Source organism: Argentina anserina, chromosome 2 (assembly GCF_933775445.1).
Source record: "Argentina anserina chromosome 2, drPotAnse1.1, whole genome shotgun sequence".
In the NCBI taxonomy this organism is placed as follows: Eukaryota; Viridiplantae; Streptophyta; class Magnoliopsida; order Rosales; family Rosaceae; genus Argentina; species Argentina anserina.
In genome coordinates, this window is record NC_065873.1 from 26,440,731 (window position 1) to 26,557,648 (window position 116,918).

Sequence of the window (116,918 nt, forward strand, 5' to 3'; positions counted from 1 at the left end):
CGTATTAATATTTATACATACAGAAAATACGTATTAATTGTATATTTGTGCAATAACCGTGAATAGTAACAGTGAACAGTAACTTCGTAAAACCGAAAATTGCTGAACAGTAACCGATTATTACTGTTTCGGCATTTAAAGGTTTACGAAACGATTCTAAATTATTTTCTTATCTTTTCAAGGTGATCGTTAAATCGAGGAAAGGAATTATCATCGGGAATTATGGAATTACGCTCGAGTCGATAAGGTGAGTAAAATCTCACGTATTTACGAATCTACCCTCGCGGTGATTTAATATTTTGCAAGGGTATTTAATAATGAATTATGAACATGTATGCAATATAGTGGACTACATATATACTGTATAAATGGTAATAAGTATATATATATATAGTTCATTATGTTGTGTACTGTTATTAATACATTAGAAAAGGTCATTTCGATGACGAGAAATTGTGTATTGAGCATGTGTTTGTGAAATATGACATGTATAGGATATAGTAAACTATATATATATATTGTATAAATGGTAAATAATTACGAATATATATAGTTTTCTATATAATATATTGTTATGAGTTTTATTGCGATTATATCGAGCATAATTTTGAAACGTACAATATGATGTGTGATTATTGTACTTGAGTTTAAGATTGAGTTTGTTAAAAAGTTAATTTGTCTTTGGACGTGATTTAGTACAATATGATGTGAGATTATTGTACATGTTTGGCAAGTCGTAACCTAGCCTTGGCCGGGCGAAAGTTACGATACAGTTAGAGCTCTAGTCTGTCAGCCATAGTACTTCGTGTGAGGTAACGGGTGGTTATCTACTCAGGAGTACTCAGATTGTTTTGGATGTTGGGTAGCGGGTGGTTACCCAATATCAGCGTAGTACTGCATGTGAGGTAACGGGTGGTTATCTGCTCATGGGTACTCAGATTGATTTGGATGTTGGGTAGCGGGTGGCTATCCAATATCAGCGGTGTATTACGAGAGGGGTAACAGATGTGTACCAGCGTTCTTGGTACCCGTATTATAAATGCATTTAGGTAACCAGAAGGGTTACTTAATTTCTCATGAGCGTTTTATTTCATATCTCTTTGGGACAACCAGATGGGCCGTCCATTGACTAATGAGGGCATTTATATTGTTGATTGTGATTTTTCGTATATATTGATATGCGAACTGTATTGTCATTTTACTCATACGAGCTATAAGCTTACCGGGTTTGTGTTTACAATCCCGGTGCACCAATTCGATGGTGTAGGGGATAATTCCGCAGGTGCTGATTAGTGGAGGTTGAGCGACGACTACGGAGGCTCGAAGTCGTTCGGATCCTACTTGTGGTGAGGTTTTAGCGTGGATTTGTGTGTGTGAGTTTGTGCGATTTTATTTGTGAGATTTGTGAGTGATTTGTGAGGATTATTACATTTCCATTTTATGTATGGATTATAAATTTGGGTTGTAATAATTGGTTTTCTGAGTTGTATTGAGAACTCAGTGATGATCCGCTGAGCACTTAAATGATTTCGGTTTCATTGAGATTATTTTGTGTTTAACGACTTTAGAATTTTGAGTTTTTAGCTCGAAATTTTGGGGTCGTTACAGTGATGGTCCTTATTTAGCACGATATTGTCCTAAGAAGTAGCAGTTGAATGCATTGGTTGCCGAAGAATCAAGCAACGATGTAGCAGAGGAAGCTCTCCTTAGTCCTATGCAATTGTTAAATGCTTTGACAATTGTGGAGTTCGAGAATGAATTAATGTACATGCCGATCAAGGTTGATGGTAATGAGATGCTAGGAATGTTGGACATCGGAGCAACAACTAACTTTGTCGATGTCGAAGTAGCTAGGAAGCTGGGATTAGAGATGATTCAGAACTCAAGCATGGTAAAGGTTGTGAACTCGGAGGCCAAATCAGTCAAAGGTACCACAGAGGTATGCATGAAGATTGCAGTTTGGGAGGGTGAGTACAGTTTGCTTGTAGCAGCTTTATATGATTATGATTTGATCCTTGGAATTGAGTTCTTCTGAATGGCGAAAGTAGGGATGATTCCTTACTTAGGTGGGATTTTCTTTGTGAATAAGAAATTTCCATTCTTTGTAAAAGCAAAAGATGCGGATCAACTAATGGACCGCATGGAAAATCAACTTGTTCGGGGTGCCCCTCAGTCAAAAGCAAGAGTGAAGAAAGGGGAAACAAGGCAGGATGGAACCTTGATGGAGATCAAGCTAGAGAAGATTCTTAGAGTACTCGAGAATGTGGTGTTTCCTCTTATCTATGTGAAAGACCACAAGATGAAGTTGGGAGCTAGTGCAAGAAGACCTCATGCACAAGCACTTCATGGAGCGGTGCCATTGGAGAAAGCGAAGCATCAGAGACACTATGGTGTGTTGCAAGAAGCAGGTCCAAGGTGACTTTCCAAAGTTCGCTATGGCGTTGAGTTGTTCTTAAGATGTTTGAGTGATCATGACAATTGGCCATCGTCGAAGATGATATTCAAGATGTTCTCAAAAGATAGAGAGCATAACCTCTTTAAAGGGATCAAAAAGCAAACCAACATTGAAGATCTCATCACTTATGATAAGCAGTTTATTGGAGATGGCATAGTAAAGAAATGTTGGCAAAATGACTGGTTGCACGGAGCAAAGGGCAGCAAGTTGTACATTTCTAAGGATAAAGGATGTTTAGAAGGAAAAGATTATCATTCATTGGCGGAGCATCATATAGCAAAGCGAGTGTTAGACAAGGATGCAAGTTCAAGCAAAGATCTTAGCATTGATCAAGAGCCGGAGTTCTTGAAGCTAAAGGTAGATTTGTTGCAATATTTGCCTAGTATGGAGAAAGAATTTGGTGACAAAGAGTCATCGATTGAAAGTTATGTTGTGTGTAGAGGCTTGGTTCTACAAGATCAGAGTTTGGGGGAGGTCAAAACATATTTCTTGATTGAGCACAAGTGAAGCAACAAAGCAAAGGTCGGAAGGTTGATAAACAAGCACTTGGAGGAGGTTTGTTATAACCTTAGTGCCTGGTAAGTTGGGCAGGACATAGCCTTGGGTCGTGCCTCAACAAGGCACACACATATAAGGAAATACATGCAAGAAGCAAGGCAGATCAGTAGTGGAGGTATTAACCACGCTAACACAATGATTGGTTGAGTATTAGCCTCACTAGCACGGAATCAGGTGCCAATCAATGCATTCTAATGCAATGGAATGCAGAGTTATTAGCCTCGACAGATCCAAACATATTAGCCTTGTTAGCATGCAAGGCAGATGCGGAGACAAGTGCAAGGGTTGGGCTAGAGATTAGCCTCGCTAACATATGCGTGCAAATTAGCCTTGCTAGCAGACGTGTAGGCTGGATATTAGCCTCGCTAGCAAGGAAGTAGGCATATCTGACACGACACATAGATTAGCCTCGCCAGTTGACCTCGGCAAGCACTAGGCACGCAGTTGGCTGGATATTAGCCTCGCTAGCACGGAGTAGGCATACCTATAGGCTAGAGATTAGCCTCGCTAACATTGATCATATGCGTGGATGCAAGACAACAACACACATAGAAGGGTACGGTGGCAGGCAAGCAAAGGCAGCAAGCAAGCATGCACACGAGCAGCGTGCATGCAAATCGACGGCAGGGGCTATGACACTTGGCATGCAGGGGCATGCATGACTCATACACGACAATTACTAGGCAGTTCACAAGTAGTGGGCGGTTACCAAGCAAGTAGTGGGAAATTATCAAGCATGCAAGGAAGTTACCAAAGAGTGGGAAGTTAGCCAAGGTAGTTACCAAAGTAATGGGCAGTTATCCAAGTTAGTGGGTGGTTACTCATGCTTGAGGTTAGTGGGCTGTGTCAAGGAAGTTATTATGCTTGTTTGGCAAGCATGCATGCTACCACACCACCATATGGCGGTTGGGGTGTCAACCACTATGCACAATTGTAGTGCAACATAACCTAGGCCAATGGTGTTTTCATTGGTAAGTTGTGAGAGATGATCACAATCGGAATTGTGAGAACACAAGCAAGAAGAGAACAATTGTAAGGGTGAACGAAACACAATAGAGAGCTGGGAAATAGGGCATGCCAGAATTGCAAAGGCTGTAAGACTCATTGTATCCTCATTGTACCCTTAGGTTGAGTGATTAGTGTAGGCGCACTTAGTGAGTGGATAGGCAGATTGGGTTTGGGTATACCAAGGCTGAAAGCACTCTTTGTACTCGTTGTAATATTCTTGATCCTTTAAATGAGTTAAAGGTTGGGAGCGGACTTCCGTAAACACTTGTGTTGTGTGTGCATGTGGCTTGTATACTCATTATCACTTATTAGATAGTTTTCGTTGTGCAATAGACAATTGAGTGAGAGAAGTGGGTAGGCTGACTAGGTAGTGTAGGCTGCTTAGCGCTATCACATAGGGAAAAAGTTTTGGTATCGACTGTGCCCGTGTGACAATACCTATCTGATTGTTGCAGCTATCATTGACAAATTTGGTTGGCCGAAGTGGTAAGAACATTATTTCCTAGAAAGTACGCTATTAGTACCTAGATTCGAATTGCGACAAACTAGACAATGGGTAAGTATAAAATCCTTTGATCCCTCTAAAATAAATGGTGAGAATATTATCACCAACAAAGTTTCTGAAAAATAGTCCTCGGTACAAGATTATAGCATTTTCAACAACTCCTTTTAAAATTCTCTATTATAGAGGATGAAAACACTAAATCTCTAAAAAAATAAAAATAAAACCTTAACTTTAACATCTCCTTTATTTAATTGTATAAAATTAAATACAAATGTGTATAATTAAATGAAAATCAAATTGAATCTCATAATGACATAATTTATCCAAATAATCTCATAATGTCATAATTTATCACATGAGATGAGAGCATCTCCAAGAGTTCATCTAAATCTCAAATAATTTCTATTATAGAGGAAAAATATCTCTTTTTAGCTCCAACAACTCATCTAAATTGTCCTCTATAATAAAGAAAGTAGGAAAAGAGAAACATAATTTAAAATCCAAATAATCTCTATTATATATGAAAAACATGAATTTGTAGCTCCACCAGTTCCTTTAAACCGTCATCTATAATAGAGAAAGTGTGAAGATAGATAAACAAAATCTCTATATTTGTAGAATTTTTAAAATCTCTATAAATATCAAAACAATATCTAAACTTTATTTCTTACAAAAAAATTCACTCTCTATCCTAAAAAATAACAAAAAAAGGAATGATTATCATTCATTCTCTAATCTATCTTGATATAAATTATGGCATTATTCAATTTTATTTTCATATAAATGTATTTAATTTATATTATAGAATAGATAAGTTATTGGAATTGAGGTTTTTTTTAGAAATTTGATGTTTTTATCATCTATAATAGAAAATTTTAAGAAAAAATGTTCTTATAAGCTAAATCCAACTCTGCGGTCCAGCTCATCCCAATTCCTAATCTATTCCGGAGCTTGCTTATAAGATTTGTAGTTTGTATTGCTTCATACTCGCAATTAACGTACGTATCTAGTAAAGACCATGAAATAAAACCTCTTTCCTAACTAGGAGATTTGTGGAATGTACTAAAGCTAATGAACATACTTGTAACCGTATGAAATCATGTCTCATTTTAAGCCTGAAACCGTATAAAAGAACGTAAATAAGGGTTTGCTATATCTCGGTGTCAACTTGTGGAAGGCTATATTAAGTGAGGCATGCACTTTGCACTAAAAGCCAGTAAAGAAACGAAACAACACATGCGTGCATAATGCATTAGAGTTTGATTAACAATCAAAGACCGACGTTAAACTAACTAATCAACAATTTGTCCATTAACAACACTAGTGCCTCTCCAAACCTTGAGCAGGTGAGATTTAGGTAGGCCGTACGTGGGGATGCGCAGCTCACGTGAGAACAACTCGTGTGGCGGACGTAGACACGTGAGGGGTACGGGTAAAAAGGACATAGTTAGGTAATGCATATTATGCATGTGTATATATGGCAAGTGGGGCGGAGTGTATATATAGACAGCTGTTTCCCGCGTAACTGAATCGGATGTTGAACCAGTCATAGTCTTACACTGAGGGACTAGTCGTCACTCCCCCTCCTCTATTTTAATCTTTCTCTGCTTTCTGTTTTTTGTCCCCTTCCTCCCTTTCCTTTTCCGGTTTTTCGGTTTCTCATTCCATGCTCAATCCCACTCGCATTGTTTCTTTCCCACAATCTCACGCACCTCTGCTGGACTAGGTGTTTGTCAAACTAAAATGTTGCTGATATTAAAGTCAAAACTTATAATTCGGAAGCTGTTATATCACTGTTTTAGATGAAGCGAATTTCACCCGTGGTTAGATTTTTAAGCCTACTATCATAATCTGATATATGATCACTTTAAATGAATAATCAAGAGAATTGAGAACAATAAAGAGAAAACCGAATGATTTAATAATTGGTAGAGATGACAACTAAAACTAATTGTTTTTTAAATGACAAACTACGATTTATGTGAATTTCCAATTAGTAATACAAATGAATGGAAATAAATTTATTGCACGCCCCTACCGTATCCACTTCATGCACACGTCATCAAAATTGTGAAGTATTATTTGTCTTAATAAATTTATAACTATGGCTATTATAAAAACATTTATAATTTATTTGTGAAGTGTGCATGAAGTGAGCACGGTAGGGGTATGCGACAAATTTTTTTCTCAAACTAATTCACCGGATGACACTATCTACATTAGATGAAAAGAATCAATAGTTAATAAAAAAAACTATGAGTTAATAAATACAATTTAAGTTAGACACAAGTTTCATGTGCTTGATGTTCATTATTTAAACTCAAGATCAGGGGCGAAACTAGGAATGGAGAATGGGTAGGGCTGGTTTAAGACATAAAAAACTTTTTTGATAAAAAAATTAAATATCTAAAGAATTTGTAAAGAATATGTTGTAACTAAAGAAAAATAGTGAGAAAATTGAAGAGATCATAGAAATAAATATAGATTTATTAATAGAAAATAGTAGACAAAACTGTAAAGTAAAAGAATAGAGAAAAAAATTGAAAACGAAAAGAATTGGGAAGGAAGAGAAAAAAAACAGGGATGAAAAAAAAAACAAAAAGATGAGAAAATAAAAATAAATATATTTTTACTAATAAAAAATAGTAAACAGAAATGTAAACTAAAAGAATAGAGAAAAAAATTAAAAAATAAAAGAATTGGGAAGGAAAAGAAAAAAATTAGGGATGAAAAAAGATAAAACAAAAAAAAAGATTGAAAAAGTAAAAAATTGGGATGGAGGAGAAAAAATCAGGGATGAAAAAAAAGAAAAATAAAAAGAGGAGAGAATAGAAATAAATATAGATTTGCTAATAAAAAATAGTAGACATAAATGTAAAGTAAAAGAATAGAGAAAAAAATTGAAAAATAAAAGAATTGGGAAGGAGAAGAAAAAATTATGAATGAAAAAATAGAAAAATAAAAAAAAGATTGAAAAAGAAAAAAATTGGGAAAGAGGAGAAAAAACCAGGAATGAAAAAAGAGAAAAATAAAATAATGAAGGTGGGAATCGAACCCATAGCAAACTCTATCTAAATATATTTCAGAACAATTTTCGGCTGGACTATAGCCCTAACAGCCCTCCAAGTGATTCCGTCCTGCTCAAGATTCTATATACTAAGGTTCACTATTACTTTTAATACATACTACTTATACCTCATTTTCACATAAAATATGGCCAATTATTCTCACATCACATATGCTAAAAATAACCTCATGGATAAGACTAATGTTCTAGCTTATAGTCATCTCTCCGTGAATTATTTGAATATATAACAATGGTATTTCTGGTTAATAAGATTGTCAGAAATGATCCACAAGCAACTGCATTTCAGGAGCTTGTGTGAATTGAAGCCTCAACTTGCGAAACCAACTAGTGACATTAATATTGTAGTGACCATGATAACTAAATTTGAGAGATTAAGCTGCACATATATATATATATATATATATAATCAATATACTCACCATCTTACAAAACGAATGGAGATGTAAGAGGATGAAAAAGAGAATAATTCATTACTCAAAGGACGATTCAATTTATTATACAAAATGTGAATCTCCAACTGGATCAAATTAGAAAGTATACGAAGAGACATACAACTCCGTAATTGATGGGCTACCCGGACAAAACCATGCAAGTCTCAACTTTATGTATCAACAAAATTGAATTTGACGATTTTCTTGAAATGTAATGAGCCAGTGAACATATCAGAGGCTATTAACTGTAATTAAAAGCGTCTGAAATGACCTCCACCAGATACATGTTTTAGAGAAGATACTGTTTTGCTTATAACTAACTGCAAGTGGATTGCAGGGAGGAAGAAGCAACGAGGAAGAGGACGGAAAGCAATAAATAAAGCCGGTTAGCCGGTGGAGTCGGTTTCGGTAGTTCGGCAAGGGGAAGAGTGACTGACAGGTGTCGGTGTTAGGTTGGCCGTTAGGCAAGATAAGTCACTCCCACTCGAGTGGGCCTGAGATTGAAATTTTACAGCCTGGACTGACACAACTCCAGTACCGTTCGTCCCGCGATTCTGCTACCCAATTTGTCGTCTTCTGCATCCAGCTCAGCGCTTCCGTGCGTCCTTCCCCCTTTTTTTGTTTTCTATGTTAAAAAAACTCCTCCCCTAAATGCGAGACAGCCTGGTTATTTGGTCAAAGTCATCATTATACGCTCCCCATCCACTCCCCAATCAAACAAAACCAAACCGTACACCTCCTTATTTTTCTTTTCCTTGTTTCTAAATTATGTTTAATTTTCTTCAATTTGCTTCTTATTCCTCGCGATAAGGTTACTTTTCAACTCTCCAGTCTCATCGCTAAAGCCTCCAAAACCGCAAATAGTAGGGTCATGATGCTGATTCTTTTGACCTTTTAACTCACTTATTTCACGTGTTTCGGTTGTTTTTTTTTAACTTCAGTCGTTACATAAACATCATTGTTAACCTTTTAATGTTAACAAAATGAGAAAAAAATCACCACGGTCCTTTTAACTCTTGCGACATGGTCAATTTGATATCTGAGCTTTAAAATTGATCAAAATGATCTCTCATATCTTGTTTAGCTATCAACTAAAATCTAGATTCATCAAACCAAATTTCGTCACTTTTTCGTTAATTTCATAACGTGAATCATGTGTGAACCCCTATAAAATGGGCAAATGACTTTTGTAACCCTCAGTCTCAATCAACTTCCCGCCCAATTTAGAGTTGACAAAACGAGTTTAGGATTGAGAAAATGAGGATCCGATTATGAGATATATTGAGTAAAAATAAGTTTAAGTCTTCAGTTTTAGTAATATGTCTCATTTACCTATTTGTGGGGGCCTACGCATGATCTACGTTATAAAATTAACGAAATATTGACGAAATTTGATTAGATGGATCTAGTTGATAGCAAAATAGGAGTTGAGGGATCATTTTGATCAATTTTAAAGGTTATGGATCAAACTTACTATGCCGCAAGACTCCAGAAATTGTTAGTGAATTTTTCTCTAACAAAATCACACATAATTAATATTAACTCAAATAGTTACATCAGTTATTTGGATTTCTTTTTGTCTCAAACATATGATCATTATTTTACTAATCGAGGTTTGAGAATAATTGCAAGGATTCGTCATATGCTCCAAAATAGACTGAGTAATTTGAGCTGCAACCCCACCCCCTATTTTGGTTAAAAGTTAAAACATTGAGAGTATGTAACTTATATTTTTTTTTAAAGCAAATTTTCAAAAACAGTGCAGCGAGTTTACTTCACTAATAATTAAGATTTTTAAAATTTCAGAGATAATATGTTAGTACTTGACGTTGAAAACTCATTCCAATTTTCAGTACATGTCGTTAACATCTATGTCAGTTGGTGTGTTAACTAGCACATTTTCAAGGGTAAAATCGTCTGTCCACTTCTCTATATAGTATCCACTGCACAAACAGCTCGCTCTCGCTCTACTTTTCCATAAAATAGAGAAAGATTGTATGCAAGCACTAAGTCCGATAGACAAAATTGTTTACTTATTGATCACAATCGAGAGGGAAGGACAGCGAACAGGTCTGCATGACCATCAAGCTCTGGAGGTTGTCTTTGCTATCGTGGCGACGCGTTAGGGAGGCTAGGTTTGATTGGTTATTTGGGTCTCTAGAAGCATAGGGGGTTAAGGTTTGGCTATGGAAATTTTGAGGTGGCGATGTGAATCATGTGATTAATTATCGTTTTGCTTTGTTCTCTTTAAGAATTGGGTTTTTGAATTGGGTTGCTTGGTTAGTATAAAATATTAAATTAATGATTTGAATTTGTGTAAATTATCGGGTCCTAATTGAAGTGAAAGTTTACGGCATAACTATCTTTGTCTTTTTTTATTGAGAAAAATTCACTAACAGTCCCTGAACTTATGTGGTAAGGACAGTTTGATCATTGACCTTTAAAAATGATAAAAGAGATATCTGAACTCTTGTTCTGATATCAATAAGGTACTTCTGTTAAAATTTTTAGAATATTCCGTTAAAATATTCTTTTTATGTTAATTTTGTTATTTTGTTATTTGTTAGTTGGTAATTTATTTATTTGAGTTGATCTAATCAAAGATTAAACCTTTCGAGTTGTTTTGCAACTTTGTTATTGCCTTTTTCTCTATATAAATAATCTAGAAATTCAATCAGGCTAGGTCTTAACGGATCAATATCTGCTACTATAATTTCCTTTTGGAGATGAATATGTTCGTCGTATCGGATATTTAATATTCTACAAATGTATTATATGGAGTACTGGCTTTCTTGAATATGTTTTCAATGAAAGCACACTTGCCACTTATCAGTAGCTTTTTCAGTACAAAAAGACTAGTAATTTTTAGGTCTGACTTCTTCTTTATTGGATAAAATGAGCCAATTTTGTGGCATAAGCCTGATCTTCACTTGTTTCTGAGCGAAACAAGCTCTGATACTAGCTAGGGCGAATCTAACCGATGCTCAAAATGTGAAGAGGTTTATGATTTTCTTCAAAAATTTATTGAAGAACTTCGATATTTTATTGGGATGCGTAGATTCTACGCTGTATTTTGTAGATAATATCACAATAATTTTTTGTATTTCTTGGAAGGTTCTTTCTATTTCTTATTAGTTTTTTTATATATTTCTTTTTCTTGTTGCAGTTTTTTTAAAGACAGTTTAGCAAACGCTAAAAGCCTAAGTCTAGAAGCTATGATAATTGCTATGATATAAAATAAATGTTTACCTTTGAGTATAGAGGGTAGATTTAAAGATTAGTAAACTTTTTAGAAAAATAAATTTTAAGAATTAGGTACACCATGCTCCATCAAAATTTTAACAAAATGACAAAATTAACAGAAAAAAAAATATTTTAACGGAATATTCTAAAAGTTTTAACAGAAGTACCTTATTGATATCAGAATAAGAGTTCAGGGATCTCTTTGATCATTTTTAAAGATTAGAGATCAAACTGTGCTTAACACATGAGTTCATGGACTGTTGGTGAACTTTCCTCTTTTTTATTTGGGTGCATGAATTTGATAGTTCATTAGTAAGTCGACTTTGAGCAGTGGTGGCATGTCAAGGTTGAAGGGCTTGTGAGTTTTTTTGGTTCAAAAATTGTGAGAGAGCTGGAAGAGAGACAAACCCACCCTCGAAGAAAATGCATAATGACATTGTTGGCATGTATAGTGGCGGGAAACATGATCCGTGTTTTACGGAGTGAAACCCGGAAAGTGAATTCGTAGATTAGTATATATAGGTTGATATGTGTATGAAGAAATCATCAAGTTATATATCCAATTAATTCCAGTTGGTATCAGAGCCGTGCTCTGTTTTACCTGTTTTTTGGTGTTTGGAGCTTCCGGTAATTAGTCGGAATAACCGACTGTGTTTTTTGTTCCCGGCGTCGTCCTCCAGAAGTCAACACGTTGCCGTCTTCCTCGTCGCTCCCGCTGCTGCAACCTCACCTCCTCGACGAGCGCCGTTCTCTTCGACACATACGACCCACCGACGAGCGCCGTTATCCACATCACCCACAACCACCACCTCTGCTTCTTTCGACTCCTCAACCTCACTACTATTCTTATCAAACTCATTCTCCACAACCTCATCTCCGAATCGACCCGCCGATTCACTGCTCCTCATCTCCGAGACGCCCTCCGGTGGTCCCTCATCTCCGAGACGCCCTCCGGTGCTTCTCATCTCCGAGACGCCGATTCATTCACCCTAGCTCGGAGCCGCCGCTGTCCCTTTCTCTCTGCTCTGCACCTCCATCTCTTTCTCCTCTCTCCGAAATCTTTCCCGAAATTTTCCTTCAGAAACCCTACATTTATCTCTCAACCCGACCCGACCCGGCCCGCTCTCGACCCGGCCCGCTCTCGATCCGGCCCGCTCTCGATCCGGCCCGCTCTCGACCCGACCCGGTCCGCCGATCCGACCCGGTCCATCCGACTCGACCCGGTCCACCCGACCCGACCCGGTCCATCCGACCCGACCCGGTCTGGCAAGAATCATTTGTCTTTTTCCTTGTCTGTGCATCCTCACTGTCAGTGCAAGTGCACCAAAGACCGATTCTTCTTTAATTGGTATGGCTTTTAATATTTCTCACTCTGGTAGTTCTGATACATGGATTATTGATTCTGGTGCGTCTGATCATATGACTTATGACAAATCTTATTTTACCATATTATCCCCTCCACCCGTACCCTATGTTACTAATGCTAATGGTGAGTCATTTCCCGTGGTAGGGACAGGGTATGTTCGTATTACTCCTACCATAGAGCTTCACAATGTACTTTATGTACCTGCTCTATCTCACCATTTGATATCTGTTCCCCAACTGAACGCTGACGCTCAGTGCTATGTGACCTTTTTTCCTATGTATGTGATATTTCAGGATCTTCTCACCGGACGAGTAATTGGTCGGGGGTATTTGCGGGGCCGGTTGTTTCATTTGGATCTGACGTACGCAGGGGAAAAACCAGGCGGGCAGTCTCGAACCGCGTTACTCTCCACTTCTGACAAGTTAAGTGAAATTTGGTTATGGCATCGTCGCTTAGGGCATCCATCTTTTAGTATTATGAAAAAATCTATGCCCACTTTGTTTATTAATGTGGACGAGTCTTGTTTATGTTATGAGACATGTGTTTTGGGCAAGAGTCATCGATCAACTTATTCCCCTAGTAGTTCACCTAAAAGCTTTCTTCCTTTTGAATTAATTCATTCTGATGTTTGGGGACCCTCTAAAGAATCTACTGTCTCAGGCATGCGTTATTTTGTGTCATTCATTGACGAGTGCACACGTCTTTCATGGATTATTCTTCTTAAAAATAAAGATGAAGTTTTTCCAGCTTTTCGTACCTTCCATGCCACTGTCCAAACCCAATATAATGCCACCATTCGAGTTCTTCGTTCTGATAATGGGGGGGAATACGTGAATCATTTCTTTCAGGAGTTCTTTAACACACACGGAATTGTTCATCAAACAACATGTCCTTACACACCTGAGCAAAATGAGATTTCTGAACGGAAAAATCGTCATTTACTTGATATGGCTCGGTGTATTCTTTTTAGTGCCCACATGCCTAAATACCTTTGGGGTGATGCTGTCATTACTTCCGCCCACCTTATTAATCGTCTTCCCTCTCGTGTTCTTCAAGGGAAAGTTCCATATGAGGTGCTTGCATCTCATGTCAAATTACCCTCGTTTCATAATCTTCCTGCCCGTGTTTTCGGTTGTGTTGCTTTTGTTCATCTTCCACAACATCAGCGTTCTAAGTTAGATGCCCGGGCAGTTAAATGTGTTTTTGTTGGGTACGGCAGCCATCAGAAAGGGTACCGGTGCTACCATCCCCCTACTCGGAAGTACTATGTCACTATGGATGTTACCTTTTTTGAGGATATGAGTTATTTTTCCCCTTCTGATACTGCTCTTCAGGAGGAGAATTCCTATTTTGAAGAGCTGTATCATAGAGAGGGGGAGACAAGTGAGCCAGTCGATATGGTAACAAGATCTGTTGAGATTACCAAAGTGTCAGCCACACAGGCACCACCGGAGGTCGTCACTCAAGAGATTCAGGCACCAGAAGCTGACAACACAACTGCCCCTCATGTATCTCGTACTACTTATACCCCTGATCAATGCTCTCCTGGTGCAGAAGATCACTCATCTGAGGTTAGTCATTCTATTCAGGCTAATAGTAGACAATATGTTTTGCCAAATAGGTCTACTCGAGGTCAACCAACAAAAAAATATGAACCTACCCTTCAGACTAAATCCAAGTATCCGGTGGCCAATTTTATATCTACTAAAAGATTATCTAAGTCATATGAGTCATTTGTAAATCAAATATCTACTGTATCAGTACCTAACAAAGTGCAGGATGCATTGGGTGATCCAAAATGGAGGAAAGCAATGGAGGAAGAGATGGAAGCATTACAAAAGAACAATACTTGGGAGCTTGTACCTCCACCATATGGCAAGAAGACTGTAGGATGTCGATGGGTGTTTACAGTGAAGCATAATCCAGATGGGTCAGTAAGACGGTATAAAGCACGCCTAGTAGCAAAGGGGTTCACCCAGACATATGGCATAGACTATGATGAGACATTTGCACCTGTTGCAAAGATAAACACTATCCGGGTATTGCTCTCTATCGCTGCTAACTTGAACTGGCCACTTAGGCAGTTTGATGTTAAGAATGCATTCCTTCATGGAGAACTATCAGAGGAAGTATACATGGATCTTCCGCCTGGATATGTGGCCACTTCTCCAAGTAACTCCGTATGCAGATTGAGAAAGTCTTTGTATGGTCTTAAACAGTCACCTCGTGCTTGGTTTGGAAGATTCTCACAATTCATGAGGAAAATTGGATACGTGCAGAGTAATTCAGACCACACATTATTTCTCAAACACCAACAAGGGAATGTAACAGCCCTAATCATATATGTTGACGATATGGTAGTTACTGGTAATGATACTATTGAGGTGGACAGATTACAAAAGCAGCTAGCCACAGAGTTTGAGATGAAGGACCTAGGTACACTCAAGTACTTCTTGGGTATTGAGGTAGCCCGGGGAAGTGATGGTATCTATCTGTGTCAGAGGAAGTACATCCTTGATCTACTAACGGAGACAGGGATGCTAGATTGCACTCCAATTGATACTCCTATTGAGCAGAACCATCGGTTAGCAGAGTATCCAGATCAAGTTCCCACTGACAAAGCTCGATATCAGAGGCTAGTTGGACGCCTGATTTATTTGTCACATACCAGGCCAGATGTTGCATATGCAGTAAGTGTAGTGAGTCAGTTCATGCATAATCCAAGTGTGGATCATATGGATGCTGTTGTAAGGATTTTGAGATACTTGAAGTCAGCTCCAGGGAGAGGAGTAATGTTTTCTAATCACAACAATATCTTTGAGATTTGTGGCTTCACAGATGCAGACTGGGCTGGAAATGTTACCGATCGGAGGTCCACATCTGGGTACTATACCTTTGTTGGAGGCAATCTTGTTACGTGGAGGAGTAAGAAACAAAATGTGGTAGCTCGATCTAGTGCTGAAGCAGAATACAGAGGTATGGCTCAGGGAGTGTGCGAATTATTATGGCTTAGAAATCTACTAGAAGACTTGGGTATTAAGCCTAAAAGTGCTATGCAGCTGTACTGTGACAACAAGGCAGCTATTGATATTTCGCATAACCCTGTGCAACATGATCGTACAAAACATGTGGAGGTTGATCGTCATTTTATAAAGGAAAAGCTAGACGCAAAGATCATTAGTTTTCCTTTTGTTTCCACATAAGAGCAACTTGCCGATATGCTCACAAAAGGAGTGTCTAAAAGTGTTTTTTATGATTCACTTAGCAAGTTGGGCATGGTCGATATGTATGCACCAACTTGAGGGGGAGTGTTGGCATGTATAGTGGCGGGAAACATGATACGTGTTTTACGGAGTGAAACCCGGAAAGTGAATTCGTAAATTAGTATATATAGGTTGATATGTGTATGAAGAAATCATCAAGTTATATATCCAATTAATTCCAGTGACATGAGTTTAACACATGTAGTAAAATTATGTTGAGTTTCCAGATGTAGTAATTTATTATTTCTGAAACCTAAAAAATCGTAATTATCAGTTACGTCAAATTAAAATTTTGCGTTTTTTAAACTTCAAATTAAAGGAAAACAATTAAAAGAGAAAGAGGGTGTGATTGTGCTTTTGTATTATACGTGTAAGACGGAGGGGAACGGAAGCGACGCGTGTTAGTTTAACAGCTGTATACGAGTAACTGCCTTGCCAGAAAGAATCCCCATCTCAACGGCTCAGACCGGTTGCGCAACCGGCTATCACCCGTCCCCTAATTTGCCTTAGTCTTTCGTATATAAACCCCTTTTCCCCTGTATCTCCCCTCTTCTCTCTCACAACAAGGTGAGGCTCCGCCTCTACCATCACCACCGCCGCCCCTTGTTTTTTGTACAGAATCAGAATTATCGATTTAGTTCTCTCTTATCTTTATTATCTTTATTTTTAATTTTTAGCTCTAGAGTTACTTTCATCCATGGCTTCTTCTTCTTCATCTTCGGCCAAGAAAGCCGCGGCGGATCGGATAAAGGGTCCGTGGAGCCCGGAGGAGGACGAAGCGTTGCAGAGGCTGGTCCAGAACTACGGCCCCAGGAACTGGTCTCTGATCAGCAAATCGATCCCTGGTCGATCCGGCAAGTCGTGCCGGCTACGGTGGTGCAACCAGCTCTCGCCGGAAGTGGAGCACCGGCCGTTCACTCCTGAAGAGGACGACATCATTCTCCGGGCCCATGCCCGGTTTGGTAACAAGTGGGCCACCATCTCCCGCCTTCTCAATGGCCGCACCGATAACGCCATCAAGAACCACTGGAACTCTACTCTCAAGCGCAAATTCTCTTCCGCGTCGGACGACATGTCGCCTGAGCAGCCTCTCAAGAGATCCGCCAGCGTCGGGGCGGGTACTACAGTCTCGGGTCTTTTCATGAACCCGGGCAGCCCATCCGGATCCGATTTGAGTGATTCTAGTTTGCCCGGCGTGGTTCCTCCCTCGCAAGTGTTCCGTCCTGTGACAGTAGCCGTCGCTCCGCCTGTTGCGCCGGTCGTTTTAGTGGTAGATCCACCGACTTCGCTGAGCTTGTCGCTTCCCGGGTCCAGTGAAGGTCCGAGTCATCAGCGATCAGCATCCGGATCCGGATCCAGCTGGATTGTGAGCCCCAAGCCCCAAATCGCGCATCATCAGCCTCAAGTGATTGAAGCTCATTCGGTTCAAGCTCAAGAAGCTGCGGCGGAGCGTGAAAGCAAGCAGAAGAGTAGTGAGGTGGGGTTTGATAAGCAATTCTTCAGCTCAGAATTTCTGGAAGTGATGCAAGAGATGATAAGGAAGGAAGTGAGGAATTATATGTCTGGGATAGAGAACAAAGGGATGATGATGCACACTGAAGCAGCCATTAGAAACGCAGTTGTAAAGCGGATTGGGATTAGCAAAGTGGAGTAGTACAGGATTATGAAATCTATGAATGAAGGTGGTGATCAGAGTTTAGTCCAATTCAGAAACCTGATCTGAAAACGTTAGGCAGCCAAGCTCCCTGTTATTAAATTTTCAGTTCCTTTTTTTTGTTGTTGTTAAGAGTAGCAGTCGGAATAATTTTTGGTAGTGTACAGAAGAGAAGTAACCAACTGGGGATGACGAGCTTTTGGTTTCCTTGACATAAAAAGAGTGATTGGGTGGATCATAATCTGGAAACGTCACTACCAGTTTGTGTTTATGTTCTTACACAAAATTGGAAAACCTAATAGAAGCAAATTTATCCAATCAGACTTTGAATTGAACAAAATTGAAACTGGATTTACTGGAAGCAACAATGACGCCGAGATGCTGACGAGCCTAAAATTGAACTTGATGACTATGTAGCTGAACATACACCATATGAGCAGCAGGCAATCCCTAGAATTCACGATGTAGAAGCATTTCTACTACTTGACTCATAGAGGGTCTTGCATTTCCGTCTTCCTGTATGCACTGGAGTGCCACCTCAACAAGAATTTCTAGCTTCTCTTCATCTTCACCTCCCATATTGGTCTCTGCATGATGCGCTGCTAAATTTATCTTTTCCATCACCGATTGTACTATAATTTTCTTGTATGTTTCGCCTCCACCTTCATCCCACTGAACATTACTTTCAGTTGGGTTCTTTCCGGTGAGCATCTCTAATACAACAATCCCATAACTGTAAACATCCACTTTGGAAGTGATGGGCATGTTGTGCACCCACTCTGGAGCCATGTAACCTCTGGTTCCTCTAATCCTCGAGAACTCCGAGCTGGTGTGCTCACTTCTGTTTAATAGCTTTGACAGCCCGAAATCCGCAACCTTTGGATTGTAATCGGAGTCTAAGAGTATGTTTTGAGGCTTAACATCACAGTGTAAAACCCATTCCAAGCACTCCTCGTGGAGATAAGCAAGGCCTTTTGCTGTCCCTAGAGCAATCTCATATCTCTTTCTCCAATCAAGCACATCCGAAGATAGATTTTTCTCCAAGGAACCATGCTCCATGTACTCATACACCAAGAGTCTATGCTTGTTTTCCACGCAATACCCCCACATCTCAATCAAATTCATATGGTAGAGCTTGCCAAGAAGGCTTACCTCACCAAGGAACTCTGCTTCCCCTCGATTACAATCATTCAGCTGCTTGATCGCTGCAACTCGCTGATCAGACAATATGCCTTTGTACACAACTCCTCCTCCTCCTCTGCCAATCTCTTCTTTGAAACCTTTTGTGGCCTTCTTCAACTCGGAGTAAGTAAACCTTCTGAATCCACCGGCAGCTTGAAGGTAGCCTTGAGCAAGTACTTCCAACTCTGAATCCTTTTTATCTCCGCTGCTTCTTCTTGTCACAAAAAACCACACAACAAAGATGCAAACAACCTCTAATCCTCCCAAAGCAGATGCAAATTTAAGCATAAACTGGATCGATCCATTCGGATTACTTCTTTCATATGTTCTGTCAAGCTGTTCCGTAAGTTTGGCTGAGCACATGTTGTTGGGATCTCTAAAGGTAGCATTGAGGAGGCCTTTCGGTAGCTTCACATACAGGTCCCCAACAAAGGCAGGCGATCGGTACCCATTTCGCAGTTGCGCCTTAGGATAACACTGATACTGACCATCTCCAAATTTGTAGTGGAAGCCAGTACAATTGCACAAGTCTAGGCACAAACTTTCACACTGATCTAATGTGTAGTTCCCATAGACGCCGTAATCATACCCATACATTTCAATACGTGGAAGGTGAACAAAACCAAACTCTTTCTTTGCATTACTCTTGCATGACAGACTAAAACCAGCCGGTTTGCACCCATAAGACCAATCAGTATTCCGAACCATTATATAACCCGGCAGACATGAGCATTTCCTACCTGTACTAGGAACATAACTGCAATAGCTATTAGCTCCACAAATGCCATGAATTTTACATGGTTGTAAAACTGCTTCCCATGTAACATTCCATTCATCTCCTAGCCCCTTTCGACTGTAACTTCGGAGATTACCATCAGGATCCATCCTGAATATTCGCTGCAATTTTGCACCGTAATCAATTGTCGAAAAGATCAAATTATCTGATGAAGTGAAACTTCCCAAGCTGTCAAAAGTTGCAATACGAGTGTTGTTATATGTGGATCTTCCTGCTTGATAACTCAGAAGCCATGGATCGTACCAAAAAAGGCTTGAAACATCGGGGCCAGTGTAGAGAATACGAAGAGTGTTGTCTTTGTCGAAGTAAAATGAGTAGTAGCCAGAGGAATAGTTGGTGACGCTTCTTGAGGAAATGAGCTGTGTGTTTCTTGTGAACAGTTGCTGAGGCAAAAGTGTGTCCGTCGGTGAAGAAAAGCTTTCCCACAAAACGACGTTGTGCCTCGCGGCAAAGAGAACAAGATTGCCGGTGTTTCTGAGGTGCAAGTGCGCCGACGAGTTTGAAGCTGTGTTGGAGGACCACACGGTGAACCGGTTGAGGTCGGAAAGAACAAGGTTTCCGTTCTTGTGCAGGGTGAGCTTGGAGTGTTGACCATTGACCGGCTCGTCACGATTTGCTATCCACACCACGGTGAGGTTATGAGTACTGGTTGACGGCTCCGAGAACCATACTCCGAAGCAAAACGCGTTTACACCGACCGGAAAAAAACCAGCGGTGAAAACTGCGTCTGGCGACAATAAAGTTTGATATGGATTTTCGACTGAAAGAGAGGATCCCATGCTCAAATTAAAAGCTGCTGATGATCTACACGCGAAAACAAGTGCCAGAACAAGAACGAGGCAAGGAAATGAAACCCTGTTCATGATTTTGGTTGAACTCCTGACTTGCGCCAGTATAGGCCACAAATTGATGCAATAGGGCAATGCAACTCGAAACTAAGATATATAAAGGTTATGAAGAATGAATATGAATGCAGATTCCATGAACCGTAGGTATTCTTGGTCTTAGTCTCTTAGATAAAATCTATAAAAAGACAAAAATGTACAACCCATGCATTACTGTGGGCGCCTATCTAAGCAAAAGAACAACCGGGGAAGGCTAATCAGTTTGGCAATTTGAAGGTATAAATCGCGACGGATTTGTCATTTCTCTTAGCTGTTCGTTTCAGTTGCTAGATATCATGTAGTTGCTAGTAAATAAGGGTTTTTGAAATGCAGAAGAACACCAACTTGATGGGTGTGGTGGGCGGAAAAGCACAAGAAACAAAACATGTGAGCGTAGTACTTTGTGGACTTCTATTGCTTCTTCATCTTCTTCCCGTGAAGAGAGGGAAGACGCATCAGTAGGACAATGAAATTATGCTATATTGCTATATTTAATAGGGCTGGACATATAATGCTTCGGTTTTTTGTCGAAATCGAAACCGAATTATTTTTATCGGTTTTTTAGAAACTCAAACAATTCACTAAATCGAATTAGTCTGAACCGAAATAATTGGTTTAACCGAAATTCGGTTCACTCTTATATGTAAAAAATTTAAAAATTTCAAGAGGTGAGACTCAAACTCCTTCTTAAAGATGATGTCACAAATCACTACATCACACGCACTTCTCATTAATAACTATGTAAAGATTATATTTATTCTCATTTTGATAGATATTTTCAATAAAACATCAAAATGTCAATGTAGGGATTCAAACTCCTGACCTAGAATATAGCAACCATGCGCTCTACCAACTGCGATAGACAACCTTCTATGTTATGTTTGTTATTTTTTGTACTAATACATATTATTTATTATTTTTTAAATCCTTAAATTAAATTCGGTCGATTCGGTTATAAATCGATTGGTTTGATCACATAAACCATTTCAAACCGTTAAAACCGGTTTCGGTTCGGTTTTCTTTATTTTCTAAATTACATCTCTTCGGTTTGGTTATCCGGACCATATTTTTGGTTCAATTCGGTCGGTTTTTTTTGTTTAATTCGGTTTATGCCCACCCCTAATATTTAAGCAAATATAAAGAGTACAATTACCATCGATTGATCGGATTTGTCCATATGAACTAGATGTCTAGAAGAAATGTAATAAAATTTTACCGTATACCTTATTCCACAATGGTGTGGTTTAGCCTTTTTGGGTTCGAGGCCTTGGTGCCTCTTTTTGTGGGTTTCTTTTATTAGCTAATTCACAAGGGGAATTCACAAGATATTATACATCGTAAGTGGCCCATTTAGACTCAAAACTTTAGCTCCACCACGATTGTGAGTGTCCCTGTTTTAGCTCAAAGTGGGGAAGTGAGTACAACATATACTAACATTTCCGGTTTCTTTTTTTGAAAGATCAAATTATATGATCAGAACAAGGGCCAAAATGTATCTTATATCAGCATACCAGCTTCTATCTAATTATTGATTTGTTTCTGCTTTTTTTTTTCAAAATAAAAGAAAGCTTATATCTAAAAATAAAATACAGCCATTTCTGTTTTAAACATTACTAAGGAACAAGGAAAGCAATATACATAAGCTAATACAGATCTCAATTATGATAAATGGACACCATCCTGTTGTTATGATGATATGCAAACTCAATAACAAGACGAGCAGTAAAGCAGTAAGATAGGAAAATAATGGAAATATACATATACATGATGTGCAAGTCAAGCTTCAATATTAGTGCCCACTGCTGCATTTTATGAGCAACAACTAGGAGGCGCTTGATTTTCTTGTTTCTGCTTTAAAATGTTTCTCTTTGCTACAGTAGAACCCTCTACTAACAGACTAGGGATATCCATTATCTTTAATGCTAGCTCCTGGAAGCAATGCTCCACATTTTCTCTAGTCTTAGCGCTGCATTCAAGAAACATGCATCCAATATCTTTTGCAAGAGCGATGCCCTCTTCTCTACTCACAGCCCTCTCAGATTCTCTATCAACTTTATTCCCAGCAAGCACCTTCACACAGTCCTGATTGATTGAGTACAGTTCCACTTCTTTAGCCCATACATCTGATAAGTTGGTAAAGGTGTTTCTCCTAGTCACGTCATACACCAGAATGATCCCTTGGGCACTTCTATAGTAAGAGCTTGTTAATGTTCTGAACCTCTCCTGTCCGGCTGTGTCCCAAATTGTCATCTTAATTCTCTTCCCACCCACATTGAGCAACTTAATTTTAAAATCCACACCAATGGTGGGAGCAAGATCGCCAACAGAGTTGGAGATGAAGCTAACAAGAAGACTACTTTTGCCGACAGCAGAGTCTCCGATCAGCAAGATCTTGAAGGACAGATCGCAGCTGCTGCTCTGCCCTCTATTGATTTGTTTCTGCTGATTTAGAATATGTGTGAAAAATTGACAAGGGGCAAGCTGCTTTTTGCTTACTTGATTCTTTCTTCAGACGGTTTAAATTTCTTTCTTTTTCGCTTGATTGAAAGAATTTGATGTGCTTGGTTTGCAGGTAGCTATTATACTTGTGAACTCGTGATGACATGTTCGAATTACCTTTCAATGTTGTACATATTGCTTGCTAAATTAAATTAAATTATATTATATTATATATATATATATACAAAGTCCATCCGTCCCTATTAAGAGTGAATAGTAAAGATCCACTCTGAAATTACAGAGTTAAGTTCCAATTTTAGCACACTTTTCGGTCAAATTTTTTCAATATAAGTGATTCAATATTTAGGTATGCTATTCAAGATCATCTCTACAAAATTTCATCCAATTTGACAATGGTTTGAGCTTTTAAAATTGAGATTTACACGAACGGTTCACGTTGAACAGTTTTAATTCATTCATTGATTTAATCTAATTTCAATACCTTAACGATATCTGAATTAGATGAAATTTTGTATAGATGATCTTGAATATCATACCTAAATATTGAATCACTTATGGTGAAAAAATTTGACCGAAAAGTGTGTCAAAATTGGAACTTCACTCTGTAATTTCAGAGTGAAGCTTCACTCTGGATAGGGACTGCAAAGTCCATATCCAGAGTAAAGTTCTAATTTTGACACACTTTTTGCTCAAATTTTTTCACCATAAGTGATTTAATATTTAGATATGTTATTTAAAATTATCTATACAAAATTTTATCCAATTTGTACATCACTAAGGTATTGAAATCTAATTAAATCAATTAACAAATTAAAACTGTTCAACGTGAACCGTTCGTGTAAATCTCGATTTTAAAAGCTTAAACCATTATTAAATTGAATAAAATTTTGTAGAGATGATCTTGAATAACATACATAAATATTGAATTACTTATGGTGAAAACATTTGACCGAAAAAAATTAAAATTTCATTCCGCAACTTCATTACTTATGGTGATGACATGTTCGAATTACCTTTCAATGTTGTACATATTGCTTGCTAAATTATACTATATTATATATATATATATATATATATATATACAAAGTCCATATCCAGAGTAAAGTTCTAATTTTGACACACTTTTTGCTCAAATGTTTTCACTATAAGTGATTTAATATTTAGATATGTTATTTAAAATTATCTCTACAAAATTTTATCCAATTTGGACATCATTAAGGTATTGAAATCTAATTAAATCAATTAACAAATTAAAACTGTTCAACGTGAATCGTTCGTGTAAATCTCGATTTTAAAAGCTTAAACCATTATTAAATTGAATAACATTTTGTAGAGATAATCTTGAATAGCATACATAAATATTGAATTACTTATAGTGAAAACATTTGACTGAAAAAAATTAAAACTTCATTCTGTAACTTCATTACTTATGGTGATTACATGTTCGAATTACCTTTCAATGTTGTACATATTGCTTGCTAAATTATATTATATTATATATATATATATATACAAAGTCCATATCCAGAGTAAAGTTTTAATTTTAACACACTTTTTGCTCAAATGTTTTCACCATAAGTGATTTAATATTTAGATATGTTATTTAAAATTATCTCTACAAAATTTTATCCAATTTAGACATCATTAAGGTATTGAAATCTAATTAAATTAATTAACAAATTAAAACTGTTCAACGTGAACCATTCGTGTAAATCTCGATTTTAAAAGCTTAAACCATTATTAAATTGAATAAAATTTTGTAGAAATGATCTTGAATAGCATACATAAATATTGAATTACTTATGGTGAAAAAATTTGACCGAAAAAATTAAAACTTCATTCCGTAATTTCAGAATGAACCTTCACTCTAGATATAAAATATATATATATATATATGTGTGTGTGTGTGCGTGTGTTGGTCGGGGATGAACAGAAAGGAAGTGAAGAATTATATGTCTGGGATTGAGCACTGTAGACACATGAAATTTAATGAAGTAAATTATCTTCGTTAAAAAATTAAATCGACCAAGAGCCCGACAAAATTGCACACGTGGACAAAAGTCAACAAAATTGGTGCGGATCCGAATAAAACTTGTGTCAGCATATAAACGGATGATCGTAATCAAAGCTACGTGATTCCAACTTAAATCGAAAATTGAATGTTATTGACGATTCGAAATGGTAATCGGACATTTGATTAAATTAATAAATTTTTTAACGACTATAATTAAATCAATTATTTTCTGTTTAATTTAGTTATGAGAATAACTAATTTTAAATTAATCGGAAAATACATATTGATTTAATTATATAATTAAAGAAAATTATTATTTTAGTGTCATTAAAATATTCTACAAAATAGAAATCTTGACACTATAAATACCCCCTTCAACATGAAGAGAGAGGACTGGAGAAGAAGAGAGAAAATCACTTGAGTAAGATCACTCTCGACAAATCCCGAAGTCTCTCAAGTCGACGAAGATCATCAAGTCCATGAAGATCATCAAATCCACGAAGAATCGTCAAGCCACCAAATCGCTCGTTCTTCATCAAATTCAAATCCAAACTCAAGTCCACGAAGAATCATCAAGCGGCCAAATCGCTCGTTCTTCATCAAATCCAAATCCAAACTCAAGTCCACGAAGAATCATCAAGCGGCCAAATCGCTCGTTCTTCATCAAATCCAAATCCAAATCAAACTCAAATTCTCAAGATCAAGTGCACGTCACCCTTGAGCCAAGTCATATACAGAGATATAATCAGAGGAGTTCACACAGATTGTAACCCCGCACTTAATATTCAATAAATTACATTTTATTTGTACACGTGTCTGCATTCTTATTGCTTTTCAGATTCTCGTTCTACAAATTGGCACGCCCAGTGGGACATTTTTGGCCTCTAATCTCCTTCTCCGAAGAAATCTTTCGTTTGTGCGATGGCTTCCAAGAACAACCAAGCCGTTCTATTGAAGAAATCCAAGTCCACAACCGAGAGGTTAAGCGGAGAGGCCAAGCCGGTCAAGAAATCCAAATAAGCATTCTGCAAATCAAAGAGTGAACCGATTGCCCTTGTTACCCGGAGCGTGGCTAGAACTCAACCCATGACATTTTTGGCACTTGCTAGTAATCCTCGTCAACCAGTCATCACCTTGGAGAGCTTAGGAGCAATAAAGCATGCCTCTCAAAGTGGGAAGAAGCAAGTATCAAAGGAGAATGAGCCAAATGAGCAATATCCGTTCATAGTGACGGCCCTATCCTGGAAGACTTTTTCTCTGATGACGAATCAAGCACGACATCATACCATGGAAGTCCCAAAGAAGATGGCGATAACTTTCATCCTATGCCGCATGAATCCTCTTCTGACAATGCGCAGGTCTTGGTGACGGGGGCATCCACAATCGAGGAACAACTCTCTAATCTGTTGGAGATGGTTGAAAAGCTCACCCAAACGGTTGAAGAAAAGGATGTGCAAATCGCTGAGCTCTATAGTAAGTTGGAAGATCAAAATGATGAGAACTCCACCAAAGGGTCGCCTGGCAGGAACAAAGTAAATGAAAGGGGAGAAATGTCCAAGAACGATGGCGACTCGCTTGGTTCCTTATCACTCCAGCAATTGCAGGACATCATCACCAACTCAATTAGGGCTCAATATAGAGGTCCTTCTCGTGACTCCCTCACTTACTCCAAACCTTACACTAAGAGGATCGACAGCTTAAGGATGCCGCTGGGGTATCAGCCACCAAATTTCCAACAATTTGAAGGTAAAGGGAACCCAAAACAACATGTTGCCCACTTCGTGGAGACTTGCAGTAACGCCGGGACAGAATGCGATCACCTTGTCAAGCAGTTTGTTCACTCGTTGAAGGGAAACGCCTTCGAGTGGTATACAGACTTAGAGCCGGAGTATGTTGACAGTTGGGACCAAATGGAGCGCGAGTTCCTTAATCGATTCTATAGTACAAGACGGACGGTGAGCATGATGGAGCTAACGAACACAAAGCAACGGAAGGATGAACCCGCGATCAGCTACATCAATAGATGTCACTTACTTAGCCTTGATTGCAAGGACCGATTGTCAGAGGTGTCAGCCGTTGAAATGTGCATCCAAGGCATGCACTTTGATTTGCTATACATCTTGCAAGGAATCAAACCTCGTTCTTTCGAAGAGTTGGCTACTCGAGCCCACGACATGGAGCTAAGCTTGGCAAGTCATAAGGGAAAGAATGAAATCCTGGTCGACCAACGAAAAGACAAAGTCTTCGGAAGCAGATTTGACAAGGTTGTGAAGAAGCCTTCCAAAGAATCAATGATCATCAATACTGCACTGGTTAAGATCTCTACGCGGGATAAGAAAGAATTCAATAAGGTGGAACCTCCTCGAACCTACGATAGAAGTAAATGCACGTTGAAGGAGATGGAGCGAAAGACGTACCCGTTCCCAGACTCTGATGTGGTGGGCATGTTAGAGGATCTGCTCGAAAACAAGATCATAGATCTTCCGGAGTGCAAGCGTCCAGAAGATATGCATCGCGTCAACGATCCGAAGTATTGTAAATATCATCGCCTCGTTAGTCACCCTATGGAGAAGTGCTTTGTTCTTAAGGATTTGATAATGAACCTCGCCAAGAAAGGGAAGATTGAGCTGGACGTTAACGACGTTGCTGAAGTCAATTGCACTACCATAACATTCGGGTCGCTCGAGCCAGTTCCACTCCCTTTTCACCCGCTGAAAGCACCGTTCTGTTTCACAAATGAGGCGTACGAACATAAGAAGACCAAAGAAGTTAAAAAGAATGTTATGCTTCCACACCTATCTTCCAAGTTGCCTCTAATGTCGATAATGAAGGATGGATATTGGTCACTCAGAGAAGAACTCGCAAAGGTATAATGCCGAACTCACCGGTTGCCCGACCAAGTCATAAGAAATCACCTCCATGACGGAAGGAGAACGGACGAGGACGTTTTGAGATGAAATTCGTTCCATATTTGTGGAAGCCTCTTTGCCGGAACTTGTCAAAAGAACACTTGCCTACAAAACAACCGAATGTCACTTCAATGGCCACAAGTTGTGAAGTCAGCACCAAAGAGGACGATAAGCCTGAAGCAAGAGAAATAGGTGCAAGTTAAGTGTTAAATAAGAATGAGGTGTTGAAATAATTACAGAGTCTACCTTTCCAACTTAGCCTCTCTGACTTGATGCAATTGCCAAAATCAACGAGATGTGCGCTTGTGGAGTTGCTTGTTGACGTAGGAAAACACTCTACAAGCATGAAGGAATGTAGCACGTGTGATGCATATTGTGATACCATTCACTTCACAGATGATGACCTCCAATTGGGCTCTAAGCCACATAATCGGCCTCTTTTTGTGATAGGGTACATGCGAGAGCGGAAGTTGAATCGCATGCTCATAGACGGAGGGTCAGCAGTAAATATCATGCCCAAGTCAACCATGTATCAACTCGGCATTAACATTGATGAGTTATCAAGAAGTCGTCTCATGATCCAAGGTTTCAACCAAGGAGGACAAAGAGCGATAGGGATGATCAGACTAGACATGGACATCGGAGAGCTAAAATCAAACACCTTGTTCCATGTAATCGATGCCAAGACCTCATACAACTTGTTGTTGGGATGACCATGGGTACATGAAAATGGAATCGTGCCATCCACTTTGCACTAATGCTTCAAGTTCTATCGCGGAGGTGTGAAAACCGTGGTAGGAGATACCAAACCTTTCATAGAATCCGAATCGTACTTTGTGGATTCTAAATTCTACACAGATGAGGAGTCAATGAAAGAAGTCATTCCGGTCGGAGTACCCTCCACGAGGAAAGCCGCTAAAGTTAGGGAGAATGATGCCAAATCAAAAGACATTGAGCTTCATGGTGAAGTGTCGCAGAAAGTCTCATCTAAAATGGCAACATCGTCTGCAGAAAGAAAAGCCAGCCATGCTTTTTCGGGTCCTTCGCTATGTTCCGAAGTCTAGACGAAGGGAGGGAGAATCCCCATTTGTGGGGACAAAGTCACAAGAGTGCCCACGAAAATTAGAAGAGGATGATGTGAAATTGTTGAAGGAGGAGTCAACATTGCCATTAATAAAGGTGAGTAACCGAAATCCCACAAAGCAGCCATTAAAGGGGTTTTTCAAACCAATTCAAGGTAAGACGGAACATTGATCGCTGCCCAAGAAAAAAACAAGTGAAGGGTTCGATCCTAACGCATACAAGCTGTTAGAAAAAGGCCGGATACAACTTTAGTTCATCAAGCAAAACGGACGACCAGGCTGCAACAAGGATGGCACATGAGCTCGATGAGTCACAAAAGAAGTTAAGAGAGCAAGGGGCAATAATTGATTCTTCTAAAGCTGGTCTCGGTTTCACTTCAAGCAAGCCAATCAAAATTTCAGGAAGGATGAGGGCGGAGCGAGCCAATGTGCAACATACCAGTGTCGAGGTAGTTGAAGATAAGAGTCAAGAGGTTCAGTCAACCCCTTGCATTTCCTCGTTCGATCGCATTCATCCAAATTCCTGAAGAGCAACATCTGAACGTATTGAAGGATCAATCACAAGGGTGTCGGTTTTTAATCGTGTGAACATGATAACAAGTAGAGGTTCAGTCTTCAATCGCATCGGTAGTACAACCACTTGGACTTCTGTATTTAAAAGGATGTCAAGTTCAGACAAAGATCAGAAAAAGTCAAACCTCATTCCGGGAAAGCCCGCAGAAAATGATCCAAGCACCTGAGGAACGACAAATATGCAAGAGGGAAACGACTTGTAGTCGAGCGGAGAGCAACGAAATCCGAAGTCTTGTCCCGTCACGCATGAAGAGGCATTGTGTGTTGGAAGTGGATTCCACAGATCAACTCAAAGTGAAGCAACACACCATCATATTCACTAGCCAAAAGGGAGATAGAAACCTCGGTAATGGCGGTGAGGATAACATTGTCCAAATCTCTTATCATGTCACGGTGGCAGAAGCAGATGCCATGGAGGAAGACAATCATGAAGATTTTGAAATTGAAGTAGATGAAGCTCCTCCAGAACTTGAAGCCGGGGGGCAAGCCACTATGGATGAACTAAATGAGATTAACTTGGGAACAGAAGGAGACCCAAGACCTATTTTTGTGAGTGTGTCTTTAAGTTCCGAAGAAGAAAAAGAATATCATGATCTGTTGCTCGAGTACAAAGATGTCTTTGCTTGGACGTACAAAGAAATACCTGGCCTGGATTCAAAGGTAGCAGTTCATTGACTTGCTGTCAAACCGGAGGCTCGGCCAACCAAGCAAACACAAAGACGCTTTCGAACATAGCTTATTCCTCAAATTGAAGCAGAAGTTGATAAGTTGATTGTCGTAGACTTCATTAGAGAGGTTCAATATCCGAAGTGGACCACAAACATTGTTCATGTCAAGAAGAAGAACGGAAAAATCCGCGTTTGTGTAGATTTTCGTGACCTAAATGAGGCATGTCCAAAAAATGATTTTCCTCTGCCAATTATAGAGCTCATGGTGGATGCAACAACCCGGCATGAGGTTTTGTCATTCATGGACGGATCATCAGGTTACAACCAAATAAGGATGGCCTTAGAGGATGAGGAACTCACTGCATTTCAAACGCCCAAAGGAATTTATTGCTATAAGGTCATGTCATTCGGGTTAAAAAATGTCGGTGCAATGTACCAACGCGCTATGCAGAAAATTTTCGGTGACATGCTGCACAAGTATGTCGAATGCTATGTTGATGATTTAGTTGTCAAAACAAAGAAAAGAATTGATCACCTGCAAGATCTACGAAGAATGTTCGACAGGTTACGCAAATCCAGTTAAAAATGAATCCTTTGAAGTGTGCCTTCGGTATCAGTTCCGGAAAATTTATTGGATTCATCGTGAAGCACCGAGGCATCGAGGTAGACCAATCCAAAATCAAAGCCATCCAGGAAATGCCAGAGCCAAGAAATTTGCGCGAGTTGAAAAGCCTCCAAGGACGACTTGCCTTCATCATACGGTTCATATCGAACCTGACGGGCCGCTGCTAACCATTCAGTCGACTCATGAAGAAATATGTTCTATTTGTATGGGATGAAGGTTGTCGCAATGCCTTTGAGAGCATAAAGAAATACCTGGCGAATCCTCCGGTATTGGGTGCACCTATCGCCGAGAAACCTCTTATCCTTTACATCGCGGCTCAAAAGAGATCGCTTGGGGCCCTTCTTGCTCAAGAAAATGAAGCCAAAAAGGAGAAAGCCTTGTACTACTTAAGTCGGACCCTCACCAAACCTGAGTTGAATTATCCGCCGATAGAGAAGATGTGTCTTGCACTCGTCTTCGCCATTCAAAAGTTGAGGCATTACATGCAAGCTTACACAATGCACTTGGTGGTGTGAGCCGATCCAGTTAAGTTCATATTATCTAAACCAGTTCTAACCGGATGCATGGCTAAGTGGGCGTTACTATTGAACCAATACGACATCGTATATGTGCCCGCTAAAGCAGTGAAAGGACAGGCGTTGGCTGACTTCTTGACAGACCACCCTATTCCAGCGGATTGGGAAATCTCAGATGAATTCCCGGACGAGGAAGTCTTCCTTGCAGAGGTCCTCCCTACTTGGAAGATGTTTTTCGATGGCTCATCTAGAGCAGACGGAGCAGGGGATTGTGTTATCTTTGTCTCTCCACAAAAGCAGATATTGCCTTATTCTTTCACTCTTTGGGAATTTTGCTCCAACAATGTCGCAGAGTACCAAGCCTTCATCATGAGATTGCAAACAGCGTTAGAAATTGAAATCCAAAGTCTCGAAGTGTATGGAGACTCGAAGTTGGTGATTGATCAACTGCTCACTAATTACGAGGTTAAGAAAGAAGATTTGGTACCTTATTTCCAACTCGCCACACAACTCTTGAAGGACTTTAATTATGTTACACTCATACATGTGCCACGGAAAGAAAATCAAATGGCAGACGCATTCGCAAACTTGGCAGCGACCTTGGCATTGTCTGGAGACGAAATTTTGGACATCCCAATTTGCCAAAGGTGGGTCGTGATAGCAAAGCCTTTACTCCAGTGTGCCAGTTCTCATGTAGTGTTAGTTCACACCATTGATGTTGAAGATTGGAGGCATCCTTTTATCGACTATCTTGAGCACAACAAGCTTCCCGAAGATTCGAAGCAAAGGTGGAGCATCAAGCGGCGAGCACCGCGCTTCCTCTACTACAATGAAACTTTATATCGGAGGACGTTTGACGAATTACTCATTTGATGCTTGGGAAAAGATGAAGCGGTCAAAGCCATGGAAGAGGTTCATTCTGGAGTGTGTGGAGCACATTAGTCAGGACCAAAGTTACATTTTCAAGTAAGACGACTAGGGTATTATTGGCCCGCCATGGTCAAGGATTATATGCAGTATGCACAAAAATGTCAAGCTTGTCAGTTTCATGCCAACTTCATTCATCACCCACCTGAGCCGTTGCATCCGACAATTGCTTCACACTCGTTTGATGTCTGGGGAATGGATGCAATCGGACCCATCACTCCGAAATCATCGGCTGGTCATATGTACATTATGGCAGCCACGGATTCATTCTCAAAGTGGGCAGAGGCGATACCGCTCAAAGAAATAAAGAAAGAAAATGTCGTGGACTTCATTACTGGAAGCATTATACAATGCTATGGTATACCGCGATGCATTATCACGGACAACGCCAAGTACTTCTCGAATACCGCAACAGAAAAGTTGAGCAAGAAATTTCACTTCAGGCTTCACTTCTCTTCAATGTACAACGCTCCGACAAATGGTTTGGCAGAAGCATTCAATAAAACGCTTTGTAACATTCTGAAGAAAACTGTCAGCAAGAAGCAGAGGGATTGACATGAGAAATTAGGCGAAGCTCTCTGGGCTTATAGAACGACGTATCGGACGGCCACAAATGCTACACCTTATTCTCTTGTCTATGGCGTCGAAGCTGTGTTACCATCAGAGAAATAAATCCCGTCATTAAGAATGCTTTGCAAGAAGGTCTCACAAATGAGGAAAATGTCAAGTTGCGCCTTCAAGAGTTAGAAGCTTTGGACGAGAAGAGGCTTGATGCACACCAACACCTGGAATGCTACCAAGCTCGGATGTCACACGCCTTCAACAAAGGTGTTCGACCACAGTCATTTCAAGTGGATGATTTAGTTCTTGTTATTCGAAGACCCATCATTATGACGCATAAGACTGGCTCCAAATTCAAGTCAAAGTGGGATAGTCCTTACGTCGTCAAAGAAGTTTACACCAATGGAGCTTACAAAATTGTGGCGGAAGACGGTTTGCGGATCGGTCCCATCAACGACAAGTTCTTGAAGAAGTACCATGCTTGAAAACATCAAAGTATGCTCCAAGGCAGCACGAGCCTAAACTGCACAAGACACACAAAAAAACAACAAAGTATGCTCCAAGTCTGCACGAGCCTAAACTGCATAAGAAAAAAAAAACTCCACGCTTGGATGAGCTTAAACTGCACGAGGCACCCAAAAAAAAATCATTGAACTACGTGATGACTTGATTCATTCTTTAGAAGGATACGTAGACATCTTGAGAATAACAATCTTAATTTCAGTCACATAAAAAAATATAAGGGTTTGATTGAAAAAAAAAAAGAACCAAATCTTGATCATTCAAGTCTGTCACATTCAGGTCAAACCCTTGAAGCTGCTCCGACGTTCTTCAAAACTGGCTCGTAACTTCTTTGCCTCTTCAATCTCTGTTGCAGTCAGTTCTGGAATCTCTTGATTTGACACTTCTTATGTTCTAGATCAATAAGTCTTTTACGTTCTTCAAACTCTTGAAAGCCGCCATGGTGAATGTGATGCGTAAAGCCTAACACACTTTTGTTGATTACTGTCAAGTCTATGAAATGAGAGCAGTCAAGCGATTAGGTCGTTTACGTTCTTCAAACTCTTGAAAGCCGCCATGGTGAATGTGATGCATAAAGCCTAACACGCTTTTATTGACTGCTGTCAAGTCTATGAAGTGAAGCGGACCGGCACTGTAGCAGAACCGGTACTGTAGCGGACAACATGTTCTCTCTCTTTTTCACCCTCTTTCTTGTCTCCCACTTCCGAAAATTGCTCCACCTCTCTCTTTTTTTCCCTCTTTCTTGTCTCCCACTTCCGAAAATTGCTCCACCTCTATCTTTTTCTACCTCTTTCTTATCTCCCACTTCCGAAAATTGCTCCACCTCTTTCTTGTCTCTCACTTCCGATAATTGCTCCAATCTCTCTCTCGGCATCTTCATCTTCTTCTTCCTTTATCTAAGTGTGGTTTTGTTGCATCCAACTCCAAGGATGACCCCGCCAAGGAGGCTTGTAACTTCACCTCCCAAGTTATCATCGTGAACCACCCTGAACAAAATCGGAAATGGATATGCTCTAGTCCTTGACTGCCACACCTCCCACATTGCTGATTAAATTCGGTGAAATCTTGATCAAAAAGGAGATAGAGAATGAGCCCAAGTTCTTGAAGGATGGAGATGCCGGTACTATTAAAGATGCTTCCCACCAAGCCCATGGTTGTCAACACTTTCTCTGAGTACCCACCTCTTGGTCGATTTGTTATGAGGGACATGCGTCAGACTGACTGTTGCGGTTGGAGTTATTAAGAGCATTGAAAATAAGGATCCATCTCGTGCCAAAGTTACTAAGGCTGCTACCTGAAAAAAAAACCAGAGGATCATCCCACTTGCTGCCTTCGTGCTCCTCGTCCATCTCGAGCTTCTTGAGAGTGCGGCGGGCAAGGAGGAGGCCGGTGCAGTAGGCGGCGGCGTAGTTGGTGAGGCCGATGCTGAAGCCGTAGCGGAGGCGCTCATGAGAATAGGCGGAGGCGAGGACGAGGTCGCCGGAAATGGTGGCGGAGATGATCTGAGCGGAGATGTCCTTGTTGGTGAAGTGGACGACGAAGTGAACCAAATGTTGTTTCCGGAGGCGAAAATGCAATATCAGGAGCTCCAATGGACAACTAGTAGCTAATGTAGCTAGGAAAAGAGTGAACAACACAGTCATGTTTGGGGAAAATAGTAAATTCGGAACAAAGGACTACCACTGCTACTTGGCGGAGTTCAAGGCGGCGGAGGAGAGGAAGGTTGTTGCTGAGGACACCATGCTCTCTTACAAGGCTGCTGCTGAGGACACTATGCTCCCTTACAAGGCTGCTCAAGATGATATACGGCGTGAAATATAAATGAAGCAGTGTCAATGTGTGATGGTTCAGGCAAGAATGGTACATGTATTTATAAAGAGAACACTTAGAAGATTAAGACTAAAAGTTGGTTTCATATAGAAGTAGAACGTGATAGAGGGTTTGAGAAAGCATAAAGAGAAAGAAAGTGGAGATGACTTTCTAATAAATAAAAAAATATTTTGATGCTTTCCTGTCAGATGCTTTCAAAAGCCAAAGACTACTTTGCTACTTTGATGATTCAAGGGGCATCTCTAAATGGTTTTGAATACCGAAAGTATTCAAGGTGCCAAATTTTTCTGGTGGACACGTGGTGAGGGCAAAACTCTGGGACTCTATCACTAGTATGCCTGATCATGAGTTTCTTCTGATCACATGTAGCAACTCCACAAATTCTCAAGATCAAGTACATACTTCAAGCTGCGCTTCCGGCATGTGACGACGACAAATCTGCAGCTCGACTTGAAGTGGGGGCATTTGTAGACATATGAAATTTAATGAAGTAAATTATCTTCGTTAAAAAATTAAATCGACCAAGAGTCCGACAAAATTGCACACGTGGCCAAAAGTCAAAAAAATTGGTGCGGATGCGAATAAAACTTGTGTCAGCATATAAACGGATGATCGTAATCAAAGCTACGTGATTCCGACTTAAATCGAAAATTGTATGTCATTGACGATTCGAAATGGTAATCGGAGATTTGATTAAATTAATAAATTCTTTAACGACTATAATTAAATCAATTATTTTCTGTTTAATTTAGTTATGAGAATAACTAATTTTGAATTAATCAGAAAATACATATTGATTTAATTATACAATTAAAGAAATTTATTATTTTAGTGTCATTAAAATATTCTACAAAATAGAAATCTTGACACTATAAATACCCCCTTCAACATGAAGAGAGAGGACTGGAGAAGAAGAGAGAAAATCACTTGAGTAAGATCACTCTGACAAATCCCGAAGTCTCTCAAATCCACGAAGATCATCAAGTTCACGAAGAATCGTCAAGCCACCAAATCGCCCGTTCTTCATCAAATCCAAATCCAAACTCAAGTCCACGAAGAATCATCAAGCGGCCAAATCGCTCGTTCTTCATCAAATCCAAATTCAAACTCAAGTCCACAAAGAATCATCAAGCGGCCAAATCGCTCGTTCTTCATCAAATCCAAATCCAAATCATACTCAAATTCTTAAGAACAAGTGCACGTCACCCTTGAGCCAAGTCATATGCGGAGATAGAATCATAGGAGTTCACAAAGATTGTAACCCCGCGTTTGATATTCAATAAATTATATTTTATTTATACACGTGTCTGCATTCTTATTGTTTTTCAGATTCTCGTTCTACAGGCACAAAGGGATGAATGATGCACACTGAAGCAGCCATTAGAAACGCAGTTGTAAAGCGGATTGGGATTAGCAATAATGCAATATGTAGTAGTACATCCCCAGTAAGCGAGATAGAGAGAAGTATCAGCCCTAGGATTAAAATCTATTAATCAAGATGGTGATCAGAGTTTAGTCCAACCCAAAAACGTTCGAGTTGGGCAGCCAAGATAAATTAAACTCCCCGTTATTAAATTTTTGTTCTATTTGTTTTTGTATGTTAAAAGTAGCGGTCGGAATAATTTTTGTAGTGTACAGAAGAGAAGTAACAAGCTTTTGGTTTCGTTGACATAAAAAGTGTGGCTCGGTCCTTGCCTCCTGGGTGGATCAAAATCTGGAAATGTTAACAATCAGCTTGTGTTTATGTTTTAATACAGAAATGGACACATGATGAGCAAATGTATCCAATCAGACTTTGAATTGAAGAAAATTGAAACTGGAAGCAACAATGAAACTAAGATCAGCTAAATGCCTATGAGTTATAAATTGGGCAACAACTTCTTTCAAGTTGATGGCTATGGAGCTGAACATATATTCAGCTCCATGTGATCAGGCAATCCCTAAAAATCACGATGTAGAAGCATTTCAACAACTTGACTCGTTGAGGGTCTTGCATTTCTGTCTTCCTTTATGCACTGAAGCGCCACCTTAACCAGAATTTCCAGCTTGGCCTCGTCATGATCATCTCCCATCTTGGTCTCTACATCTTGGTCTCTACATCTTGAAAATCTCCATTCATTTTTTCCATCACCAATTGTACCATCATTTTCTTGGGCGTTTCGTCTCCACCTTCAACCCATTGAACATTACTTTCAGTTGGGTTCTTTCCGGTGAGCATCTCTAATACAACAATCCCTTAACTGTATACATCCACTTTGGAAGTGATGGGCATGTTGGTCACCCACTGAGGAGCCATGTAACCTCTGGTTCCTCTAATCATCGAGAAGTTTGAGCTGGTGTGCTCACTTCTGTTTAAATGTTTAATAGCTTTGACAACCTGAAATCCGCAACCTTTGGATTGTAATCGGAGTCCAAGAGTATGTTCTAAGGCTTAACATCACAGTGTAAAACCCACTCAAAGCACTCTTCGTGTAGATACGCAAGGCCTTTTGCTGTCCCTAGTAATATTTTTTAAAAACTCGCCTCAGGGTTCATCTGAGGCTTAAAAAACTCGAGACTTAGTTGAAAACACCTTGTCTTTCTAAGAAATGCGTAGAGGCGCAAAAAGCGTTCCACTATGGCTCAAAAAACGCACACCAAGGCTAAAAAACAGGAGATGAGCCGCATCGCAGACTCCAAAGAGATCAAAACTTCATCAATTCGATAAACTAACACGTAGATCATGAAGTGGAGATGAGAATCTATACCGAGAACAACCCAATCGGTGGTTGGAGACGTCGGAAAACGCTGCAAATCATCAGAAGGAAACCCAGAACAATCAATGCTTCCCCTCTTTGACTTTCCCTTCTCCGATGACGGTGGGTCGAGGCACGACATGGAGAGGACGGCGGTGAAGAGGAGGTCACAACGCGACCAGTGCGCTGGCGGTGGAATCACTTCGGGAAGTCGCTCGGTCGTTGGGTGCAGAGGAATGAGGTCGGGAGTTCAATATGTTTTTGGGATAAAATGAAGCCTTTTGTTTTTCTTTCCAATATTAATCATAGCCAATTTACTGATCCAATGGCTAGGATTTAATTGATCAATTTCTACGGCCAAGATCACACCGTAACTAATTCCCATTTTCCAAATACATTCCTTATATTTCCAAACCTTAGGAAATAATATTATATTAACTCTGGAACCCAGAAAATTCTCCGAAAATTTCTACGTTCTCGTCGTAACGTATACTTTAATATCATGTTCTTTAATCAACAGGTTCACTTAATCGAAACTCACAAATAATATTCTCTAGCATTTACTGAATTAATCACTGAGATCGTAAAATAATCATCATACAATCTCAACTTAGCTCGTCAATAATTCTGGGGCTTACAGTAGATCAAGTTATGTTGGTAAACTTTTTGAATTGTATGGTTCTAGACTTTTGCTACTTTACTTAATATATGTATGCATAACAATTGTAATGTTTTATAAGCTATTCTTCAAGTAATATGTATAAGAATAATAGTTACATTTAAATAGGTTTATTTATTATTCTTATGTCGCAAGGTTTACGCCTTTTACGTCTTACGCCTTAAGTCTCTATGTTCTCGGAAAAATGCATTGAGGTACGCCTTAGCGTTTTAAAACATTGGTCCCTAGAGCAATTTCATACCTCTTCTTCCGATCAAGCATATTGGAAGACAAGCTTTTCTCCAAGGAACCATGCTCCATTCACTCGTACACCACAAGTCTATGCTTGTTTTCCATGCAATAACCCCACATCTCTATCAAGTTCATATGGTAGAGCTTACCAAGAAGGCTCACCTCACCAAGGAACTCAGCTTCTACTTGATTACAATCATTCAGTTGCTTGATCGCTGCAACTCGTTGATCCGATAATATGCCTTTGTACACAATTCCTCCTCCTCCTCTGCCAACCTCTTCTTTGAGACCTTTTGTGGCCTTCTTCAACTCGGAGTAAGTAAACCTTCGGAATCCACTGGCAGCTTGAGCAAGTACTTCCAATTCTGAATCTCTTTTATCTCCGTTGCTTCTTCTTGTCACAAAAAACCACACAATAAAGATGCAAACAACCTCCACTCCTCCCAAAGCGATTGCGAATATAAGTATAAACAGGATCGATCTATTGGGATCACTTCTTGCATATGTTCTGTCAAGCTTTGCTGTAAGTTTGGCTGAGCACATGTTGTTGGGATCTCTAAAGGCAGCATTGAGGAGGCCTTTCGGTAGCTTCACATATAGGTCCCCAACAAAACCAGGCGACCGGAACCCATTTCGCAATTGCGCCTTTGGATAACACTGATACTGACCATTAAAAAACTTGTGGTGGAAGCCAGTACAGTTGCACAAGTCCATGCACAAACTTTTGCATTGATCTAATGTGTAATTGCTATAGATGGAGTAATCATACCCATACATTTCAATACGTGGAAGATGAACGAAACCAAACTCTTCCTCTGCATTACTCTTGCATGACAGGCTAAAACCAGCCGGTTTGCACCCATAGGACTAATCGGTATTCAGGATCATTACATAACCCGGCAGACATGAGCATTTCCTACCTGTACTAGGAATATAGCTGCAATAGCTATTAGCTCCGCAAAGACCATGAGTTTTACATGGTTGTAAAAATGCTTCCCATGTAACATCCATTTATCTCCTAGCCCCTTTCGACTGTAACTTCGGAGATTACCATCTGGATCCATCCTGAATATTCGCTGCAATTTTGCACCGTAATCAATTGTCGAAACAATTAAATTATCTGATGAACTGAAATTTCCCAAGCTGTCAAAAGTTGCAATACGAGTGTTGTTATATGAGGATCTTCCAGCTTGATAACTCTCAGAAGCCATGGATCGGGCCAAAAAATGCTTGAAACATCGGGGCCATTGTAGAGATTACGAAGAGTGTTGTCTTTGTCGAAGTAAAATGAGTAGTAGCCAGAGGAATAGCTAGTTGGTGACGCTTCTTGAGGAAATGAGCTGTGTGTTTCTTGTGAACAGTTGCTGAGGCAAAAGTGTGTCCGTCGGTGAAGCAAAGCTTTCCCACAAACGACGTCGTTCCTCGCAGCAAGGAGAACAAGATTGCCGGTGTTTCTGAGGTGCAAGTGCATCGACGAGTTTGAACTTTGAAGCTGTGTTGGAGGACCACACCGTGAACCGGTTGAGGTCGGAGAGAATAAGGCTTCCATTCTTGTGCAGGGTGAGCTTGGAGCGTTGACCATTGACAGGCTCGTCACGATTTGCTATCCACGCCACGGTGAGGTTATGAGTACTGGTTGATGGCTCCGAGAACCATATTCCGAAGCAAAATGCATTTTCACCGACCGGAAAAAAGCCAGCAGTAAATACGCCGTCTGGGGACATCAATGTTTGATTTCGTTTTTTTACTGAAAGAGAGGATTCCATGCTCAAATTAAAAGCTGCAGATGATCTAAATGGAATAATAAGGGACAAAACAAGAACTACTCAAGGAAACGGAACCCTGTCCATGAGTTTGGTTGAACTTCTCAATTGCGCCATGCACTGCAAGCCAAAATGTAATGCAATATAACAATGCAACTCGACAGTAAGAGATATAAGGAAATTAAAGTTAGTGCAGCTAGCTTCCATGAAGCGTAAATTGAATAATTTGGTTATATTACTTGATCACTTGATTCGTTCTATACAACATCAAACTGACATATATAAGCTAACTAAAGTACTTTTGATGACAATTGTTGCCTTGATTTCCTCCGTGAATCACTCCCGTGATTTACGGAGTCAATCATGCTAAAGTAGCTAAAGTGAATCGCACTAACACTCCCCCTCAAGTTGGCGCATATACATCAACCATGCCCAACTTGCTAAGTGCGTCATAAAAAGCCTGTTTAGACACTCCTTTTGTGAGCATATCGGCAAGTTGCTCTTCTGTAGGAACAAAAGGAAAACTAATGACCTTCGCGTCTAGCTTCTCCTTTATAAAGTGACGATCAACCTCCACATGTTTTGTACGATCATGTTGCACAAGATTATGTGAAATATCAATAGCTGCCTTGTTGTCACAGTACAGCTGCATAGCACTCTTAGGCTTAATATCAAAATCTTGTAGCAAATTTCTAAGCCATAACAATTCACACACTCCCTGAGCCATACCTCTGTATTCTGCTTCAGCACTAGATCGAGCTACCACATTTTGTTTCTTACTCCTCCACGTAACAAGATTGCCTCCAACAAAGGTAAAGTATCCTGATGTGGACCTCCAATCGGTAATATTTCCAGCCCAGTCTGCATCTGTGAAGCCACAAATCTCAAGGATATTGTTGTGATTAGAAAACATTACTCCTATCCCTGGAGCTGACTTCAAGTACCTCAAAATCCTCATAACAGCATCCATGTGATCCACACTCGGATTATGCATGAACTGACTCACTACACTTACTGCATATGCAACATCTGGCCTGGTATGTGACAAATAAATCAGACGTCCAACTAGCCTCTGATAACGAGTTTTATCAGTGGGCACTTGATCTGGGTACTCTGCTAACCGATGGTTCTGCTCAATAGGAGTATCACTTGGAGTGCAATCTAACATACCTGTCTCTGTTAGTAGATCAAGGATGTACTTCATCTGACACAGATAGATACCATCACTTCCCCGGGCTACCTCAATACCCAAGAAGTACTTGAGTGTACCTAGGTCCTTCATCTCAAACTCTGTGGCTAGCTGCTTTTGTAATCTGTCCACCTCAATAGTATCATTACCAGTAACTACCATATCGTCAACATATATGATTAGGGCTGTTACCTTCCCTTGTTGGTGTTTGAGAAATAATGTGTGGTCTGAATTACTCTGCGTGTAGCCAATTTTCCTCATAAATTGTGAGAATCTTCCAAACCAAGCACGAGGAGACTGTTTAAGACCATATAAAGACTTCCTCAATCTGCATACAAAGTTATCGGGAGAAGCTGCCACATATCCAGGCGGAAGATCCATGTATACTTCCTCTGTTAGTTCTCCATGAAGGAATGCATTCTTAACATCAAACTGCCTAAGTGGCCAGTTCAAGTTAGCAGCGATAGAGAGCAATACCCGGATAGTGTTTATCTTTGCAACATGTGCAAATGTCTCATCATAGTCTATGCCATATGTCTGTGTGAACCCCTTTGCTACTAGGCGTGCTTTATACTGGCTTACGGACCCATCTGGATTGTGCTTCACTGTAAACACCCATCGACATCCTACAGTCTTCTTGCCATATGGTGGAGGTACAAGCTCCCAAGTATTGTTCTTTTGTAATGCTTCCATCTTTTCTTCCATTGCTTTCCTCCATTTTAGATCTCCCAATGCATCCTGCACTTTGTTAGGTACTGATACAGTAGATATTTGATTCACAAATGACTCATATGACTTAGATAACCTTTTGGTAGATATGAAATTGGCTACCGGATACTTGGCTTTAGTCTGAAGGGTAGGTTCATATTTTTTTGTTGGTTTACCTCGAGTAGACCTATTTGGCAAAACATATTGTCTACGATTAGCCTGAATAGAATGACTAACCTCAGATGAGTGATCTTCTGTACCAGGAGAGCATTGGTCAGGGGTATAAACAGTAGTACGCGATACATGAGGGGCAGTTGTGTTGTCAGGTTCTGGTGTCTGAATCTCTTGAGTGACGACCTCCGGTGGTGCCTGTGTGGCTGATACCTTGGTAATCTCAACGGAACCTGTTACCATATCGACTGGCTCATTTGTCTCCCCCTCTCCATGATACAACTCTTCAAAATATGAATTCTCCCCCTGAAGAGCAGTATCAGAAGAGGAAAAATAACTCATGTCCTCAAAAAAGGTAACATCTATAGTGACATAGTACTTCCGAGTAGGGGGATGATAGCACCGGTACCCTTTCTGATGGCTTCCGTACCCAACAAACACACATTTAACTGCTCGGGCATCTAACTTAGAACGCTGATGTTGCGGAAGATGAACAAAATCAACACAACCGAAAACACGGGCAGGAAGATTATGAAAAGATGGTATTTTAACATGAGATGCAAGTACCTCATAGGGAACTTTCCCTTGAAGGACACGAGATGGAAGATGATTAATAAGGTGGGCGGAAGTAATGACAGCATCACCCCAAAGGTATTTAGGCATGTGGGCACTAAAAAGAATACACCGAGCCATATCAAGTAAATGACAATTTTTTCTTTCAGAAACCCCATTTTGCTCAGGTGTGTAAGGACACGTTGTTTGATGAACAATCCCGTGTGTGTTAAAGAACTCCTGAAAGACATGATTCACATATTCCCCCCATTATCAGAACGAAGAACTCGAATGGTAGCATTATATTGTGTTTGGACAGAGGTATGGAAGGCACGAAAGGCTGAAAAAACCTTATTTTTATTTTTAAGAAGAACAATCCATGAAAGACGTGTGCAATCATCAATAAATGACACAAAATATCGCATTCCTGACACAGTAGACTCTTTAGAGGGCCCCCAAACATCAGAATGAATTAATTCAAAAAGAAGAAAACTTTTAGTAGAAGTATTAGGGGAATAAGTAGATCGATGACTCTTGCCCAAAACACATGTCTCACAACACAAATAAGACTCGTCCACACTAATAAATAAAGTAGGCATTGATTTTTTCATAACACTAAAAGATGGATGCCCTAAGCGACGATGCCATAACCAAACTTCACTTAACTTGTCAGAAGTGGAGAGTAAAGCGATCCGAGACTGTCCCCCTGGTTTTTCCCCTGCGTATGTCAGATCCAGATGAAACAACCGGCCCTTCAGATACTCCCGACCAATTGCCCGTCCGGTGAGAAGATCCTGAAAGATCACATACATAGGAAAAAATGTCACAGAACAATGAGCGTCAGCATTTAATTGGGGAACATATATCAAATGATGAGATAAAGCAGGTACATAGAGTACATTGTGAAGCTCTATGGTAGGAGTAATACGAACAGACCCAGTCCCTAACACTGGGAATGCCTCACCATTAGCATTAGTAACATATGGTACGGGTGGATGAGACAATACGGTGAAATAAGATCGGTCATAAGTCATATGATCAGATGCACCAGAATCAATAATCCATGTATCAAAACTAACAGAGTGAGAAATATTAAGAGCCATACCAATTTGACCGCGGCCAACGATGGAGGAACCCATTGAATAATGTAAAAAATCAGGGATTTAGACAGCAAACAAACGCGAGAAAGGGAGAACAATATGTCGCTGGTGCATTGGCACTGTCGGTGCACTGGTACTGACTCAAGATAACCGGACCGGGTCGGGTTGAGCTGACCGGGTCAGGTTGAGTTGACTGAGCTGCTCGAATCTGGGCCGGGCTGCTCGAATTAGGGCCGGGCTGCTCGAATATGGATCGGGTCGGGTCGAGTCCTGTTTGGGAGTTGAAACCTCCGTCTCCTGTTTCAAGATTAGGAACTGTATCCAAGTCGAGAATCAGAACGAGGAGATGGGATCAGAAGGGCCAAAGAGCATGGTGATTAATGTGAGTGGGTTCAAGATTTGATGGTTGGCGATTCGATTCTTAAAAACTTCGGCGACTTGAGAGATGCAGAGCGCGGCGATGGTGAGTTCGCGGTGGTGAAGAGTTCGCGGCTGGAGATCTACGACGGCGAGGCAAACCCGATCGAGTTGGTGCAACAGCTGCTGGTCTAACAGCGGAGGAACGACTTCGGGTGACGAGCGGGTTTTTGATCGGCGAAGAACCGATTCGGATCGAGGCTTGATCGAAGGGACGGACTGAATCGAATGGTGATGATGATGATCTGATGATGGTAGCTGGAGTTGGTGTCCTTGACACCGATAGGCGATGAAAGGCGCGGCGGAAGAAACAGACCTGGGTTTGGCTTGGCACGCATGGAGGAGAACGGTGTCGAGAAGATGCCGCCGGTGGAAAGGTCTGCAGCAACGGGGAGATCGGCGCTCGTCGGAGTCGACTCTGCCGGGGAACGGTCGGGTATTCCGACTGGTTTCGTTGTTGTGGGAGACCACTCCGAGGAAGGGAGGTGACGTCGCCGAGTTGCAAGATTGCTGACGTTGTCGGCGGTGTGTGCTCCAAGGCAGCAAGCTCGGCGGCTTAGCACCAAAAAACTACAAACAACAAACCCAGGTAAAAACAGAGCATGGCTCTGATACCAAATTGAATAACTTGGTTATATTACTTGATCACTTGATTCGTTCTATACAACATCAAACTGACATATATAAGCTAACTAAAGTACTTTTGATGACAATTGTTGCCTTGATTTCCTCCGTTAATTACTCCCGTGATTTACGAAGTCAATCATGCTAAAATAGCTAAAGTGAATCGCACTAACAGCGTACGTATGCTTGGTCTTAAATGAAGATCATATTACATTAAGTATGATATAAGTTTTCAACGCATGCATTCTCTACTGTGGGCGCCTATCTAAGCTGACCAACAAGCGGGGAAGCCTAGTCAGTTTGGCCATTTGAAGGTATAAATCGCAATGCTTGTCAAATCATAGATTTGTTTGGTCAACACATCGTTCATGTAATTGCTTGAATTAGGCATGTTTACTCCAAGAAGAGGATGACACGTCAGTAAGATGCTTAATGGGCTCATTCTAAGGACACAATACAGAGAAAAATAAACAGATTTTTGTAACAGAAAATTGATATGTAGGCTTTTTATTTGGGCTCATGACCCCATGCATTCCTCACACAAGTGACACAACCCATATTTGGGCTTTGCAAGTTTCAGATTCTAAAGTTTTGTTTTCTGACTATCATGCAACTTACGGTGTGTGTTTGGCTAGCCGTAAGTTCTTTGGAATTTAAATAAAATTTTATATTTCAGGATTCATTTCCTTAAAGTTTTATATTTAGATTAGAATTATGTGAAAATTGCAATTCCTATGGGAAAAAAATTCAGGAAAATTAAGATGGAGATTCGCCACTTGATTCTATTAGAAATAAGTGTTTTTTTTTTCTCAATTATTCCAATTGGTGACCTCCCCAATTGCTATTTGTACCTTCATCTAACTTTTTTTCTTAAAATCTTCCATTTTGCCCCTTTTTATTTCTATCAATACCTCCATTCTAATTCAATATGACTTCATGCCGGTTTAACAAATGGGTAGAGCATTCATTTAGAAATCGTAACTGTAATAATCCGATTTTACGGGTTCAATTTGTATGAATTCGTAGAAATGTATAAACTTCGTAAATTTATTAAATCAAGTATTTTTCGCTTCACGACTATGTCAAATCGAAAACGGAACCGTCTTCGGAAATCTAAATTTGAAAAACGTTACGTTTCCGCGACGCTATAGTCGACTTTTACTCCGTCACTCTTTTCCGAAAACTTCCTTCACGAAAGTTGTAGAGCTCGTCGATACGATTTTGTGGACATATCACGCGTTCTAATCAGACATCGTACATGAAAGTTATTAGCGATAGAAGTTAATTTTTGATTTTGAAAAAAAGGTATAAAAGGGAATTTTTTTGGAGCTAGGGTTTTCAATTTTGGAAACCCTCACCCCGTAGCACTCCTCCTCTCTCTCTCTCTCTCTCTCTCTCCCCAACCCTCTCTCCTTTTCTCTCTCTGTGGGCGATCTCTCTCCACCGGCCACCGTGCTCGACACTGTCGGTGTCATTGGAACTGCACGGCCACGACGCTTCGACCGATAGTGACGGCGACGCACCCTAGGCGGAGATCGAGCAGCGTCGATGGAGCACATTCTCGGCTCCGTCGATCTCGACGTCACCGGCGTCGCAGGAGCTCGGAGGCACGTTGGCGAGCCCTCTCTCTTCCCCCTCGACGTGATTCCACCGGCGGTGAGGCTCGAATCGAGCTACAACTCCGTCGATCTCTCCCCCTCGATCCAATACTTCGCGGCGGCGATTGCGGCCGGTTCTAGACAAGGCAAAGGTATGGTTGTGATCTCCACCTCTTGCTCTTGATTTCTCATGTTGAATGTGTGTTGATTTGGTGGTTGTGGTCGGAGGTGGTGGAGCAGCGCGTGAGCGCAAGTGGAGTGATGTAGTGGTGGCTTAGGACCGTGGGAAGGGTGGAGGAGGGGCAAAGACTGGTTTTGGGCGGCGGTGGGCGAGCTACGTGCAGGTTTTGAAATTGGCGCGTGGGCCTCACGCGTGGCTGCCGGAGGTGGCGCGTGAACAATGATTTCTTAAACAGTAAGTTTTTATAAAAAGTGATTTATGTACGGTAAATATAAAAAGTAATTTACGTACAGTAAATGTAAAAAGTATTTTACATACAGTAAAATGTAAAAGTAATTTACGTACAATAATTGTAAAAATAATTTCTGAAAGGTAAATCAATGATTATTATTTACTGAATTAGTAATACGTAGACAAAACGTACATGAGAAGTAATATGTAAACAGTACGTACGTGAGAAGTAATATGTAAACAATACGTACATGAGAAGTAATACATAAATAGTACATACATAAGAAGTAATACGTAAATAGTATGTGCATGAATAATAATACATGAATAGTATTTACGTGAACAATAATTTCGTAAAGACAAAAAAATGCTGAACAGTAAAACATTAGTACTGATTCGGCATTTGAGGCTTTACGTAACGTTTCTAATCACTTCTTATCCAATCTAGGTGATCGACACAACAAGTAGAGGATTCGCTTTCGGAATTGTGAAAATTACGCTCAGGAATATAAGGTGAGTAAAACTCACAACGATGAGTCTACCCTTGGTGGTGATTCATAGTTACATTTTATTTCAAAAGATCAAATTATGATATGTATATGGTGTAGTGGGTTGTATATGTGTATAAATGGTAAAATCAATACATATATATGAATTGCTAGATCATATACTATCACATTTCTATATCCAACTGAGTTTATTTATCACACTAATATTTATTTTATTTAAGCATGAATAACTTGTTTTTTTGTACAATAACATGTGAGGAATGTATTGTACGTGGTTTTAACTTGAGTTGTGTTAAAACGTTTTTATGTCTTCGGACCTGTCTTCGGACGTGTTGGCATGTCAGAACCTAGCCTTGGCCGGGCGACGATTACGATTCAGTTAGAGCTCTAGTCTGTCTGCCTGTGTATTGGCATGAGAGGTAACAAATGGGTTATCAGCTTATGAGTACCCATATTTTTGGATATTGGGTAACAGATGGTTGCCCATTGTCTGGCGGCGTACTGCATGAAGTGTAATAGATGAGTACCTGGGTCTCATGAGTACCCGTGTTATAAAATGTATTTGGGTAAACAAATGGGTGCCCGATTTCTCATGAGCACTTATATTTTCAAATATTATTGGACAACCAGACGGGTCGTCCAACGACTCATGAGTACATTTATAATTAAATGTTTTCAGTATTTTTCTTTTATATTTATATGTGAGTTATATTGTTATTTTACTCATACGAACTGCAAAGCTTACCGAGTTTGTGTTTACAATCCCGATGCACTTATTCGATGGTGTAGGGGATAGTTCTGCAGGTGTGGATTAGCAGAATTAACGGACTACTCTGAAGACTTCAAAGTTTCCTTATTTTATTTTGTGGTGAGGATTGAGAGGATTTTACATTTCCATTTGATATAATGCTTGAATTATAAATTAGTTTTTTAATGACCAATTCGACTGAGATGTTTTGTGAACTCAGTAATGATACGCTGTGACGATAAGATGATTTCTATTTCGTGTTTCATACTCGAAATTTCGGGGTCGTGACAGTAACTGATTCAATCAGTGTATATATTATGTTTCCTCGGCTAACTATTATTCTCCATCAACATATATTTTTAATTATAGATTCAAAGACATTTAGAGAGCCCACAATATAAAGGTGTTCTAAAAAATAATAATGTTTCAATGAGCTTTTCAAATTTATTTTGGTTTCTATATGATCGAATGCACAGAGATTTTGAAATTTCAAAAGGGGAAAATTTGTCAAATTTGAAAAAAATATCATATCATACTAAAATAGAACAAAGGTGCACATAAAAATATGAAATGGGCAAAATTGGGAAATGTGGGGAGAAATGTTTTTGATGGAGGTATAAATAGTAAGAAATGGGGTGCAACTAAAATCACCCCCTTCCAAATGGCCTTAATTCTTGTTATTTTAAAAATTCTACATCATGTAATCCAAATAATGAAATTCTCAATTGATAGAATTTAAATTAATTGAATTATAATTCTCATGATTTTATATTTTCTATGGAAACTTAAATTATAGTATCCGATTAAAGTCTCAACTCAAATGCATACTTCAACATCTTCCTCTCTTTTTTTAATTTCTTTTTTGCAGTTTTTATGTTGGTAATTTGGTACCTCTGCCTCTGTAGTCTATTAGGTATATGTAAGCATGACTTTCGATCGGTTACGCCATCAATAAAATACACGCACATTATTTGTACAATAGTTTTTTAGTTACAGGATGATGCGGCCAAATGAGCCAACTAATGCTCTTGGTCTTTGTCAAGCAGCACAAGCATCTCAACGACTTGGCTCATCGTTGGTCTTTTGTCCCTGTCTTCTTCTACGCAACGTAAAGCTACTTCCAATAGAATCGCCATCTTCTTAACATCATATTCACCTGCAAACGAAGGGTCTATGACTTCTCCTATCCGAGCTTCAATCTCACTAGCTGAAGTTCCATTAAGTAGTTTCTCCCTCACCCACATGATCAGTCTTCTGTGCTCGCCGTCAATCGAATCCACATCAGGCTTTAGCGGGTTCTTTCCGGTCACCATCTCCATGACCACAACCCCATAGCTGTACACGTCCACTTTGGATGTGATTGGCAAATTGTAAACCCACTCCGGAGCAATGTAACCTCTAGTTCCTCTTATCTTCGAAAAGCTCCATTTCTTGAGGTCATCTCTGTTAAGTAGCTTGGAGAGGCCAAAATCTGCAACTTTTGGTTGGTAATTGGAGTCCAGCAATATGTTTTGAGGCTTAACATCACAGTGTAAAACCCACTCCAAACATTCTTCATGCAAATAAGCTAGGCCCTTTGCAGTGCCTAGAGCAATCTCAAACCTCTTCTCCCAATATAGCTCATTGGAAGCCAACTTTTGTGCCAAGGAACCATTCTCCATGTACTCATATACAAGTAGCCTGTGCTTTCCCTCTGAGCAATATCCCCACATTTCTATCAGATTCATATGATTCAACCTCCCAATTGTGTTTGCTTCTGCTAGAAACTGGCCTTCTCCTTGGTTAGTCTCATTAAGCATCTTGATCGCAGCAACTCGATGATCAACCAACACAGCTTTGTAAACAACACCTCCAGCTCCTCTTCCAATTTCTTCACTAAAACCCTTTGTCGCCTTCTTGAGCTCAGAGTAGCTAAACCTCTTGAATCCAGTTGCAGCAAGATGGTAACCGTACTTATCCTCATTGGAATCTCTCCGATTTCGAGTTATCACACCCAAAATCAAAAGTATACAAATAATCTCAAACCCTCCAACTCCACAGGCAAACCAAAGCAAAAATTTGACTAGACTAGATACACGGCTCTTCTCATAGGTCCTATCTAGCTCAATCACCTTTTCTAAGCAACTCAAGCTATAGTCTTCTTGTGGCAATCCATAAGCTGACAGATGCATCTTTGGCACTCTCAAATACAAGTCTCCGAAGAAGCTAGGAGAAGTGTAACCATTGAGCAACACCGTTTTCGGATAACAGCTATAGGAACCAATATGAAGGCTTGGAATCAGAGAGTATTGGAACCCTTTGCAGTTACACAGCCGCAAACAAAGATCCTCACACTCCCTGAATGTGTAGTTGGTGAAGTATCCGTAATCATACCCGAAAAACTCGAGCTTTGAAAGCTTGAAGAAGGTGGACTCATTTCTGGTGCAAGTGTAACTGAACTCAGGTTCACAACCATAATACCAGTCAGTATGGTACGTCATTTTGTAACCAGGAATGCAAGAACATTCTCTTCCGGTACTAGGCTCATAGCGGCACACACTATTAGGGCCACAAACCCCATGAATCTTACAAGGATCTTGAATGATCTGCCCTGTCACATTCCATCTGTCTCCGGGTTTGGACCGGCTGCGCAGCCGAACGTTCCCATCACAATCAATTGTCAGCCGTCTCTGAGAAGCTGTACCATAATCGGAAGCGATCAAAGTATATTTGTCTGAAGAAGTAAAATTGCCAAGGGAATCCATAACTGCAACCCTACTGCTGTTGTCTGTGGACCTTCCGGCGGATTGGCCTGTGAGCCACGGCTCGAACCAATACACACTTGAAATCTCAAGTCCGTCGAAGAGTAGACGGAGAAGGTTGTCATCGTCGAAGAAGAGCTTGTAGAAGCCAGAGGAGTAATTGCTGGGGCTTCTCATGGAGACAAGGATTGTGTTTCTGGTGAGTAGTTGGCTTGGAAGAAGAGTATCAGTTGGAAAATCAAAGCTCTGCCATAGGATGACACGTTGCGAAGTTTGCAGAACAAGATTGCCGGAATTGTAGAGGCTTAAGTTGGCAGGAGAGAATGAAGAAGTGGAGGTGGACCACACGTTGGACTGACCAGCGTCGGTTAAGATGAGATCACCAGTTCTGAGGAGGGAGAGCTTTGAATGTCTGCCATTGACTGGTTGGTTCCGGTTGGCCATCCACACTATGGTTCTGCTTCTGTAGTGATCAGATGACTCACTGAACCAAATGGCAAAGCAAAACGAATTGTTGCCGACTTGGTGAAATCCGGCAGTGAAAACTCCATCCGGTGAAGTTAAAACATTGTCTGGTTTCTCTACTGATAGGGATGAACCTTTATTCAGAGCGTCAGTGGTCGAAGATGAGATTTGGCAATAAACTGTAAGAAAGAGAAGAATGTGAAACAGAGCAGCCATGATACAAGAGTATGGCCACCAGAATCAATAGCACTAATTATAAGACCATAACGAGGGTCATGAGCTCATGAAGTCGAATGATCTATACACCTATCATTCTTTAAAGAGAGGCCAAAACAGCGGAATTTTTTTCTCTTAGTCCTAATTTTTGAGGTGCCTTTTCAATTGAACTACTGCACAAAATACGTCTGCAGAATTCTTTAGGATAATGACACATTTAGTTGTGAGGTCTTATTACGTATGAGAAAATTGTATTAGCATAGACTTTGATATTTATTTTAAAGTCGTGTGGCTGCTGCTCGGAAGTCGTCGGATTTATACCATATTATCTACATAAACTACTGAGTGGGAAACATGGTATAAATGTATGATGTCGACTGCAAACTTCCAACAGCTTCTTCAATAATTCGCAGCCCTAAATGACTATCAAGTTGCTTCGGAAGTCAACTGGTCCTGAACTGTTCCAAAAATATGGCGATAGAAGTTCTGTTTATCTTAACTTATCCGATTTATTCTTGAGTGGCAAGGGGGATGAAGCGTTTTAACAAGATATTCGATTCCAACGCAGATTAGTATCTAAATCTAAAAAGCATTTGCCGTCGTTGATCCTATCTAAAAAGTTAAGTACTTGCTTGATGTCATAAAACATATTGTCGAAGGCATTGTGTTTCGTATCATATTACAATAAGCCACAAATGACGATTATGAAAGCATTTTTTTTAAAGTTAATTATTTATTTATTTAATAAAGGAGGGGACAAAAATCTGACTTCATATGTTTGATAAACTCCAACAAAGAGGATAAATAAAAGCTTAATCCGGCATGTGTACACCAACACATGCAAAACTACAGATATAAAAACTTTTAGCAAATAGCAAACCATCAGCCAAGAAACCCTTAATTAAAGGACGGGATGAAGTTGGTAGCATTGACAGACAGTTGTGAGATACCAAGAATAGAGAAGAAAATAAACATATCATGATGTTTCTCGTAAGAATGAAAGAAGTGCATAACAGACTCTCTGAATAATTCCAAAAGATAACGTTTGGCTTCCAACACATTAAAAATCTTACATTCGAAACCCACCAGATTCCTAGTGATCTAAGTAAACCAAATTAGATTACAGGAGACTGGAAACCAAAGTCGACGTTTAGGTTTTGGGAACGCTGAAACACCAACACCATTAAACACTTTATCAAGAATACTCAAAGACGAGAATAAATGAGAAAATAGAAGGCTTACGATTATGAAAGCATGCTTACTTGCAGGCTTGCAGCTCAGACACCCATGTTACTAATTCTGTTCTTAAAAAGATTTATATATATCTTAACTACAATTACATTACAGGTGAACATGCATGAAGTATTTACAAATTCAAAACCTATGTAAGGGTGGAACTAGACTTACAATTTGAGCAATACTAGAAAGTACATTCACTGGAAGTTCTACTACAAATTCATTGTCACTGAGACTCTTTGCCGTGCACTAGAAGCCTCTCAACTACTTGACTCATGGTTGGTCTTGAGTCTCTGTCTTCTTCCACACAATGTAGGGCTACCCTTAGCAGAATCTCCATCTTCTCTACATCGTATTTCCCTGCAAATGAGGGGTCTATGATCTCTCCCATCCTGGAACCAATATCGGTTTCATTTAATTTGTCCCTCAACCACATAGTTAGTCTTCTTTGCTCACCATTACTGCTTTCCACATCCATTGTCGGATTCCTTCCGGTCACCATCTCCAACACAACCACTCCATAGCTGTACACATCCACTTTGGATGTAATGGGAAGATTATACACCCACTCCGGAGCAATGTAACCTCTGGTTCCTCGTATCCTCGAAAAGCTTGAATTCTTGAGCTCGTCTCTGTTAAGTAGCTTGGAGAGGCCAAAATCTGCAACTTTTGGTTGGTAATTGGAGTCCAGCAATATGTTTTGAGGCTTAACATCACAATGTAAAACCCACTCTAAGCACTCTTCATGCAAATAAGCTAGACCCTTTGCAGTGCCCACAGCAATCTCAAACCTCTTCTCCGAATCTAGCACATTGGAAGCTAACTTTTGTGCCAAGGAACCATGCTCCATGTACTCATAAACAAGAATTCTGTGCTTTCCCTCTGAGCAATATCCCCACATCTCTATCAAGTTCATATGATTCACCTTCCCAATAGTGCTAGCTTCTGCAAGAAATTCTGCTTCCCCTTGGTTAGCTTCATTGAGCACCTTAATCGCAGCCACTCGCTGATCAGCCAATACACCTTTGTAAACAACTCCTCCTGCACCTCTTCCAACTTCTTCACTAAAACCCCGCGTTGCAGTCTTGAGCTCAGCGTAGCTAAACATTTTGAACCCCGTTGCAGTAAGAAGGTAGCCATGAATATCCTCATTTGATTTTGAGAATGTACTACTCAACAAACCCCAAACCAAAATAATGCAAATGACTTCAACAACCCCAACTCCACAGGCAAACCAGAGCAGGAATTTCACCGGCTTACTGACTCGATTTTTAATATACTCCCTCTTGAGATCAACTACTACTCCCATGCAACTAAGCCCTAGATTCGTCGGGGGCTGCATGTCTATGCTAGAGAAGAAGTGAGCCTTGGGCAGTCTCAGATAGAAGTAACCTTGAGTGTTCCACCTGTGCCCACTTAGCAACTGCGTCTTGGGATTACAATTATAAACACCAGAAGCAAATGTGTACTGAAACCCCTTGCAGTTATCCAGTTCCAAGCATCTTTTCTCGCAATCACCATAGCTGTAACTTTGGTACTCATTGTAATCGTAACCATAGAACTCAATTTGGGAAAGTTGCTGAAAAAGAGACTCGCCTTCTCCATAAGAGAACTGAAACTCCGGTTGACACCCAAGAGACCAGTCAGTATGATTTTGCATCTGATAACCTGGAAGGCATGAGCATTTCCTACCAGAACTAGGATCATAGCTACAGACACTGTTAGCTCCACAAATTCCATGAATCACACAAGGGTCTGAAAAGGCCTGCCATGAAACTACCCAACTCTCTCCGGGCATTTTCCGACTATACAATCGAACATTTCCATCAAAATCAATAGTCAATCTCCTCTGCCACTTAGCACCATAATCGGCTGCAAGAAAAGTCATATTGTCTGAAGACACAAAACTGCCCAAGGAATCAAGCAAGGCAGTTCTACTGCTGTTGTAAGTAGACCTTGCATTATCCCAGCTCACATAAGCAGGGTTGGGCCAGTAGACACTAGAAATCTCAGGGCCATCAAAGAGTAGCCGGAGAAGGTTATCATTATCGAAGAAGAGCTTATAGAAGCCAGAGGAGAAGTTGCTATGGCTTCTGGTGGAGATAAGGGTGGCGGTTCTGGTGAATGGTTGGAGTGGAAGTAGGGTGTCAGTTGGAGAATCAAAGCTCTGCCATAGAACAACCTTCGTGTTTAGATTATGCAGAACCAGATTACCGGAGTCGTGGAGGCTTAAGCCGGCAGGGGAGAGTGAGTTGGTGGTTGTGGTCCAAACGTGAGATTGAGCAGCATCAGTTAAGATGAGATTACCAGTTCTTTGGAGTGTAAGCTTTGAACGCTTCCCGTTGACTGGTTGGTCACGATTTGCCATCCAAACTATGGTAAGATTCTGGTGAGAGTCCGGTGACGATGATGATGGCTCGTTGAACCAAATGGCGAAGCAATATGAGTTGTTTCCAACTTGATGGAAGCCGGCGGTGAAAACACCTCCGGCTGAAACCAGAACATCTTCAGGTTTCTCTATAGAGAGGGATGAACCTTCACGCAACGAGTCGGAGGTTGAAGATGAAGTTGGAGATATGATGGCAAAAGAGAGTAGGATGAGAAACAGAGGATCCATGAAAAAAAATACAGAGAGAGAGAGAGAGAGAGAGTTCAAAGTTCTAACACAGTTGATGTGATAAGGGTAAGGAGATACTGAAAGGCAAGGGCATTTGTACCAACAGAGCATTCACACGGTGGACTAAGTTGAGGAGGAGGCCGTTGGCGATTCGAAAAGGGGAAATCAACAGTTTTCACTGTAGTATTTGATGTAACACCAATCTGCCGCACCATATACGTTTGCAATATTTAATGAAACTTTCATATGACAAGGTTTTTATTCAAGAGACCTGAAGTCAGGTAAAACCAGTCAGCTTCTTGCAGAAATGCTGACAGAATTCTTAATCTGAAATCTGAAATGGAGTTGCTGCCGTCAGGCGGCTCAGGTTTCATTTTCAAGAAAGTTAAACTGAAGCAACTGCTTTAAAAAACAGATACAGAAAATTGCATAAACTATAAGATCAACTAAAAAACTCGAAAAAAAAAATAGAAGATCAACTTCCTCCGCAACTTAATAGTCAAAGATCGTTTGCAATTAAGAACTAGATCACAAAAGGTACAACCTCCACCTTCCGTCACATTTTTTATTAGAGAAGTTTCAAAAGGCATATGGTATATGTTGGAAACATATTACATGCACAACATTACACGGCGAATACAAGAAGTCACCTGCTTTTGGAGCTTGGAAAAAGCTCAAAACCGGTGCCAAGAGACTGCACAATAGCTGTAGTTTTACAATATTATGTACGAATTATTGCAAAAATATATCCTTCCTTTCCATTCTTTGTGATCTTGTGTACTGATTTCAGTATCTTCTGGTAAATGGTCATAAGAGAGGAAGAATGCACTCTGGTTCTTATGTAGGAACCTTCATGGTAGGACATGAAGAGAGTAAGAATGATGTTGAAATCACATAAGTGACATAATTATTGTGAAGGAAAAAAAATCAATGAATTTAGAACAAGTTGAAGTCGGTACTTGAGAAAGTCGACCAATATTTGCACCAGCTCTTTCAAAGTCTCCTCTTCAATATTAGCATCCACTAACAACTCGGGCAGTTTAACTGCAAATCCCAGAAGAATTACACAACAAGCTCATTGTAGCTAATAGCTTCAACACCTTCTTAAAGGGAATGAGAAAAAGAAAAAGAAAAAAAAGGGAGATGCAACTGCCAAAACTTCAGTCCGCAACTCAGCATCATTATGATGAATAACAAGAAAACATGTGGCATTCACGTGGAATTTATGGATAACACCAAGGTATACTTCTAGTTTCATTAAATAAAAACCCTTAGTCATTTAGTTTGTTAGTAAATAAGGATTAAGAAGCAGCAGAGAAAATATATATATATATATATAAGCAACCAGAAATGTGAAAATATATTTTAATTATAGCATGTTTTAGACCACATAGTTATCATACACAATTCATGAAGTCGACTAATGGAGTTAAAATTATAAAACTATTTCATACCATAGAGGCGTAATAGATGCTCCGCACCGTATACAGATGAAGGAGAGACATTATCTACAATTGCTTTCTCATACTGTGGACGCTCATTTTTGTAAAGAAGCATCACTGGCAGTGCTTTGTCAAAGTAGCAACATAGTCCTTTCAAAATCTCTTCAAGGGGATGAGCTTTCCTAGATACACATTAATATAGTCCATATAAAGGTTCAGTGTTTTTGCATAGATTTGAAGGACTTTAAGCCAAGCGCATATATGCAAATTAGATTCTAGAAACTACAGAAGTCTATATGACAGTTTTATGTCCAAATACAAAAGTAGATATGCTAAGTTAAAGAACAAACAAATTGTCTTAACGATTGAAGTCATATGAACAATGCATAACATAGAAATTTACCCTCCCTCTGTTATTATTTTATTTAATGGATTCATGGGGGAACTGGTGCCAGTTTAGAATAAGAAAAGGAAAGGTAAGAAATATAGGATGTTGAGAGAGAGAGAGAGAGTTATAACAAGGGAGAAAACTTACAAGTCATCGCTCTTTGATCTGTATTCAAGATACTTCTTCAGTATGTCATCAACATTTGGAGTCCGGGGAAGTTTAACAAGCTGCAAGAATGGACATGAGCCTGAATATATGGGATATTATTACGTGGGAATTTCATAAGAAGTGAATATGGGATATAATTTCGGTTTTTTTTTGGGACAACTACAATGAAAAGAGAGGATGTATCAGAATTGAGGATATCAGAAGCTAAGCACATAACATCTGAAATATGCTAGACCCACCATTCAACTAGTATATGCCAAGACATCTCTAGTCCTATTGTAAAAATCCAAAAACAACTAATCCATTCCTTATGGGATGCCATATGCAACATTTACTCGCTACATAACAACAATTAGAAGTATACAACCAACCGTTTGTGATTCCATAATCTAGTCTAAAGAATCCACATTCCAATCTTTAAAATGGTGGATTTTTTTATTGCTGAGATATAGTTATCCCTTCATTCCATATTACACTCATAATATGTGCTGCAAAGCTAAGATGGACAAGACAGATGGCCAAGTGTCTTTCATATCACCATGAAAGGTATGATGGTTCTCCACAAGAGACTTGATGATGAAACAATTTGTGTGTTTTAAAGATTAATTCTATAGCAATGCATCCTAATTCTCTTAGAAAAGGAGCTAACAACTTTAGTTGCAATGCTGACTTCCTGCTCAAGACTTCTGATGAATCACATATTCTTAACGCCAACAGTATAAGAAGAGATTGCAAGTTTTGAATTTTAGCTGTGACAAAACTGAAAAACTTGAATAGTATTACCGGCCAAGAGAAATAAGAAGCAAATAAACTATACCAAATCCCAGAAAGAAAAATTCAAGACATTGTTTAAAATGTTGTATTGAAAGGAATATACCTTACCCAGATGAGTAACTGATTGGCAATCATCAGCTAGTTGGAACCTTAATTCAGGTGGCATTCGAATTACAAATTCATCCATGACTATAGCACCCTTTAATATATAAAAAAACAAAAAAAAACACACAATAATAAGCAGAATATAAGAAACAAAAAGAAAGCTTCAATATCTGAAATTGGAGATATTATTACAAAACCAAGAGATAATATTCGTTGATTTTCTATAAAATAATAAATGTCAGTTTAGTAACCAAACTGATATCTGGAAGCACCAAGCTCATGCACAAGCTAAGAATGCTTTAGGTAACATAATCAGAGCATACCTTAACAGCAGAGTGATTCTTTCTCTTCCTGCCACTTGCACCTGCAGATAGATTCATATCACATGAAAAAAGACAGAAAACGATTTACATAGATACTATACTCTGCGAATAGCATCTACGAGTGTATTTAACTTGAGAAACAGATCCAAGATATGATCACAAGGTAGCGTGTTCTATCATACTTCTTTTTTGTGGAAAGGAATTCAATAATCTTGTTGTTACTTTATATATACTCCTATTAAGGGCAGTAAAGGTTTACAAAAGAATTTAGATCACATGTGAGAGATTCTTCATTATTAGGCTAACCATTTCTCTTAGTTCAGAATTTAATGAATGAAGAAAAAGATTTAAAAAAAAAACTTGTTCAGCTACTGCATAAATTAAATTAAACCCAACAAAAGGGAAAGATTCAAGATCATAAAACCAACCATGATGACTTGTTGGTTTAGCCTCTGTGCGTGATGGTTTTGGATCCTTGTTTGTACCGTCTTTCTTACTGGCGAGCTGCTGTTTCTCCCTATTCTCCAGGCGTACCCACTCATCCCAACTGATGAAGGAATTAATAAAAAAACATGTAATTATGCGAAAAAGTCTGCGGCTTAAGCTTAAGTCTTCGTCACTGAAATGTAGCTGAATCCCTCAGATCAAAATATCCTATTACGAAGTATGCTCTGATAATAACATCTACAAAAATGCATCTCTTTAATAGTTAACAAAACTGAAATCATGATGCCATGCATAAGAAACATGAAAATTCAATCGAAACAGAAAATGATAACTGAAAAATAAAATGACATAAATTGAAGAACATGCTTCCAACAACCACCACCAGCTTGTTGCATGAAATATGAAATCAAAAGCTTGAAACTTTGTGGGATAGGCACGCAGAAATTGAGCTCACCTTTTGTTCCATCCCTGCAGCACATAGAGAGTTTACAATCAAGATATGTAGATACTACACCAAAGCAATGTAAGAAATGAATCAAATGCATATGAGACCAAATTGAAATCCTAGTCCTAATCAAAACACGTAAGCATGGAGCTTTATCTGGTCCGGTACAAAAAGTATGGAACTTGAAAATGAAACAAGACATGTTTGATGGAGGAATCAAATCATAAGAGAACAGATAGATGGAAACTTACATGATAATGAATAAGAACCCTCCATTCGTAGTGAAATTGAGTGTTGATCACCTTGGAGAGTAAAAACACAAAGCCCACAGTGGGAATTACTCAACAATCAAATCACCCCATTCCCTCAAAATGTAAATTCCAGTGTTTCAGTCTAGAGTTTTACCTTGGCTTCGTAAATGTGAGTGTTGTGATAAGCGAGGACCTTCTCTCCCACAAAGAAGGGGCATAAATCAGAGGAGAGGTCGTCGTCGTCTTCATATTCGATGATTCCGGAATCGGTCTTGGTGGAAGAAGTGCCCGACTCTGCGGCAGAGGAGGAGTCAGTAGTGACATCATCATCAGTGTTGGAATGTCCCATTTTTTTGGTTTGAGTGGGTTTTGTGTTTCTGGTGACTTGTGTCTTCTGTTGAGTTGTGTCATGTTGTTTCTCATCTTATACTTCCTTGACCGGAGACATTTGGGGTTTTACTGTTCAGCAAAGTCGTTTACGCGCTCTGCCCGAACGACGACGTAATTGATACCTCCTTTGTAATAAGTCAATGTTCCCAGAGAACCCACAATTTGTTCTTGTTCTTGTTCTTGTTCTTGCCGATTTTGACTCATCCTCCTTCTAAACTTGGTTGGATTCATTTCCTTCTACAATCAAAATGTTCATGGATGTGAATTAATCCTTTTTGCCAATGATGCTAATTCGGATGATAATGCTGCAATAATAAACACAATTCATTCACGAGTGTCTGTATTATCTAATTTGGAAACTTTTTTTTCTTTTTGTATTTGCATTCATTATCATACTCGTTTGAGAAATCAAAACCATTGCTATGAATGAGGTTTTAGTAGCTATTCAGTAGTTTTCTATGAACGGCAAGTTTATGTAAAATAATAGATCGTATTATTTTTATTTCCTAATTGCACATGTATGTTTAAGCAACGTTGATGCATGGATTTTCATATAACGGAACAAAACCTATGTGTGATTGATATGTTAAACTGAATTTCAGAGAACATTGAACAATCGAAATGAACTAGTTTTGATCCACCGAGTACCAAGAGTGTAGAGTATAGACTTTTATTATTTGTCAAACACCAATAGTAGGAACATAATTACATATGACTTTAACTAGTACATTATTTATAAGAATTAGACACAACAACAATAATCATGACAGAGAATATATAATGAATGAAACGAAATCAAAGAATCATTAATCGATCTGTCTTATGACTTGAACCAAACAGTGCTTGGACTTCATCAGTGTCCACTGCCTCCATGGCTCGGACCACAGTGTTTGATCCCTCCAAGTCCTAGAGTAGGATAAGAACTAGTGAAGGCATGACCTTTCCCACCTGGACTTGGACCTCCATTCTTAATCCCTCCAAGAGTAGGAGAATTGGTGAAAGCATGACCCTTTTGTTAAACAGCGACAAGCGTGGTCCGTGGACCAACTGTACCGATACTGTCCCAACTTAGTCACCTCACAGGTGTTGGGTTTTAAACACAAAAGGCCTCAGTACAATTGGTTATTATCCACCCACTTATAAGCTTTATTTTCTTTGTCACTTCTTAGATGTGGGATCTCTCCTCTCCAACACGCCCCCTCACGTGCAACCTAATTTTTAGGTCTGCACGTGACAGATTAACATCCCACATACTGGGATGAAAGAAACTAAGGTCCAGTAACCAACGACACTTAGTGGTCATCCAATCGGAAATCCTCCGATGGCATGACAAAGTGGCACCCAACTCGGGCCCACGAAAGATTGGAGGCGCGACTGGAGAGGGACCCGCTCTGATACCATGTTAAACAGCGACAAGCGTGGCCCGTGGACCAACTGTACCGATACTGTCCCAACTTAGCCACCTCACAGGTGTTGGGTTTTAAACACAAAAGGCCTCAGTACAATTGGTTATTATCCACCCACTTATAAGCTTTATTTTCTTTGTCACTTCTTAGATGTGAGATCTCTCCTCTCCAACACCTTTCCACCTGAGCTTGGACCTCCATTTTTGATCCCTCCAAGAGTTTGAGAATCAGTGGAGCCGTGACCTTTTCCACCTGCACTTGGACCTCCATTTTTGATACCTCCAAGAGTTTGAGAAGAAGTGAAGGCATGACCCTTTCCACCAGGACTTGGACCTCCATTTTTTATCCCTCCAAGAACTTGAGAATTAGTGAAGGCATGACCTTTTCCACTTGACCTTGGACCTTCAGTTTTGATACCTCCCAGAATTTGAGTATCAGTGACGCCGTGACCCTTTCCATCTGAACTCGGGCCTCCACCAGCCTTCATGCCTTCAATGTAAAACCCACCAATATCAAACAAATCACTTCCAATTCTCAGAGGACGAGCTTCTGATACCATCGAAACCCAACTAGAGGTCATGATGACAAGAACAAGAACAAATAAGGAGCAGATAGGATTGTAACTTTTGGCCATCTGAACTATACCGTGATCGAATGATTTGAGCAATATTAAGCTAGTGTTGTTTGCAGATGAATGATTTGAGCTATGAAAGATGGTAATAGATCTGTGCCCTATATATAGTACTAAACTAGCTACGTGCGTAGTAGTAGTGGTGCATCATCTGTGACAATGTGAAAATGAGAATCATATATTTGACTGAGTGGCGTTGCTGGGAAAAGGAGGGAAACTGCAGGGCTGGCGAGCTCGCTCCTTTCAAGTCTAAGTTTGAACTTTCAAAGATGAAATAGAGGAAGAGGACGTGTAATTATACGTAATCATAGGTCAGGGATAAAATAGAAGTTCGAACTTACTAGAAATGAATAGGTAAATGAAAAGGAATATTCGAATACGAGCTTAAAACTTAGAAGGAAAAACGAGGGCGGCCGGGGACGTAATCAAGTCGAATCATACTTGCTAGAAGTTGAAATGAAAAAGAAGCTAAGAATTTGTGAGTATAAGCAGTTGAGAGGGTGGTTCGTTTGCAGGTGGGATATGAATTTGCAGTGACAGAGTCCCATTAGAGAGAAAGAAAGACTAGTATTACTAGTGCTCCCTGTAATTCTGCCCACGCCTGTATACTAAGTTGTGGCCACCTTCCTGCGTAACTGCCTGCGTAAGATTTCATTAAGCAAAGAGCACCATGTAAAAGGTGAAATGCCACCTTTCCAACTTTCACGAGCTCTTCACATCATTTAGTCATTCTAAATTTCTAATCGATGAAAGTTTTACGTCGATATGAAGATGTGAGTTCAGGTACCACATCATGAAATACCAAACTGACCAGTGTAAAATAATTCATGTCTAGTAAATCACATTTTAGAGCACCACAAACATCTCACATTATGTGACAGTTGATGTGTCAGAATCTCCAACTTATCGTACAATATCATTAAATGACGACTTAAATAATTTGAACACTGATCCGGGTTTTTAATTTAATAGAAAATTACTTAGTAATACTAGACAACATTTGAATTAATAAAAAACTCACTTTTCATATTTCTTATACAAATTAGGACATAAGTTCAAGTCCAAAATAAGTGAACTCAAATCTGATTAATTAATTAATTCTGTAATGTTCAATCTACTATTATTTTCGCAAAAATTAACAAGATGTCACTCTCAGATTTAATAAATTTATCTCTCCTCATTTTTTAGCTTTTTTTCCGGGAATTTTAAATTTTCCGGCCAAATCACCGGTAATTTAGAGGTGAGCCAATATATAAAATTATTCCTTACGTCATGAGTTTTCATTTAAGTACTATATTGCGTATTTTTTGAGAAACTTTGAAATTTTGAATTATGCTCATAAAAAACACAATAGCAGTTAGTTTTATAGTCGATAGTAACAACTAGATTCATAGTCGACAATAACAAGTACATTCTCAGCCGATAGTAGCATCTTTCAAGTCGGCAGTAGCAGGTTGCTTGATTAGATAATAGCTGTTAGTTTCATAATTGACAATACCAGTTAGTTTCTCAGTCAACAATAGCAGGTACTTTCTCAATCAACAGTAGCAGGTAGCTTCTCAATCGACAGTAGCAGGTAGCTTCTTAGTCGACATTAGCAAGTAGTTTCTTAATCGACAGTAACATGTAGCTTCTTAATCGACAAAAGAGGGGCAAAAAAGTAAAATATCATATGACATGTGTCAGCTTGCTATTATGTGGTCTTTATTTGTAACTTTTAGTCCTAATTTGCTCCATCAAATTAGGAAGTGAGTTTTTTGTAAACCGTAGTTTGTTATTAATTTAATTTAGTACTTGTGCATATGATCAATTGATTAGATTCAGTTATCCATTTTACAAGTTCTCTTAAGCCAACTCCAACCCTAAAGGTCTTTAACATGAATAGTATAGACTATAATTTTGGTCATTTCCAACCCTTAGGGTTATAATGTTATTTTAATAATATTATTTAAAATACATTATTTGTATGGTATCACAATACTACTATTTTCTTTAATAGAAACTAGGTTATTATTTATGTTCTTGTTTCATAATTTTAATTTCAAAAATGATGTTTAATTTTAATAAAAATTGATTTTTAAGCCATAAAATAGGCCCACAAAGCAAATAGCCAGGGTCATAAAAAATGGCATATATAGCTCAGCCCTTGGCATTATAGCCCCTTGAATTTTTTTTTGGTTTGACATGACTCCTTGGATTAGAGATGGAAAAAACCAATGTGGGGGGTTATATACACCCCTTGGCCCAGTTGGAGTTGGCCTTACAATCTTAGCTTGTGCCTTGAATCTCATATTACTGATATTAGAAGCCAGCACTTATGTTTCAGCTGTATCTCAATTTCACTGCTTGCTATTCCAACTTTTTGGTAGCAATTATGCAATTGATAGCTAAATGAAGAAAGAGCATCAATGACAAACAATATTGGAATGAAGCAGTTTTATAATTAGCCAATTATGCCAAATTAATTTCTGAATATACAAAGCATATTGGTAGCTGACAACAATCTTGTTTGTCTTTTCTTTGAACTCAAATGCAACAGATAAATAGACTTGTATATACAGATAGATCAGCGTCTGATATAATCCATAACAGACCATCCAGTTCTTGGAATCGAAACGATGGATATGAGTAAGCTGTACGCTATGCCAAGAAGGAGAACATCAAAGCTCAAGCAAGTTCTGATTTTTCTTCCTTCCTCGCTTCTGTTACGACTGTAGAAAGAGCCTGAGTATCTTGCTTAAGAACCGGTGTGCTTCGCATCACCTCCCAAAGTCCAGTGAGCTTTAGCCGGTGTGCGCTTCAATGCTTTCACACTCATTGGATTGCCCTTGCTCTGTTACAAGCACAAACACAATGTAAGTGAAATATGTAGATGAACAATTCCGACCAGAAAATGTAGACAAACAATTAAAAACATCAGCTGTAAAATTTAGTTGCACATACCAGCTGGCAGGTTCCTGCATTGACATTGCAGACTGGGTAGTCTGATGGGCAGCAACTGTAATGGTCATCACAGCAGGTGGCGCCTTCAAGAGGACAGCATCCCCAAGCAAAGCAGTAGTTTCCATATTGATAGATACAGCAGCAGGTGTTGCTCTCAGGGCAAGAAAAGTAGTTGTCACAAACCTGAGGAGGTTTAATCGGAGATGGAGGAGATGGACCAGGGTTAGGGGGATTCTGTCCTATCTTGACTGGGTAAGAAGGCTCCATTGCAATTCCACATTTTCCAGTTGCAGAGTTTCCAAGATTACGCTCCATTCTGATGTAACCTTCCTCTCCCCAGCTGTCACCCCATGAATTCCTCACGATCCAGTAATCAACCCCATGGTCTGTGCCATATCCAACAACAGCAACACCATGGTCTAGTGCTGTCCCACACCGTCCAGTAAACACACCCTGAATAGTTGAAACAAAGAGAATGATGAGTTAGTCCAATCCCAACTAGTATTTAAACTTAGTTTGCAAGTTACCCCAATAACAAATGCTTAATAACCAGTACAAAGGTATTGTGAAGTAAAGTGATATACTTACTGATGAATATAACTGGAACTCCCTGCCTCCTCCTTCAATAGCAACAGCAATTGGCTGATTGGCAACAGCCTTTTTCAATGCTTTCTCATCGTATGTGGGAACATCTTCGTAAGAATCTATTGAAACCACTCTGGCATTTTTCTGCAGAAAAGGACCAAAAGTGTGAGAAGATAGCTCTGTGTCAAATATAAAGGCAATTGCTTCCGTGTTTTATATGTTTTTAAGAACAAATACTTACCCTGTAGGTGTCACATGTGGAATCATATCCTTTGTAAGGATAGTCTTCTTCACTGTCAATGCCACCATTGTTAATGATGAACTCAAAGGCATAGTCCATGAGACCACCATTGCATCCTTCATTATAAGTTTTATCACAGTCGACCAGCTCCTGCTCAGATAGTGAGATAAGGTCGCCAGTCACTATCTTATTGACTCCTTCCACAGCACAGACTGTTGAGAATGCCCAGCAACTCCCTTCATTACAAAGAAACCATTTAAAAAGTTAATACTCAATTCAGTTGCATAAGTTTAAAAACAAATATTTAAGCACAAGTTCAGAAAATTCTTTCTCATCAAGATAGAGTGCATTAGCAAATATACCAACATTTATACAATTTGATAGATCATAACATAAAATTTCTCGTAAAGACATTGCTGAGCAAATTTCCAAATTCAATTGTTTTTCCTGTTTACTATAAAATTCTGATTCACTTTCATTTTAGGAGAAGTTTCTGGTGTGGGTTCAATATGTCAGCCCACGGCGTATAAAAAGTTAAATATAGCTCCTTTTCTAGCAAAACTAGCCAAACAAGATTATTTGGTCTGATCAGGCAAAACGATTATCCTGTCAGGTTTCATTCAAACTAAAATATCCGGAGGATTTAGCAATTACACACAAAAAAATTCAGATTAAAATACAGAAATCACAGACTACAAATCACATAACTCCTGGAAACCTGGAACTTAATCGAAAGGTTATCAGTAATTATCAGCTATCAAGACTCTAATTCGCTAGCTTAATTGTTAATTACAAGCCAAATCCTTTTAATTACGCAAACAAATAATCCGATCATCAAAGTCAACCAGTCCTAATCCCACACCTTTGCTCTACCATCAAGCAATCCAAAAGTCCAACCACCAACAATTAAGTATCATCGCTTAGCAAAGCGAAAATCAATTTCACAATAACAAAAATTAGCAAAAAAAAAAAAGGAAAAATGAAGAGTAGACTCACCACACTGGCCTTGGTCTTTGACAGGGGCAACGGCGCCTTCCGCCCTCCAATCAATAGAGTCAGGCAACTGATCGCCGACACGTGGCGCGTAGCGGTCACTCTTGGTCTTAGACAACCTATTTGCAGCACGGGGCTTAGTCCCTAGGTACTTTGACCGGTACTCCTCGTTGGACTGATCGGCGAACTTGTTCAGACCGAGCTTGTAGCTCAAGTTGAGAGCGTTGCGTTCGTCGATGAACCTGAGGTTGTCTTTGAAGATCTCGAACCGCTTCTCCTTCTCTCCCAAGCCGTTGTAGGCTTTACCGTGCTTGGCCAGCCAGCCCTCGTACAGTGACATCACCTCGTCGTCGGTCCTCCAGCTGGCAGAAGCGTGGGAGTTGTCGTAGGCGATGATCGACATGTCGGAGGCGGAGGAGACGGCGAACATGGCGAGGAGGAGGATCGCCATGATCGGCGATGATGATCGGTACGGACCCATGATTTCAAGGAGGAAGAGGGTAAGAAATGAATGAGTATGAGAAAGTGGGAGAGGTGGGGCTGTGCTTTATAAAGCCAGAAGCTGCTATTGGAAAATATAATTATTGTTAATTAAATAATTATGTGTTCATTTTACGAAATTATTGAAATTGATTGAGTTTCCTTCTCTTGACGAACGAGGGGTGAAAAGTAATTAAGGGGAGGATAAATGAGAAATTAAGGAGGTGGATGATAAGGAAGGCAACAAAGTGCGGGGACAAGTGGATGAGATATGATAGGCTGGAGAAGATTCCATGTCCCAAATCGAACAGCCTATCGCTGTTGGCCGAGAGACACAACCAGACGTATCTACGGCTCAAGTTGAGTAACAGCGGTTGATTTTCTTAGCTCCGGTGACTGCTCTCACGGGGTTCCGATGAGCCTGATTTATAAGGAAATGGAGGAAAGGGTGGTGAGATTGCCACGTATGTAGTTCTAAAGCAAGCCTAAGATATCTTAAAACTTTCCTTTTTTCGCGAGTAGTTCATTTTAAAATTTTGACTAGGAGATTGTTTGGAATTTTTTTTTGATATTGTGATTCTGGACTTTGTCATGTTGTTTTAGATAGAATTTTTGAGTTGCTTGCACCATTTAGATTGTTTCCACCTTTCACCATCAAGAGGCACCAAGTCACGTCGCTTGTGATTTTTTTTTCATGTTTGAAAACAAATTTTAACAGAGACTCTTTGTAGTATTTTCTACTATCACAAGGAAATTCTACTTGCCAGATTAGTGAACGGACAAAGTCAAATCCAGCTCAATAATGGAGCCAATCTTTCGTTTTATTATTAAGTTACTTGTTTTGCTAAGCTAACGGGGGCGGGAATTTAGGTGCATGTAGAGTTGGAATCTTGGTGTTCACATATGATATGGCTGATAGTTAGTTCATGCTCTGACGAATTTGCCCTACTTCCAAGCCTCTGAATTACGGCCATACATCAATTATAGGAATCCAGGAAGGTAAACAAATATCCTATCCAAAAGGGATACTAATCACCATCAGAGACCTAAAGGATATCATTATTCTGGGGCAACAACGTAACACACCAACACCAACATTCATTGAGAAAATACAAAGGCATTAGTAGCAATTGTATGAGTGGCCTACGGAGATTCATAAACTATAAGATATTTCTTGCGTCGTCCGATCCAAAATGCAACACGGCACGAGAAAATTTAGGTTGCTATATGGTCCCGCTTATGGATTAATATATAATTGACATTTGCATCTTATTTAATGTGTACTACCGATTTGTAATTTTGAGTGATAGAGGATGGAGACGTGAAAGATGAAGAAAATGAATAATGACAAACTATATTTGCAAATTGATTCCAATTTTGTAATGTAGTAGCTAGCCTAACACAACAACAAAACCACGATACTCTCGTTTTCAAGACTCAAGTTAAAAATTTAGCTTAGGTGGTAATTTCAATTTGGGAATATTCATGGTCACTTAACTCTTATTTTTTGTTGTATATAAATGATTAGCCTCGCAACCACCACAACTTCATAAGTAATTAAATTGGTAAGAGTTTATATATGAAACACCTAGCTAACGAGGCTCGGACTCCACCAACAATGATTAAAGTTATCAATTTATATAGATGAATAAACATGTTGAGTTTTGACATGCTTTTACTACACGAATTAGTATATGATTCTATAAAGCCTAACCAAGTGATCGATCAAAACTTATACTTAGCATTTTTAGCCAATAGAAAATTTGGTTGGTTAGATATGAGACATCAAACACATGATACAACACTTCGGTTAGAAATTCCGAACTCTACAAGTCTTGATTGTCAATATATAAATCGGGATGTTAATTTTGTGACAAAGAATAACTTGTTTTCTAATATACAATAAACACTTCAGTTAGAAATTCATAACTCTACATTATACGTATTACTTATATCCTCTTATGTACGAAACTTTCGGGTGGATTTTTGATAAAACATAAGAACTTGCCTCGAATCAAAATTTGTCTAGCATAATTACTGAGTTTGTCATCCTGCTATTTACTGATTGGAAAGGTTTATTTTTGTACAAAAAATTGTATAAATTTTAAAAAGTGGTCAAGATTTGGAAATTAAACGGGCTAGTGGCCCATTTGAAGTATGCAAGTGGGCATGCCAAACGAGCGGTTCGGGCCCATAGTCCATACTGTAGAAGTTTGAAGATCCAAAACAGTGGGCGGCGGCGAATGAATGGGGTTATATCCCCTCCGAAACACACACGCCTCCAATTTCATGAGTCACTCGCTGATCTACCATCAATTGCCGCCCATAGACATATCCCATTGTATTGAACTCGACAAATGCAAGTCTCTTTGAATTAGCAATGCCCATACATGATTCTGTTTCGCCGTTCCTACGCCGAGAGAATGAGTGCGCGGTTTCCGTCTCCACTATGAGATTCTCATTTGTCCATGTCTCTACTTTGTACAGTTTTGATGTGTGTGTTCTGAGTCGAGAGAAGGTCTCTAATGAGAAAGTGAGCTACTTAAATCCAAATGAAGGTGTGGATGCATAAATTGCCCTCTTCATGAGTTGGGATCAGTCTGAAAACGGGCTCCGGCATTTAATCCTTATACACAAACAAATGGGCTATACAGTTGAAAGGGCTTACGGGTCTCCTTCCCATTCTTCTCATTGCCTCACCCAAAAATATTTCAGCTGCATAATCTACACATTGATTGTATATATCTTTTAGGGGTGGGCATAAAAAATAGAAATCCCGATCCCGTCTCAATCTCATCCCGTTTCATAATAGTGGGATGAGACGTGGAACGAATAATTTATATCTCACTTCATTCCGTCCCGTCTCGTCTCACCTTTAATAAAAACTTAAAAATTCTTATATATTTGTATCAAAATGAAACTAATTTATGTTTTTAATAACTCCAAAATTATATCAACTGAAATAATAATGGTAAATTATAATATTTTGAACATAATATGCATTTTTTTGTTAAATTTTCATTATTGAATGTTACTTTGTTAATGAAAAATAAAAATATAGGTTTTTATTTAACTTCATAGGAATGTGAGATTTGTCCCGTCCCGATCTCGTCTCGTCCTAACCGGGATTAATCCCGAGTGTGATGCATTCTTAAAAACCCTCGTCCCGATCCCGTCCCGATTCAAAAGAGTGGGATGAGACGTGAGATGAGCCATGTCCCGTGTCCACCCCTAATATCTTTTGTCAACGAATACTGTTAAATCTGAGTGAAACCAAAAACGAAATCCATACCAATCAAGCTCCAAGTCATTTGTGTTAAATCTTTAAATTTTAAAAAAAAAAATCCCTAATCCACGCTCTGATTAAGTTAATTATCAAGAAAACGACACTGTTCAAATTTATCCTTTATCCAAGGTCAGGAAAATGTCTAGAAAGTGGAACATTTATTACTGATATCTGTTTCTCCTATCAATTTGATAGAATCTACTTGAGGAAGCTGAAGAAGAAGCTTCACTGAAAAAACTACCATGGCTCAAATAGGAATATTTGACCTCGTTATAGATTTCATGGAAATTTCTCTTTACAAGAAAAGAATCATTTTCAGATTTCATACCTAATTACTGACTATGGTTGACTACCTTGGCATATGCTTTCCATTTCAATCCACGCGTTGAGTATCCACTCAGCTTCTTATAAATTGACTTATATTCCCTGCAATATGCTTCGTCATGTTGTCTTCGATCTCATTATCCTTTTTTGCACTCCATGCAAATGCAATTTAGTTCATTCTAGCTGGAGTTCTTAGAAGAAGAACATTCAATCTGATCGTTCTTCGGGGCAGAGGCTCGTGATTCGTTTCAAACGCGAAAACAATAAAAGTTAGCATACTTGGCTACAAACAGGTGACTATGTGTTTTTGTTTTATTCTTTCTTATTTGGAAAATAGATGTAATTGTTCTTCGATAATATTTCTTTCTCCTGCGAAGTGAAATTTTTTGATCTTATTAAATTGATCAACTAGGTGGTGGTATGGTTTATGATAACTTAGTTTGAACGACTCCTTGGATTCTATACGTACGTGTATGATTACAGATTACTTGTGAGGCCTGCATAATTAGTCCAGTTTCAATGTGTGAATGATGTCAAATGGTTTCTGTAAAGTTCATAACCTAAAGCTTTGGATGAGAATAATAGAGAGTTGTACATGATTGTAGAAAGCAGTCATCGAAGTCATAGTTGCTTTGAGTAACAACTTGGTGCTTGTATGGGTTCTAACGACTAAAGAACCGCCCAAAGTAAAACCATAATGAAAAGATTGTAGTGGATCCCTTGGCTACGCTATGCATCATGAATTAAAGCTCCGATTCCATACTTTAATATACATATTAACTTTGGCTTGAGAGATGTCCTTAATTTTGTTCATATTTAAGAGTTCATATTTGGTTTTGTCCAATGTATTTGAATGATTAATCATGCAAGCTTCTCCCAGCTTTCTTCAAACGCTATGCATCTGAACTTTAGTTGTCTTTTCATGAAAATCGAGCTTTCGCTATACTCCTCTCTCAAGTATGCTTAACTCGACATGAACTGGCTCGACAAAGATTTCAAACAAATCAAGCGGGGTATTGACAATGGTGCATTATCTCATGTGATCGATCGAGTTGGCGAGCCAGGGTTTTTGACGTAGCTGATGTTGTTGCGTGGTGTCTGGTTGGTCTTTCTCTCTTGTCCCACCACCGTCTTCTTTTCCGTCTTTCTGTTTTTCCATTGGGCCAAACCCTAACCCTACCACCCTACCCCCCCCCCCATGACTTTTGCATTAAAAGCTGTAAAAGGTCAACTCTCTCTGCCTCTCTGTCTCCAATTAAACCCTCTCCCCTCCCTTTCTCACTTTCTCTCTCTGTTCTGGTCAGCCATCTAACGGCTAATCTCCCCCTTTTGACATCATCCCCACACTTATTTTCACGGTCTCCGAGCAGTTCAATGTTCCCAGCCGGATTCCTCCACGTGGAAAACCCTCATTGGCTTCATCCTTTGACCGCAGAAGACAAGAACAGAGTGATAGCTAGATAGCCCAAATATATGCCTTCCGAAATTTGACTCGAATCCCCTGTTTCCTTTTTCTTTTTCTTCTCCACGAAGACTTATATATATTCTGTCTGTAAATTTTGTACTAGTTGTGATTCTTCTCCATGGCTGTGGAGCTCATGATGGGTTTGGTTGACAGCTTTGCAGCCAAGATGGAAGAGAATGACGTCAAGGAAGCAGCCTCCGCCGGGATTCAGAGCGTTGAGAAATTCATAAGGTTGATGTCTTCTTCTTCTTCTTCAACCTCTGAAAGTGCTGCCATAGAATACAGAGCAGTTGCGGACATGGCCGTCAATAAGTTCAGGAAGGTCATTTCTTTGTTGGATAGAGGAAGAACAGGTCACGCTCGTTTTCGAAGAGGTCCGGTGACTGCTACTAGTACAGCTACTACGGCTACTCCACCGGAATCACCCCAAGTTCTGACGAGAGAAACAGGGCGGCCTTCATTTCAGTCTCCAGATGCTCTATATATGAAGACAGAGCAATCCCAATCCTCATCTGCGTTCAAGGTTTACTATCCCAAACCAGTTCTATGGTTACCGCCTCTTCCAAAGAGTGGTACTAGCTTCAATTTCTCGGCCTCGCCGGGCGTTTCTGGTTCGAGTTCGTTTATGTCCGGCGACGGCGAGACTACTACTCTGCAGCACTCCATGTCTTCCGGGTTTCAATTGACGAACATGTCCAATATGTCAGTGTCGTCTGCTGGTAAGCCTCCTCTTCCTTCCTCGTCATTAAAGAGGAAGTGTCATTCTGTGGATGATTCCGCAGCTCTGAAGTGTGGCTCGTCTTCTTCAAGATGCCACTGTTCCAAGAAAAGGTTTGTCTTTTCACACCAACTCTGTATACTCTTCATGTCGGATTTGATTGAAATTATGAAATGGCGGTTTAAACTTGTATTATTTGGATTAAACAGGAAATCAAGAGTGAAAAGAGTGACAAGGATCCCTGCAATTAGTACGAAAATGGCTGATATCCCAGCCGATGAGTATTCATGGCGAAAGTACGGCCAAAAACCAATCAAGGGTTCCCCTCATCCAAGGTACCAATTTGCATTATGGTTCATTCTTATCCATTTTGGTTGAGTAACCAAAACCTCCTGTAGTTTTAATAATCCGGAACACTATTTATCCATTAATACATGCTGTGATGAACACTAGCTAGCTAGGTCATCTTGTTCTAGTGATACTTGAGGGATTGATGGCCAAACCTAAATGTGTGGTTTGGGTTGTGTGACAATTTTCAGAGGGTACTACAAGTGCAGTAGCCAGAGAGGGTGTCCTGCAAGAAAACACGTAGAGAGAGCTGTAGACGATCAGAGCATGCTGATCGTGACCTACGAAGGCGATCACAATCACTCCCAAGCTGTCACGGAGGCAATGGCAGCCATCGTCCTCGAATCGTCCTAGGCAACTCATCGAGCGGCCAAAACGGCCCCAACCACAATTCTTCCTCTTTATTAAAGTTCTAATTAAGCTTGGCCGGGGGCAACATAATAGTCAGCTCTCACAGTCTCCAAGAGGATTAGTGGGTTCATATTTTCATTTTTTTTTCCTTGATGGGTTTATTCTTATTCTTTTGATGATGATCTAGAGCCTCTGTTTAGAGATGGAAATGATATATATATATATATATAGGATTAGAGATTAGAGAAGATGATGGATTTGGTCCAAGGTCAATGAATCAAATGCTATGCCCCTATTATACTTGTTTAGTACTTTAGTACGTATATCATTGTGGAGTTTGCTGACTAAGGCCACTCGATCTTGCTTGCTTCTTAGTTGTTCTAATTCCCACTCCACTTTTGGTTCACTGCTAGATCTATTGAAAATTGTGAGGGTTGACAATTTCAGGACTTATTCTAGTAATGATCAATACGTACGTATGGAACTATGGATGAGGAATATAAGGAATTATAGACTTTTAGGACATTGGTATTGTCAAGTATACCTCAAATTGTGGATTCTATATCATGGTGTTCTCTATCATAAACTATGTCATGATCGTGAATACTTCATCCGTCAACATTATAATTTGGCTAAATTTTAAGAACGGTACGCTAAATTTTAAGAACGGTACACGACTTTTGACCTACTAATAATTAATGTTACTTTATTTTTAAAACTATCATATAAGTACATAAACTACATAATTCGATATACTTTTGATACATATTGTTATTCACTCGGTCAGTTGATATGGTTACCGATATACTTTCAGGGGTACGTTGGTTTTCTCAATAGTGATGAAGAATGGAAATTTACTCTTACTCGTTTTACATTGTTTTTCTCTCACTTATTTGTCTGCATAATGGAAAGCTTTCTCAAAATTATGTTGTAAGTGTAATCGATGAGTATATATAAATAGTGATTATTATGGAGAGAGAGAAGTAAATCTTTTATAAGCGCTAGGACGACTAGGTGAATGGTTTAGCGTATTAATCCTTGATGAGACTAAGGTGCATCCTTAGACTGTTATGTCTTCTTGTTGTGTCCTGGTGGCAATGGCGGCAGCGTTGGTGACTATTGGAAGCTGACGATGCTACCTTAGAAACGATGTGCCTAGTTCTTGTCTATGACTATGAGTAGGCTAAGGTTGTGTTTGGCTTAGATTATGGGATTAAATTCTCAAATAATCTAACCAAGGTGTTTTGTGTATTAACTTATTTATTAAGTTCACGAACTTCAATGCAATTTTTAGTCAAATTATGAAAATTTCAAATAAAACTTTAAAAAACTGATGCTGATTAAATATGCAAACGCAGATTTTTCCAATCACACGTCTGTACTAAATTGGGCCTAAGTTGGTTTTAAAATGAGCTGATTGTCATAAACCTATGCTCAACAGTTGTTGACTTATCATGGTGTATAACATTAAAAATTAAAAATTCTTCTACACGACATGCAAATTGATACAGATGGTTTGGATCGTGTTAACTGGCTCCCATCCCAATTCCAATACTATCTCGTTCCTGCTCATGCTGGACCTTGCAAACAAATCCATTTTGGTTTCATTTGATAACAAGCTGGGCCACAAGCCCAAATTCCCAGGCTAATTGACAAAGATATCAAGCATAAAGATCCAACTCATCATAGGAAATCAGTGGGAATCTTTGCTATATATAGCTACTTTTCTTTACTAGTGAATGGCCATTTGTTTAGTAGCTCCAATTTCTTAAAATTTTCTTTATTCCTGGTAAGATGAGGAAAACGAGAAGTAGACAATATTGGGATTTTTCATTACTAGTTGGAACACGCATAGATATCACATTAGGATTCTCATTTCATATACAATGAACTTTTTAATCCCATGCAAGGAATTCTATATATTTCATTTATTCCTCTTTTGGTGGAATTCGTTTTTGATGAAGAAGTGAAATATGTTAAGAGTTCGATCAACCATGAACTTTGTTAGAGTGACCAAAGCCTGACGCGAGTTGGATGCATTGGTCCGCCGCACAAGGAAATGGTTGTCGGTGGGTAATTACAAAATCAATGGATTTACAGAGCAGCTCCGCCTCCTTATATATCAAAAATAAGGCAAATTCTCTTTAGGTTTAGATTTTGGTGTCTCTATAGAAAAATTTAACATAGAAATTTGATATTTATAGAAGAAGAATATGTGAGGTCCACTATATAATAACAAAGTCTCAAAGTAGTTCTGCGTTAGTGCTTCCATGGGCTGATGGGCACCCAAGAGATATGCTAATTTATCTATCTGTATTGAAAAGCTGTTCATGATTCTGGCTGCATAAAACCCTTTCTGTATGAACCACCTCTAGCCTCTTGCATTTCTCTTATTTGTTGTATTTTGCAATATATAGTTTTTCATTAAAGAATGAGAAGAAGCACTTTGTTGTTTTCAACCTTCTTCTTCTTCCTCCTAACATGCCTCATTGCAAACTCTGCAACACACAACATCACCAGAAGAAGTAGCAGAGACAAAACCCACAGAAAGAAGTGCCCCATAACCAGTAGTCCACTTCAGTGTTCATTAAAACCACCACCACCATTCCCAGATTTACCACAAAAAGTGCTCTCATTTGCAGACCAAAGGCTTCAAGTGGTATACCCAGTTATCCAAAACTTCAAGTCCATCATCACTTCAGATCCTCTCAACATCACTCAAACTTGGGTAGGCTCAGATATATGCACATACAAAGGCTTCTACTGTGACAATCCTCCATACAACTTATCTGCAATCGCGTTAGCCTCCATCGACTTCAATGGCTTTCATCTCGGTGCTTCTTCCCTTGACGGGTTTCTTGATCAGCTCCCTGATATTGCTCTGTTCCATGCAAACTCCAACAACTTCTCCGGCACCATTTCCTCCAAAATAGCCAGCCTCCCTTATCTCTATGAGCTTGACATAAGCAACAACTTCTTCTCCGGTCCATTCCCTACCGCAGTTCTTGGCATGGACGGCTTATCTTTCCTGGACCTAAGGTTCAATTTCTTCACCGGTTCGGTTCCACCACAGATTTTCACTCAGGACCTTGATGCTCTCTTCCTCAACAACAACAACTTCATACAGAGCCTTCCTGATAATCTAGGCAGCTCACATATCATCCTCCTCACTTTGGCAAATAACAACTTCAATGGCCCTATACCAAGCAGCATTGCAAAAGCTTTGTCATCTCTCACTGAAGTTCTGCTTCTCAATAACCAGCTAACAGGTTGTTTGCCTTATGAGCTTGGTTTACTAGAGGAGGCCATAGTGCTTGATGCAAGTAACAATCAGTTAACTGGTCCTTTACCGTTCTCTTTGGCTTGTCTAGACAAAGTTGAGCAGCTAAGTTTTGCAGGAAACTTATTATTTGGCCTGGTGCCGGAGGTGATCTGTGATCAGCTGCTGAATTTGGCAAACTTCTCACTCGCCGATAATTACTTCATCCATGTTGGCCCAATATGTTACAGTTTGATTCGGAGAGGGGTGCTTGATGTTACTAACAACTGCATTCCTGGTTTTCCATTTCAAAGATCGATTGAAGAATGTGCAGATTTCTTCTCGCATGCCAGGTTCTGTCCCAATATGGGGTCATATACCTACATTCCCTGCAGTAAGTTTCCTTTTACTTATTTTGTTCGTCAAGTGGATCCTACACCTTGAATTTTTCATACATGTTGCTCAGTCATTCTTTCACTCACCTCTGTAATTAAGTAAACAAGCATGCATGTTATATTTCATGAATCATGAGTCAAAATATGGTGTACTGTGAATTAACAACTGAAAATAAAGAATTGATAAGAACCCATTTAACTCCTTGGACGATCTATACCGCAACTCTACATTTCAGTTCTCTGAATTTTTGATCTTGAACTCTCACAATGCTAGTATAGTGGGAATAAATTAATTAAAAAGAGCTATATAAAGGTTCTTTTTTAAAAACCATGGTCCAAAGTTTCTAGATGAAATGACAGAACAGAATCCTTTCCTCTGTTGGAATCCCAGAACGTTCAAGAGATAGCAGTAATGTCACTTTCTAGGGTGACCTTCTTTGCTGTCCAGAGGACCTGACCCAAGTGGTGTTAGGTAAGAAGTGTCCTTGCAACCATCAATAGAAAATTTTATGCAAGATATATAAATATGTAAAGCATTATAATTGGTCAGCTAAATTTCTTAGTATTTTTGGTACACAAGTAGCTTAGTTTGATAATGGAGAGCTTAATAGTGCAAAGTGGAAGCCAAATTCTGTAGTTGAAGTGGACTAAAATGGTGGAGCATTGGCCAGTCAACCAATACAAGTGAATTGTTTGATTTGCTTGTGGAAATAAGTAGTTATCTGTACCGATAACAAGTTGGAGGTTGATATATCTGGATCATGATCCTTCTATCCCACTTTCTTTGCTTATTTTTTAGGTTTAAATTCTACGTAATTAAGCAATGAGACTCATGTAGTCATGTTGATGTATATTCGAACAAATTAAACATTGGAACTGGGAATCTCCTTTGCGATCAGGTCAGTGTGATGGTAAGGGCACTCAGACATGGTGGGTTATCTCACTCGGAAAATAAAATAAAAATGGGATATTGATGGGAACATTCTACCCTGCAAAAACTGGATATTATGACATAAATTCAGTGTATCAATAAGTTCATACATTGGATGTAGATTGGCAATTGAAATTCAAAATAAATTGATCTAGATCGTTTAGGTCTATCATAGCACGCAGTAAAAGAAAGAAAAAACATATGTAGTACGTCATTCAAAGAAAAAGCAAGGCCTAGAGTTTGAGCAAAGAGACTGCCGGTGGCGGAGCCTTCTTCTCTTCATCACGTATGGTATCTGTGTCGACGTGAATCACGGAGTAATTAGTGTTAGATTAGGCTATATATTTGTTCAATCTGTGTATGAATTCATTAAAAGCAACAAGCAATATAATTCTTCTTAGTATCAGAGCACGAAGAAATTGCTCTGTTTTTTCTGAGATTTTTTCCCTCTTTTTTTTCTCCGGCAGCAAGCCGGCCGACCAGGTCCTTCTCTTCCAGGTCTATCATAGCACGCAGTAAAAGAAAGAAAAAAGCATATGTAGTACGTCATTCAAAGAAAAAGCAAAGCCTAGAGTTTGAGCAAAGAGACTGCCGGTGGCGGAGCCTTCTTCTCTTCATCACGTATGGTACATGTAAGCCCTCCTCGCCGAGAGTGATCTTAGAATGAGGCAAACACTGCAGTCTTCTTATTTCAAGGGCGTGCCTTACAGTGAATGCGTGTCGTGGTGAGGACTGTTGCGGTGAAGGATCGATGTTGTAGTGATAATTGGGTTCAACACTTAACCTGATTAAGGATATTGAGTTGAGGCATGCATGGCTGTAGGAAATCCAAGCGGAACAGTTTCCCTATTTCATTTTTTCGTGTCTCACCTGGTTTTCTAGTGGTGAACGAGGCGGTAGAGATGCAGGGCTGCCAAAATCTAGTACATGAGTTGGGAACTTCTATAAGAGAAGATACGTATTTTATTCGTGCCACAATCGCATGTTTTTGATAGTTGAGGAAAATTTGTATATGAATTTGCCTTAGGAGACGGGATTTTCCGTGTCTGTAATAGATAAGCTTAGCGAGCTGAATGAGTTATAAGTGGCTGCGATGTTTATACAAGAGAATGATTGTTTACCCTCCATCTCTTTTTTGGGTACAAAAAGTAAAAAAAAATGGTGGGTCTATCACTCCGAGTCCGAAGAGCCGATACAGTACATGCCTTTTTTAGGAGATGTTTTTCACATGCAGATGATCGAACTAGTGACCTCCTATTACTAGGAGTATCACATCAGTAATCGCCCAACATACAGATACATGCATTACCACTACACCAAACCCCTTGGGTTTACCCTCCGTCTCTTTGATACATAGTAAACTTAGTTTCCAACTTAATTTAGTTGATATTCTTATTACATAATGATAGAGCCGGACATAAATAATTTTTTTTTAAATGGAAAGAAAAAAGGCTATCTATGTTGGCTATCATTGTGTAATAAGAATATATAGATAACCATTAACCAGTCTTTTTAAGTAATTAAGTCTAACTAATATCTCTGTTACTACTTATTGTCAGGCCCAAAGTTTTTAGTCATTAAAAGTTTGGACTTTGTTACACAAATCCACCTTCAAACTTTTCAAGGCCCCATTGTCACTTCTCTATTCGTGCTCACTCCACTTCCATAGTTCCATCTTTCTTTTGCATTTTGTCAGCAAATTTAAATAGACCATCTTTCAAATGCTCAAGCCGTCAAGCGTGCTGATTGCTGAATAGATAACGGTTCTGGGTTCCAGCGATTAAAGGAACAGATAGAATTTCAGCTATAGGAATTCGAAGCACATCTACAACAACACACTGTATTTTAGAGAGATTTTCCAATGAGAAAAGTAGATGAATCACAAAGGTCCATGTGTTTTGTGCTCTAAAATTTTCGGAATATATCCAAACTATCGTAGAATTATTGAAGCAAACTCAAAGTTCATGGGGAAGAGATAGAACTATCCACCAGTCCTATCTTACATTCCAACACGAACTGTAGAATCACATGGCAAGTGACAAGGGTGTAGGCAATAGGGTCTCTTCCTGCATAAACAAGAACCTTATCGTTCCTCCCAGTATTTTGAGAGCTTGAACTTTATTAGAACCAGGTCTAGAGAGTTGTGTCTTTAGTTAATTAAGTATCATAACCCCCCTCATTGTGGACATTAAACATTGTTTGTTACAGCCTTCTTGTCAGACGCTACATAACTTGGTTGGTCTGTTATGCACCAAAACTCAAACTTAGTTATGTTCTTCGGCCCCAGATTACCCAAATCACACTCCAAATCGAATTGATCTTTCACGATTTTACCCTAAACCCCTTTGTCCTTGGGATTTTACTTTCACGTGATACTGAGACTGAGCTCTGTCTACTTCGACAGCTCCTCCTCTCTGTTCTGATCGTCCTCCTCGCTTTTGTCTCTTGTCACGTACTGCTCGCTTTGCTTCCCCCATCTCCCTTCTCTCCCAAAACCTCATTCAATGGCCAACTAGCTACATACCCAGTTCGGTTTCACAATGCTCCACAAATGGAAACTACCCTCACTTCCTCTGTTTCTACTACTGGCCTCTGTTTCTTGCTCTACTCCAGCTCCAGCAAACTCATCCGACGCTGCTGCCCTTCTTGATTTCAAAGCCAAAGCGGACTTGAACAATGCCCTTATCTTCTATTCCAACAAGACTCTCCATTTCTGCCGATTGGTTGGGATCGAATGCGCCAAAGCCAGGGTGGTCCGGTTAGTCATCCAAGACTTGGATCTCGGCGGCGTCTTCGCTCCGGACACTCTCACCCGCCTCGACCAGCTCCGAGTTCTCAGCCTTCAGAATCTCTCACTCACCGGACCGGTCCCCGATCTTTCCGGACTCATCAACCTCAAAACCCTCTTCCTCGACCACAACGCATTCTCCGGTTCACTTCCTCATTCCTTCTCTTCTCTCCACAGGCTTCGAACCCTTGATCTCTCCTACAACTACCTCACCGGTTCGCTCCCCAAATGGCTGGCCGGTCTGAACCGGCTCTACTATCTCCGCCTTGAGTGGAACCACTTCAACGGCTCCATCCCGCCGCTGAACCAATCCTCCCTCCAAACCTTCAATGTCTCCGCCAACAACCTCACCGGCGTTGTTCCCGTCACTCCGACTCTCCTCCGATTTGGACCGTCGTCTTTCTACCGGAACCCCGGCCTCTGCGGCGAGATCATCCGAATAGAATGCCGGCCGAATGCTCCGTTTTTTCGTCCGGCCGCACCGTCGACAGTGCCTGAAGCTCCGTCGCCGGCTCGACCTCTCGGGCTGAGAGCCGGTGAGGGAGTTGAGCTTGCTCAGCCGTGTCACAAGAAGCACAAGAGAACCGCCGTCATCGTCGGATTCTCCTCCGGCGTGTTCGTCCTCATCTGCTCGCTCCTCTGCTTCGTCCTCGCCGTCAAGAAAAGCAGGAATAACAAGCAAGTCAAAAAGGCTGACTTGACCGCGGATGACGTGGCGGCGCTGCATGCGGCGGAGGCGGTGCATATGGAGCAGGAGGAGCTGGAGCAGAAGGTGAAGAGAGTCCAGGGGATTCAAGTGGTGAAGAGCGGGAGCTTGTTATTCTGTGCGGGCGAGGCGCAGGTGTACTCGCTGGACCAGCTAATGAGGGCGTCGGCGGAGCTACTGGGTAGAGGGATGCTGGGGTCCACCTACAAGGCAGTGCTGGACAATCGTCTGATCGTTTGCGTTAAACGGCTGGATGCGAGTGTGCTGGAGGGGACGGGTAGGGATGTGTTTGAGAGGCACTTGGAATCAGTGGGTGGGCTCCGGCACCCGAACTTGGTTCCGCTCCGGGCTTATTTTCAGGCCAAGGAAGAGAGGCTGCTCATCTATGATTACCAGCCCAATGGCAGCCTCTTCTCTCTCCTTCATGGTAATGATTCTCTTTCTTCATCTCCTTCTCCTTCATGTTTTGGTCTGCTTCCATTTTTGGTTTTGACTCGGTGGGTCGACTCAGTTTGACTGTTTTTGTGAATGAACTATAAGGACTGCCAATGAGAGAGTGACATGTAAGGCGGTAGGGTAAATTATTGGGAGATGATGATGGGGAGAGTCTTAGATTTTCTCCACCAACATTGAGAATCTTGCTTTTTGTTTAAGACTAGGTTGGGAATAGACATGATGATAGATTATTCTTAGAATCATGTGTTTATAGTCCTTAATCACTTCTTATATTTGACTCACATGGTTTGTATTACTTGCTCAAGTGCTCAACCCTATATTTTCCAACCCTAGAGGACCCTAATTAGAATAATTCCATACTACCATGGTAGCCGCTGTCCCTGATGAAATAAGCAAAGCTTTAGTGATTTTGGTTGTTTCTAGATTACAAATTGCACTAGTGTTTAAATAGCAACCAAGTGTGACGTACATATACGTTGCTTATGAGCTGTTTGAAAACTAATGCAGGTTCGAAATCAACAAGGGCAAAGCCTCTGCACTGGACATCATGCTTGAAAATAGCAGAGGACGTAGCGCAAGGCCTCTCCTACATCCACCAAGCGTGGAGGCTTGTCCACGGCAACCTCAAGTCCTCCAACGTCCTACTTGGCTCTGACTTTGAGGCATGTGTCACCGACTACTGCCTCTCTGTTCTTGTTACTAATCCTCCACAATGGGAGGAGGAGAATCCTGATTCTGCTGCATGCAAAGCCCCTGAGATTCGTCATTCAAATTACACGCCAACGCCCAAGTCTGATGTGTATGCATATGGTATTTTGCTGGTGGAGCTTCTCACAGGCAGGCCTCCGTCGCAGCACTTAGTTTCAGTTCCCCCGAATGAGATGATGGAGTGGGTGAGGTCGGTGAGGGAAGAAGCAGATCACGATGGTGGTGGTGCTCATTCGGAAGAGAGTAGGAACAAAATGGAAATGCTGCTCGAGGTAGCCATAACTTGTCGATCAGCTTCGCCGGAGCAGAGACCAACAATGTGGCAGGTGTTGAAGATGCTACAGGAGATCAAAGAGACTCTGGCCGCCCATGAAACTGAGAGCGAGTTAATGGGATCATGTCCTGGCTAGCTAAGCGAGTCACTGTCTGGAACAAACTAGGAGTAGTAGTATTTTGATAGAAATGAATGAAACAAATAGTTAGCTAGGTGGAAAACATGATGCAATATTAATTGCTGCTTCTTCTGCCACGACATTAATTTTGTGCTCTGTTTATTTTACCCAATCATGTGTGGTAAATACGCACGAGTATTTGTTGGCCATTTACTTTGATGAATGCGATTGTTCTTGCTGTAGCTACTCAAAGAACTTTGATTTTGGTTGGTGCATCGGGTATGGTCAGTTTTTGGAATGTTGGTGATGCTGTATTATTACTATCGCCCAGCTCACACCAATAATAATGTGACAATGATGTTGGAACATGCAACCTCTACTCTATTGGTTTCTACAATTAATCATGGATTCCCATTTGATCTCCTTAAGAGCATCTCCAACACATTATAAATTTTGGATAAAAATTGCCAAATTTTCACTTCAACAGCTTCTCCATCCCATTTTCTAAAATAGAGAGAGATGAAAAATAAGAGATGATTCTCCATATTTACAGGATTTGGCAAAAAATTTGCATAACCAAATATTAAATGCTAAATTTTCTCCAACAATTCAAACTTAGATTACAACCAATCAAAAATATGGATAATTTATTATAAGCTAACAATATAAGAATATATAATACTTTATGGTAATAATTAATGATAAAATTGAATATTTTTCTGATTGTAATAAATGAGAAATCTGCAAAATAAGAAAACTGTTAAAGTTTGAGCATGAAAATTTTGGAGATTTTGAAATTTGCTCTTCTACTTTAAAGAAAATATGGAGAAACTCTAATTTGTTAACATCAAGGAGGTTAAGTATTGATCACTCTCAAAATGTTGAAATAAGCCAGCATTGCCAACTATTTAACTATAATAGATGAAAAAAAAAGATGAAGTAAATTATTTGTTTCAAACCAGAAGCAACCTAGCAAATGCACCAACATAAACACACAATTCTGCGTTTGTCCACAGAGCAGAAATTGTTTACGTTGAAACATTCATATTTCAATCTGAACTGAGAGCAAAAGCCAATGATGAATATAACACACAAAACTGACTGCAAATTTTTGTAAGCTATTGGCCCAAAATTCGTCTGTATTGGGCCAAAGAAGGAACAGAGGCCCAAGATATAAACAGGCCGGAAAGTGAACAGTTCCGATATCTAGAATTTGCCAGAACCGTCTGGTTTTGCTTTATCAAAATCAAAAGTTTATTAAGAGCTGGGAGAGACTCTACTCCTGAAAGGAATCCGAAATCGGCGTACAAATGCCAGCATGGAGCGTACGGACACAGAGATGATGGAGACGGAGATGGAGGTCGACACCGCCTCCACTGGGCCGCCGGCGCAGATGTCTTTCACCGGCGAAAGTGACGTCGTCAGGGACTTGCTCACATTGGCTCGCCAGCTCGTCGGTGAAGGCAAGCCTACTCAGGCCCTCCAAGCGGTAATTTCTTCATGATCATCATTTCTTTGAAGTCCAATTTGTGTGCATAGAAATTTAATTTGTTTGAAGCTTCGGTCCTTTTAGGTTGAAGTTTCTGGAAGCTCAAATCATTGCCACGCTATTTGTTTTTGTCCGACACGTTTGTTGTTAGGGTTTGTGAACTAGTTTCGTTGAGCAGCTATCTGTTTTTGAAGTGGGAGTGACTAGGTTGAGCATATGACACTGTTTTTTGTTTCATGGTTTCCCCTTTCCTGTTTATAATGGTAGAGATGAATTAGTTGTTTTGTCTTCCGTCTTTAATAGAGAGTGATATGAATTATGTCTGAATGCGTTGAAGAAAATGGTGTCGTAGTCTTTATTTGGAGAAAAAGGGTGTGTTAGGTAGGCTGCTGGAAAATGGAGTCCATTTGAAGGGGAAATTGGCAAGGACAATACAACTGAAGTCTCATTAATTATTTACAGTATAAATTCATAACCAAACCTCTCTTTAGTATAATCTGGTGATGTAGTGAAATGTAGTGTTATCTGTTGCATTTCATCTGAACTTAATAGGTTTTGATTTAGTGAAGTGAAGGTTTGGGTGGTTGTGAACTGTGGTATCTCATTGTATGTGCAAGTATGGATAGCTGCTTCGGAGAAACAACGTAATTTGTGTTGTAACTTTGTTGGAAATTTTAGAATGAAGAGAAATGTGGCTTTCAATTTCATGCTAATGTTGTATTTGGAAAAGGTTGTTATGGCAGCGAGGACCAGAGGTGGGGATGCAGCTGTTGTTCAGTCCTTGCAACGAGCTCGTGAGCTATACAGATGTAGGTTGCAAGAAACCACTGCTGTCGATCAGTTAGCCTCTTTGTTTGCCGAGTGTGCAATCGCTGAAGCTCAGCCTTCAAAACCCGAATCATCCGCAGATAACATGAGTGGCCCATCGGCTGCACCAGATGCTCAAGGAACTTCTATACTGGCTGAAACTGGCAGGATGCAGATTGTGCTGGATGCGTTTTCAGATGGGAGCAGCTTCATTTGCTTACAGTGTGGAGGTCTTGTTAGCAATCATCGGAAAGACGAGCACTATGCATATTGGTGTTGCCAAATTTGATGTCAACATACCTGAGACCATATACTTGTGCAATGCTCCCTCTCAGTCCTTATGATTGTGTAACCTGCTTCAACTTCTGTTCGGCTCTGGTGATTAGTGGTTCCCAGATTCTCAAACGGTCATACCCAGCAAGTACAACATTCAAGTTAGGATATTGAGAACTGGTATTGGCTCGTTTCGGAGTAAAATTTACAAAATGTATTGTGCCGTTAGTCTAGAATCTTGTCAATCACATTTTTCTTGAGATTTGAACAATATTGGGCAGATTGTTGTTGTAAACGGGTGTGTTTATTTAGATGGGTCACATGAGAATGGTGAAATTAGAAGGAAAAGCCCCTTTATATTGGTGATGAAATTTGATTTTGAAGTAATGGATACTTTTCTTTGCTCAGATATCTTGTACAACCCTATACAGCAAAAAGTTGAGTCTGATAAATGACAGTATCCCCAACTTTGATTCAATACTTTCCTCTGCTTTTTACAGTAATACAAACAAATCTCTTACACAAGAAGAAACAAAATATAAGTAAATCTACAAGGAATCCCTTTAGCTCACTGTTCTGCTCATACACAAGAACATTTTGTCAGCTTAGGCCAAAGGTTATAATTACATATTACATTTAACAAAGAACAAAAAATAGAGAGAGCCTTTTATACATATTTCTGTAACTTGGTTGGAGTTTTTTCTCTTGTTGTTTTGTTATTAAAAGGTATGGCTATCACTTCTGACAACATAATTCCTCCTTTCACCAGTATAACACCACTTGCAGTCTTGCGCCACTGCCTTTGGTGTGTTCTTCTAACTACTACACAAAGTACAACCGCCAACATCAACACAGCTTTACAAGATGCTCCGAGTTCAGTTACCATCGCAAAATTTTCAACAACAAACCTGCATACTTTCCAAAACGACAGTAGCAAGGATCCCAATAGCTACTTGTAGCACACTGCATTGTTTACCAAAATTCATTTGGGTTAATCACCATACTAACTCTTTCAAGCCACAACACTTCTCTTTGTATGACCATCAATTTTAAGCAGCTATCAGTCTCGGCCATCCAAACAAGTGTGTTAATTACCTGCAATGCATTCTTTAATCCCCCAGCCATGCTCTAGGGGTGCCATGTGCTCAAAGATAAGACATGAGCAAAAAGAAAAGGCTGGTGACAGTATAACTTCAAATCCTCCCATTTGACAGTGCTTGTACACGAGGCTTTGACCTTATAATTGTTTCATCACTGTGCCTAATCCATTCTGACAGTCTCCAAGGCTTCTGCCATTTCCATTTGAATTGTACTAGCCACTGGTGATGGCTCCTCTTCCATCTCCATAGCTTTCCAGACTGTCCTATGATAGCCAACTTTTTCGTTGGCAAATGTCTGATGGGTACCATCTGCACAAATAACAAATCCTTCTTTGTTAGCTGGAAATTTAAATGAAAAGAGGGGTCAAATTCTGTAATTAAAATGAGCTGGAACTGACCTTTCGTGTCTGATCTACGAAAGCTGCGGATTCTCTCACTGGGCCATTAGCAATGCCTGCTGTAAACTTTAGCTGTTTTTGTGCAGGCACAGAGATTGGGGATAAGGAACCATTCATGTCATCAGCAAAGTGTTTCACTACATTGTGTGAGATCCCGTGATCATAGCCAGCCTAAGAGTTATAAGATATCAAAAAAATCATTCAGATATTTGAGCCAAAGCCAAGAAACAGATGATAATATCTGCTGCTTTAGCTGCTATAAAACCTATAGAAAGGACCCGGCAAGAGCACCCTCTATTTCCCAATATAAATCTCTTTTGTTAGTGACCTGCAACTTTAGAGCTTCAAAATTGCTCAAGCTCTTCAAAAGTTTCTCTTAAAATCTAAAACAAACCATTACTTCACTTCCTGTCAAAGCTATTCCATAGGAGAGGTTTAAATTCCCAAACTTATTTCTTCCAAAGGTCTGGTAGTAAGAGGAATAGGGGCTATTATAAATTCTAAGCATTAGAAGAAATAGTAGTCTAAGTCTAATATTCTTACCGATGGTGGTGTTGCCAATGCAGCTGCATCATCTTGCTCTCTAAATTCTAGTTCCTTCTCAACTTCCTTTCTTCGTGCCTCACTCTGCCGCAACAAGCCTACAAGTTCTTTGAGATGCTCCTTCATTTCCTTGATTTCCAGGTCCTTCTCCCAACACTGACACCTATCAAACATATGAAATAATACTTTGAATTTTATGAGTGAAAATCAAATTTTGCAGATTAATTACTACGGGGATCTATTAATACCTTGCATCAGCAACAGAATCGAACATATATTGAAGCAAGTTTTTGGCGTCTGCCATTGAGCGCAATTGGTTCCAACGTCCACGATTAGTGAAAGCACGCTCTCGCTCTTCTGCCTCTGAAAGTTGTGATGCCATTGCTACAAGTGAATTTGATGATATGCCAAGCATGTTCTCAAGTGAAGAAATTCTGGCCATTCTTGCATTCGGTGACATGGAGGAAACTCTGAGAAAACAAATACAGTAGTAAACCACCTGATTTAACATCTACCTTTCAACTATTCAAGCCAACTCTCAATCCAATTTACTATGAAAGGGAAGGCAGAAGTACTTATTAAGTGTAGGAAAAATATACCTGGCAAAGCCATTCTTTCCTCTTGGAGGACTAAGGCCCTTGGAAGCAAAGTCATCTACTTGCTTCAGCATAGCCAACTCTTCTGCCAATGCAGCTCGTCTGGATAGTACAGCTTAAATAAGAAACCTCCAATAATATCTCAACTAGATGCAGTATGAAATAAACATGAATTTATACATACACTTGACTTTGTTTCTCATATTCATGACGAACTTCATGCACATGCACCATGACTTCCAGCTCATGATCTAGCCACCGTTGCAGGGATTTTTCATTGTTCTAGTGATAAAAGTTGAACTATAAGGATTTGAAATCCAAAGGGACAAACACAAAGCATATGAGAAGAAGATGACGAAAAGATGAATACCTGTCCGTGTGTCCCATTGGACCCATTTCCATTGGCAACAACTGGTAAAAGTTTGCACAGTTCAAAAGCTAATTAGATGAAAGTTGAAAACTGGCAAGGCAACGTGTAAGCACCCTATGTCTTCTATAAAGATGATAGGTCTTCCCATATGAGATGATGTTAGAAATTCAGTGGTTTCACTTGTTCTTCTAAAGTCATTCCTCTATACCCTCACATATGAGAGAATCAAAGCATAAATTGATAGGAAATGGGTATGCAGGACTGCAGCTCTGAAACATTATATATACCTGAGTTGTCACGAGCAGAAGATTTACGAGCTTCAAGCAATTCTTTAAGCCTCTTGGTAGCCATTGCAGCCTCTTCAGTCTTTCTTTGAAGCACCTGAAAGAGAGGAATGCACTCAATAGTTAACTGCCATGTTGCTTTGATGCTAGTAGAGTTTGTCGATTTCTCTGTTTGCCCAGACCTACACTATTACTCTCCTTATATATACCACCCCATGAGGTTTCAATTTTATGGTATTATGATATATCAAGTTGCAAAAATAAACTCCACAGAGACAACTCCAGGAATGTAGTACTATGGGCAATGGGGCGTGTAGCTTGAAATACCATATAAAATACTCATTCTTTCTTTCGAAAAAGAAGCACATATAATGTTATGAAAGCAACAGGAACATATTTTCCCATATCACCATTTGACTGATTTGAGCATACCAAGGGTAATCAACAAAATATCAGAATCAGAGATTTATAATTAGAAACTTCTATTGCTTGACATACTTGGCATTGATACTTTCAAGTTTGAACTCAGACAATTAAAATAATCAGCAACTGAGACATACCATTTTTTGGCGCTGATTTAAAGCCTGCAGCTTATGCCTTTCGTATTCATTTTTCCTGCCCTCTTTCCGTAACTATTATTCCAAATTGTAATTAAAGAAGGCAGTACATTAATACAGGGAATACTGACAAAACAATAAAAATATTTAAAATGAAGAGCCATTAGACTAAATATTTTCATCTGTAAGGTGCCATGAGATTTATGTAAGAGTTTCAGATTTTCTGAACTGACTTAAAGTAACTACCTGCAGCAATTCCTTCTCTCGAGAGGCTTTCCATTGCCGGAATTGTTCTGCTTCTTGTTTTATCCTTTGTTGCAATTGAACCTAGGAGTTTAGAAACGTATAAGTTCTACCAAGTGAAATATTAGGAGTAATAATACAGTGTATGGACTATGAATTACTCTAAACCTTCTGTGCCTTTATAGACTGAATTTCATCTTGAAGCCTCTTTGCTGCGTCATCACTTTTCTGTTTTTGCTTCAAAAGTTGAACCTGACTCTCTTGTTTCTTTTTTAGATCCAGAATCTGGTATATTGACATTGTAAAGATGAAACATTTCTGAATACAAGGAAATCTCTTGCTTAGTCAAATACAAAAGCTATTTAGCTAAAAAAATTGGTCACCTGTGCCTCAAGTGCCTTTAACTTTTGGGAATGAACATCTTGCAGTTTCTGTGCTTGTCCATCACTTGCAGCAAGATTTTCAACTTCACCCAACAAGTGGTCTCTCTCTTTCTGAAATATGAAACTAGCTAATTAAATGACTGAACATGTGAATAACCACTTCTCTCGGATGAAAACTGGTTCTAGTTCACCTGCACAGCTTTTTTCTCATCTTCAAGTTCCATTATTTTCTTTCCAAAGTGCTGCTTAAGTGCCACTGTGTCGGACCCTTCAAAAGATTTCATCTCCGACTGCACAAACGACAAACCAAATATTAAGCATGATACACAAGAAAACCCTCTTTATGCGGAACATAGATTAACAGCATACACTACTACACACCTCTTTCTGCTGAAGACGTTTATTCAGTTCATGCAACTCTTTGTCCATTGTATTTTGCAGAAGGCTGTGCTCCCACTCTTTTGCTACCTCTTCATCAATTTCCCCAGAATCACCTACTTCTTCAAGTAAAGAAACAAAAGTTAAATGTGACAAAAACTGATTTGACAGGATTCTAAGTACTAACTGTGCACATCTCAAAAAATAACAAAATTTACATAGTTGCAGGAACACAATGTATTTGAAAAACAGATATGTTTCCACGACACTCTAAACCACAAATACCTGATATTGCTTCACCCATTGGATAGTCAGCTGATTCTATACTTTGCAAGCCCCTTTTAAGGCCATCAGTTTTCACAGAGCAGGGACTGGCTTCCTGCAAAATGAAGTTCAATATGTGTATATGTCCATGGACAAGCAGATTTAAAAGAAGCAAGATTAGAGAATAGTTTGATAGAGTAAGAAACACATACTTGAGCACCATTGTCAAATTGGTCTGCACCTATGCATTTATTTCGGTATTCATGAAGTTCTCTGCAGAGATCCTCATTAGCTGCTTCAAGCCAAGCAATTCTTTCCTTAAGAACCTAATAACCGATCGATTAGTTAATTAGAAAATATGCACATCTAACTTCTTTTTAAAATCATATCAACTCTAATCCTTGACGGAGTGCAGGACATTTAAAGAATTGACACAAGGGTATACCTGCATTTCTTCAGAGGAAGATCCTCCTCCACGAGCACAAAGCTCGGCTTGCAAATACTCTAATTGTTGGCGCATCTTCAGCATCTCATTCGACATGGGATCTCTATTGACCTAGTTCAATGAATCAGAAAAGGCTGCATAAGTGACACCTTAACAAAGGTAGAGAATTTGTGTCTACATTGGGAAGTAAAAAAGGAAAACACTACAAAGAAAACCATGAATGAGCAACAACTTACAATGGGTTTATTTTGAATATTTCGAGCGCGATTTGCATATTTTAAAGTGTTCAAGGTTTCCTCGGCATTAATATCAGCAGGACTGATGCAAGCTGTACGACAGTAGTTTTTTTAAAAAAAAATCATGTGTTGCCTATAGGAAAGGTATTAATTTTCTTAAAATGGAATAAGAGAAGTTAATAAAGTTACCTATCATAACAGTTCGGCTGTTACCACCAAGCGAGTCCTGCCAAAAGCATTGAGTAGTTTAAACTTAAAATTCTACTGTATAATACTAAGCACGTACAAGCAGGGAGGTCTGTAGGTATATGAACATTTTCCACTTGTTGTTTACATAAGTATATGAACAACTTAGCTTGTATAACAGAAGATTCAACTAGTATTGGAATAGAAAGGAACCTGCAAAAGCCGAGTAAGTTTGCTATCTCGATATGGAACATGAAGTCCTTCTTTTCGCTTCTTCTCATCACCAAGTGCACTGATAACATTCCCAAGTGCAAGAAGACCTTTGTTAATGTGAACTCCTGTTTAAGAATAAATAATTTTCTCAAATGTAGAACATAGATACACTGTAGATACGCAAAGTCACAGAAAAAGGAAGTGAATCCAACCTTCCTTAAACCGCATGCCATCTGAACCTGTCCTTTTGGCACGCTCAGACCCAGCAAGATCGACCAAATGCAACTTGGCACACAAATAATCTTCATTCATACCTTCATTGAGACCATTGCCAGAACTCGCAGGGTTGAGCTTACGCATTTGCTCTAATGTAATGGTGAAGATGGCATGTGAACGACTGTAAACATAAGTAGAGAGGGACCAAGTTATTAAACTTTCTGGCACTTAATTGATCTGTGAGGATAATAAAAACAAAACAAATTAAGAGTGCAAAAACCTACATTTCAACACTATATTCGATATATATTTACAATAAAAACTGAATCCAATGATTTTCAGATAGGACAAGGCACCAATTATACCTTGACTGATTGTTCATATTTGTACTCCCTGTAGCCCTGCTCAGTGATCCTTGTTCAAGGCATGTGGCCATTTGTTTAAGTGTACTAACACTTATTTCAGTGGATCCTGCCAATGTAATAACACCATTTGATGATTCTCGAATTTGTATTGGTGGTTTTCCAGGGATTGCTACTTTCGCGACATGCCCATTTGCACCTTCTGGTTTGCTCAGAAAGCTGGGATCCAGCAAGTCTTGTACTTCTTCTTTAAGAATCTTTGCAACAAAATAATCTACTTAAATCAGTATGAACCTCAAATGCATAATGAATAGTAGCTATACTATAAATCTTTTACTTAAACCAAAAAAAGTATAGGAACATCACAAATCATGAAAGACAACTTCTAAAACCAAAAACAGAAGTAAAGAATAATCCATCAATACAAACCTCAATAAAGGAAACATGCAACTGGAACTCCGTCTCATGCTTCAATGTTTCAATTTTGCTAAATAATACATTCATGACTTGAGGGATAATTCCAGTTTGCACACCATCTCGAAAACCAGTGCCCATGGTATACGTTTTCCCGGAACCAGTCTGCAAATAGAATGATTATGTTAGCTTCAAACTAACACTAGCCGCCGAAGGCATGCAATCAACTCGTCTTCGATGGTCTTAACTACCTGACCGTATGCAAGGACAGTAGCATTATATCCTTGAAACAAACCATCAACGAGCGAGACAATACACTCTTCAAACATTGCTGTTGATGGAGAACCAGTACTGCCGTAGACATGATCGAAAGTAAATGAATGTGTCCCAATTTGTACCTGCACCATTATCACAACCAACATGTGATCACATTAATCAAAAGTGTAGCAATGAGCATCTCTAGAACTCGTCACTTCGTCAGTGGTGGAGCCAGACTGGCCCCATAAGGTTTTCTGGGTCTTCAATACTCCTTCTAACAGTCCTCCTGCTCTTTATACAGCACTCTTTCACGTTTTTCTAATTCACCTACCACCTCCTCCTCCCCATTTCACAACTGAATTTTCACAACAACTCGCAACAATATTCAGAAGAATTCGTTCCAGTACAACTGGTTTCCTCTTGACTTAGAGCCACAAATTGGGCATTTGATGTGAGGAAAATAATTAAAAATAAAAATAAAACAGGTTTAGGATTGTAAAGATTTTAATTAAGCGTTCCATTAGACTAGATATGAACAAGAAGTTAACAAGAGAAGAAGTTTCTAATGTACTATCAGATTCATTCGAATTTTCTAGCTTCGTCACGAATTGTAATCAGAGATGAAATATTACTCTCTTTCTACATACGATTCCAGCATTTTGAGTAGAGACAAAAAAAAAAAAGTTCACCGGATTAAAGCTAAAAAATCTGATTTCTCAGGAATTCGGCTTTGGATCATAATGTGACCAACTCAAAACTTGGATCGAATATGAAATTCGGCAAAACTGAAGCATGCAATGCTCCTGTTGCGGAGACCATAACTGAATCTGGATCTTGCCGGAGATTTCGATTCCGCGCTACTGATTCCTCCGTCAGCAATCTCAGCGAGCTCTTCAACTAAATTACTAAAGTAAAAGGGCAAAAACAAGGAAATGCGGTGGATTAATTGACGGAGAGTGAGAGTTACCTGAGGCTTCCCAGGCACGACAGTAACGCAATCTTTACATCCCTGAATCTTCTCGTCTCCGACGAGGGGCCGGATGTGGACGGCGACTTTAACACTGCAGTCATCCCCGGCTTCCATTGCAATCAAAACACCAGACCGCAACAGAGGAAGGAATAAGAAGAATCGAACCAGATTAAGAAGCAGCAGAGAGACAATGAAGCCGGATCAAATCAAATCGCTCTCATTGTCTCACAATTCGGGTCAGGGGGAAAGTGAGAGGCCAGCTAAAAGAGAGTGAGAGAATGAAGAAGAAGCTGATTTGGTTTTTTCCAGACCAGTGTGTGTGATTATAGAAAGTAAAAATTGTGAGGAAAGAGGTGGAGAAGGGTAGTTGGGGAAATGCGCGCGTAACTGCACGGTGGCAGCCAACCCACTATGATTTTCCCTTGGCCTTCACTACACACCCGCCCCCAGACGGTTTTGCGTTCCTCCAAACTTTTATGACACTCTTTCCGGAATTGCCCCCCACTCCTTTTCGCAACGGTCTCTCGCTCCGTTGGACACTTGAGGTGGGGGCTGTGTCCCGGTTGCGAGTTGTCACCGTCGCCCTTGTTATGTCCGTGCTATTACGTCTTTGCCCTTGACGATGGACTTTTCTGTTTTCTGGTTGGTTTTGCGGTGTTACGGTACCGTTCGAGGTGGCGGGAATTTGGTGAGGAAAAGGGATGGGCGCATATCGCACCCCGCCACGTCACATGGACTCCGATGGAATTTAGTGACGAATTAATTTTCTTCATCGAAAATATTATGAGGCTAGTTATGTACTCTTCTGGTAAATCACAACGAAATTAGTCATCAATCTTACAGAAACAGACATACAACTAACAAATTTATTTCTTTATTTCGTACTTTTATAAGTTATAACGTACATGTAAATCAACGTCTGAAAAAATGCGTATAAATCTTCTCAAATTACGGTTCGTGATACAAATTTTATACCATTAAATGTGTTAATTGGATTGTCAAATTAAAAGTTACAAGATTCATTTACAATCATTACAATTACGGTCCTGAAAATTGCTGAAATATAATTTTCAACTATTTGTTGATAAGATAACTTAAACTTGCTCAAACAATGTGTACAAAAATGTACTGGTACCCGAATATTACAATGATACATTAATGTACAATGTGATGATTGGGAAGATATTCATGATATTTTTCCTAGGAGAAGACCTAGGGATGGAAGGGTATCAATGTATGTCTTGAGGATGAGGGCAAGTGAGGAGTAGCCCAACTATTGAAAAGTGATAATTAGATCAGAGGAGGGAGGGAGGGAGGTCGGCTGCAGTAAAGCGAGTGGACGGAAACACAGTTCCACACAAATTAGACAATGCCAGCTGGTGGTCGCCCACCCTCACATGCCCGTAAAACCCACCTAGCTGGACCCCACTCCGATCACTCGCTCTCCCAGTACTCCAGCACTGTCATCTCCGACGAATAGTGGTCCCACGCTTTGCACAAACCCGTTAAATTAACTCATCCCCCGTGCTTCCTTAAAGAATCATGTCCCTCCAGAGTTTTATACCAGTTCGGGAAAGTTCGTTGATTCAGCGAGAATCGTTAGATTAGTCATTGTCATTAGTCATTACACGCAGCGCATTTACCGTAATGGTCGAAGTACTTCAAACTTTCTGATTCCGAGATGGTACTGCAATCTACGTCGAGTTGTTAAATTTAGAAAGAAATCAAATGGTCGTGGATCGTATTTGGTAACTACGCGCTTGAAACTTGAATTTTCTTCATTCAAGTTATGTTTTTTTTTTAAAGGCATTCAAGTTATGTTAAGAAGATAGTAATGTTACGCCCGAGACTACTCAGTGGTGGTTGAAATGTTTATAATGCAGTATTTTAGGGGGCTCAAATATAAGTGTTGCAAGTAGATGAGCATGGACCATCAAAGGGATCGAGTAATGTTGGTCGATGGTGATACTTAAATTATTTAAGTGGTTATTGAACCATATTGATATATTTGGGATCCACAGGTACTTGAAAACAAAATAGACAGGGAGCTGAAGATGCTACCCAGAATCCATGGTTCCAAGTGTTTTCTCTTTTAATTTACTTGAATTCATTTCTTCTTCTGTGGGCCAAATTCCCTATCCTTCTGTTTTTTTTTTTGTATCGTTTGGCCAATGAGATTAGCTATATGATGTTTCTATTTTTTATAGGAATATTATATATGAGTACAAATGTACAATATCATATATTGACAAACATTTCTTGCAAACCACCAAGTATGCAAAGTTTTCGTTTGAAGTTGTACTGACTCGTGAACGTAGAGTCCCGATCAAACTTCCAAAAACAAATTAAGACACCCACAGCAAAAGAAATCACATCCACAAATGATAATAACGTAGTTCAACTTTCATAATATGAGCTCATTCTTCTTTTGATAACATTTCACGCTTGTTGTTACAATCGTAGGGTTTATAAGAAAGTAGAGCTTATAAGAGAATAACATACGTGTTGAGTTAGCTAATAAACGATGTGATGACATGTTTCTAAACACGATAGAGTAGATCGATAAAACTCTCTCCAGCTGAAGCTAGCGTTGGACCGCAAGTTAAGCAAGCTGCTCCACATGCACCAATGGGTGTTAATTTCTGAAGTTCTTTTGAGCTACAGCTCCTCCTAAATTGAGAGTGAAGGAACCCAGAAAAAAAAATGCTGATAGAAAAAAATGATCCCAACCTCAAGTTTCTATGACCCCAATACCTAACTTCCCACTCATTATCCTATTTCTCTGAGTTCGACCGTTAGCTTGGACGCAGATCAAGCAACTATCCAGACTGTGAAATATTGAGGCCCCCACCCACCTTCATTTGCTTTGCTGGGGAAGAAGCTCTCGCTAACAAGTTTGTTCAAACTTACCTTGGCTTATAAAGATGATTATCTTATTAGCTGAGTTTAGGCTTTTCCCATATATAATTACAGGCCAGTATGAGGAAATAGCTCTGTATATGATATGATGTCTTACCACTTACCTCCAAAGCTTCTACCTAATCACATATGATACTATAACCTGTGCCTTCTTATACAAGGCACCTCACCTTCTTCCTTTTTTTGGGTACATTTTTATCAACTTTGTGTGTTATATAACTTCTCGATCTCTTTCACCCCGCAATTACCATCTCGGAAGTGCATATTATTAATTTTTTCCTACATTCGATTCATAAACCATTGTTGAAAGATGTGTATTTTTCAAGTAAGTTTATGAATTATAAGTAAAATCGCATCATAAACTCACTAATATGGGAATCATTCAACTTATATAACTTTGCAGAGTAACAAAAACGTGATTGTAACCTTTGTGAACACCTCAAAGAAGAGGAGTCCAACTCAATATTGTGAAGAGAGCACGAGGGCGGCCACATGGTTGAAGAAAACTAAACACATTCTTCTCAACTGAGTCAAGTAGGTAGCCTTTTTTCCCATGGAAGCTTGATCAAATAGATCAGAGAATGTTTAACCAAAAAAAATATAGATCAGAGAATGTGGTGGCTAGATCGATGCTAGCTAGTGAAACATTGGCGCCTCTTTATTCTATTCCCTTCACCAGTTCACCACATCCATCTTTTCCCTTGTGCTCTCTTTCTCTAACCATGTGGAGCTTAGCATCACATGCTTCCTATTAACTTTATATCTCTACCATTATTCCCAACCAAGCTAGCTTCCTTTTAATTTCATCCAAGCAAAGCTAGCTAGCTCCCATTTATTTCCCTCTATATCATTGGATTTGTCTCACCAGTCACCATTCCAGTCCTTGGATTCGACAGCGCGCCATACTCAAGAGTCAAGACCTCCTTAAGCAATCCTCGTTCTCTTACCTACGAGATGATTAACATCATAATTAGCATGTTTTTTGGACTATATAACAACCCAATCAGGCATTGATTAATTTTTAAGTACAGAATTATGGTAACATAAGATAGATATGATTCCAAACTACAGTGTGTGGTCCAATTGTCTACTCAAAGTGAATGAATGAATAACCAAATCCAAGTGTGCTTTTTCATAGTCTTTCGCTTCCATCATATCTTGTCTCGGATCAATCTGGCAACCTTATGCTTATAAAGCTTATGTTATTTCTGGCTCCAAGCATCAGAAAAAGCACCGAGAGAAGACACAACATGTGAGACTACAGTTTTTCATGATTAACACCCCATCGGATTTTGGTCTTGATGATTACTACTTGCATCATATTTCTTTTCTTAATTTCTAAGTGGTCTTCCAGCTTCAATCGCTTTTGCTGGTGCCGAGTACCGAAGTGCCGAACAGCGTTTGGTAACTTTGGTTTAACGTGAAGCTGTGAGTGGGGAACTTTGAATATTAGAGGCCCGGTTGAGTTCTTTGTCTTTCTAATTTGGCCCAATGTGGTTTTAGGCCATCATTTTCCAATGGCATGCAGATTGTTGTTTCCGTTGTTTGAACATTCACAGATTGCTGTATTGGTTGTATGAACGTTGAAGGAGGAAAAGTAAACAAATGTGGCAATGTGCACATTTTACTTGTTCTTTAAAACTGCGTACACATTAGTTATTTTACATGTGAGCATCATCGTATATAGTAGAAACACATGGTTTAAAACAGCATCGCCGATCAGGGTCTCGGCATTGTTTTTGCATTGTGCATTCTCATATTAGAATGGGATCCATAATTAGGTTTACAATACGATACCAATTTATGAGAAATAACAGCTTTTAAATCTTAATTAAGTTCCCCATTAAGTATAAGTATGTATATGCATTCGCTCCATTACCTTCTAGAAGAAGAAAAAACGGAGATTGGGCCTTAAACGGAGTTTGTTGGTATAAAACACAAAGCTTCTTATAAGTAGCCCAATAAAACTTGGTATGATTGGTAAAATTCAATTTGATCTTTAATTCTCTATGGAGTAGTTTTGTTCGCAAGAAGACTAGTCATAAAACTTTCATGGGAGGAGTTGAAAGTTAAGAGGTTATCACATATTTATAATGAAACAATTGTATTGTTACATCTAACGTTTACCATTAATTGTATCAGGAACCAAATCGAGTCATGCACCATCATATTTGAAGGTTCACGTGTGGAAGCATATTTGAAAACAGTTCATTTAATCAATAATTCTATAGAATCAGGGAGAAATGTCTTTCTCTTTTATTCATTTTCTTATCAGAAATATTTAGGCTCAAAAGCAAAATAAAATTAGTATAATTTTCTGTTGGCCAATGCGGCAAAATTTTGTCTGCCAAAGCAAACGAGCAACTTGGTTGACCCTCGACCTCATTCCCATCTGAATCTCACACCACCGGAATAAACCTAGGCGAACAAGAAAGCACACGATTAACGATTCAACCCCCCACACTACTCCGTTGCTCCGCCGCCGCCGCCTATCCGCCGCACTCCGCTCAATCTCTCCGGTACTCATAACTGTCCTCTCCGACTCCATTATGCTGACCTCATCACTTAACCTCACAACATATGCATGCGCATCAACTACACCACTACTGATGTAATCAGCATGAATTTTTCATGAAATTAGGGTGTGGATCTCATTGATCACTGTATCTCTAGACTGGAGTTGTGTTCTCAATTTCAAATTTATTATGGTATTATAGCTCATCATAAGTAGATATAAGCCCGCCGAGCTTTAGCTGTTGGATTGTGAAATGATCAAGTTGATTGGTTAATATCAGTGCAGGATCGTGTTGATGAGTTAGCAAGTAAAATGGCATCGAATTATGTGGTGAATTTGGTGAATTCTACCTTGGCTTGGGTGACTGCCACTTTAGATGCTCCCTCCTCCAGAGCTGTTGTCTTTGGCGTGCCGATTGGCGGTACGCTTACAACTGTCTTTCATCAGATTTTTTTTTGCTTTTGATTGATGGAAGTTTGTTTCTGATGAATAACAATTTTGTTGTTTGGCCATTTCTTTTGCAGGACATCTTTTTGTAGAAGTACTTCTTTTCGCCGTCATTGTTTTTCTGCTCTCGCAGAAAAGTTACAAGCCCCCGAAGAAGCCCTTAACTGAGAAGGTATGTGTGAAAATTCTATGCCAGCACATTTGTGTAATCCATTGAACTGCTTTTTGTATCACAACTTAAGGAGATTAAGGAGCTCAGAAGTGAGGCATTCTTGTAATCTGATTATACTTACTTTGTGGGATTTTACAAGAATGCTGTGTGTGGCGAATTTAATATTTTCTCTTGGTGGACATAGTTTTTACTTAGTGATACTACTATTTGAATGTTACCGCATATGCCCTTGCTACATGTCTGGTATGATGGTACGATTCTGATTCTTGTTCTTTGTGGATGTATCATGGATTCTTACTGAACTTTGCTAGTGTATTGGTGCATGTAGGAAATAAATGATCTCTGTGAGGAATGGGTTCCTGAACCTCTCATTCCTCCGATCACCGAAGATATGCAGTATGAACCCCCAGTGTTGGAAAGGTGAGTTAGTTCAGTCCTTAGCTCTTCATAAACCTTTTCATGCGTTGGCCATTGTTTAATTTTGCATGTTCCTCTGTTTGATTTTTGTCTGGGGGAGAGACTGGCCATTAAAAGCACGGCATTTTAGTCTATTATTGAGGAAAGAATAAGAAAGCGGTCATTGCAATTTTCTTCAGGTTATATCCTCGTTTTAACAATATTGCTAATGACTGAAATTTATTCAGTGCTGCAGGGCCACACACAATAGTCAATGGAAAAGAAGTCGTGAACTTTGCTTCAGCAAATTATCTTGGATTGATAGGACATGAGAAGTTGATTGTAAGAGATAACTTTTCATATTACTGTACTTTGTCTATTTGTATGATAGCATCAATGGAGCATTTATAGCAATGTATAATCTCAGGAGTCATGTACCTCTGCATTGGAGAAATATGGTGTTGGTTCATGTGGTCCTCGTGGGTTCTATGGGACGATTGGTATGACTTATATGCTATGAGATACAATATTGATGTTCTTCTCTATTCATAGAAAGGTAGACGCCTGTTGTATAACTTATTTATTCTATTTTATGTTGCATCAGATGTCCACCTTGATTGTGAGGCAAGAATAGCAAAGTTTTTGGGAACTCCGGATTCAATTCTATATTCTTATGGTCTCTCCACCATGTTCAGTGCAATTCCAGCATTTTGCAAAAAAGGAGATATCATTGTTGTGTGAGTATGCATAATGAATAGTTCTCCTTTTCTATGGTCTGTGAAATCTGCTTAGTTGGACAGTTGGAGAGCTTTTTATGATAATGAATAATATGGATAACATAACACGGATACTCTTTTCATTTTCACTTTAAGCTAATTTCTAGATCTTTTAATCGTTACTTTCCTATTCCATATGAGATAAAAAAGCATTCAGATTACTGGAGTAATTGAAGCATGTATATTCAAATGCATGCTGATTCAGTATGTTCACTATTTGCTCTCATATTTTCAGGTGGTACATTACTTTCCTATTTTACTATTCTGTTCTGGTCCTTGACAGTTTCTGTGCCTGCTAAAAACATTGCCCAGTGAATTCTCTTTAGATAAGAATTTATGTTATAACTGGTTTTTGTTTCTTCTTCTCTAGGGATGAAGGAGTCCACTGGGGAATACAAAATGGTCTTTATCTTTCTAGAAGCACAATTGTTTATTTTAAGCATAATGACATGGAATCATTAAGAAATACTCTGGAGGAAATCACTGTGAGGAATGAGCGGGCTAAGAAACTGCGGCGTTACATTGTGGTTGAAGCTGTGTACCAGGTATCTATGTCTGTGCATACCTCAAATATTTCTTTTTGCATTATTTTTCTTTGGCATATTGTGAATTATTTGAGGACACGACACAGAATCATCCCACTTTCGTTATAGTGGTTCCTTATACTATGTGAAAAATAATGCTGTACTTCTTATCTCTACATGAATTGTTGTAAAGTCATTTTCAGCAAATGAACAATTGTACATTAAAACCAAGAGCTTGCTATGTCACTAGGAGTCAACTGAATGACCTTTCATATTTTTTAAGGTTCCATGTTAGCTTGCCTCCATTTTTAATGAGAATTGAAATAGCTTAATGCAATGTAGTGTTGATTCTTATTCGTAGGTGTATTGACTTGTTCTGTTGTCATCTACTGTATTACAGCTTTCTGATGTTAAGTATATTACCTATGTTATAGTTGTTTACTTACTTTGACCGATGTTGAAATTTCACTAAAACAGAACTAGGTCTCCTCTTTAGCTCTTTCTATGCTGTCACATTATAAGTTTATAACATACAGTTGCTTCCCATCGTCAATTAGGATAGGAATTCTTGACTGGTTATCTTATCCTAAAATTTGCAGAATTCCGGCCAAATAGCCCCCTTGGACGAAATTGTCAAATTGAAGGAGAAATATTTTTTCCGTGTTCTATTAGATGAGAGCAACTCATTTGGTGTGCTTGGAAAAGGGGGACGAGGTCTCACTGAATCTTGCAGTGTTCCGGTATGTTTCAGTTATCCTTAAAGAGAAAACAGTCACAGATATTGATTCATATTCAGGTTTTTTATTCTGGTGGTGTGATATATGCAGGTTGAAAAGATAGATATTATTACTGCTGCAATGGGACACGCCTTAGCTGCAGAAGGAGGCTTCTGCACAGGAAGCGCCAGAGTCACTGATCACCAGGTATGGTCATTATAATCTGTGGAACTGCTTTGGTTACTGTCAGAAGATGGGATTTTTAACAATTTTTTTGTCACTGTAATACTGGTTATGTCTTTGCATGGATATAATTTATCATTTCTAAAAGAGTAAGTTTCGGGTTGTTGTCTGTGGCAGCGATTGAGCAGTTCTGGGTACGTCTTTTCCGCTTCTTTGCCACCGTATCTTGCAAGTGCTGCCATTACAGCCATTGATATTCTTGAGGATAACCCTGATCTTATAACAAAGCTGAAGACAAACATTACTTTACTATGGAAAGGTCTGTCCTTGATTTCCTTTCTCATGAGCAGAAGTGTTTCTTTTGGTGTTTGGATAGTTATCACACTGCCATTATAGTCATCACTTGATTGGTAAAGTCTTAACAATCACGTAGCATATGCCTTGCACTGGCATCCTCTTGAATGAGTATTGTGCTGTGATGTACAGGATTGTCGGGTATAATGGGCCTCTCATTAGTGAGCAATCCAGAATCACCAATTGTATTTCTCAAATTACAGAAGTCAACAGGTTCTCCAAAGAGTGACCTGCAACTCCTTGAGGATATAGCTGATCGTGTAAGTAAATGGTTTTATCTTTATACACTAAGCTGAATCAATTTCTGCTAATTTTCTTTCTCAACTATATAACTTATGGTTTTGCAGTTGTTAAAGGATCATTCAATTTTTGTGGTGGCCTCTAAAAGGTCGACACTTGATAAGTGTCGGTTGCCTGTGGGAATTAGACTGTTTATTTCTGCTGCCCATTCAGAAGCCGATCTGCTGAAGGCATCAGAGTCACTGAAAATGGTTGCAGAATCTGTGCTGAAGAATCATATATGACTGGTGAATGCCTGATTTTTCTTGCCGACTGAAGCACATCCTGTGTATTTACGAAACCCTTTGATTGTTGATCAGTTTTAAAATACAGGCTAACGGAGAAGGGCCTATGGTTGATGGGATAGAGATATGATTAATTTACAAAATTGCGTTCTTTTTATCGCTGTTTAACATGTGATCAGTATCTTTTTGGCCACTGTATACATGTGATCAAGATTAACTTCAAATGTAGTCTTAGAACACAGATACATCCTTGACTGTTCATAACGCTGTCAAAGTATTCATGTTACAACTTGTACATTGGTTTTTTGACTCTTGTGATTTTCTTGCGTTTTCGAACATTTTAAGGAAACAGTAATGTCTCCAGCATTTAGATATTGAAATGAGATTTACACGCCAATGTGAAAATATTAGTTCTGCTGAGATAGAACAAGTTGTTTTTGGTTCAACTTTGCTCCAGGGTGTGTTCTTCATTCTCTGAGCTTTAATTGCAATCCCACTACATAGGTACTGTTGCTTATAAATGATGTTTCTCTCTGATCCAGAAAAGAATTGTTTGCACGTTTTACAATTTCAGATTACATCAGTAACTCAAAAATGTACACGAACAATATTAACAAACTGTTTGTCATTCATAACTTTAGTCTTAAACCCTATAAATTTTAGCCATGTGGAATATAGTATTGTATACTTACACGTCATATATTGAAGAGTATGTTATAATTTCTGAATTATTCATTTATTCATCCAGACCTGTATTATTTATTTAATCGAAATTGTCATCAGAAAAATAAATCACGCACGCACGCGCGGGAAGCTTCGTAAGCGCGTAGTGGGTACAGTTGGAGTGGTGTTCAACTAGAGAATATAGTGGAATTGGATAATGGCAGAATATAAAAGCGAGGTTTATAATATATTTTTCTGTTTGTCTATCATAAAAGGCGGCTGCGTTTTCCTCATTCGTCACCGTCGTCGTCGTCTTCTTCTTCTTCTTCACAGAAAGAGAGAGAGAGAGAGCGAGAGAATGTCGGGAGGAATCGCGCGCGGTCGTCTCGCCGAGGAACGCAAGTCCTGGCGCAAGAATCACCCCCATGTCGGTACCAACCCCTTTTTTTTTTTTTTTTCAATTTCAATTTCAAGTAACATGTAATAATTGTAATCGCTTGTTTAGGGTTTTGTGGCGAAGCCAGAGACTGGTTCAGATGGCACTGTCAATTTGATGGTTTGGCACTGCTTACTCCCTGGAAAACCCACTGTGAGTTTATTCTTTGTATATTTGAATTCAGCTGCTCAATTTTGATGTGTGATATCTCTGGGGTTTATCATCTGACTAAGTTTTATCTGTGTTTGGGTTTGTTTATCCACAACTACACGTGATTGTTTGGTGTACTGCTTGCTAGCTCGTATGTTTAATTCATAGAAGGGCAGCAGCTCTGCTATTGATCATAACAAATGAAGAGTTAGACTGGTTTTTTTTTTCTCTGTCGATATGTCTTCTTGTTTTGTCATAGTTGGAGCTCGTGGTGGACTGTCCTGGTATTGCATGTTTGTTTTTTCTGTTCAGCATCCTGAAGTAAAACGGATTGAAACAATGAGTAAGTTGTAACGTGCAATATGGGGAGAATCCGAAACAGATGATTAAGCCTCAAATATCTTATTGACTACGATACGATAGTATGTAAAGGGATGTTAACTGAATACTGGAGGTTGGAGGATTAATGTAGAGTGATTCATGAGAACATCTAGCTGTAGATAAGTCAATATATGTTGCTTATAGATACGACAGTTGTGGTTCGTATTGATGCTGCTTCATATAGTTTGTGTGTTTGCCAATGATGCGAATGTCTTTGTATTATTGGCATTGATCATATTTCAATTGCAGACTGATTGGGAAGGTGGCAACTATCCACTTACTCTCCAGTTCAGTGAGGATTACCCCAGCAAACCCCCAAAGTGCAAGTTCCCCCAGGGTTTTTTTCACCCTAATGTCTATCCTTCTGGAACTGTTTGCCTTTCAATTCTCAATGAGGATAAGGTGAGTAAACAGCATTACATAATTTACATTTACATTGAGGTTTTGTCAATTCTTGAAGTAGCCTAATGGGAATTTCTTTTTTAGGGGTGGAGGCCCGCCATTACTGTGAAGCAAATCCTTGTAGGCATTCAGGATTTGCTAGACCAGCCAAATCCTGCTGATCCAGCACAAACTGAGGGTTATCAGCTCTTTATCCAGGTTTGTTTTGAATTCCAGTTGTATCTTGTTCTCTTGTTAGTTAATTAGTTAGTTACCCTATGTTTAACCAACTTTGATCCTGTTGTGCAGGAACCAGTCGAGTACAAAAGAAGAGTTCGGCAGCAGGCAAAGCAATATCCATCTGTTATCTGATTAATGTTTTTATTATCTCATTGTTTAGTAACTTGACCTATCTCAAGTAGGTTCGCAGTTGACCTGCATCCTTTTTCTCTCTTTGTTTATGGATGTCTGTATGTTGTAGTTCTCATTCTCAATTGTGACAGAACTAAGAATTTGAAGACATTAAAAGCTTTTATGCACAACTTCAAACTTCAAACTTGGTGTGACTTTGTTCTGGTTTTCCTACCACTGCATTATTTTCATTTGCCACTGGCAAAATTCTCTTCTAGTTGTGTTTCTATAAGGTTTTGGTCCTCTAAGCAATGAGGTGTAATCTATGCGCTGGGCAAAAACCACCTGTTGAGTGTTCATAGTGAAATGAAGTTGGTAAAACTCATTTGGGAGGTGTTTCAACAATGGAAAATCTGTTCTGCTGCATCGAATAGTTAGATGATTGATTTAACTCACTGGATTACTGAAGCAAATGCACGCTAAGCTGCACTATGTGATTTTAATGCCTGATTCAATTTAAGGGTCGAATATGGATTGGGCTGCAGCCAATAGCCAACTGCACTACGTGAGTGAAATGATGCCCAGCTGACTCCAGCATCCAATTTGAGGGTAGATTGCTCAATCCTTGCCAATTCCTTCAGTACTAGACAGAGGTCCAACATTTCATATACAATTGATTACCAACATCATGCGGCTTATGTATCTGTTACCTTGAGTTTAATCAAAACACATATCAAAGATCAGTTACAACCTGAATAACATTAAAAAACACTGATGCGTAACTGTGTATATACAAAGGGGAAAAATGTACACCAGCCAAATTAGCAGAGTACCGGGCATAAAAATTTCCCGAGGGGAAACGGAAAACTCTATAAACGTGTATGAACTTGTTTCTATCTGTATATTCTCATGATGAGCAGCGACCAGAGGCTAAAGCTACACACTGACAGCCAATCCATCTCACTCATATTAAACAACAACGCAGCCGATTGTACAACACTACTCTTGTGTTCTATAATACGGTGTTGGGGGATCTTCCATTACTATCCAATACAATCTCAAACAAATCATTAGACTCTTCATCATATTCCAATACCCTGTTTGCAGTGCTGGGATATTGGCTGCCTCTGGTCGTACTCCGATTAAGCCACTGAGAATCGATCCTTCCCATTGAGAAAAGCTCTTTGCTATCTTCATTAAACGCATGAGAGTTGGCATTTCCTATAGGACTAACAAAGCATGGATTGGGGGTCCTGTGCGCATTTGCTGGTGCATATTTGAAGACACTTTGTCCAAAATTCACCAACACCTCAATGTCTGTGTTTGCTGCAAGAGTCGGGTACAGAGGAGTCCCAAACTCCTCCGACTTGCAATGCACCACATGAACTAGCTCCGAGTCCACAGTGAAATAAACCTTCTTTTGCCTTGGATCAAACCCACAACCGATTACATGGTCTGTTCTTCCCCATGCGGCTTTCTCCGATTCAAATGCGAGTTTAATCCCTGAAAGAAAATGACCAGAGTTAAAACTTGAAAATTACACAAAGTGATTGCTGAATTGCAGATGAAGGAAGGCATATACTGATACATATAACACCTAATCAGTCTACCAAATAATTGGTTTTTAAAGACGTCTCATCAACAACTTCAAACATACTCCACAAGCAGCCAAGGATGGCCACGATGTAATGCGCTACATACAAACACAAATATTGTTTCAACTTCGACACTTTGTCATGCTAGAGATTCTTTAGGTGGGAATTGACCCAAAAAAAAAATGATTCTTTAGGTGGGAGATTGATTCACTGGTTATTAGTTGCGTTTTCCTTTCAATCTCTAAAAAGATTACCCAAACAAGTAATGGTTAATGGTTAACACTTTAATATATTAACTATAGTCGAAGTCCTACTAGACAATGCACATTGCTGGAACAGAGTAATTAATCACCTAAATGACCTCTATCTTGTAAATATTCGATGCAAGAGATGAAAAGTGACTTACCATCAAGATGGACAGAGCCGTTGGATCCGAATCCGATACTTCCCGCATAGCTGCCCGGAAGTTTCACCGGAAGAGGGCCACCAGTAGTGAGTCCTAACGACAGTAACACAGCTTCTTCTTTTCTTTGATCGTGTTCATCTATAACAGCAAGCTTCAGTTCCTCAATTTTATTATTTCTCTGCCCGCTACTAGTGACATGTACTAAAGATTCTGAACTGGACATCTCAATGAACTTGTCCTTAATGACCTTGGTCTTCTCACTCTCACTATTCACTTCATCTCCAAGAGAAAACAAAACTGTGATCTCGAAATAGGCCTCTTGGGGAAATGAATTGTTCCCTAAAGGAGGCCCCGGCAAAGGAAGAGCAGTCCTGATTACAGACGCAGCCGCTGCGGTTGTGTTCCCTGAATTCAACGCTTTTTTCAAGCCGGAGTTTAATCTGATCTTCTGCATGAAATCCGCCGAAGCTTGACAAACTTCCCAACTAATCTCCGGCTCCGTCTCCCTCACCCTATGCTCTCCAACCGCGCACAACCCTAACAGCCGCCTTGATCGCGTCGACGGCGAAGACGTGTAAGCCGTCGCAAAAGCGAACCGAGACCACCCGTTTTCGACGGCGTCGGTGACGGAGGAGGGATGATCCGACCAGCTAAAAAGTGGGGATGATTTTCCTGAAACCCCACGACCATACATGTAATAGTTGTTAGCCGTTTTCTTACTTGACACATGATCAAACTGATGATGCTGCTGCAGACCCTGTTGCTGGTTATTATGAAGCTTGGCAATTCCGGCTTCCAAGCTCTGGTTGCTCCTAATATTCACCCTCCTCGGAGTCGTTGTTTCTTTTCGTTGTCTACAGCAATTTAAACGCCACAGAATCAGAGCAACAAAGCCAAGGAGGAGTACTCCCAGGGCAACTAGCAACGCCGCAACCAATTCTATCTGCCCCATTATTCTTTATCTGCACGAATGAGCAAGCAATGGTGGAAATGATAAGAGCAGAGATTATAAGAACACAGAGGCAGGAAGCGGAGGAGAAGAGCAGGCGTGGACCGAGACTGGTTCAAGGAAGGTAGGGAAATGAGCAAACGAAACAAGACATAATGGTCTTCTGTATTGGCATTAGAATAAGGTCATGAGAGATGGCCGAAACGTTTATTCAAAAACATGGACTTTGAATTCTATATTACATTAATTGGTGTGAAGCGATGTGTCCCTTCTCATAAACAATACACGTTTGGTTTTTGTTTTCATGGTGGGTTTCAAAAGAGATGGGGTGCCTTGGAGGCTAGGACTTGGGAGCCATTGTTGTGTTTACTAGCATGCACTTCATTGACCAAAAAAAAAAAAGCATGCACTTCTAGAAAGCCGAAAGACAGAAACGTTGATGAGGCTTTACTATTCTGGTTTTGACTATCTTACTGGGATTTAATTAGGATTTTGACAAGGTAATTCTACCGATTCTGTGGACGGGTAAAAGTCACCTTAAACCACATAGAAGTGATTAGTGGTTACAATCCAGCGCAGTGGGCAGACAGATTCCTTAGGATTGGGGATCATATATGATAAAGATTGGGAAAATTCTAGTATACATCCCATTGGTCGATATTGTTTTATGAGTGGAGTCAAAAAAATAATATATGTTGTCAATCGTTTGATGTATGATGTATACCATACATTGATACATACTAGATTAACCCTAAAGATTGTGGAATCAAACTTTTCTCCTTCAAATGGGGATCATAACCAAGATTATGGGAATATATGGAGTTAACATCTATCTGAATCATTGATCTGAAAACTAGCTAAGGTAGTTCTAAACTTTCCTAAACCCATGGAAGGGATTTAGCTAGACATATTGTTGTGCCTAAAGGTATAGTTTATGATTGGATTTGTAAATTTTAAATGCTTGACAATATATCTAATGAATTGTCAGTCAAACAAGTTTTTTTTTTTGTAAAGAATTGCTAGGTAAGAGTTTACTTTTGCGATTATGACCTGCATTCTAAACAACGTTATAGATAACTACATGTGTGCAGTATTATACTCACTATTTGATCTTCGAAATTAAGAATTTGTCAAACATTTTGAGCTTGTTTAAGTGAGAGGCTGAGATCGAGCAAGGGTTTATTTCAATCCAATCGAATGAGTCAGGGATTATGGGATTAAACACAAAATAATGAATTTGTCACATCTGGTCTACTAATTTTGGCATCTTGCAAAAGGGCGCAGCTACGGCATACTAGTTGGATCACATGGATGAGGGGAATGCCACCCATAGTGCTGTATAATGTCTATGAGTCAAGCATACCTGGGTTGGTTCCAAGTTTCAAACATGCACACTACTAATTTCGTTTGTTTCTGATTAAAATACGAGCGTCTAAGAATTTGATCTGACCTCTAGATCTTGTTGTTGCTGTAACAATGGTTAAACAATCTGATACGATATTCCTAGTTAACTTGTGCTGATGACCCCTGATTGGAAATAAACAACTCGTTTTCAATGTGCACTATTGAAGAAAATTTTACATTTTCTACCCTACATTAGGTTTGAGTACAGTTTAATTTCCTGAACTCTGAACTTTAGAGTTAATACCAGTAGTCTCTTGATCTAAAATTTCATCATGTTAATCTTTATGCTCTCAGATACCATATCAGTAGTTTCTTGATCTAAAATAGTATCTAAAATTTGAGAGAACAAGAACTAACATAATGGAATTTGAGATTGAGGAACCATTCTACCATACTAAATTTACTCTAATTTCTAATGAACCACATTAAAGTTCATTAATTTTATATGATATTAGTCGACTTACACAATATATTACACTCAATCTAACAAATCCACAACCATAGGGTAATCACAAACCTATAACTTGAAAATTTAGAAAATAATATCCTTCGCACTATCTTTATGCAATTATGCGCTGAGAGCTAACACTATTTCAGGAATTGACCAACGCTGGCTGCAACAAAGGTGGAAGTTTATTTGGTACATTAAACAAATTAATGTAAGGCTTAAAGAATGGCGGAGCTTGATCTTCCAGAACACTAACACAAAAAGAATGGGGGCCTTTGCTAGTCATCCTTCATTATATATTCAGATGTGTTTATACAAACTGTGATCGGCAGAAACACAACTAGAATAGACCCACTAAATGCCGTTCTACTTAATTCATCAGTATTATCACAATGAAGGACCATATAAATAATTGACCATCATATCATATGACAAGGAGATAAACTGCCATGACTTAAGGAGGAGATGGACATTATTAATTATGGCTAAGTTAATGAGAGTATAAACAGAAAAATGAATAACAGACTAAACTGTGATGGAAATACTAGACAGACAGTACATCAAAATCAAGATTATGCAGCTGAATTTCGCATCCTTTTTTTTTCCTTCTGAAACATGTCAACTGCATTTAAAACTTATGCATATTCCAAGAGTTTAACATAATTTTGGTGCAAATTTTTTGAAGATCCGAAAAAAGAAGTAGCGCAAGAAATGATGAACTCCAAATGATGTTCAAAATAGGGCAGATCAGAAACCATCCATTGTTCCATTCTAGTTGTCTGAATTCGTAGAGACATAATTGCCACTAGTTATGATTCGCTAGACTGCTAGAGTGTCTTAAGAGGATAATCTAGGACCAAAGAAACAACAACAAATTAACTTATGCTCCACTGACAATAAGGCTCATCATAGTAAAACCACGACTATGAATCATTACAGTAATAGTTATCAGGGTCTCATTTTATATCCACCTGCAGATTCACGAGTAATAATGTCCTGTGTCCCCTTAGAATTACCGCAAAATCATTAAACTGTAGCAAAAATGTTGCATTCTTCTCAGTTCTCCCGTTCTCCGCCATGGACCAGTTAAAACTAACAACGACGATATCTGAAAAAGCCCAGCAGTTTCTTTGGGCATGTTCTTGCTAATGGAAAAACCCATTTTGGAAGGCCCAATCAAACCCAGAAATTCCCATCTTCATCGTCTCCGATCAATGACAAGAGAAGTAAAACGCAGAGACAAATGAAGGTGTAGCCACAGTGACTGACCATAAATGAAACCATGGTGAACAACCCCATCATCACCCTCACTTGTAGCAAAGCCCTCCCTCTCTTATTCCTCTCCTCCTCCCGCTCCCCATTCTTCACTTCCCACCTCACCCCAAAACCCTCCTCCTCAATCTCCTTCACAACAACAAAAACGAGATGGAACACCACCGTGTCTTCCGCCTCGGACATCGACATGGTCAGAAACAAGCAAGGCGTGTACACACCCAAGCACAAGAAGGTCGTGATCCTGTGGGACCTCGACAACAAGCCCCCGCGCGGCCCGCCGTACGAGGCGGCCATGGCTTTGAAACAGGTGGCCCAGCACTTCGGCGAGGTCGTCGACGTGTCCGCCTACGCCAACCGCCACGCGTTCATCCACCTCCCCAACTGGGTCGTCGAGCAGCGCCGCGAGCGTAAGAGCTTGGACATTCTAGAGAGGAAGGGTATAGTCACGCCGCCGGAGCCCTACATCTGCGGCGTCTGCGGCCGCAAGTGTAAGTCCAACATGGACTTGACGAAGCACTTCAGGCAGCTGCACGAGAGGGAGAGGCAGAAGAAGCTGAACCGGATGAGGGGCCTGAAAGGGAAGAAACGGCAGCGGTTTAAGGAGAGGTTTATAACCGGAAATGATAAGTATAATGAGGCTGCGAGGAGCTTGATTAAGCCGAAAGTGGGGTATGGGTTAGCGGCGGAGCTGAGGAGAGCTGGGGTGTTTGTGAAGACGGTGGAGGATAAGCCGCAGGCGGCGGATTGGGCGTTGAAGAGGCAAATGCAGCATTCTATGAGCCGTGGGATTGACTGGTTGTTTTTGGTTTCGGATGATTCGGATTTTCAGGACATGTTGAGGAAGGCGAGGGAGGCGAGTTTGGGGACTGTGGTGGTGGGGGATTGGGATAGAGCTTTGGGGAGGCATGCGGATGTGTGGGTGCCGTGGAATGCAGTGGAGAAGGGGGAGATTTCCGAGAAGGATTTGGTGCCGAAGAGGAGCAGGAGTAAGTTTTTTGATGAGGATGTGGAGGAGGAGGAAGGTGATGTGGAGTTGTTTTCGGATTTTGGGTTTGGTGGGAGTGAATTGGACAATGTGGTTGATGAGCTTGTTGGAGTGAGGTCTCAGGGGTCTGGTGGAATGAGAATCTCTGCGTTTTCGGAAGGGGAAGTGGAAGAAGGAGATTGGGAGGAGGATTATGAGGGAAGTGAGAATGGGGACTATTTGTCGGATGATAGTGAGGATCTAGATTCAGAAGATGAAGATGGGTTCTTTTGATATCTATTAAGATATAGTAGCAATGTGCCATTTGATTCAGCTGTGGCACAGGTTGAGTAGCAATGTTGCTACATTGTGATTAATGGCAAAGGATGGAGTTGATGAAGGATCGTTCGCTTATTCTATTTGATCATTCATGGTAAAGACACAATTTGGTGCTCTGTAAGTGTTCATAATTCCTGGTTAAGAAAACAGAGCTATTAATTTTACTTCTAGCTTAGCTGAATGTGAATACCAACTACAGTGGAAGGTCTAATGTTCTTTGTTTTACATTTTGTTCAGCTTAGTATGTATACTAACTAACACTTGAACTTCATCCCTTGCAACTTACATACAGTTGTTTGATCTAGGGTGTGATCAGTAATATTCTAACTAGATTCTGCTAAACTAGCTACCGATGTTTACTATAAGATTGCATTTGGTTTCTTGTGTTAGCAATGATCTATAAGTAGATGAACTAAAACTAATAGTGTATAACGCAGATACTTGTGTTTTAAATTTTCTCCAATCTCTGTTACAGTATAGTTGCTATCAATTAAGGTTCTTTTTTGTTAGAATAGATACTATTGCAGGCTTCAAGTTTTTAAACCATGTTATTCACATGTTTGTTTGTTCTGGTTTCACATGGTGTTTCTCATTCTTATCTCGATCACCTCAGAGTACTTCAAATGGTGTGATGGTAACTAGAGCCTGGATGACTAGAATTTTGCTGGGGCAAACTAGGACGTGTAGTCTCATTCAAAAACTCTCATCGGAATCCAATTGGTTTAGTGGATCACGTGTGCTTGTTACTTCAAAGCTTATTCTAGATCCCACATGCCCTCGTCATAGATGCCTATTGTTGAGATTTTACTTGTATTGGTGCTTTGAGAATGTAATGGTCTAGTTAAATTGCATTCCAATATAATCATGTAAGGAATCCGATACGTTGAGGTGGCAGATGGTTTCCACACAAGTTCTTGTTAGTAAGCAGCATACGGGGAAGGTCTCTGAACTAGAACAGATTCTGGGTTTGGTTCTGCTTCTCATTCAGCGCCTGACCTCAAAGTTTGTGCTCTTCTTTCAATCACTTGGAAATTGGAATGAAACACAATGCTCATTTTATCTCAACTGATTTTTATATCAGAGCCCTAATTTGTTCAAGGCCATGGTTTTCTTTTTTGGTACAAATGAGGCCTGGTTCTGAGACTTTTACTTGTTCCAACAATGTTATCCAGCTAGGCCTCGATAATCAGAGCTGGAAGGAAGCTCATGAAGGAATGCATCTACCTCTAGTATTGAGGGTGCTAATTCTGCCATGTTATCTACCACCGTTTTACACCGTCTGGGAATATTGGAACTATGAAATTTAGGATTAGTTATTGTTTGTGGTGTGTCTACTATCGCGCGTGACCAAGTTATGCTCTTACCTCGCCGTAGGTTAGAAATCAGGAACAGTTTCTTCTTTATAATCGAGACTCGAGAGAGTAGCGTACTAGATTGGTACCAGTTTCATTGTTGACTAACAATAGTAGTCTAACATATATGATAAATTCAGCGGAAAAAAAATCATTCTGTGCCGTTTTCTTAGTACGATTTATATCACTAGCCAATATACATTTCTCAAATGCATGTACTATTTTGTGCCGACTGATAAGAAAAGCTCCAAGTTGGATAGTTGACAAAAACTAAAACAAATACCGAACTCATCCACATCGCGCGATGTTCCGCGTGTCGTTTATCCTCCACGTTCCAAGTGCCAAACTGATTTTCATTGTCGACATCAAACCAAATGTTCACCGAATCACCTCCTCGGCTTCAAACTTATATGACGCAATCTACACCGTCATCGCAGCCATAGTTCCATGTACCGCCAAAATTGCAAAATGCGCACTACAGTTTTCTCGAGTATTGTATGTATCTATTAAAGTATTAATAATTATGTATGATTATGAAATATGAATAGGATGATTTTAACTACCATCTGTCATCGAGTAGATAAGAGTCTGGTGATTGGTGTGAAAACCCTCCAATTTAAACGTTATCTATCCATTTTAGTTCTTTTTCTTCTAATAAAAATTATAAAAATCAAATAAAAAATAATACCGAGTAGTTATGTTTTTTTATCTCTTCTTATTTTTTCTAAATTATAATCATATTTTTCAAACCATAATCAGATAGATTTTGGAGTTAAATAAATCTTAGGTAATTTAAATAATTCAGAAATTTAACCAGTCAACATGTTAACTTTCTTTTTTACTTTATTAATAGAAGAAAAATTAGAAAAAAAGTTCTTTCATGCTCAAAATTTGAATATTTAGTCATGTTCACATCAATTTCAACTATAAATACCAATATTTTAATTATATAAGACGTTGTTCATATACTCCATTAACACTCAACTTATAGACAGGCAATACACCAATACATACATAACTCCAGAATTTGATGTATAAGAGGAAGCATCTTTCATAATTTTTGTATTGTATAATTAATTTATAAATTCCTACGTTATAACTTGTACGATTCAATTGCCACCCTAGAATCGCTTCACCTATAAACAAGTTGGCTAAATTATTTAATAAATAAAATAAAATTTGTTGAGTATTGAATCTGTGACGGTGGTGCTCGGTGGGTTTTGTAGAGGGACAGACCAGAGAAGTTTTTTGTTCTCTGGCGTTTGAGGTCAATTATTTTCAGAATCAGTAATTGACTACCGCCAATGATTTATGCAGAAGCCACTGACCGCTCGACACGTCCCT

At 39.5% G+C, this 116,918-nt stretch overlaps 17 protein-coding genes and 3 pseudogenes across 24 annotated transcripts; 9 read left to right on the forward strand and 11 right to left on the reverse strand.

Moving 5' to 3' along the window:
• The first annotated feature begins 16,468 nt into the window (after positions 1–16,468).
• On the forward strand, positions 16,469–17,892 carry LOC126785248 (transcription factor MYB44-like). The gene has a single exon (XM_050510876.1). The coding sequence runs from the start codon at positions 16,615–16,617 to the stop codon at positions 17,569–17,571; it is 957 nt and encodes a 318-aa protein (XP_050366833.1). The 5' UTR covers positions 16,469–16,614; the 3' UTR covers positions 17,572–17,892.
• A 129-nt stretch (positions 17,893–18,021) lies between these two features.
• LOC126785232 (putative receptor protein kinase ZmPK1) lies at positions 18,022–20,924 on the reverse strand. The gene has a single exon (XM_050510854.1). The coding sequence runs from the start codon at positions 20,410–20,412 to the stop codon at positions 18,022–18,024; it is 2,391 nt and encodes a 796-aa protein (XP_050366811.1). The 5' UTR covers positions 20,413–20,924.
• A 1,220-nt stretch (positions 20,925–22,144) lies between these two features.
• Positions 22,145–27,876, reverse strand: LOC126784273 (ras-related protein RABC2a-like). The gene is made up of 2 exons (XM_050509751.1): positions 27,793–27,876; positions 22,145–22,872 (listed from the first exon to the last, which is right to left on the reverse strand). Exons 1-2 carry the CDS (start codon positions 27,874–27,876, stop codon positions 22,243–22,245), a joined length of 714 nt encoding a protein of 237 aa, XP_050365708.1. The 3' UTR covers positions 22,145–22,242.
• Positions 27,877–31,327: 3,451 nt separating this feature from the next.
• Positions 31,328–34,587, forward strand: LOC126784274 (elongation factor 1-alpha-like; annotated as a pseudogene).
• A 2,472-nt stretch (positions 34,588–37,059) lies between these two features.
• On the reverse strand, positions 37,060–38,833 carry LOC126784275 (putative receptor protein kinase ZmPK1; annotated as a pseudogene).
• On the reverse strand, positions 38,834–44,286 carry LOC126784276 (putative receptor protein kinase ZmPK1; annotated as a pseudogene).
• Positions 44,287–49,474: 5,188 nt separating this feature from the next.
• Positions 49,475–52,103, reverse strand: LOC126785231 (putative receptor protein kinase ZmPK1). Its single transcript, XM_050510853.1, has one exon. The coding sequence runs from the start codon at positions 51,975–51,977 to the stop codon at positions 49,575–49,577; it is 2,403 nt and encodes an 800-aa protein (XP_050366810.1). The 5' UTR covers positions 51,978–52,103; the 3' UTR covers positions 49,475–49,574.
• A 1,326-nt stretch (positions 52,104–53,429) lies between these two features.
• On the reverse strand, positions 53,430–56,191 carry LOC126785230 (putative receptor protein kinase ZmPK1). The gene has a single exon (XM_050510852.1). It carries the CDS (start codon positions 55,939–55,941, stop codon positions 53,440–53,442), a length of 2,502 nt encoding a protein of 833 aa, XP_050366809.1. The 5' UTR covers positions 55,942–56,191; the 3' UTR covers positions 53,430–53,439.
• A 155-nt stretch (positions 56,192–56,346) lies between these two features.
• On the reverse strand, positions 56,347–60,547 carry LOC126785259 (protein MRG2-like). The gene is made up of 10 exons (XM_050510888.1): positions 60,328–60,547; positions 60,174–60,224; positions 59,932–59,945; positions 59,459–59,577; positions 59,031–59,071; positions 58,706–58,801; positions 57,808–57,887; positions 57,285–57,454; positions 56,790–56,874; positions 56,347–56,679 (listed from the first exon to the last, which is right to left on the reverse strand). Exons 1-10 carry the CDS (start codon positions 60,520–60,522, stop codon positions 56,544–56,546), a joined length of 987 nt encoding a protein of 328 aa, XP_050366845.1. The 5' UTR covers positions 60,523–60,547; the 3' UTR covers positions 56,347–56,543.
• Positions 60,548–61,416: 869 nt separating this feature from the next.
• Positions 61,417–62,603, reverse strand: LOC126784278 (uncharacterized). The gene is made up of 2 exons (XM_050509752.1): positions 62,145–62,603; positions 61,417–61,572 (listed from the first exon to the last, which is right to left on the reverse strand). Exons 1-2 carry the CDS (start codon positions 62,601–62,603, stop codon positions 61,417–61,419), a joined length of 615 nt encoding a protein of 204 aa, XP_050365709.1.
• Positions 62,604–65,019: 2,416 nt separating this feature from the next.
• Positions 65,020–67,877, reverse strand: LOC126785240 (cysteine proteinase RD21A-like). The gene is made up of 5 exons (XM_050510867.1): positions 67,366–67,877; positions 66,370–66,605; positions 66,132–66,272; positions 65,544–65,996; positions 65,020–65,433 (listed from the first exon to the last, which is right to left on the reverse strand). The coding sequence occupies exons 1-5, from the start codon at positions 67,841–67,843 to the stop codon at positions 65,338–65,340; spliced, it is 1,404 nt and encodes a 467-aa protein (XP_050366824.1). The 5' UTR covers positions 67,844–67,877; the 3' UTR covers positions 65,020–65,337.
• Positions 67,878–71,624: 3,747 nt separating this feature from the next.
• LOC126785245 (probable WRKY transcription factor 7) lies at positions 71,625–74,519 on the forward strand. Of its 2 annotated transcripts, XM_050510872.1 has the most exons (4): positions 71,625–71,745; positions 73,071–73,748; positions 73,845–73,970; positions 74,175–74,519. In XM_050510872.1, exons 2-4 carry the CDS (start codon positions 73,084–73,086, stop codon positions 74,335–74,337), a joined length of 954 nt encoding a protein of 317 aa, XP_050366829.1. In that variant the 5' UTR covers positions 71,625–71,745; positions 73,071–73,083; the 3' UTR covers positions 74,338–74,519. The 2 variants fall into 2 exon arrangements, with proteins under 2 accessions (XP_050366829.1, XP_050366828.1); XM_050510871.1 differs by lacking the exon at positions 71,625–71,745 and having other exon boundaries at positions 72,912–73,748.
• A 2,102-nt stretch (positions 74,520–76,621) lies between these two features.
• LOC126785243 (uncharacterized protein At4g06744-like) lies at positions 76,622–78,190 on the forward strand. The gene has a single exon (XM_050510869.1). It carries the CDS (start codon positions 76,766–76,768, stop codon positions 78,035–78,037), a length of 1,272 nt encoding a protein of 423 aa, XP_050366826.1. The 5' UTR covers positions 76,622–76,765; the 3' UTR covers positions 78,038–78,190.
• Positions 78,191–81,403: 3,213 nt separating this feature from the next.
• Positions 81,404–84,190, forward strand: LOC126785235 (probable inactive receptor kinase At5g67200). Its single transcript, XM_050510857.1, has 2 exons — positions 81,404–82,840; positions 83,377–84,190. The coding sequence occupies exons 1-2, from the start codon at positions 81,460–81,462 to the stop codon at positions 83,985–83,987; spliced, it is 1,992 nt and encodes a 663-aa protein (XP_050366814.1). The 5' UTR covers positions 81,404–81,459; the 3' UTR covers positions 83,988–84,190.
• Positions 84,191–85,249: 1,059 nt separating this feature from the next.
• On the forward strand, positions 85,250–86,971 carry LOC126785255 (uncharacterized). The gene is made up of 2 exons (XM_050510883.1): positions 85,250–85,458; positions 86,189–86,971. Exons 1-2 carry the CDS (start codon positions 85,288–85,290, stop codon positions 86,552–86,554), a joined length of 537 nt encoding a protein of 178 aa, XP_050366840.1. The 5' UTR covers positions 85,250–85,287; the 3' UTR covers positions 86,555–86,971.
• A 10-nt stretch (positions 86,972–86,981) lies between these two features.
• LOC126785229 (kinesin-like protein KIN-4A) lies at positions 86,982–95,235 on the reverse strand. Of its 4 annotated transcripts, XR_007671035.1 has the most exons (26): positions 94,952–95,235; positions 93,978–94,124; positions 93,742–93,891; positions 93,316–93,569; positions 92,947–93,131; positions 92,735–92,859; positions 92,525–92,561; positions 92,336–92,427; positions 92,100–92,210; positions 91,867–91,980; positions 91,676–91,769; positions 91,394–91,512; positions 91,204–91,302; positions 91,013–91,123; positions 90,798–90,914; positions 90,633–90,713; positions 90,390–90,461; positions 89,833–89,926; positions 89,546–89,586; positions 89,360–89,457; positions 89,179–89,277; positions 88,828–89,049; positions 88,580–88,742; positions 88,037–88,207; positions 87,634–87,947; positions 86,982–87,501 (listed from the first exon to the last, which is right to left on the reverse strand). XR_007671035.1 is itself a non-coding variant. In XM_050510851.1 (25 exons), exons 1-25 carry the CDS (start codon positions 95,066–95,068, stop codon positions 87,732–87,734), a joined length of 3,123 nt encoding a protein of 1,040 aa, XP_050366808.1. In that variant the 5' UTR covers positions 95,069–95,235; the 3' UTR covers positions 86,982–87,731. The 4 variants fall into 4 exon arrangements, 3 of the variants coding, with proteins under 3 accessions (XP_050366808.1, XP_050366807.1, XP_050366806.1); XM_050510851.1 differs by having other exon boundaries at positions 86,982–87,947; positions 91,394–91,506; XM_050510850.1 differs by having other exon boundaries at positions 86,982–87,947; positions 91,394–91,509.
• A 4,945-nt stretch (positions 95,236–100,180) lies between these two features.
• LOC126785238 (long chain base biosynthesis protein 1) lies at positions 100,181–104,775 on the forward strand. 4 transcript variants are annotated; one of them, XM_050510864.1, is made up of 14 exons: positions 100,181–100,392; positions 100,669–100,809; positions 100,913–101,007; positions 101,336–101,427; positions 101,652–101,745; positions 101,831–101,903; positions 102,008–102,140; positions 102,550–102,724; positions 103,303–103,443; positions 103,531–103,626; positions 103,780–103,921; positions 104,089–104,216; positions 104,304–104,483; positions 104,569–104,775. In XM_050510864.1, the coding sequence occupies exons 2-13, from the start codon at positions 100,701–100,703 to the stop codon at positions 104,478–104,480; spliced, it is 1,455 nt and encodes a 484-aa protein (XP_050366821.1). In that variant the 5' UTR covers positions 100,181–100,392; positions 100,669–100,700; the 3' UTR covers positions 104,481–104,483; positions 104,569–104,775. The 4 variants fall into 4 exon arrangements, with proteins under 4 accessions (XP_050366821.1, XP_050366819.1, XP_050366820.1 ...); XM_050510862.1 differs by having other exon boundaries at positions 104,304–104,775; XM_050510863.1 differs by having other exon boundaries at positions 100,674–100,809; positions 104,304–104,775.
• Positions 104,776–105,403: 628 nt separating this feature from the next.
• On the forward strand, positions 105,404–107,049 carry LOC126785254 (SUMO-conjugating enzyme SCE1-like). Its single transcript, XM_050510882.1, has 5 exons — positions 105,404–105,570; positions 105,649–105,732; positions 106,360–106,512; positions 106,597–106,710; positions 106,801–107,049. The coding sequence occupies exons 1-5, from the start codon at positions 105,502–105,504 to the stop codon at positions 106,861–106,863; spliced, it is 483 nt and encodes a 160-aa protein (XP_050366839.1). The 5' UTR covers positions 105,404–105,501; the 3' UTR covers positions 106,864–107,049.
• A 671-nt stretch (positions 107,050–107,720) lies between these two features.
• Positions 107,721–109,928, reverse strand: LOC126785239 (uncharacterized). The gene is made up of 2 exons (XM_050510866.1): positions 108,844–109,928; positions 107,721–108,345 (listed from the first exon to the last, which is right to left on the reverse strand). The coding sequence occupies exons 1-2, from the start codon at positions 109,793–109,795 to the stop codon at positions 107,855–107,857; spliced, it is 1,443 nt and encodes a 480-aa protein (XP_050366823.1). The 5' UTR covers positions 109,796–109,928; the 3' UTR covers positions 107,721–107,854.
• A 2,851-nt stretch (positions 109,929–112,779) lies between these two features.
• On the forward strand, positions 112,780–114,438 carry LOC126785244 (uncharacterized). Its single transcript, XM_050510870.1, has one exon. It carries the CDS (start codon positions 112,927–112,929, stop codon positions 114,175–114,177), a length of 1,251 nt encoding a protein of 416 aa, XP_050366827.1. The 5' UTR covers positions 112,780–112,926; the 3' UTR covers positions 114,178–114,438.
• Positions 114,439–116,918: the final 2,480 nt, after the last annotated feature.

Coding starts and splice junctions, on each gene's coding strand:
- LOC126785248 (XM_050510876.1), top strand. CDS start 16,615: ATGGCTTCTTCTTCTTCATCTTCGGCCAAGAAAGCCGCGGCGGATCGG.
- LOC126785232 (XM_050510854.1), bottom strand. CDS start 20,412: ATGAACAGGGTTTCATTTCCTTGCCTCGTTCTTGTTCTGGCACTTGTT.
- LOC126784273 (XM_050509751.1), bottom strand. CDS start 27,876: ATGGAACGAATTTCATCTCAAAACGTCCTCGTCCGTTCTCCTTCCGTC. Junction 22,873..27,792: donor ATGACTTGGTCGGGCAACCG/GTGAGTTCGGCA, acceptor CTAAATCAGCAG/AAACAAATCAATAGAGGGCA.
- LOC126785231 (XM_050510853.1), bottom strand. CDS start 51,977: ATGGCTGCTCTGTTTCACATTCTTCTCTTTCTTACAGTTTATTGCCAA.
- LOC126785230 (XM_050510852.1), bottom strand. CDS start 55,941: ATGCTCTGTTGGTACAAATGCCCTTGCCTTTCAGTATCTCCTTACCCT.
- LOC126785259 (XM_050510888.1), bottom strand. CDS start 60,522: ATGGGACATTCCAACACTGATGATGATGTCACTACTGACTCCTCCTCT. Junction 59,072..59,458: donor TAAACCAACAAGTCATCATG/GTTGGTTTTATG, acceptor ATCTATCTGCAG/GTGCAAGTGGCAGGAAGAGA. Junction 56,875..57,284: donor GCATCTATTACGCCTCTATG/GTATGAAATAGT, acceptor TGGGATTTGCAG/TTAAACTGCCCGAGTTGTTA.
- LOC126784278 (XM_050509752.1), bottom strand. CDS start 62,603: ATGGCCAAAAGTTACAATCCTATCTGCTCCTTATTTGTTCTTGTTCTT. Junction 61,573..62,144: donor GTCCAAGCTCAGGTGGAAAG/GTGTTGGAGAGG, acceptor GTTTAACAAAAG/GGTCATGCTTTCACCAATTC.
- LOC126785240 (XM_050510867.1), bottom strand. CDS start 67,843: ATGGGTCCGTACCGATCATCATCGCCGATCATGGCGATCCTCCTCCTC. Junction 65,997..66,131: donor AGTTCCAGTTATATTCATCA/GTAAGTATATCA, acceptor TCAACTATTCAG/GGTGTGTTTACTGGACGGTG. Junction 65,434..65,543: donor ATGCAGGAACCTGCCAGCTG/GTATGTGCAACT, acceptor TGCTTGTAACAG/AGCAAGGGCAATCCAATGAG.
- LOC126785245 (XM_050510871.1), top strand. CDS start 73,036: ATGGCTGTGGAGCTCATGATGGGTTTGGTTGACAGCTTTGCAGCCAAG. Junction 73,749..73,844: donor TGCCACTGTTCCAAGAAAAG/GTTTGTCTTTTC, acceptor TGGATTAAACAG/GAAATCAAGAGTGAAAAGAG. Junction 73,971..74,174: donor AAGGGTTCCCCTCATCCAAG/GTACCAATTTGC, acceptor GACAATTTTCAG/AGGGTACTACAAGTGCAGTA.
- LOC126785243 (XM_050510869.1), top strand. CDS start 76,766: ATGAGAAGAAGCACTTTGTTGTTTTCAACCTTCTTCTTCTTCCTCCTA.
- LOC126785235 (XM_050510857.1), top strand. CDS start 81,460: ATGCTCCACAAATGGAAACTACCCTCACTTCCTCTGTTTCTACTACTG. Junction 82,841..83,376: donor CCTCTTCTCTCTCCTTCATG/GTAATGATTCTC, acceptor AAACTAATGCAG/GTTCGAAATCAACAAGGGCA.
- LOC126785255 (XM_050510883.1), top strand. CDS start 85,288: ATGGAGCGTACGGACACAGAGATGATGGAGACGGAGATGGAGGTCGAC. Junction 85,459..86,188: donor CTACTCAGGCCCTCCAAGCG/GTAATTTCTTCA, acceptor TATTTGGAAAAG/GTTGTTATGGCAGCGAGGAC.
- LOC126785229 (XM_050510849.1), bottom strand. CDS start 95,068: ATGGAAGCCGGGGATGACTGCAGTGTTAAAGTCGCCGTCCACATCCGG. Junction 92,428..92,524: donor CAGCCGAACTGTTATGATAG/GTAACTTTATTA, acceptor ACTGTCGTACAG/CTTGCATCAGTCCTGCTGAT. Junction 89,927..90,389: donor TAAATCAGCGCCAAAAAATG/GTATGTCTCAGT, acceptor CCTCTCTTTCAG/GTGCTTCAAAGAAAGACTGA.
- LOC126785238 (XM_050510862.1), top strand. CDS start 100,701: ATGGCATCGAATTATGTGGTGAATTTGGTGAATTCTACCTTGGCTTGG. Junction 103,627..103,779: donor CCAGAGTCACTGATCACCAG/GTATGGTCATTA, acceptor TGTCTGTGGCAG/CGATTGAGCAGTTCTGGGTA. Junction 103,922..104,088: donor CATTACTTTACTATGGAAAG/GTCTGTCCTTGA, acceptor TGTGATGTACAG/GATTGTCGGGTATAATGGGC.
- LOC126785254 (XM_050510882.1), top strand. CDS start 105,502: ATGTCGGGAGGAATCGCGCGCGGTCGTCTCGCCGAGGAACGCAAGTCC. Junction 105,571..105,648: donor GGCGCAAGAATCACCCCCAT/GTCGGTACCAAC, acceptor TCGCTTGTTTAG/GGTTTTGTGGCGAAGCCAGA. Junction 105,733..106,359: donor TACTCCCTGGAAAACCCACT/GTGAGTTTATTC, acceptor TTTCAATTGCAG/ACTGATTGGGAAGGTGGCAA.
- LOC126785239 (XM_050510866.1), bottom strand. CDS start 109,795: ATGGGGCAGATAGAATTGGTTGCGGCGTTGCTAGTTGCCCTGGGAGTA. Junction 108,346..108,843: donor CGGCTCTGTCCATCTTGATG/GTAAGTCACTTT, acceptor ATTTTCTTTCAG/GGATTAAACTCGCATTTGAA.
- LOC126785244 (XM_050510870.1), top strand. CDS start 112,927: ATGGTGAACAACCCCATCATCACCCTCACTTGTAGCAAAGCCCTCCCT.